Source organism: Mastigoproctus giganteus, chromosome 3 (assembly GCF_048544385.1).
Source record: "Mastigoproctus giganteus isolate SK-2022 chromosome 3, ASM4854438v1, whole genome shotgun sequence".
Classification (NCBI taxonomy): Eukaryota; Metazoa; Arthropoda; class Arachnida; order Uropygi; family Thelyphonidae; genus Mastigoproctus; species Mastigoproctus giganteus.
Window position 1 is genome coordinate 2,399,597 of NC_143577.1, and position 106,759 is coordinate 2,506,355.

The 106,759-nt window shown below is 41.8% G+C and overlaps 1 protein-coding gene across 1 annotated transcript; it reads right to left on the minus strand.

The window, feature by feature from the left end:
• Positions 1-2,550: 2,550 nt before the first annotated feature.
• Positions 2,551-77,333, minus strand: LOC150087612 (cubilin-like). The gene is made up of 16 exons (XM_090369169.1): positions 77,176-77,333; positions 52,676-52,700; positions 46,068-46,337; positions 42,811-42,945; positions 42,448-42,699; positions 34,846-34,980; positions 33,281-33,520; positions 31,859-31,987; positions 25,925-26,155; positions 15,510-15,644; positions 13,040-13,282; positions 12,789-12,911; positions 10,528-10,785; positions 6,315-6,449; positions 2,839-3,075; positions 2,551-2,709 (listed from the first exon to the last, which is right to left on the minus strand). Exons 1-16 carry the CDS (start codon positions 77,284-77,286, stop codon positions 2,606-2,608), a joined length of 2,763 nt encoding a protein of 920 aa, XP_090225295.1. The 5' UTR covers positions 77,287-77,333; the 3' UTR covers positions 2,551-2,605.
• Positions 77,334-106,759: the final 29,426 nt, after the last annotated feature.

Here is a 106,759-nt window from a genome sequence, read left to right on the forward strand (position 1 = left end):
AGATGAAAATAAACAGTGGATACGAACTCCGATAAACCCAGAGTGCCCCCGAAGAGCACTCTCCAATGCCACCCTTTAATTTGAGCCCGCATGCAGTTCCAGTTCTGCGTTACTGGTCTGTTCGCGGGTTTTATAAATTTTTAATAATGCGGGGCTGACATCGATATTCGGGAGCTTCGCATCCCTACAAATTTTGCTGGTCCCCTGTTCTTACATTGGTACGCAGTTTCCTGTTAGCTGTGCCCGATCCTTCTCCCTTGGCGTCTAAAGGAGGTCGAACCTTTGCTACGCAACAAAAAAGGTATTGGTTGCCGCTCTAGATTGTGCAGTGCGTTGCAGGAAGTTTAACCCTTCGTTCCGAGTGTTACAACTTCAGGTTCTATTCTCTTGTCTTTGTGTGTGCGCGCGCGCACATTCCGCTTGTACCGTGTGCTCAAATAAACAGCGGCTGCACTCAATTGTCTCTTCTTTCTTTACAACTACATTTCACAAATCCACGCTAGAAACTGGTACAAGAACCTGGGATTTAGCAAATCATAACAGAATCCTCCAAGAATGCTTTACCTGAACAAACACCCGAGCATTTTATGAGCTATAAAAGACTTTGTACACGTCCACCAATACAGTATCCTCACGAGTGGCGCAGTGGTTTTAATCGCCATCTCCTCACACGGTGTGAAAAGATTTGTGTTCGACTCCCATCAGTGAGGAACTTTCATGAACCTTTTACACACCGTGGCTGAGTAAATTTTTTTTGGTCTCAGGCGAAGATAGCGTGAATACCTCGTGTTTTATTTTATTTATTTATTTTTTTCCGTCGCAGCAAAACAGGAAAGCCGACCAGAGAATACACACAATTTAATTATTTGTTGAATGAGTTGGTTCTCTCGGATAACCCACCCTAACACGAAATATGTTTTTTTTATGAAAATGAATACGAAAGAGTGACAACGAGAGTCGTAGGAAAACTGATGCCAACCAGGTAATAATGGGTTAGGTGTGTGTTAAGCGACAAAGCAACTAAGGCTATGAGGGATCAGCATATTTTGTTTTTTGCGCTATTGCGTGCATTTTTCCGTCACCCTGCGTTTGCTGTATGAAAAACCCAAGATTTAGGGAGAAAACACCACGCTACACTCGCCTGAGAGCAACGAACTCAGCCACGTGAAAAAGACCCATAAAAGTTCTTCTTCTTTAACGGTACTCGAACTCGAGTATTTTCCACCCGGTATGGGGTTGACGGTGACAATTTCCAGCTGCGAGGGAAAATATCAGACAGATTTCTTGAGACAGACTTCTTTCTTCCTGGATTGTTCCCAACTACTCCTCTACTGAGTTGAATATTCTTAAAAGCGATAGGAATGTGTGCACGATAACCGCCTCTCCAAATTTCCTCGCGTGCCTCACCTCAAATAAAACGAGGGAACGAGCTCTGCACCATCTGGAACATGATTGGACAGAAGGCTCTTTCAAATATCGGTAGTAGAAGGGAAAAATGAGGAAAAGTTAATTCGGTGAATTTGAAGTTGGACAGTGAAATGGATCTCGACTGGTTGAAGGACGTGTTAGGGCTGGTTTGGAAGAGTGTTGCAATTACAGATGCCAAATTGGATCACCAGGACTAACGGAAATAAACGCTTATATTTGTGAGGAATATTTGTGATGTGCTTATGCCAAGAGAGAAATTAGAAGTTAGTTTATCCCAAGGAAAGGCGTCATCTTGTCTAGAAATCTAGCTGCTGTCGAGGCCCGTTAAAGTTCACAAGTTTTCTTTTTAGCACTGACCAATTTCTTGGAGATTAGTATTTAGGAAGGTGGGGGATTCGAGATGTTTAAGTCGCTTGTGCCAAACATAGTATCGAAATGGAAGGTGTTCTGTGCTATCTGCAAAGCTGGACTGATTTTCCAGACAGTGGAAGAAGGTCAACCATATAAAGAAAGAAATGGGTGGATGAAAGAACAGCAAACAGAACCTTTGGGAACTCCTAACATTATTTTACAAATTAAAAAAACAGAAAAATTGTTTTCTATCAGTGAGAAAACCATAAAATGGAAGCTTGTTTTGAAAACCTTTATGCTCATTAATGGAATGCTTTAACTCAACAATATAACACCAGTGCGTCGACACTAATGCGATCCTCATTGGCAATCTTTAATCGTTTCAGATAGTGTAAGAGTTGGAGGTTCATAAATTTCTCCATCACCTTAGTTGTGGTAAATGCAAGGGAAGGAGCAGAAGAGAAAATCACCAGCGAAATAAGAAAGTATAAAAAGGCAGTATAGAACAGGAACGTGCTCAGGAACACAAGTTGTGAAAAGGAGTCAGAAATACATCAGGACTTTGGATATCGGGAGCGTTCAGGATCTTCCTTCTGTTTTTCTATTGGAAAACCAAGAGAAAGACAGGATGGAAGGTTTCTCCGTTTCTTGTTAAATTGGCCCTCTTTATTCTAATTACCCTAACACTGAAAGGAATTTGATACAGAAGTCTGGTTGAGTGAGCCTCCGTGAATGTGTAAAAAGAAAAAGGGAAAATGCACGTTTAATTCTTATGTCCTTTATGAATTCTTTATACAGTACAACAGCAGTTTGACCCGATTCCGTCCTAGCACTTCACCTGGTTCACGTTCAGGAAGAATCCCGCTCCGTTGTTGTAGGCGTCTGTGTGGAAGCGAATCACCATCTCGTCCTCGAGGAACTCGTACGTACCTGCAACAAAGCAAACAAACTTGAGACATCGCGCGACCCTTCTTAAACACGAAAACGAATGATTTCAAAATAATCTCCAGCTTCAGAGATACTTGTCGTTACCGCCTTAATCTTATTTAAGGGACTTACGGACGGAGTCGTATTCCAGTCTTCCGCAGAGCTTCAACTGTCCGATCTCCAATAAGTCATTTTCGCAGTCCTCGGACTCTTCCAGGTCGAACGTGTAGAACTTGACCTCGAGGGCGCACACGTCGAAGGATGACTTCTTAATGGTGTAACGGCAGTCTAGATTCCCCGGGTAGGACCCCTCCTGATAGCCGGGGCTGACAATTTGGAAACTCTCTCCCGACAGCTGTTGGTCGCAAGCTAAGGAATAAATTGTCTGAAGTTACAATTCCTATAACGAAATGGAAATGAATTGGGTGATGAATTTGTTGAAATTTTGTACTCGAGAGCTTTAATAAAATCTATTGACCAAAATCTGTTTAGTTCCCTGTTAGAATATCCTTAATATGGGAATTTTTCATTCACTTAAATGTAATCTAAATGAACACATTGAAACAGGACTCAAAACGAGTAGCTACCACAAAATACTAATAATTCAATTTACAGCATCTTACTCGGTTTGAGTCTAACTTGCTCATTTCAGTCCATGTATGACCAAGACGCAACGAGCACCTGACCTACGTATTTCCTTCCGTCTACAAAGCAAATTTGCGTATCGTAAGTCGTTTGCACGCAGTCGTGTTGGGAATTTGACGTTGTTCGAGGTGTTGTTATTGTGTTTAGCGATGGCACAAAGAGCGAACATTAATCTTATTTCGAGTCGAGGAAAAGTCCGGTGGAAAGAGAAAGAATTGGTAAAAGAAGTGGTTGGTAACGATGTTCTGCCTCACTTACGTCTTATTCATTGGTTTGGGATGGTTGCGAGAACGACGACGACGAAGAACCCCTAGAAAGGTCGAAAAAAGTTATTGGTCTGACCGCAGAATGACTCTTCAGATGGTGGACGACACGAAGACTTGTGCAAGCAGAAGAAAGAAATCTTCGTTGCAAAATTGATAACGGGTACCTGGTGTGCATTGCAACGTGGTTCCTCGGGGCCACAAGTCAACGTCCTATGAATTACGACACCTTCGTGGCACTTCGACTGCGTTTCTTAAAATCAGCTGCCATTAATAATTCATTACGAGTGTCGATGAATCTTTAAACTTTTCTTGCCTAGAAAATAAACGGAAATATATATAACTGTAAAGTACACGAACAGATCATTCCTTGAACTTTAATGCCCAGGCGTCAATCCTCGATGGGCACGAAGAAAAGAGAAACACGCAGAATGCTCAGAAATACGTACCAAGTGTGGGTACTCTCAGGGTAGTAGAGAATGAAGAAGACCTGGTAGTAATTGTGCAGGCAGATATGAAGTTTTCGAGCAGTGCAGACAGGCGGCCGGAGCAGCTCACGGGGTCGTTTCAATGAGTTACAGGAATTTTGTTAGCGGGGATAAGGAGGTGATTGTCCCATTGTATATAAGGCAATAGTCAGGCCACACTTTGAGTACTACGCTGCTCGAGCTCTTCAGCAGCACCTGTCCACAAAGAAGGTGCTAAAATGAGCTCAGTTTGTTTCCACTAGGTGAAGGACATCTATTTGAGTAGGAGGCCTCCGGATGGTCATTGATGTTCTCTGTTGAGAATGGGTTGGGGAAGTTATGTTTGTTGTGCAGATCCTATGACACCATAGGAGTTTCACAACTGCAGTGTGGCATTTTTCCCGCTTTTCACTCGTTCTTGTTGTTGTAAGGTTTATTAGGAGCATCAGCGACTAAGGCCATATCGCTCCGTGTATACTGTCTCTAAATTGTGTTGTTCTGTGTTCGATTTTCTGTTTACTAAACGAAAAATCGAATTTATTCGAGAAAAAACCACGCTATCCTCGCCTGAGACGACTAACACGGACATGTTGTGAAAAAGGCCCATAAAAATTCCTTCTCATCGACGGTACTCCAAACGAGTTTTTTTCCCACCTAGTGTTGGGAGGATGATGACCTTACCAACTCTGCTTCCCATGAGGGCTTCACTCGTGCTGCAGTGGAATATTTTGCTGGTACCATTTATTGGACCTGAATGATACGGGAATGCTGGCACTCACAGGACTTGTACTACTATCTGTGGATGCCGATTTAGTCCACAAAGGACAGGACGTGCACACAGATGTGGTCCGCCTCCTGTTAGCATGGATGGTACTCTGTTAAGCAGCCTTCCTGGTGATCGCTGCTTCCCGGTAGCAAAGTGCAAGAAACAACTTAGCACCCTCCTGGCACTTTGCCGTCCCGGGGTGGTTTCCTTATGGAAATAAACAGATAATAATAATAATAATAACTAAATAATGCAACAACGCATAAAATGCATTACTCATATCTAGCTATTTTATATCCTCACAGATTAACCAGACGGAGTTTAACACACACACATGCTTTTTGGTAGCCCTCTTGAGCAAACACAATTGGACGGAAAACAGCGGTTTTATTTTGGTGGGGACAGCTGATGCCCGTACTTCAGGCAAGGGCGAAGAGTAAACAATTGTACCGCAGCATTTTATTGTGGTTTTTGTTTGACCACAGTAAAATAGAGTAGTTTTTTACTCTGGTCAAAATGACTGTATTTCCTGTGGGGTGTTGTCATTGCGTATAATCTCCGCCGGTAAGGTACTCCAGTGCACCGTGTTTGTTGCTCACCGTTTGCTCGATGATCAAAAGCTGCTCAGTTCGAAGCACGTTCACCGAATCTGTTGACGATGCGCCTTCTTTCCATCGTTCGATCGTAGCAGGCGACGAGTGGTGGTATTTAGAATACGACCCCCAAAAAGGGGGTCGTATTCTAAATACCTTTTCGCGACGAAAAAAAATTTCATTATCAGAAATGTAGTTTTTAGGACACGGATTCAGGCGTGCTGGAGCCCGGAGTACGCTTTCGAATTTTTTTTTTTTTTTTTTTTACCTTTTTGAAGAGTTCGAAGAGTTTTTAAGAGCATTAAAAATTTAAAGAGCAGTTGCAGATAAGGGACAAACATCACGGGTGAAAGGAGCTGCAGTTTGAGCGCTGTTATAGAAGATAATGAATTGAAAGTTGAGTAAGCCAGCAGCGAGGTGGTTTAAAGCAGTCCAGGAATGTTTAAAAATTCTGGTCATCACCTAGAAAACAATAAAAATAAATAAATAAATGAGATATGGCAAAAAGTAATATTTATACAGTTGTCATCAGAGAGTAGCCGTAGGATGAGGGAGCTGGGGACGTTTCAGATCAGGGATGATCTCTGACTGCTCCGGGTCGCACATTATAGATTTCTCTTTCTCTCCTCTGCCCATTTCCAAGTAAAATTTTGTTTCTCACGCAAGTGTTGCGTGTTTCGTGAAGTTCTTTAACGCCCTTGAGCGTCACTTGAGATGGTGATCATGAAGACATTTACTAAGCCGATTTGATGCGTTTTTCGTTGCAAGTGAGCTTTCTTACAGATGAAAACTTTAAATGTAAAACTGCGCAGGCGCTCAGGCTGTGTCTGGTCCAAACTGAAATAGAAACGAATTGGAAACAGTGTGAACTCACCTTCTCCTGGCCCGCCACCGGAGCATCCGGAGGAAAGCTGCTTCACTTGGATTTTAAACCCGGTTCCTTCGTCGTAAGCGTCCGTTTTAAAGGTGAGCACGATCTCCGTTTGGGATCGAGGGAAGTCCACCACCACTGAAACACAAACAACATCGAAATCAGCGCAAAAATTATTACTTTTTTCTCCTTTTTCCATCAAACGACGGGCACATACGTGGGATGGTTGTTATGTCCGCTCACTATTACTGTCCTACTATTAGGGTTGCCCGATTTCTACGACTGGATTAGACACTCAAAAATAATTAACGCTACCACTTTCCAACCCAAGAAAGGAAAATTGAATGATTTTTTAGATTTTGGTTTAAAAATTATAGTTTTCATATTGACTATAAATATTTGCGAATTTTAGTTTAATTTAGAGTTTAAAATATTTAACGGTGAACGTGGATTTCTATGGGGAAGGATATGGATTGATATATAAGGATAATGAAAGATATGGATGATATAAAAAGCGTGAATTGATCCAAATATTTTAATGCAAGTTTAGTGCATTAATTGACGTCGAGCTAAAGTAATTTTAGGTGGATGAAAAAAAGGAAAAAAAAAGAAAAAACGTACTGTTTTAATAGCTAGAAATCATTCGCATTGAACATATTTTGTACTACTTCGTGCAGTCTTAAGAACTTCGGCATCATTTTTAATTTTTTTAGAAAAATCTACACAATTATCTTTAAAACTGAAGTAGATCATTAGTTCGCTTTTTATGAGTGAAACTGAATATCTATTTCGTCCATCCCCCACTTCGAGTTCATTGCACTAAAAATCCTTTCTTAATTTGCCGAAGTCCCACCCAGGCACTGAAAAAACGTACGAAATGCTCAAAGTACTCAACAAGTTTTAAATCGAATTGACTCATGTAAGTCTTGATCTTGAACTCACAAAATATGACATACTTCAAGAGCCTACCTTACCATCTTGCATCCCCCAAAATACCACAATAAACTTGGATCTCGTGGAACACTGCACAAAAAAAGAAATCGAGACCATTGTCAAAGCTATAGGAATCAAAACAATTGAGACTTATTCGAGGCGTGACTTAGTACAGATGTATACCGATGGATCCTCTGACGAGACGATCCTCAAGGGCGGAGCAGGCATACACACCACCCTGACAAATACTACAAAAATGCAACAAAGCATAGGTGCAGGCAGCATCGCCTCTAACTTTACATGTGAGCTAAGGGCAATCCTTGAGGCCCTAAATAGTTATATTTCACTAAGAGACACAGACAGAGCCAGAGGGCTTGTAATCTTCTGCAACTCAAGAGCGGCCCTGCTGGCAATAAAACATGGACGCACAGGACTCACACAGGACATTCACCGACATTTGGAGACAGTTCATCAATTGGGAAAGAGCTGCACATTACAGTGGATGCCTGCGCATGTGGGTATAGAAGGAAATGAGGCGGCCGATAAACTGGCAAAAGAGGCAAGAAACTTAAATCACAACACCTCAAAAACCATAACTCTAGATGATGCTAACGCCATCGCCAGACACAGACTCAGACAGAAACATATAGAAACTGATCACCAAATCTGCGAGATTAATGCAAATAGGAACATCACTAAGACCATTGCCAGACTGAGAACTCGACACATGGCAGGTATGAAAATTAGTGCGGATGGTACCAGAACTTATAAACTTTGCAGAAACTGTCCGAAAGAACAGCTTACTCCGGAACACATCTTCAGCTGTCCTGCAATTCAGGCGACTTTGCAAAGCATGGACGAATCCCCTTTTCAGCGAGAACTTTATAACGAAAAGATCGTGGACTTAGCTAAAGCAGTGATATCAGTGCATGGTTCAATTTGACTTCAAATGGACACGACACCAACCAACCAAGTTTTAAATTTTTCAGAGGTTGACTCAGTTTCATAATTTGTTTTCAGTACCTCATCAAATCAATCATTCGTATCCAACTTTAGTTCTTCAATTAATTTAAAATATTTCGCAGCTTCAACAAGTGGGTCGTAGTTAGGACCACCATTTTTAAAGCTTAATTTGCCGAGTTTGAAAAAAGGGGTATTTTCATTAAAATTAAATTTCTTTCCTAAATATTTCGACGCAGCATTATAAAATGCTTTGGAATCATTTATTATTGCGCTTTTAACTGCGGGGTCTGATTTCTGAAAATGCTGATGAACTCGATACCCAAAAAAAATTCCTGATCGAGAATTGCTTGAGTGAATTTCTTAGATCATTGATTTTATAAAAAATATCACTGGCACACTGTTTCATTCTTTTCAAGCTCTTTTATTGCTCGCAAATTATTTCGATCGCATGCATCGAGAAAAGAAAATATAATTCTATAATTGTGGGGACCTCAAATTGAATTTCAATTAATTTCAAGGATTATAAAAAGCTTTTGAAACGAAATAAAGGCTCAAAGCCTTCCACGAAAGCAAGATTCGTTCTATACACCGGTTGTGTATAAAGCCATTTAGTTGGTGGGTGCCTTAAAATGTCCTTGAACTCTGTTTCGGCGAACTCGTGGAATTCTTTAAGGTTATCCCTTCTTTTAGCTGAAACAGAAAAATGACCCTGCATTTTCATTTAGATATTGATTCAGAATATTTTCTCTATCAATATCGAAATTATCGAAAGCTTATTCGGCTGAATTATGAATAATGTGAGCGTGCCAGTTTGCTTTAATTACTTCTTCATTTCATTTCTTAATATTTTGGAATAAGGATTTATTACTCCCAAAATTACAATTTGCATTGTCTGCACTGAAACTAGTTACCCTTTGCCAATCCAATCCAATCCTAAATTACCGTTTGAATTTTTTAGGCACTCAAATGTGCCATTTGCGCTTTCATCAGCATTTTCAAAAAGATCAACTAAATAGTTTGTGGGACCACATTGTTTGTTGAAGTACTGATTGACAAATTTTCATATTCTTTCTATTAGAAGCATCCATCTGTAAACAAACAAAAAAAATAATAATGGTGGATCGTGAAGTTTTAAATCATCGAAAACAATTTTACCTGAAACATTACAAACAATGGCAGTTTTTGGTGAAATTTTTGAATCGTTGTAAAGTTCAGTTTCGTGCCACAATCTGATGAGTTCAAGAATGGTGGCGAATGATAAATATGAGTTGCTTCAGCTGCAGTAACAAAATCCTCTTCTTTCGTATTCTTTTTCGCAAGAAACCTCTCGGGAAGATTTGAAGAATTTGCCGATTTATCGGCTTGTGAGTCTTTATGCCGAGTAACTGCTAAGATGCCATTTGTGCGTAGGAGGCATCTGGCCTCGTGAGGATCATTCGTTGAAGTTACCCATTCCTATTCTTGCTGACAATTTTTGTTATAAGAACAAAGCGTCTTCCTCTTTTTGGGGGAACATTCCGTTTTAAATTAAATAGATAAATGTTTCTTTGCACAATTATAAAGAACCACAGTTTAAACAAAGCCATTGAACTCCGCAAGTGATTTTTCCGATACCCCCCCCTCCCCTATGATTTTATTAATTATCTACCACTCGCACGATTTTCGTGAAAATTAGACGATGGCCACACAGGTCCAAGCTTTTGTACTTTGTCAAAAAAAATCATTTCATCGAGAAGTATGAAGTTAAGTGGGTGGTGTTCGTGAAACCACATAAATGAGCCGGAGGGGCTACAAGGGGTTACATTATTCTTTACGATTCATTTCTCAGTGGTGGATTTTTGCATTTGAGGAGGTTTTAACGTATCCCCTGTTAAACCTTTGAGCTAAAGCTTTGAAATGAAACCGTAATTTTTTGTCGGTTTCGGGGGCCCTGTGGGGTCCGAACCGTACGTCTGTGCGGAAACGTGCCACTGCCATTACGAGACACGGGCATTGAAAAATGAAAATAGAGAACAAATTGGGTCCCCTTTCTCGTTTCAATAAAGGAATTCAGCTGAAATAAAGGATTGTCCTTTGAAATAAAGGACGTCTGACAACCCCACCTACAGGTGTTGAGCATCGCAGCTTTCTGAAAATTTCCACTTAGGTGTTCTCTGCGAGGCTGCCCAATTCCTGTAGAGGTTCTTTGGCACTCTGTCATTATTATGACACAAAACCGTCGCCATCCCCTCAATAAAACCCTCCGTCTACGAATTGTGTAAAGTTTTCGCCGGCAGACGTCGCTGTTACCGAACAAAGAGAGGCGTCTTCGGGAACTTACCCCTGTGGCCGTCTCGGAAGCCGCAGTAGCGCGTGCCCTCGATCTCTAAGTAGTCGCCGTCACAGATGCCGCCGCCACTGGTCGAAGTGATGTCGAAGTTGACGAAGAACAGCTCCAGCTGGCAGATGTCGCCACTGTACCGGATGACCCTGTACACGCAGTCGGTGTTCGGGTTGTACGGCTGCGGAAAGTTTTCGCTCTGGATGTAGCCGTCGAGGCCGGAGAACGTGTCGCACTGCCGCTGTTCCGGTCCGGGCCCTGAAACAGAAAGGGGTCAATTGAGACATTGCGACGAAGAACGAATCAAACTGAAGTGCTGAGCGTGCGCGCACGCGCATGCGCATAAAAACGAAGAAATTCTCCGAGCGTTGCCGGTAGATGGCGCTAGAATACCGCGCCGGCACAAATCCTAAAATCCACCACCGTGCTTGTCTTCGATCGCGAAATTTGCGTTCAGGAACACGTGACGGATGTTCCTGCTGTGCCTTCGTGCCCTTCGTTCCATCGCGTGTTCGCACTTGAGAAGGACGGGCGAATTTAACCTTCCTCCCCCCCCCCCCCGACGCTGTTCTGTAAAATTACCGCCAGATTTCCGAGTAAACAAACAACATCTCGCGCTTCTAAATATTGATAGCGAGAGCGCCTGTTCCGCATGCAGAAGTAACCTCGCGTGCTCGGTCAGAGCGGTGGTCGGAAGATTGTCGTCTGCAATCCGTATCTGCCGCTGTTTCAACTCGCATTAACAATGCGCATTTTATGTCCACGCAGTGCTCGTAAATTCCTGGCGCACGTCTGAAGCGTGCTAACTTTATTAGCCCGGAATTAGATTGTGTTTTGTGGAAGGCGCTACCCACCGGTGGTTCCCCACATCTAAGCCGACAAGTGCAAGGTCTGCTTCGTGAAGAAGTGCAGAAAAAGCAGAGAAGTGTAATGTCTGCTTTGCGTCACTGTTATGTTCTGTTGTCGTGTCTCTGGCTTCTCGGCCCCTGGGCCCCTGGACACAATTCGATCGAAACAAAGCGGAAAAGGTTTCTTTGTCCCCGTTGGTTGGGTGTTATAGGAAAAAACCACGAAACCCTCTCCTAAGACCAACTAACTCAGCCAATTTGAACACCCTCATCCCAATTGTGTCCAGCCATCGTGTTGTGGGCGTTGTATTCGACTCCAAACTTCGATTCAACGCCCACATAGACATGCTCCTCACACGTGCTTCAAGACTCCGGTGGATAGCAAAACAACATCTCCATATCAGAGATAAAAAGAGAACCGTGAGGTACATAAGAACAGTTATCTTTCCACTTTCTATGCTGCTGAAATTTGGGCGTCAGCAGCACCGTCAATAAAGAAACCACTCTTTGCCACAGAATTCTGGCTCCTAAAGTGGGCCAACAGGAAGCACAACCTTCCAGCTCTGATTCACACCACGCAGCTTGCCAACTCTCTCAGGATTCCACGGCTTCCCACCTTAGTCGAAGACCAACGCCTCCTAGCAACAGTCAAGATGATAACAGGCACAACTGCTACACTTTCATTCTGGGATACCTGTGGCTGGAGGATCCCCCTGCTACCCTTAGGGCAAATCACGAGCTGTTCTCGCATTCAGCACGACTCCATCTCTCGGACAGGTTCCTTCCTCAGCAGATGCTCAAGCAAACCCAGGCACTGGACGCCGACCTGAACAAATTCGCTGTTGACCGGACTTACCGTGAAAAATTATGACTAATCAGCAATGACTGATGTGTACCTTGCATCTGTTCCTGTCTGATTGAGCTGGTGCTCTTATCTCGATGTTAAGCCAGCTCAATCAAACTTAACTCTCGTAAGGAGTTCTCTCCTGGGTATCAAATGATGTTTTCATTTGTATAAATTACCTTTTTTCATTTTGTACATAATTGTTCGAGTACCGGAAGTATCGGGAGGAGAGGCTGAAAACCCCTGGCTTCATGGCCGTGAAGGGCAATAAAGATTATCTCTCTCTCTCTCTCTCTCTCTCTCTGAAAAAGACCCATAAAAATAGATCGCGACATTGAGGAGATTCGAACTCAGCTCTTTTTCACCGGTGTAGGGTGGGGTGGGGAGAACGGTGATTCCAACAAGTGTGTTACCCACGGGGGCGTCCGGTCTTCCGTCACGAGATGCAAATGATTCGTCTGGTTTTTCGGCAATATTCGTGTATGTTACGCACCCCCCCCCCCCCCGTGAGGTGATTTGAAATGAATTTTCTGTCGCTTTCAAGCAGCCGAACGAAGATGAACTCTCACCTACGGGTTTGTAGCAGGAGTCAGTCAGCTGCGTCGCTGTGATCTCGAACCCTCGCCTTGCTTGTCGTCTGTCGGTGGAGAAGATGAGCCGAACCACGTTCGAACCCGAGCGGAAAGGAATAACTGAAAGAAAAGAAAAAAAGCTTCGGATTAAAGTTCGATGTCAGTCCACTTTGCAATAAAAAACGCCTTCGAGTTCCTCCACACGCGCACGCGCAGTGCATTTCAAAACGTGATCGCCGCCTTCTCACCTTGTCGCCGGGGTACCTGGGAGCCGCAGAACCTCTGACCCGTCGCCTCCAGCTCCAGCTTATCGCCGGTGCACCCGGGGGTCTCCTCCACATCGAAGTCCAAGAAGTCCAACTGCACCTGGCACGTGGACGGGGACCGGCGCCGGATCACGTACACGCAGCGGGCGTTGTTGGGGTAGTTCGACGGATAGTTGGGGGAGCGGATGGTGGCCACGTCGTCGATTATCGTCTCGTCGCACAGCACTACAAAGGAAGGGAAAAAAATCACTCTCGAGGACCACGTGGTTTTGCGGAAAACTAAAGATTGCGGCGATCCCTCGACCAGCGCAGAATTCAAACCCTTCGCATTTTCAATTCTTCGCACGTTCAGTTTGTGTGCGGATGGACGAGTCGTGCAAAACGCGAGGGAACAGCCGCACGGCTCGTGAAATTGCAAACGTGTCGAGTTTTAGGTTCGAACGAAAACGTACATCAGTTTTGTCCCCGCACTACTTCCCCCAGATTAAGACGGGCCTTCGTGTGGCAAAATGGCCGCACCCCCGATTTATGTTTTGAAAACGGAAATGCAGCCGATGTCCGTGTTCCTGCAGGGGCATCAAACGGCGCTGTTACCGTATATACCCGAGGATAAGTCGACCTTGGGATCGTTAAAAAGGGCGTCTGAAATTTTAAAGTATTTACGCGCCGAGTGTAAAATGGTAAACTCGAAGGTTGTACTTTGGGGCATCGAGACACCAATCATCCCATTACGTTTACAATTTATTACGCGCGTGTTTTTACTAAAATATCCGGAGTTGCTCACTTTTAAAACCGAAGGATTTGTTCGTGTCCTTCGCCAAGCGAAAACTGTTCAAGAAATTCTAAAATGCCACGACGCTGTAAACGTTTAGAAAGAAAGAGCGGAAGTAATTTCATTAAAAAGTAGACAGCGTTCTTAATGAACGCACGTTTCACTTTGGATGAGTTAAAAAAAAAACAAGGGCCGACTTAAACTCGTACATAAGACTGAGCGCGAATTTTCAAAACACGGAGGTCGACTTCCACGCCACAATATATGCCGCTTCTATTTTTCTTCGATTATTAAAAGATAGAAATTGAAATGGCGTGGCAGACCCGAGTCCAACCTTACAACAATTCGACTCGAATTCACCGAGAAAGAGCAGCGTTTGTACTGAATGTAGTTTATTTGCCGCAATTCGTACATTTCGCAAAGAACATTTCGTTTTGGCCCCCTGCAGGTGCTCGCTGGATCATGGGTTAGTTGCGAAGCCGAGGGTCTTATAGAAACTCGTCGGGTGGTGTGCCATGGGACTCTTTCATTAGGGTTTTTGTCGAGGATGGTGTCTTTACAGTTCTTCTGGAAAGTGAGTACGTGGACATCTTGTTTTTATCGATGCAGTCTTTCTCGAAGGATATCAAAGAAGCACTTGGGTGCTTGCAGCGACTGATACATTTCTTCTAGTCGGTTTAGCCATTTAAGGTATTGCCTTATTTATTGTGGGCCTTTTTGGATGTGACATTATTGCGATGAGTGAGACAAGTTGGCTTAAACCTCTGCAGCTGTGTTACTCCAATTCCGCTGTCAACCATCCGGTCATCAGCCCCCTAGAACAACATCAAGGCCTTCTTAGGAGCAGAATACTGGCTCCTAAATAGGATCGCCGGGAAACCGTTTACCATTTCAAGAGCGGTCTTGTATGCAATCTGGACATCACACCCTGGAAGTATATCATCACAACCAGAAACATCTTAACTCTGGCAAAGCTAGTAACGGAGAGAGAGAACAGATGAGCCTGAAGTTGGAAATGTGATCACTCACTCGTCCTCGGATGATAATCGGGAGCAGAGCAATAAACAGATTAATAAATAAATAATAAACTGAGTCTGAGGTGTAATTGACTCAGTTAGACTCTCTGACTCCCCAGCAAATCCTCTCAGGATCTTAAAGATAAAATACAGAGGAAAGAAATCTTTGGTAATGTGTACAGGCAGGTACAAATATAATAAGAACACTAATTTAATAATTTATATAATAATATTTATCTGTCGTCAATTATTTAGTAATTAATTTAAACTACTTAATAATTAATTTAATAATCACACGCTCTTCTGTTTTTTTTTTTTTTTTTTGTTTTATTTTCAAATTTTGTTGCTCTGAGTTCTGTCTCGCCAAGAAATATTTCAGAACAGAATAATTCGTAACTTACAACACAACATTCCCTTTCGCAGTCACCTGCTTGGCACGATGTTTTCTTAAAGCATTTCCTCACTACAAAACTCTTGGTATAACTAACAGGAGATTCGCACTTACTGGGCAAGGAACCCCGACCACCGAAAGCGTTACTCGCAGCCTTCGCGTGTTAAAATGAGTAATAAACACGAGGGCGTTATTTCCTCAAATATTACTGAGGGGGAGGATAACCTTCTTAAACTTCGCTCGAGAATGAAAACAGGCTTCGAAGACACTTACCAGTAGGCGGGTAGATGCTGCACGTGTTGGGGATCTGCCTGACGATGATGTCGAAGCCCCTCTTGGAACGCTGAGTGTCGGTGGTGAAGTACATCGTCATGACGTCGTCGGAGAATGCGCCGTAGTCGAACACCTCTGCGGAGAAAAAGAAACCAAAAGTCATTCCATGCGCACGAGGAACCATCGTCACGTGACATGTTAGGTTAGGTCAGTTACCCCTCGCCACTCCAATTTGTTTCCGCCAATTTGTCTCCAAGATGTTTCCGCTAGGTGGCGGAAGTCGACTAACTGAGGAATTATGTGCTCCGCTTTTTACCTTAATTTAGTATGGATTAAAAGTGTTAAACTAGTTGTAATTGATATCAGTGGGTAGCTCTCTTCTCCAGCTTTTGAAACAAGTATGAACAGAAGACGAAAGCATGCAGGTAAATATGATTTCTAAAGATTAAATCTGCGAATACCTGATCGGACATTTTCTAGTTCGTATAAACGCAACGTGTCCGCTTACCGAGGGTAGTCTTTCGAAATCACTACAAGGTCATACCTCCCGCTGTACTTCCCCTTAATAGGTGGGCAGAAAGGCTTTAGTAAAGTTACAGTAGCTCACTATACTTCTTTTGCCCTCAGGGAAAGAGCGACCTTAAAAGCTAAAGGGAAACACATGTCTGGATTACAAAATATGGAAAAACAGGGATCAGAAGCAACCGATCAAATATGTAATCAAATATGCCAAAAAGTGAGCAAATGCGCTGTTAAATGCAGCGGATGCAAGGCGGTTATTGGAAGATGTTGCTCCTCGGTGGACATAGCTCGACTTAATCGAGCTAGGAAGAAGAAATTTCTTTGTCTAACTTGTAAATCCAAGAAAGGGAACGATGGGGGTGAACGGGTAAATAAGCCATCTAAAGAAGAGTCTAGCGAAGGCGAGTCGGGCGATGACGCCTGCAGCGAACGCGAGCCTACGGACTCCTCTCAAGGTATCTGCTCTGGGATACCCGAAGAACCAATTAATGTCATAGGTGACTCGATAACGGAGATACTAGGGTGCGACGCATGTCCAGATGACTGCGAACATCGGAGACTTCTTAGCAGAACCCAAGACACTGAAAAAATGTCAAACTTCGTTGTACAGCGTGTTGCAGAAAGCCCTCATTACAATGGAACTGAGAAAAAACAACACTGCGGCTCGGAACCCTACACAAGTAATCACGAATATTACTTAACAGAGCTCCTCTCTCCGATGTACAGGGCCCTACGGGAGATCCAAGAGGAGAACAATGAGCTAAGGGAGCAAAACATTAAAATCAGCAAAAGTCAAAAGTTATTAGAAGAAAAACTGAACACACTATTAGCGCAGTTACAACTAATGGATAGAAGAATTGACACTGCTGTACTAGCTATGAAAAAACAAGAAAATAGGGCCCAATACAAGGATGCGGATAAGGCACGAACGGATCAGCATACGCAGACATCCAAATTACAGAGGGATACTAAGGGAAAAGCAAGAAATGATAGGAATAATAACTTTAAAAATGAGGGAGGCGAGTCACTACTGCGTCTAAGAGTGTCAGGATCTGAAATCTCCACTGAGAAAGACCACACGACTAGGCCAGAAACAAGAATAGACCTCGCAAATGCTAGTCCCCTCTCCCTATCAACCAATGACAACCCCCAGAGCACATTGACGACTGAAATAAATGCTGGGTTTACTAGACAACCTACCTTTGCGCAGATTGCGACCATTAGACAGAAGGCACCGCAACAGAACAAGACGAGTGAATCTGCCCCATCGATACCCTCTCGCGCAAATCAATCCATGTTTGAGAACAATCTCGCGGACTATAGGGTTCAAAAAACGAATCAAATCAATGATGAGCACAATAGAACCGAGACCACAACTAATCGTGTTGCGGGACACAGTCAGAGGCTTGCCGATAGATTTAACATATCCTCTGTACAAACCAGAGGAAAAATATTTATTTCAAGACTCAATCCGCAGACAGGTCCAAATCTTATTAAAGAAATGTGCGACAGAGGATTGGGGATGGATGTAGAGGTCAAGCAAATACGCACACGACATCCTGCATATTCCTCTTTCATACTCTCCTGCCCACTAAATAGTGAAGGACGGCTCTTGGACAGAAACATCTGGCCAGTAGGAACGCTGGTGAAGACATATAGAGAAAGGGCTGGGAGGCCCACAATTAGGAACAGCACCGCGAACCTACGAAGAGCCCAATAGCAATCAACAGTCAATTTTTCTCTCGCAAAAGACTCGAACCGGATCATTATCTTCTTGCAAAACGTAAGAAGTATATCGAATAAGCTACACGCACTACAAACCTTACTACTGAACTCGGAGAATGACTGCGTATGCTTAGTTGAAACATGGCTCCATAATAATAGACACCTGGACGCCCTTGCACACTCCTCCGGTTACAACTGCATCGCAAATGGAAGAGAGGGTAAAAGAGGAGGCGGTGTAATGATTCTTTTCAAGAAAGGATTTTCTGTAGTCAAAGAACTCGAGGCGCAATCGAAGAATTTCGAGGCTATCATTGCCACTCTTGGTAAGGAAACGAGGAGATTGCAATTAGGCGTAATATACCTACCACCGGAACACACTAGAGAAAACAGAGCCGAGCTTCTTACGTGGCTCACCTCAAATCTGAGCACGAACACAGACACAATCGTAATGGGGGACCTCAATATGCCACTACCAAAACATCGGGAGGCAAAAAGCGAGTTGGACGATACAATGAATGCTTTAAACATGATCCAATTGAAAACACCAGCAACAAGAGGAACTCAGTGCCTAGATCTCATATACTACAATACCCCAGATATAAAGTTGAGGAACAGCTACATGAAATTCACTTCGGATCACCAACCGCTCACGTGTGAAGCCACTTTAAGAAGAATCCGGGACATCCCTCAAGATGTTCGGCATCCAAAAAGGGAAACAAAGATGATTTTCTCATCAAAATATATTAAAAGTGACGTCATTCTGAAACACCTGATGGCATATAATTGGCAAAACCTATACCTTTTGGGCACTGATGATGCCTTATCAGCGCTCTCACAATCACTCATGCATATGGCTGAAGAAGGAGCATCTAAGGAAATTAAATTATCAGACAGGGCAAAGCCCTGGTTCAACTCACAGTTGAAAGCAATCTTCAAAAATAAGCAAAAATTGTTCAGGAAATGGAAAAGAACTAGACATCCAGAGGACCACACCCGGTACAAACATGAAAGAGCACGGTTCATGAAGGAGAAGAAACGGGCACACATAGATATGGCTAAAGCAAAACTAAAAAAAGGCAAAAGAATTGTCAGCAAAAAAAACCTCGCGCATAAAATGACTGAGGCATCCTTTAAGGAATGGACCGAAGCCACTTTCGGAACACCCCTCAAGGAAAACCAAATTGACAGCGAAGCAAACAATAACAGGATACAAGATGTAATCAAGGGGTTTAAGGAATCTATCAATAGTAATCGGATTGTCACTAACAATGGACATCTAAAGGAAATCAGTATTAGCAGAGACAACTTAAAAAGTGCAATCAACAGCCTCCCAAATAAAGCAACAATTGGGCCAGATAATTTCCCACTATTTATGATCAAAATCTGTAGCTGTTACATCATCGATGTACTACTACACATATTCCAGAGAATTTTGATGGAGGAGAACTTCCCGAAGCTGTGGAAAAGCTATTTTGTAAAACCTATCCCCAAAATAAAAAACCCAAAATCTGCAAAAGACTTCAGACCAATCGCTATCGGATGCTCATTGCAAAAAATCTTTGAAAAAACAATCCTGCACACCATCATCGAGCATTGCTTTAAGCACAGGCCAGAATACCTGCACTCAGTACTTCCGCAGAGATCGACCATCACCAACCTCATGGGGACACTGCTAAGGATCCAGCAAGCACTAAACAGTAAGCAGCAGGTGGACGTAGTCTATTTAGATGTGGCATCCGCGTATGATAACATATCCATCCCAGCTCTCATAGTCATTCTGCGGGACTACTTCCACATTACAGGAAATGCCCTCCATTTATTACAGAGCACTCTTTGGCGCAGACAAATTGCGGTGACAAACGAAAACATGTGCGCAACGTATGAGGTTGATAAAGGTGTCCCGCAAGGCGGAGTATTGTCTGCCACACTTTTTGCCATAGCCCTCGAACCCTTCTTAGCCCAGAACAAGAAGCACTTCATCACATACGCCGATGATATAAAATTTTTTATTACCTCAGGAGATCAGAAATCAGCTGAATACCACAACCAAGTGGCTAATACTAGAATAAAAGAACTTCAAGAGTATCTAGATTGTATCGGGCTGCAGTTGAACGAAAAAAAGACGGCACAAATGACTTTCACAAATAAAATAAAGCCAAACAAAATGGCAATATTTGTGAACGGCATCCTCGTCCAAAAGGCACAGTCACACATTGATCTTGGTCTCAAGTGGGACGAAGGCCTGACCTTCCGCCCGCACTTCGCATACATCCGCAACAAAACATACGCGGCGCTTTGGGCAACCAGGCAGGAGCTCACCGGTATTAGAGACCCCGGTCTGATGAAGCAATACATCAACAGATGTGTTACTCCTATTCCCCTATACGCGGCACAAATCTGGTCTTCAGCTCCCGAATGCAGTATCAAAGCCTTTCTAGGACTCGAATACTGGCTCTTGAGATGGCTGAACAGAATTTCAGCTAAACCTTTTACCATCTCAAGAGCTATACTATACTCCAATTTAGAGGTCACACCCTGGAGACAAACAATCACGTCAAGGAACATAATGACCCTCGCTCAGCTTTTAACGGGACGACTGGACGCACCGAAAGCCCGAGAGTGGATAAAAATACCCGGCGAAAAACCAAGAAGAGTTGCAGAAAAGAAACCACAACTGAAACCGGCATTTACGCAGTTAGATAGCCTCGGAAGATTCTTTCCAGCAAACACCATCCAGCTATTCAACAACCTCAATATCAATCCTGAAAAGCTCTGCACTTGCAAATCCTACAGAAAGGAAGTTCTCAGAAACTCTTACTTGCAAATACAGATGTAATTAAGGATACAGTTCCAGCACCTTGTTCGGCCAGACACAAGCCACTGGGATTTAGGAAACCCGACCTCATCAAGAAATAGATGTCAGGATTGTCCTACCTACACAACTCTAATCCCACAGAAGAAGACGACTGCTGGAAATTTGAACTTTCAATTTTTTTTTTTTTTTTTTCTACTGTATCGCAGTCATTCCTGTGGTTACAAATGCTGTACGTTGTTTGGCTGTAAATATTTGTGTTTATGTAAATACGGTGAAACTATCACTTGTGTCTGTTTAAGCAAAAGGTATGCTTCAATTGTCATGGTATTAAGTTCTTACCAGTTTACGGTAGTAAGTAATTAATAACTGAAATATTCTATATTCCAGATAATTATAAATCAGATATTATGTATTTCATAACTGTAACATAGATGTATGTTTTGTAACATAGTTGTATATGTATGTTCACCCTCTAGCCTGTGGCTGTAACTGGGTGTTCTCATAAGAGAAATAAATTGATGATAATAATAATAATAATAATAATAAAAATTAATCGGACAATTGCTCGATCCGCATCGCTCTGTCCTGCGAGAACAGTGCCAATCCGCGATTTACCCTCTCCACTGCGGACACCCCGCAAATTACTGATTTTCAACAGTGGGTAGCCCTCCACAGGTAAATCCCTGAGGGACAGACCACCGCTTACTGGAGAGAAGCATTGAGCATCGCGCACCAGCTGGAAGTAAAGCGGGATGTTGAAATCATTTCGCTCCCGTGTCAGTAGGGTGTCCTCGCCAGAATTTCTTTACCGAATCAATTTCTTGAGCACGAGTCCTACACCCCTGACAGCTGTCAGTCGGAGGGAGATACGGTTAGAAGCCCTTACACGTGCAATTCAGAAACGAGCCAACAGCATTAACGCAATTACAAAAACAAATATGCAGCGCGAGAAGTGAAAAGATTTGAAAGTGGGATTGATTTATGGAGGAGGCGACAAACAGAACTGTGTAGTACTTTCTTTCATGGGGTTTTAGGAGCGCTGGGGTAAGCTTCGATGTGGTGTCAGAAATATTTCTCTTCTATCTTCTCATTCCTCAATGGTGTCGTCTCGTCGTGTGAGCAGATACTGAAAGGGTCTTGAAAAGGTGCGAAGACCTCAAACTGGCACGGCGAGATCGGCGAGTGCGAGGAAAGATTTCGGTTAGGTGGGCTACAGACCTTGGCAACCAAGCACTTTCTCGGTGAGATTCATAAGACTCTAAGAGGAGTCAGTTAAATGATTGTAGGCGGAATTTTCACTGTCATTAGGAATTGCAGAATTGGGGACCATAAATTCAAATTACAGGAGAAGAACTAGATTGTAGAAAGTGTTCTTTTATCCATCAAGGACCTCTGATTGCTTAACAAGTTACCTGTGCAGGTAGTTGAGGCTACAGGTTTGAAGAAATGGATATAGTTATACCTAAGTGAAGAGGACATAATTTATTTCGTATATTCTTACCTTTTCTTATATTTTATCTTTCGCCCGTGTAGCAAAATAGCGGGCTTAATCGAAGCCCACTGTCTAATCCAAGGTGATATCCTCTGGTTCATAGCATCACCCCTCCACGACAGAGTCTTGCACATTGATGCACACGAACTATCGCCCAAGAAGGCGATCTCTGCTGGTGTTCCACAAAGAGGAGTCCTATCTGGCTTGTTATTTACAACCGTCATCGCGCCTCTTGACCGTAACAATAAGAAAATCATCACGTATGCTGACGAATAAAAATTCTAACGCCTATTGTTTCCAAGCATCTCGAGTCTACACCATGTATCAATAATGGTCTCATCAACGTCGCTCCTTACCTCAAACAGTATGGACTCGCAATCAACCCAAAAAAAAAAAAAAAAAAATAATGGCATTTTCTCTCAGATCTACCCCTACAATAATAGCCCCAACATTTGATGGATTTGTAATATCTGCCACTCCTACCCACGCAGATTTCAGAATAGTATTTTACCCAAAACTTTGCTTCTATGCTCATGTGGACAAGCTCATGTCCAGAGCAGCCTCTCTTCGATGGGCAGCAAAACAGCAATTAATCAATGTTAAGGATCCTCAGATAATTAGGAAATTCATCAGGACAGTAATTTATTCTCCATTCCTCCAAGCCGCTGGAGTGTGTGCATCAGCAGCTACTACAACATGAAGTCAATCCTCTTTGCAGAATTCTGGCTCCTTAAATGGGCTAACCGGAAAGCTTGTCTTCCACCACAAGACGGAACTACAGCCTTGTCTACTTCACCAAGGATACAGCGACTACCTCGTATTATTGAAATACAGCGATTGGTAGTCACAGTTAAGATGACCACGCAGCAAATCTCAACCCCGTCTACTTGGGATTCGTGTTTCTGGGGAATACCCAAGCCAGAACTTCGGTCGACCCAGATGCTCTGCGCGAAGCATCGAAGACGTCATATCTCGGATCGCTTCCACCCAAATAATAACATCTTTATTGCAGGCAGTGAATGGTTCCATGATTGCCTGATGCAATAATACCCACAACAGCGACAACAAATATTTACCCAGGGGTAAAACTGCTAGGGGTTTAACATGAAATAAGTAATACAGGAAAAATTACATAAAACATATATTAGAACACGAAACGTATAATTACATATTTTACATTTAAAATTGATATTAACACAGGAAATTAAAGAACATGAAAAGCGATGAAAAGACGATGGCTGTTCTTGATGATGCGTCTTCTGTAGGATTTGTCCTCTATCCACTCCTTGTAGTCTACGTCCATCTTCTGGACGTTGTGCAGCATCTCCATGGGCAAGAATGTATCCCCTATCCTGAGCCTCCACGCCGCCACACACTGCAGAGAGGGGAGGGCTCTTAAGGGTTTCGGGGGTTCCTCCAATTGCACATTGCCAAAAACTTGGCGTATTGACTTCATCCGCTATCATTTTAATTGACACAAACAAGCGGAGGGTGAAGATCCGTGTGGGGGCTTTTCTGTAATTTAGAAGTTGAGTGATATCTGAAGTATGTGTGAGTGGTGGCAGTTTGTGCACGAAGAGGAACAGGTTGAAGAGGACTGGCTGCAGAAACCGGTATATGTATTGGAGCGTGTATTCAGGCTCTGTGACATGAAGGAGGTGTTGTTTGGCAAGCCATCTTGCTCTGCAGACCTTGTTGTGAATGTCTGCAACATGGTGTTTGAAACTGAGTTTAGTGTCGAAGATAACGCCGAGATCTCTGTGTTTGGTTACTGGGGTGATGGGTGTTCCGTGGATTCCCAGGTTTAGTTTCGTTGGGTTTGATTTGAGTGATAACACCATTTGTGCAGATTTGTTTGGATTTATCTTAAGAGAAAACTGTGCCAAGTATTTAATCAGATTCTTAAGGCTGTTGATAATTGTTTCAAAAACAGAATCAGGTCGGGCGGTCCCGTTGATCCGATAGAGGAGCTTCAAGTCGTATGCATAACTGATAAATTCTGTTTGCTGGCAAAGGAATGGTGGATGGCAGCCGTAAAGAGGAGCCCTGAAAGAACTCCGCCCTGAGGAACACATACACAAACTTTCCTTGTGAAAGATTTTTTATTCACAGTCAAGTGAAGGACCCTGGTCGTAAGTAGCGACTTCAATAATTCCAGTATATTGCCTTTTATCTGGTATCCGTCCTCACAAAGTTGCAGGAGGGATTGGATGTCTATGCTGTCGAATGCAGACTGGATATCCAGATAAACAATTGCCATCTGAGCCCTATCTTGTAGAGCCCCCAGAATGGTGTTGGTGGTTTGCAATAGGTTTGTAATGGTGGACCTGCGTTTCAAGGCATAGTGAATGAATTGTGATTAACGTGGCAGAACCTGGTTGGTTAGGATGGGAAGAAGGCACTTCTCCATGACTCTGAGGAGACATGAGGCTTTCATTATTGGCCTGAATTGTGAACCTTGGTCCCTCCTTGTGTTTTTGGGATTGGTCAGACAATATATTGGTTCCAGGCTGTTGGGAAACTTTTTGTTGGGAGGATTTCATTAAAGATTCCTAGGAGTGCATCAATGATGAAAACACTAACGCTCTTAAGAATGAATTGTGGGATCCCATCATATCCGGTGCAAGACGTTTTTGGGACATTATTGATGGTCTGGATAAGCTCTCTTTTTGTGATGATGATGGCAGCAAGGACATCTCGCTGACAACTGTTGTGAATCTTCTTAAGGTCTGACGCTGACTTTAGCTTACATCTTGTGATGTAGTCTAGCCATTCCACCGGATTAAGTTGTTGAGGGAATTCATCATGCTTTGCTTTTAACGGTGCCTTCTCTATCTTAATTGTTTTGTCGATGTAGGCTTTAATGGCTTCAGACTTGCTTCTATTCAACTGGGCACGGGCTCTTGAGTATGTTCGGAAGTACAGCACTTCGATGCCGACTTGAATAAGCTCTGCTCCAATAAAACCTATAGGAAAAAGGTCTTAGCAGCTTTCTCGAATTACAGAAGCCAATGAGCACAAGCTAGTGCACCTCTCCACATTATTGGAGAGGTGCACTAGCTCTCTCTCTCTCTCTCTCTCTCTCTCTCTCTCTCTCTCTCTCTCTCTCTCTCTCTCAACCCTGTGCTACGACAAAAGTCGTTTGCCGCGTGTGGGGCAAAGTCTTACCACACCCGCGCATCTTTGAACAAGAGCGCATTGAAGACGCGTACCCACAGAGAAGACATGAGTGCCAATCCTGAATAGCCTTGTGAATATGAGCTTACGTGATGCAGCATGTAAATACAGTTAATATTGCATTATGTAAGGAATCATAATGACACGTTACATTTTTTTTATTTTACTTTTTATTCTTTGGGCACACAAGTAATTATTTAATTGATATGTGGGGCCCTGTCTTTGGCCGTGACGGGACAGTTTCAACTTTACTAATTTATGTACAGTGTATTTATCTTGTTCAATAAAGATTTTTTTTCTCTCTCTCAAAAGCTTGTGGCATCCTTGCAGTACATGGCAAATGCTGAATACTGAAAAAAAAACCTCTCAAAGGTCAAACTTGTAGATAAACAGTGTTCAGTGACGAGTCCCAATTCTGTCTGACAAATTAACACAAGAAGCCATAGTATTCCAGACACAATAAGGTGTGCAGGGCGGAAAATTAAGTGAGAAATTATTGGGACAGACACTGGAGCTTCCTAACCTTCAAACGAACCCCACCATTAGCCCACGCTGCGTTTCAAAAATTGTTGAAATCACGTAAAGGAACAGGTGCGAATGGTTTTTATTTAATTGTCAAAACGCAACTTTAATTCACTCTCGCTAACCTTATTTTCCATAAGGGTTCAGCCCTGTTCCACTTACTTGTTGATCCGTAGCTTCCACAGAGCCGAGTCCGATCGGGAAGATCGAGGTAGTCTCTGCTGCACGATGGACTGAACTCCACGTCGAAATTACGGAAATCGAGCTCCACCCTGCAAGTGCTGGAGTCGGGCCTGCGGATGGTGTACTTGCACTTGACCCCCGATTGGTAGTTGTTGGGGAATGCGGGTGAGGTGATCCTGCCAGTGTAGCCCGAGATGGTCTGGCTGCAATCTGAAACGAAAACGGGGCTGGATAAAAAGAATTGACACAAAAACTAAAAACGAACAGGGCAAAATTCCAACTGATCTGGACCTCTGAACGAACCCTGAGTCCTTCTAGAATACGCGAACCCTCGTGGTCGCCACAGTTGGTAGAATCGCCGTCCTCCCCACAGCCGTTGGAAAAGACATGAGTTTGAATCTCGTATATGACGGGAGGAATTTTAATGAGCCTTTTCCCAACGTGGCAGAGTTAATCGATCTAAGGGACCATGGTTACTCCTCTCGGAAACTCGCGTTTTTCGTCCAGCTAAACAGAAAATCGACCACACAGTTTACAGACATTATATATGGCTCAATATCGTTGATGCTCCCAAGATCCTACTCCTGCAACCCGAGAGAGATGCTATCGAAGCAGTTTTAGGTGAGTTGGAAAGCTGCTAGCTTGGGGACATTCACAGACTAAAAGATTAACAGTAGCCGCAGGCAGAGGTGGTTTTTGCACTGCTGCTACTGGAATGAGCAGCAGCCTGGAAAAACAAGTTGCTGAGGATTTCAAGAACTGGTGGAAATCATACTGGAATAAGTAAATACATGGGTTGTGTTAGGGTAGCTAAGAATAGAAACAGATGCTTGTATACTTGCATGTACACCAAAGTTGGGAGTTTAGTTAATAAATTTGATGAGCTTAAGTGCTAGTGAAGACATCAAAGGCAGATAATGTTGGGATATCAGAGACGTGGTGTCACCCTGACATAAACATTGCAGAATTGGAATTAGTATTAGTAACGACCGCATGGTGCAAGAAAGCCTATGGCTTATGCTGCACCAGCCAAAAAAAAAAAAAAAAAAAAAATACGAACAAAACAATGATAGAAAAAATAATAATAAATAAATAACTAAATAATAATAATTAATAAAAAAAAAAAAAAGGAAATTAAACCTATCATCCTATGCGCTTCCCTTACCCGAATTTGGGGAGTACAGAAAGGATAGAGAGGACAGGAAGGGAGGAGGAGTTATGCTGTTAGTTAAGAAACACATAAAATCTAAGGAAATGCATCCAATTGATGTTGGTGGACAATGCAATGTTGAGTCAGTTTGGTGTGACATAAGCACTGGGAAAGGCAAAATGAGAGTAGGTGTGTCCTATTATGTATTTATTACATTCCGGCGAGATGATATCTCTGCCGCTTGTTAACCCCTGGCTTAGTGCCGTGAAGGGTTTGTAAAGGTAGGGTACCTGCGTGTACCTAGGAACCTGACAATAAAGATCATATTTATTTATTTATTTATTTATTTAGCCTAATGACTCTGATGAGTACACAGAAATAGAGTGGGCTAGTAAATCAGAATGTCTTATAATGGGGGATTTTAATTTCCCACATATTGATTCGAACTTGTGAGTTGGTCATTCGCAAACGACTCGCACAAGACTTTTGTGGATATACTAGATCATTGTTTTCAACAGTGCATTCGAGAGGCAACCAGAGGGAGTAATACACTGAATGGAGAAAAATCAAGGGATACCTGTCTAGTAACAGATAGGGCCACCTTTCGCCCGGATTAGGACAATGATGTGAGTAATTAGGGCGAGGCATTGAATCCACTAGTTCACGAAAGCGTTTCACAGGCATTGCCGTCCATGCTTTCTGCACCACTGTCCATAATTCTGTCACATTCCTGAATTGAGGATTCAAAACTCGAACGGACCTTTCCACAGCAATCCAAAGATACTTCACACTGTTCTTGCCTGGTGAACGGAGAGGCCATTCCATGGTGGAAAAATCTGCGGAATGATCTTCGAACCATGTTCTAGTCACCACGGCTCTGTGGGGAGGCGCACTGTCCTGCTGGAAAAGTCCATTTCCCTGTGGTGCACGATGATCATGAAGGGATGCAAATGTCTGCAGGGATGGACACGTTCCTGGACCATTCAGAGATGCGTCTAGACGTACCAGAGGTCCCAACGTGAGCCAGTTGAATACGCCCCGCACCATTACCGACGGACCACCTGCCCTAACAGTTCCTTGTTGATATGACGGTTGCATAGCTTCGTTCGGTTTCCGCCAGATACGCACCATCCCGTCCACTCGAAATAACTGCAAACGGGACTCATCGGACCCAGGAGACCCGTCTCGAATCATCCAAGGTCAAGTGCAGATGTTCTTTTGTCCAGCTGAGGCATAGAGTCCTATGTCGTAGTGGTAGCAATGGAACTCTGGTGGTTCGGCGGCTCCCATAACTATTGCGGATAATGATCGCCTGATGGTCTTGGTGGAGACGTTTCTGGCACCTCCCTCATTGAAGTCGGCGGTGATTTGTGCCACTGTCGCTCTCCGGATGACTGAAATAAAACGAGACAGAAGTCGACGGCCATCTCCGCCCACAGCGCTGACCACGATGAGCTCTTATTCCGGATGTGGCGTATTCCCGATACACTCTTGATACTATCGAACGAGGATAATGCAATTTCTGTACCATTTCCGCGATAGAGTGACCCATGCGTTCGTCCACTATCATCCCTCTTTCAAAGTCGGTTAACTAACGACGTTTTTCCCTACTTACATCGAATTACCGTCTCCGTGAATGCAGTGTGCGATATACCTACCAAGCGGTGGGTTTGTCCATTAGCGAGAGGGGTGACAGCGTTGCGTTGCCCCATGAATTCTGTGTAAACTAGTCTCTAATCAAGTGACACTTTTTTCACAACATGGCTGAATTAGACGGTCTCAAGAGAGGGTAGAAAGGTTTTTCTCCCGGAAATTCGGGGTTTTTTTAATCAAGAAAATAGAAAAACGAACACAGAACACGCTCAATTTGCTGACAATATACACGGAGCAATGGGCCTTAGTCGTTGATGCTCCTAAAACCTTATTACAACAACAACAACATTAACAGTAGAAGGAAGGGGATGAATCAGATTGGTCCACTTGTATCGATGGTTCGATCGTTGATGATGATTGTTTTCAGGTTGGTGACAAACTGAATGTGTATTTTGCATCTACATTCACACATGAGGAATTCTCTAGGGAAGGGGATGCTGGAAGTGTACCAAACTCTAACAAGGAACTCAATGATTTTTTTAATAACAGAGAGTAAATTGGAAGAGAAATTGTTGAAGTTAAATGTAAGAAGGGCACCTGGGACTGATAGGTTTTTTTTCACTTATATAGAAGCAGGCGTAGGCAGCAAAATAAGTAAGCAAACCAATAGCCATATTTTGAGATAATCCTTGGATTCAAGGCACGTCTCTACGGACTAGAGATGTGCAAATGTTATCCCTAATTCACAAAAGAGGACACATAGGGTGATATGAGTAATTACTTACCAGTTAGTTTAACTTCTGTTCCGGGGATAATATAATGGGGTCACTGGTTGACTCCATTATTGAAATATTACGAGACTACAGTAATAGTTCAGACACAGCATGGGTTTGTTAAGGGGAAGCCTTGTCTGACCAATATGATTGGATAGTACGATGCGGTCGCAAAGGAACTGGATGCAAAAAATAATTTTGATATCCTATAATTGGGTTTCAGGAAAGCATTTGACACTGTTGCTCATGGAAGACTATTGTACAAATTTGGGCAGAATTGTATTAAGAGTAAGTTGCTACAATGAATAAAAGGATGGTTAAGTGGGAGAAGACAGAGGGTGGTAATCAATGGGTGCTGCTCTTCATGGACTAATGTTATTAGTGGAGTCCCACAGGGTTCGGTGTTGGGTCCACTGTTGTTTTGTATATTTATCAATGATATTGACGAAGGTATATCAGGCTTATGTCGCAATTTGCAGACGGTGAAAGTTTGGCAGGGGGGGGGTCTAAAAGCAGTAAGGAACATTTGCTGCTGCAACATGATCTTGGAAAATTAGGCAGATGGGCTGAGGAATTGCAGTTGAAGTTTAGCATTAACAGATGCAAAGTTCTGCTTATGGGAAGCAGTAACTTCAAAATAACCCCAGGAAGACGCACCAAGTTTGTGGTACTACCCTCAGGCTGGTAGAGAATTCAGTAGAGCTGGGTGTAATTGTATAGTCAGACATGAAATTCTCTGAGCAGTGCAGACATGTTAACAGGAAAGCTTACAGCTTTTTTTTCAATGATATACAGAAACTTTGCTAGCAGGGAGGAGGACGCGATTAGCTCTTTGCATAAAGCGATGGTTAGGCCGCATCTTGAATATTGTATACAGGTCTTGAGGCCTCATTTTAAGAAAGATGTAGTTAGACTGGAATGAATACAGAGAGAGAGCAACGAGATTTATGAGGAGAACAAAGGGTTTCCCTTTCTAATAGAGGCTCAAGTCCTGTAAATTGCATCGTCTGAAGACTATGCACCTGCGAGGCAATCTGGTTGAGATGTGTCACGCTTTGAATGGATTGAGCAAGCCCAATTCTGATGGGACTCTTCCTCTTGCCCAGATTCCGCACCTGAGGGGGCATAAATACAAATTGAGGAAAGACGGTTGCAGAATAGATATGGGGAATTTTGCTTTCAGCCAGCGAGTGTTTGATTAGTGGAACAAACTTCCGTCTGTCGTTGTGGAAGTTGACAGCTTTAGTAAATTCAAGGAAGAATTGTGTTGTTATTGGGTTTTAGGTGCATTGCAGACTTAGTCTGTATTGCTCCGTGTATATTGTCGGTAAATTGCGTGTGTTTTGAGAACGATTTGCCTTTTTTGCTGGATTATTTGTTCCTCCACGGAAAACCCGAGTTTCCGGGGAGAAATTACCATTCCACCCTCGCTTTAGACCTCGCTTTAGACCGGCTAACTCAACCAAGTTGTGAAAAAGACCCATAAAAATTCCTCACGTCATCGACGGGACTCGAACTCGGGTTTTTTCCACACAGTGTGGGGAGGACGGTGATCCTACCAACTGTGCCACCCACGAGGGCCAAGAAAGAATTTGAGAAACTATTGGAGTGCCTGAACAGGTGAAATGGGAAGATTTTTCTTTTTTTTTTTCTTTTTTGGCTGATACTGTATAAGTTTGCTTTCTTGCATCATTTTTCACTACTAATGCTGACTTAATTCATAAAGATAATACTTTTATTACAACTTTTTCTCAATTTTCTACCAGATTTTTCCGTTGCGAAATTAGACGAGTTGTTGATCCACACAGAAATGTAAACAAAAATGTTTACGTTAAAAACTGTCGATGTGATCATAATCCAGTGATCATTTCTCGCAAATAATAGAATTGCTGAAGAAGGCAGTTCTCAGTGATTGTTCCAGATACGAATTTTTTTCATTTTCTTTCAAATAAACGAAGAAAAAACTGGGAAAATTGAATGTTTGCATCCGTGTAGGTTCCAATGTACGCGCAGGTCTGTCCCCAGGACTAGCAGAACTGCGTGCATGTGTACGTCATCGTCTTACAGACAGCATCTTGCCCATTTTAAACTGGGAAATCGGGTGACAGGAGGAAGGGCCTGGGGACTAGAAGGTTCCACCGAGAGATCGGTCCAGTCTTAAACTGAATTTCTACCAAATTGCTTTCTCTACTGCACAGTGAATTTCTGTTCTTCGCATTCTTATTTTGTACGTTCATTTCAGAAATATTTTTAAGATTGAACGGAGACCGTCTAAGGGACGCATAGAATCAATACCTTGAGGGCAGCTTGTGGCTCGGTAGTCTAAGTTTGCCCATTTCCAAATTAAAGGGAGGGGATATCAAAGTGGGGAAAAGACCCCGCAATGTGTTTACTTACCACTGGGAGGTGCGTCACACGAGTTCCGTCTCTGCCTTACAAAAATCTGAAAGCCTCTTCCGGAGCCGAAGTTGTCGGAGTAGAAATTCAAAGTGAGAGTGTCGCTGCCGGAGTAGAATCGCAGCAGTCCTGGAACGAAAGAACAAAACAGGATCAGGAAGGTTGGGCAGCTCCGCATTAGTTCTGGTGGAAACCCCAAAAAATTGGCGTTCTATTCGATAAACGGACATTTGACGGCTGAAAGAAATCGGGTTTTCATCCAGGTAAACGTGTAAACCGACCACGCAGTTTGGACACAAATAGTAATGCCTCGCTGACTTTCTTTTGTTTCTCTCAAAAAAACAAGAATAAAATAAAACGGCCCCTTCAGGGAGCGATCCCTACCATAAAAGACATTTGTCGACGTGCTACCACAGGAATGGCCGTCTCACAGTTCGATCCTAACCCTATTGAACGTCTGTAGGGCGAACTGGAGAGGAATGTGCGAAATCGGCCATGCAGTCCGACTTCAGAAGCCGCGTGTCACGATTTCCTGTGAGAGAAATGTCGAAATCTTTCCAAAAAATGCTGGAAAGGTTGCCGGGCTGGCTGTCTGCTGCGTTGAAGGGCAAAGGTTGGCCTGCGGCGGATTAAAATTGCGCTTTTTAAATGAACGTCTCGCACGTTACCTACATGAATGTCTTTTGGTGTCTCAATACTTTTGATAACGTACTGCCCACACACATCAAATGTGACTTTGGACATCTCAACTCGCTCAACGTAGACATTGACCTATGGTCGATTGACAAGTCATATCGAGATGACATCTTGACCTATCTTACTGTACGTAAAGGACAGGTGTGCAAGCGCCGGTCCTAGTATGTTGATGTCATTTTATGTTACGCTTAATTTGTTTGTTAATTTGTTTTTTTTAATGGTTACTTTGTATCTGAACTTTGCATTTCTGTGCTTGGTCACTTGGACAGTTAATGTTTTGTAAGATTCTTCTGGTTGTCTTTGCGTGCAATCACAAATGTAAAAAGTCAGAGCGAGTGGTGTGAAAGACGTAAAAATGGAAGTCATACTGCTGAGTAAACTTAAATAACTGAACTGATCTGAATACAAAAAGTAAGTAAAGGGCCCAGCAGCTATTGTCCACAGATGACTGACGAAATATGATCACCCATGCACTCGGATTAGCCTCCTCTAGTGCTTTACTTTTTCAACAAGGAGCATTGAAGTTTATTTTACTAGATCACAGCACGTTGTATAGATTTGTTCTGCAACAGTAACTTTTCTCAAAAGAACTATGCTAATCGTGTCTAGTGATCAATCTAGTGATCAAGCCACGTGGTTTATCATCAACAGCAAACCGTGATCGAACTGGATCACGGCGAGGAAAAAGAGAGAGAGAGAGTAAGAGAAAAAATCGCACGCACTTACTGATTCCTGTGAGGCGACCGCATAACCTTGTCTGGTCAGGAAGCTCGAGGAAATCCCGGGAACAAAACCTCCCTTGGGACTGCTCCACGTCGAATCTGCTGAAGTCCAACTCCACGGTGCACACCGTCCTGTCGGCCTTGCGAATCGTGTACGTGCATCGCTCGTTCACTCCGTACTTGTCCGGGTACTTGGGAGAAGTGAACTTGCCCGTGAGGCCGACCACTTCCTGGTCGCAGAAATCTGCAAGAAAGTAAATAAAGAAACATTCAGCCCGTCTTCCCACGGTGTCTGTTCCGTTCTACCTCTCTGAGTTTTCTCTCTGTATTTTGATTTTTAACGTGTTGCACGCTCTATTTGGCTCATCATTGTATCCACAGATGTATCTGAAATTCTGCAACTGTGGAATCCAAAAGGAGAGCCGAAGCTAAGAAAGATTTGTTTATTATTATTATTATTATTATTATTTAATATATATATATTTATTTTTAAATTATCGCTTTACCCATGGAACGAGGCAGTCAATTCAACTTTACTCTTTTCTGTATTATCTACATATTTTCTCCATCCCGATTTATTCTGGAGATGTCCTGGAATAAGCCAGCGGGATTTCATGATTGCATGAACTTGTGAGGAGGCAACGCAAGCTTTTTTCATTTAAGAAAGAACGGTGAGCGACATCAGAAAATTTCCAAATGGACAAAGCTTTTCAAATCTGTCGCCTCTCCAGAAAGGTTTCGGGTTGACTCCCATTGATGACGAGGCAGCCTTATTTAAATTGCTAGTGAAATTTGTAAGTCCCCGAATGATATGAACAGTTAACGAGGTTTTTCATCTGGCAAACAGACAAGCCGGTCTTAAGGCGCGAGCATCGTGCAGGCACGACAATAGCGCTTCGTGGACACTGTTCTTCTGTAGTTCTCGTTGTAGAATTCAGTACGCCAAAAGGTAGGAACCCTTAAAAAGAAAGCAGCTCCAAACCATTACCGTGGTAAATCCACCACATGGATAAACTATGGTAAATCCACCACATTGAATCCGCAGAAATTGGGCTCACCCCAACTCGAGCATCTGTGGCAAATGGTAAATGACTTTTCTTGTCACTCCACACAATTCCGTTGCAGCCTTTCGAATATGCGTTTTTCTGTCCTTCGTGTGGCTTCAAGGAGTCATTTGTTATTGGGCTTCGTAATCAGCGGTGGACGAACTGTCCACCACTTGCCGTCTTCCTCCAACCTTCCAATTTGTTTAACGTGTGAACCCCGATGACTGTTTGCCGACCCGTGTTAAGGTTCCCAAAAGGGAGAGGGGTGGAGAACGTTTTCCCCCTTTCACGTTGCCTTACAGGAATACCTGACTTCGATTACCCGAATTGCCACCAGACAGACGAGGACAAAACGAGAGGGAGCCATTGACCCTAACAGAGATTGATTGATTGCGGGTCCGCATCTTCGGTACGGAAGACGCCTCTCCGTGCGCGTGTGTACAATTATAATACGATGCGAAATAATAATAATGCAATAGTACAGATTGAGGGGGGGGCCTGAGGAGGTGGAGATCGTACTTACATGGCTGCGGGGCGATTCCGCAGGAGTTCGGAATTTGCTGGACGTCGATTTCGAAACCTCTTCCGGCGTTGTAGGAGGCGTCGCTGACGAAGTTCACAACCAGTTCTTCGTCTCCATCACGGAAGAAGACACTTTCTGGAAAACAAAAACAGAAATGTACACTCGGCGGACGTTGTTTGAACTCAATCATGACGCGCTACGACTTGGCACGAAACAGGTCACGTGAAGAATGAGATTAGAAACTGACGAATCCCAGGGAAAGAAGCTGAGCCCTCTCTCAATTTGGAAAAATGAGGGGGGGGGGGGGATTACGCTTTGAAGACGTCGTCCAACAATTTAAATCGGCAATGTGTGCGAGAATATTTTATTTACTTAAAACCCCAGAAAGGAGTCCTCTCGCGAGATTCTGATCGTAATATTTTAATTCCACGATCTGCTTCCCCTCCTTCCCTCTAGTGAACATTCGGGGAAATTAATTTGACGACAAAAATAAAAAATATTTTTTTAGGCCTTCCCCCCCCCCCACCTGATGTTACTCGGAGCAGCGCAGTTTTCCAATACGCTGATAGAGGTCGTTAGCTGTTAGGTACACGCCGAGCTTCTCTCTCTCGGCCTGCTGTGGACCGATGTACGCAAACCACAGACCTCGATAGAACACACCACGACTGGGACTGCTGACATCTTACCTACTCACGAGACACGGCGTAATAAGAGCAAAACTCTCCAGTTTCGGATTGAGTGACACCCCTCTCTGCCACTGTGGACAGCCAGAGACGTGGGAGCACCTCATGCACCACTGCCAACTATACGAAGACCTCCGCTGCTTCTTAATAACCAGAATTCGTTTCTCGCCAATAAACCAAGAACAATATCTCCTGGAGAGCGAGCACAAATATAAAGCCTTAACGCAGTTTGCTGCAGGATCTTTTAACTGGAAGAAGAACATACCCACAACCTTAGCAGGAATTTTCCTACAAACCAACCGCTCGCCATCCAGAATAAAAATCCTTAGATGCCTCCAACAAACAAAAACCTAACAGCTACAATCTGAAGAACAACAAATCTCTAACTCAACCTGGATTTGACCACTGGCTTAAAGTGGAGTCATTATCTTAACTTGACCACTCACACCAACGGGACAACATGTCCCGTTGGTGTGAGTGGTCCCAGGAATGGCATAGGAATACCCGACAAAGACATTGTGCAGTTTGCTGCTGAAACGTCATTTGGCGATCTGAACCGGGAACCCTCACCCGGTTCACTTTCCATCCCTTCCCCCCCTGCCAAGGGTAGGAAAATTATACTTAAAGCTAAGAATCTACAGTTTAACAGGAATCTTTCGATTGGGTGTCCTCAAGGGTCTGTATTGGGCCCACTTTTTTGGAACTTAGTACTTAATTTATGGCTAGAACAATCAGTTGAAAATCTGCATAAGCAATCTTATGCAGATGATTTGGTTTTATGTATTACTGGTAAATCCAGGTCTGTGCTTGGAATAAGCGTGGCCCAGGTATTAGGAAGTCTAGTGTCGTGGGCTGATCTGCATAAACTATTGATATCTACAACTAAAACTGTGATGATGCTGCTTAAGGGGAAACTAAATTATGCGCTACCATCAAAAGCTTTTAATTAAGGGAGACAGATTCCCCTAGCATCTGAGGTGGAATATCTAGGTATAAGAATTGATGATAGATTATCGTTTTTCCCACATTTAAATTACTCACACGAAAAAATTGAAAAAATTAGTGCAGCAATAATTCGATTAACACGGTCAGATTGGGGGTTGAAAAGGAAAGTTTTAAATTTATACTACGAGGCAGTCTTCTTACCCATAGTTGCGTACGGAGCATCAGTGTGGTACTTCAGAGTTACTAACGTTAAATTTAAACAGAAATTATTATCGATTCAGCTCAATGCTTTCTGTTATTTCTAGTTTGTGCAGAACAGTCTCAACCAATGCTATGCAGGTTTTGGCCTGCCGGGCATTTGCCTCTAGACTTGTACATTGTGTATCGGGCCCTTTGTTATTACTTAAAAAAAAGGCATAGTGGTTTCTTTCATGAATATTACATCTGATGTCACTATAGAGATAGCTAAAGCTAAGAAAAATGTTCTAACACAGTTGATTGGTATGTGGCAACAGAGATGGGATCTTAGCGTAACTGGAGAGGTGACTAGATTGTTCATTCCAACAGTTATGATAGTAACAACAAATGGTTTTTTCCTTCTATGGTAACATCGTTTATTTTAACTGGCCATGGCTCATTAAATTTTAAACTACATTACTTTGGTCTAGTCAGCTCTCCTGTATGCACTTGTGGTCAACCTGAGACTCGGAGTCATTTGTTATATGGTTGAACGTTGAACATAGAGAAAGGGTGAAAGTCCAGGTTGGTAATTTAGAGGCTGTAAAAATAATCTTAATTTTAAGCACTGCAAGAGTTTTGTGCAACTGTTTTTCAACGGAGATGACATTGGAATAATCTAATGCTACTAATTAAGATTTTGTTTATACACTTTATCTTTTTTTTTTTGTTTGTTTTTATATTATTTTATTTTATGTTTTAATTTTTTATTTTTTTATTTATTTATTTTTTTGCTGGCTCTCAGGTGTGGGCAGCCTGGGAGCGGAGAGCCCTGGAACCCACCGGTATAGCACTACTTCCGGTGGGTGCGGGATTTTGGTGCATGAGGCACTTTAAATAGTCGACCAGGTCCAGCACTACGTGACTAGGGGCGGCCATTAGGGACTGTTGTCCAGGTGCCAGCTGCTCCCTGGTGGCGAAGAGGTCTGCCATACAGGTCTGTTTTGCAGAGGTTCTGCACAAATTCAGTTTATCAGGTGGAGATAGGCGGAAGTCTAGGTGCCACCTTACACATAATAATAATAATGCCACCCCCCCCTATCTTCGCTTGGTGAGGCATGGGCCTGCCCCACCGACTTTTGGGATTATCTTCACTATTGACCCCATATTTCTGACTCTCACCCCCCCCCTAGTCTTCAGTCTCTCTTCCCTCTCTAGCTATCTCACGACTAGCGTTTGACTCTTGTCATAACTACACAAAGCCCCACACTCAAAAAAATTTCGAATGCGCAGAAATCAATTCGCTCTCTTGGATAATTTGTGTTTCAAACGCTTCCCCACCACCACCACCCCTTCCTCAGGAATGCGACCGCTATTAATGAAGCACAACTTTCCAGGAATGTGCGAGGCATTTCCCTGAATTTCTTTATTATTGTTGTCATTGTGGCGTAAGTTCGCCCCCCTAAACAGCCAGCAGGCTAGGAGGGTGTACAAATATTTGGCAAAATACAGCGTACATTGAAAAATGGTATAAATTAGATAATTATTCCCAATAAATAGAAAATAACAATTCAATTTAATATTGAATTGATCTTAAATAAATGTCGAATTAGACAGACGGGTAAACTGCAAAAAAACTATTTGCTTCAATTTTACATTTTGACATTTCATTAAATTATTTGCATTTCTGATACAAATTAAGCACGATTTCTGGTGATTCGGCTTCTGTACGTTTTATTTGTCTTTGAAGTTATTAGGAGCTATGGAGAGGGTGTTGCGTGGGAACATTCCTTTTAAGGCGTCCAGGTTATTGAGCTTCGTCCTAAGTGGGAGGTGGTTCCTATTTATTTTGCTTTTGGCAGCGAGATAATATCTTCCATCGATGGGGCATCGATCTGGCGAGTCAGCAGCTTGCGAATGTTGACAGATTTTTTTGAGAACAGCGAGCTTCCAGGTTGTCAAGCCTAGTCAGCAGGGTCTGCTGACTAGGAGAATACACTTGGAGATAGTGACCGGGTTCCTTCCCAGAAGAAAGGAACCCAGTCACCTGATGATCCCGATGGAATATTGCAACAATCCAATGTTCCATGGTTAGAAATTTGTTAGACAGAAACGCAGGTGCAGAAGGTCAGATTTCGGAGGCATAACGAGGTATCGGAGTGAAATCTATCAATGTATTGGCCGATCAGTTTAATGTTGTGGCAGCAAGCTCCTAGCGGATAGCCCAGAAAGTAACATGGGTCTTCTTCTTCTTTGCCTTTAGGAAGTGTTCCTTGAAATTTTAGCCTTCATTCGATGAAACTATTGGAATTGTCTCACCATTAACTACAACCGGGATGTCATTCTTGAGCTTCCTCTTGGCTGACTTGGCTTTGTTTAATTGGAGTCCAGCTCGCTGTAGGAAGTCAATTAACTGTTGAATTTGCTTGGAGATTTGATTATTAATTTCTTGAATCTGGTTGGGGTCTTTTGAAGTAATAAAGAATTTTAGATCATCAGCTACGAGCTAAAGTTCGAATTTGTTACAAGTAATAGAAAGAGCACGGTTCATGAAGGAGAAGAAACGGGCACACATAGATATGGCTAAAGCAAAACTAAAAAAAGGCAAAAGAATTGTCAGCAAAAAAAACCTCGCGCATAAAATGACTGAGGCATCCTTTAAGGAATGGACCGAAGCCACTTTCGGAACACCCCTCAAGGAAAACCAAATTGACAGCGAAGCAAACAATAACAGGATACAAGATGTAATCAAGGGGTTTAAGGAATCTATCAATAGTAATCGGATTGTCACTAACAATGGACATCTAAAGGAAATCAGTATTAGCAGAGACAACTTAAAAAGTGCAATCAACAGCCTCCCAAATAAAGCAACAATTGGGCCAGATAATTTCCCACTATTTATGATCAAAATCTGTAGCTGTTACATCATCGATGTACTACTACACATATTCCAGAGAATTTTGATGGAGGAGAACTTCCCGAAGCTGTGGAAAAGCTATTTTGTAAAACCTATCCCCAAAATAAAAAACCCAAAATCTGCAAAAGACTTCAGACCAATCGCTATCGGATGCTCATTGCAAAAAATCTTTGAAAAAACAATCCTGCACACCATCATCGAGCATTGCTTTAAGCACAGGCCAGAATACCTGCACTCAGTACTTCCGCAGAGATCGACCATCACCAACCTCATGGGGACACTGCTAAGGATCCAGCAAGCACTAAACAGTAAGCAGCAGGTGGACGTAGTCTATTTAGATGTGGCATCCGCGTATGATAACATATCCATCCCAGCTCTCATAGTCATTCTGCGGGACTACTTCCACATTACAGGAAATGCCCTCCATTTATTAAAGAGCACTCTTTGGCGCAGACAAATTGCGGTGACAAACGAAAACATGTGCGCAACGTATGAGGTTGATAAAGGTGTCCCGCAAGGCGGAGTATTGTCTGCCACACTTTTTGCCATAGCCCTCGAACCCTTCTTAGCCCAGAACAAGAAGCACTTCATCACATACGCTGATGATATAAAATTTTTTATTACCTCAGGAGATCAGAAATCAGCTGACTACCACAACCAAGTGGCTAATACTAGAATAAAAGAACTTCAAGAGTACCTAGATTGTATCGGGCTGCAGTTGAACGAAAAAAAGACGGTACAAATGACTTTCACAAATAAAATAAAGCCAAACAAAATGGCAATATTTGTGAACGGCATCCTCGTCCAAAAGGCACAGACACACATTGATCTTGGTCTCAAGTGGGACGAAGGCCTGACCTTCCGCCCGCACTTCGCATACATCCGTAACAAAACATACGCGGCGCTTTGGGCAACCAGGCAGGAGCTCACCGGTATTAGAGACCCCGGTCTGATGAAGCAATACATCAACAGATGTGTTACTCCTATTCCCCTATACGCGGCACAAATCTGGTCTTCAGCTCCCGAATGCAGTATCAAAGCCTTTCTAGGACTCGAATACTGGCTCTTGAGATGGCTGAACAGAATTTCAGCTAAACCTTTTACCATCTCAAGAGCTATACTATACTCCAATTTAGAGGTCACACCCTGGAGACAAACAATAACGTCAAGGAACATAATGACCCTCGCTCAGCTTTTAACGGGACGACTGGACGCACCGAAAGCCCGAGAGTGGATAATAATACCCGGCGAAAAACCAAGAAGAGTTGCAGAAAAGAAACCACAACTGAAATCGGCATTTACGCAGTTAGATAGCCTCGGAAGATTCTTTCCAGCAAACACCATCCAGCTATTCAACAACCTAAATATCAATCCTGAAAAGCTCTGCAATTGCAAATCCTACAGAAAGGAAGTTCTCAGAAACTCTTACTTGCAAATACAGATGTAATTAAGGATACAGTTCCAGCACCTTGTTCGGCCAGACACAAGCCACTGGGATTTAGGAAACCCGACCTCATCAAGAAATAGATGTCAGGATTGTCATACCTACACAACTCTAATCCCACAGAAGAAGACGACTGCTGGAAATTTGAACTTTCAATTTTTTTTTTTTTTTTTTTTTTACTGTATCGCAGTCATTCCTGTGGTTACAAATGCTGTACGTTGTTTGGCTGTAAATATTTGTGTTTATGTAAATACGGTGAAACTTTCACTTGTGTCTGTTTAAGCAAAAGGTATGCTTCAATTGTCATGGTATTAAGTTCTTACCAGTTTACGGTAGTAAGTAATTAATAACTGAAATATTCTATATTCCAGATAATTATAAATCAGATATTATGTATTTCATGTATTTCATAACTGTAACATATTTGTATGTTTTGTAACATAGTTGTATATGTATGTTCACCCTCTAGCCTGTGGCTGTAACCGGGTGTTCTCATAAGAGAAATAAATTGATGATAATAATAATAATAATAATAGTTCAAGTAGAATTGCAAAGAGGGTGGTCGACATCATCCCCCACTGAGGCACACCCTTCGTTGCGTAGATGATTTTCTGAATCCATTAGCTATAATTAACTATCTCTGCTGTAGTAAAGACTCCAGGATGCTGTCAATTTGGTTTGATGCCTTGAAATATTCTTTTGGGATGTATAAAAGAGTAGGAATGGAAACAATATAGAAATCAGATTTGATATCCAGTTGAGCTCTGTCATTCAGGGCTGTTTGGGCTCTGAAAAGAGTATCGAGGAGATTGGGGCCATGGATCTGTGGTCTAGAACTGTGTGGAGATAGGGCGGTCGGTGAGCAAAACAGTGTTGAATAATTACTGGGTGTATAAGTTTTAAAAAAAAATTAATACGTGCGTCCTATTGAGATTGGACGGAAATCTTTAGGAGTGTTGGGGTTCCAATTTTACGGAGTGGTCTGACATAATAAGATTTCCAGAGTTCAGGAATAGCGTTTGTCTTTAGAAACTTGTGGAAGATGTTAGACGTTCTTGTGGAAGAAGGAGTTCTTCTCGATTTTCGCACCGGAACATCGAAAGGAAACCTTTCGTCTTCTTCACAAAGGGAACATCGCCTGTTCGATCTGAGTATAAATGTGGAGGCTGTGGGAGAATGCCAAGTCCTCGTGGGTCACTGAAAAATTAAAGCGGAGCGGACTAACACGGTTTCTTAGTTATGTGGTTGTTTTCTATGTTAAACCCCTAGCATTTTTGCTGTTATGGGCATTGCATCAGGAATCCATGTCAAATTATTTTCGCTAATTGCAATAAAGATATTATAGGTTTTACAGACGACCCTGTAGGCAAGAAATCTGATCGCTTCGATCCTTTGGAAAGCGTGCGCGTGCGCTGAAACCGTCGCGCTATACTCACTCTTCCTGGGCACTCTTCTTCCGCAGAGTTTGCTACCGTCGGGCATCTCCAAATAGCTCCCCGAGCAACCTCGAGTACTCTGGCCCACCTGGAACTGTCGAAATTCGAACACGACTTCGCACACCGACAAGCCAGCACGACGGATTCTGTACACGCATCTTTCGTTTGGTCTGTAAGAGTTAGGGTAGCCGGGCGAGGTCATCTTTCCCGAAAGATCACTGATCACACGGCCACAGTAGGATGACGGCGGATCTGGAGAGAAAAAAAAAGAAGGGGGAGCGAAAAAAGAAAATAAATCCGTTAGAACTGGAGAACGACAGTGAATCAGAAGTTACCAATAAGAAGTTATCTTGAAGGGGTTACCTGGTCCTCCCACGGGCCCCCTGCATGAACTTCGGAGCTGCTGCAACTTGATCATGAATCCCTTTCTGTTGCTGTCATCGTCACTTCGGAATCGAAGGGTCATTGTGCGCCTGCCTGGAGCGAAGGTCAGGATTTCTGAGGAAAAGAAAGAAAAACAGGAATGTACCAGTTGTGTATAAACACGTGCATTTATTAATTGAAAACTGACAGCGTTCAAATATAGTTCCGCCCCCTCAACTTACCGATAAGTTCTTCGGCTGCACCTGAAGTTTCTCGAAAAAGGAAGTCTTCGCCAAACCCAGCTGGATCTGAGCGTAAACTTTCCAACCGCCAACGATTATTTTTCGGAGCCGATTGTGTCGGCCTTCACCGCATAGTTTTAAGCACGCGCGTCTGGATCACAAAGTTCCGGATGAACGAAAACTTTCCGCTCGCGTCCACTGAAATCCTTCGTCCGCATTTATTTTTCTTTAAAAAGTTTTTCTCAATCGGAGACTTTTAACTTTTTGCTAATAAGTCGGGTCTGAAGACCTCCAAGCAGAACTTGGGTTTCATTTGTAAAGACAGCACATCGATCTTTCCAAGTGGATATTTTCAATTCCGAACTGAAAGTTTTTAAATTGCGATGCGGGTACAGCTTCAAAAGTTCCCCGAAACTTCATTATTTTGGACCTGAAAGTGAAGACCTCTTCTACAATTCTCTGGTTGGGCTAACGCGTCCTTCCCCGATAACACTCGATTATAACGATCAAGTTTTCATCTACGACAGGGTGTTCATTACCTACCTGCGGCCCACACTGTGGCTTCAACCGGTTCATCCCTTAAGAAAAACAAACAGAATGCTTCAACAATTTTCTCTTCTTCATCGACGAGCACATTTCAATTAGAATTACACTCAGTGATCACCGAATTATGACCACCTACCGTAGCCGAGTGGGCAGGAGCAGGAGTGCAGTAGCACACGCTCTTTGAGTAGTCAGGGGTTCGAGCCCCTGACTGCCGAATACGGTCGATCTGCCAACCCGCACTGGACCAGCGTGCGATTATGGTCCATTTCCCTCAGCATGAATTGTTGAGGAGGCTTCCATCCTGCAGTGGGTTGATAATGGCTGCACTTTACTTTTTACCTAATACCTTTTGGGCCACCTTTCGCACGAACAACAGCCTTTATTCGTCTAAGGCAAGGGTCGGCAACCTGCGGCTCTAACTTTTAACCCGCATGAAGCGCAATATGAAATGGACTTAAAAATGAAGGATCTGGAATAGATGGCGGTTGCGTGTCCTCACTTCCCGTTCGAAAACATCCCACAGGTGTTCAATTTGATCGATGCGAGGCGAATTTGGAAGCAAATCAAGTTGGTTAACATCTTCAGTGTGTTCCTCGAAACATTCGTACTCCGTGCCAGCTCGATGACCCGGCACATTATCGTCTTGGGAGATCCTCTTTCTGTCCGGGAATAAATGCAACGTGGCAGGGTGCACACGGTTTCCTAAGAGCTGTAAGTAGACCACACCGGTGAAACGGTGATCCATACGAACCAGGGGTTCTAGTTCTTGCCAGAAAAATGTGCCCATTTATATTAAACAACCATCTTTTCAACCATGAACAGTTAAGCAACCAAGGAAATGAGGATCTTGAAAGTAATAACAGTTGGGGAACGACGTTACCTGTTGTTTTCCATTTATATTATTACTATATTTAATACCACTCATAAAAAATTAATTAGTGATTAAAGGTATTCTCCTAAACTAATATACATCAGGTTCTGGGAGCATCGGCAAGAGGAGTCTGTGGACAGCATGGCGTGATGATGGGTATCAGTAAGATGCCTGAAACGTCACCTTAATGTATAGTAGTTTAGGCGAATAGCTTAATAAACAATATTATTAATTGCACGTGGTATATGAGTGGTATTAAATGTAGTAATAATCTTAATGACCTTCAAAAGATCCTCATTTCCTTGATTTTTAAGCGAGGCCGAAATAATCTTTTCAGTGGCGCTTAGAGAGTGACAGCCTCGTATAACCCCTGGCCTCGTCTCTGAAGGACTTGTACAACGGCACTATTGAAGCGAAATCCATCGAGTTATTTGGCCCACCTAAATCCTTGTATATTCATTAAGCATTCGCTTATTTCTTTGTATTCAACCCTCCCCCCTTTCCCATTGTGTGATCATTTTCCTTTAGATTACCCGGCGTTTCGCGTCTTCCATGAACCCTGTTATTTGTACGCCGCGGCCTTCCTCTTCCCACAGAGTGAACCCGCAGCCTCCGAAATGCATTGCGAAACGAATAAACATAATAATAATAATTGTATTAATAAACGTAATAATTAAAATAGGTATTGAAGCTTTCGTCCACGATGGTATTCGTGTTCGTGTCTTGGAATCAGTCCAAAAAGGACTTTCGATTGCAAATTACGAGTCTAAAATGCACCTCAAAACGCAGTTGCCAACGCTTTTGGTAAAACGATTAGAAATTTCTTAACCTTGATACGAACGCGGCAGGGGGCGCAGCAACACCCTTCTTGTTACGTGTTTCGAATACTTCTACTGCGCAAAACACGCGAGTCATGCAATTGCGGGGAACTTTTTAGCTCGAGAACTGCGCCTGTTAAATGCTGAAAACACACACACACACACACCTACTTTGTCGCCTCTGTAGCCAGGTGGGAAGGAGCAGCAGTGCGGAGCACACGCTTCTCGATTAGACCGGGGTTCGAGCCCGTCACCACCAAATACGGAGGATGCGGAAAGGTCAGGGAATGACCATCACATATCCTGGAACAATATGGCCTTAGTTGCTAATGCTCCTAAAAACCAAAATAACAACAACAACACCTACTTTCATTGAAATCTCTTCGATGGATGGCTGTCCAAATATTTGGCACACAGAAATGCATAAAAACGAACAAAAAGAGTTCGTTCGCACCTGCGTCACCTTCGACGACAAAAGCGAGTCGGCATGTAGGTGTCAAAGTGTACTGATGTCGGGGAAGTATGCCGAAGGAGTGGCGGCCACTTTATCGAATGAGGATGGGCGGTGCAGCGTGAAAACTCTTTTGTGTTTGCGCGTAGACGAAGCCGATGGAAGGTTTCGTGGCCTCGTTCTTAGCGATGACTCGACCCGTAACTGTACGCGCGTACTGTGTCCAAAACACCAAGCGTACACTGGTGGGTGGTTCTCTGCGCGCCCTTTAAAAGAAAGCGAGTGTTTTTCCACGCGTGAAGAGCTACGAACAAAGTTGAAACACTTACTTTTGGTGTCGGACGCCAAAGCTCCGCACAGCCGTCCTTGTTGGCCTTCCTCCGCGTCCAAATAGTCGCCATAGCAACCTTCCGTTTCCTCGAGATCGAAGTCAACCAAGGTCATCTCCACCCGACAAACGGAGTTGTCCAGTCGCTCGATCACATAAGAGCACACCCGGTTGTTGTCGTAGTTCGAAGGGTAATTCGGGGTGAAGATCCACCCCTCCTCCTCACGGACCGTCGAGTCACATTCGGCTCGCGTCTCGTCGTACGATCTTTCTGCAAATAACAAGACACTTCACGATTAGAGAGAAGAACTTCAACGAGTTACAGTAATTGCAATCATTCATCACCCATCCACCACACTACAGGGCGAAGATCTTCGCGCGTTCGGGGTTACCACAAAAAAGGTTCTTTTTGTGGAGAAAACTCCAACACGAAAGATTCTTCGATGCGATCCCATAGCATTTTGAATGGGGTGAGAAAGTACAAGAAATAAATAAACTGACATAAAGATAACGCCATGCGATTTCACCAGAAATATTTCCTGCACGAGCAAATTGAGCGGTGACATTTCTGAATACACACAAATAACTGTCAGAGTACATAAAGATTTACAAGGCTCTTAAGGCTCATCACCACTTTTAGAGGCCCTTTTCTGGTGTTTACCGCATGCACACGAAACAGGTGTATTTCTTAATGTATCTTAAAGCGATTGGGATTCAAAAGAATGGGAGAGTCGGGACTCAACAGATTCCAACACAATACAAGAAAATAGCACGAATTACGGTTAGATTAAAAGCTTAAGAAGTTTACTTCTGACAGTAATTGCGTTGTCTGGTACATCCACAGTGACAGATCCACCGGACAACGTAATTGGCGGATCCACCGTTTGATATCGCATCAAAATTGTGCCACTGCACCCCAGGGAATCCGACGGTGCTCATAAGGGGGCCTTATAAATCAACGGAACTGGAGAAGTTTTGGAGTTCCATCCAGCCAACATTTACTGAACCATTCATAATATGTACTGACACATGTACACTGAGTGGCCACTTTATTAGGCCCACTAACTGTTTTCGTGAAATGAAGAGCTCCGTTAGTAACAACATTTCGTACAGCGCGATATAAAGCGGATGGGCAGATACGTACAGATGCTACGCATGCGCAATTCAGTGTGAGAATGGGAAGGATCGCAGACTGAAGTGACTTTGAACGTGGCATGATAGTCGGCACCAAGCACGCCGGTCACAATATCCCGGAACGTTGACTGGTGGAAGTGTAACTTCTGGTTGATTCTCAGTGATATGAGCAGCGCAACGTTCAGATAACACGGGCTATCTGGAAATTGTTTCCGACCAGTACATCCGATCCAAGATCTGCAGTGTACTACCCATCTGCAAATGGACTCTTCCAATGCACAAGGCCAGAACTGTACAAACTGGTTCCAAGAACATAAGAATCAGTTCAGCCTACTGCAGTGATCGCCCCACTCAATAGTCCAATTTGCAATAACTGTGGGAAGCAGTTCAGTTAACGTGAGCTTCATCATCATCCCTGTGGCATGCATTCGACACCCTGCCGAATCCATGCCTTCGACCCGCGGGTTATTGGGGGGGGGAGTGAAGGACCTACTTGTTGTTAGATAGGTGTGCTTAATAAGTGTCTACTCGGTGTACATGGTAATCTTTAAAGGGCAAACAGTTTAATAGAGATAAAAAGGGGAAACACCACGATTGGGTGATTCGATTTTGACCAAAGTAGACGATAAACGTTAAGATGAATTATACGAATTGAGTTTCGAAACGATTCAATAAGTTTGATTTTCATTATCAACGAAAAACCTTTTCGTCGTTGAACATTAATATCGGGGGTGACCTCCCTCCCCACCACACGTGCTTGAATACAAGCGTTGACTCTGGCGAGCATTCGGTCGAAGAGGAGTTCGATGTCAGCTGGCCATGTGTTGTTCCGGGCCTTTTCCATTTCCGATCTCGAATGAGGGATCGAAAAGTGCACGTGTCGAATCTGAGGTCAAGCGCCTTCACTCGTGTTCGAGACACGTTCTTATGGCGACAGATCTGGCGACTCTTGCTGGATAAAGAAAAACATTCACGTCTTGAAGAGCGAATCCGCTAACGTTTGAAGTAGGGGGCAGGCATTATAAGCCATCGAATATGGCTTAAAAACAGCTACAATTCCTCTTCCTCCTACCGGGTCTAACATCGATGAACTGTTGACCCCTGCCGTCCAACTCGTTCAGCAATATCCTGGAACGGCATTCTGCCGTCTTGTTCCACACATTGTCCACTCTCAGTCCTCTTTCGAAATCCGTCAGTTGGACGTGAAAGCACCACTCTTCTTCTTCTTCTTCTTCTCCTCCTCGACATTATTCTACGAATGGAATCAATTTAATCAAACCTTTCGAAACTTTTATGTAAAAAACAAACAATAATTGCACCTAGAATTAAATCAAAAAACGTAAAATATCTCTTTCGATACTGAATCAAAATTTTCTTCAACATTTTCTCTGACTGATCAAAATCGGATCACTCTCGCGGTGTTTCGCTCTCTTTCCAGCATAACACGTGATGCTTTGGCACGCATGCGTCAAAACATCCACGTGAGTAAGCGCGAAACTTCAAAACAGTTTGTAGATTTTAGTCGGTGATGAACGAAGAATGGGGGTCGAGAGCGTAAAGGTATGGCGTGACGTCGAACAACTGCGGTAAAAAATGTTCTTGTTTATACTCCGGCACGACCACCAGGTCAGGGGAGTTTACAAAACCATTTGCACGTTACGTCTCGTGACGTTTACGATCGCACGGCGTTCCTCCACTCGTTCCTGCTACGCGAAATCTGCGTTGGTGGGCCACACAAGACGCGCACATGACCACGAGAACTCTATCTGAATCAGTCGAGAGGATACCAAGAAACTGTTGGACTCTTATTTCAACTCTGTCAGAGCTCTGGGCGCGCCTATACGTAAGCTCAATCCGACGGGTCTCGTACTCAAAGCGACGAAGATGAAGTGAACCGAAGAAACAAAGCAGAGAATGGCGCGTGACAGCATTGCACCAGAGCCCTCCTCACTCCACCGGACATTCCGAGACAATCCTAAAACCACTTGAAGGGGACACTCCACGCCCATGTTAACACATCCCAACTGCGCAGCTTTTGTGCTTCGAATTTCTTCATTACAATGACTGTGCACTCCGCAATCCCTGCCTCCCCACCCAAACAAACTTCTCTTTCTTTCATTTACTTTTGCCACATCTAAAATTACCAACCCTTTCCCGTCATCTTCTCCAAATAAGGCTTCCCCAGATTTCACGGAAGCCATCTCTGAAGGTTAAGCACTTTCTGTTATTTTTCGGGCCAAAGAGATGACGGAGGAGGCATAAGTTGGTTGTGTCATCTTCAGAGCTCTCCTTCGCTCGAATCTACATCCCCTACTCAAGCGACTCAGAAGCCTATGGCAGATGTAAGCTAGTCTGTAATCAGGTCACAAAGGAGGATAGGCAGACGAAGGCAGATTACGAGAAATCTTTGGCAAAGGATGCTAAGAAAAACAGCAAGGATTTCTTTACTTATATAAACTCTAAAAGGAAGGGGATGAATCTGATTGGCCAACTTCACATCGATGGTTCGACTGTTGATGATCCTGCTCAGATAGCAAACAAACTGAATGAATATTTTGCATCTACATTCACACATGAGGAATTATTAAGGTTTGAAAATGGCAGAAGATTATCAAATTGTAGAAGGATACTTAATGATTTTGTAATAACCGAGAGCAAAGTGGAGGAGAAATTGTTGAAGTTAAACGTAAGAAAACACACCTGGGGTGTGTTTTCTTACGTTTAACTGGGATCTATCCAGTTATATTAAAGGAGACGGCAAAGCAACTAAGCAAACCCTTAGCCATAATTATGAAAGCGTCCTTGGACTCAGGGGAAGTTCCCACGGACTGGAGATGTGCAAATGTATCCCCAATTCACAAAGGGGGATCGAAGGGTGACACGAATAATTACACACCAGTTAGTTTAACTTCTGCTCCGGGTAAAATAATGGAGTCACTGATTAAAGATGCATTGCAGGATCATCTAGACAAGACTGCAGCAATAATTCAGACACAGCATGGGTTTGTTAAGGGAAAGTCTTGTCTCACAAATTTAATAGGATATTATGAACTGGATGCAAAAAATTAATTTTGATATCATATATTTATATTTCAGGAAAGCTTTTGACACTGTTGCACATGGAAGACTATTGTACAAATTTGAGTAGAATGGTATTAAGGGTAAGCTCTTACAATTGATAAAAGGATGGTTGAGTGGGAAAAGACAGATGGTGTAATCAATGGTTGCTGCTCTTCTTGGACTAATGTTATTAGTGGAGTCCCACAGGGTTCGGTGTTAGGTCCACTGTTGTTTTGTATATTTATCAATGATATTGATGAAGGTATATCAGGCTTAATGTCGAAGTTTGCAGATGATACAAAGGTTGGCAGGGTTGTTAATGACAGTAATGGCAGTGTGCTACTGCAACAGCATCTAGATAATTTGGGCAGATGGGCTAAGGAGTGCCAACTGAAGTTTAACCTTGACAAATGCAAAGTACTGCATATGGGTTGAAGTAACCCCAGAGAAACGTACCTGTGGTACTACACTTAAGGTGGTAGAAAATGAAAAAGACCTGGGAGTAACTGGGAGTCAGTGCAGACAGGCTGCCAGGGCAGGTCATGGGGTTTTGTCAATGATATATAGGAATTTTGCTAGCAGGGAAAAGGAGGTGATTGTCCCTCTGTATTAGGCAATGGTCAGGACAAGCTTTGAGTACTGCGTACAGGTCTGTTGGAGGCCTCATTTTAGGAAGGATGTATATTCGCTTGAGCTTGTACAGAGAAGGGCAATAACATTGGAGAGGGGAATGAAGGGATCCTCTTACCAAGAGAGGCTTAAGTTCTGCAAATTGCAGTGGCTGGAGACTAGGCACCTGCGCGGTGATCTGATTGAGGTGTATAAGGCCTTGAATGGATTGAGCACGCTGAATTCTGATGGGATCCTTCCACTTGTTCAGATTACGAACCTAAGGGGGCATAAATTCAAATTAAGAAAAGACAGATGTAGAATGGATGTGCGGAAATTTTCCTTTAGCCAGAGGGTGGTTAATTGCTGGAACACGCTTCCATCTGTCGTTGTGGAAGTTGATAGGGTGAATAAATTTAAGGAGGAACTGGACAGGAATTTGGAGGGAATGGTGTGATTTTTTTTTTTGGCTGATGATACATAAGCTCTTGCTCTAGTAGTAGTGGCATGTGATGCAAGAAAGCATTCACTTGCTTTCTTGCATCACATGCCACTTCTAGTACTACTCCGACGAAGACAGGGAATTTATGACTAACCCCTCTGTTCACGGACTCAATCTTGACAGCAGTTCACTCACATACAAATCATAGTTATTGGCAATAGAAACCACAGAGGGAAGCTCCAGTGAACTGCCAATCAAATTCTTGAACGTCTTTCCTCCTGGCCACACACAGTAAATTAAAATTTTCATCAACGAAGACAAAGTTCGTTATTTTTCATTGCAAACTTTGATTACAATCGTTTTACCCCGGTTATCAAACTCAACAGCAATATGATTCCTTTCATGGGGCAAACAAATATTTGAATTTTCTCTTAATCGACCGGCTTTTCTTTTCTTCTGATGTACCACAGAAGTAAAGCACTTTGCAGCTATGTTGGTCAGAATCATTCGCCAGGACAGGAGCCTGAATATCAGGACATTAATGTGTCGATACCCATCGCTACCTGAAAGGCCCATTTATGGTTCAAGAGGGCTTGTCTTATACCATCCGATCCCAATTACAATCAAATCAAACATGCTTTCTGCTTGCCATTAAACGCACATGTGGAATTGGGACTGTTTCTTCCAGCCCTCCAAATTTTTACTGAAAAATGCCATGGATTTTCTTACATATTGGATATACCGCGATCCCATCGCTGATCTTAAGAGTGAAAAGCATCCTTGCTGGAATCTTCTACTCTTCAGGTGACAATAACACTGGTCCTCACCAGATAAGAGTTCTCTCAATAAGGATTTCCTACCTACAGTTACCTATGCTTCGCATAATAAATTGGTTTTCAGTTGTCCTCCTGACACGTTCATACTCAAAGGCCATGTTTCCTTGCGCCTCAAGAAGTTCGACTTCCAACTGTCTGACACGATAGCATCCTTCTGCGGCGAACCAGAAAATCCAACACGCGAGCTTTTTAAGTGTTCGTATTACGCGACCTCGAACTGTTACAAAAGACTTTCAGCCAGGATCGAAAGAAAAACTGTTGGCTAATTAATCAGCATTTTGGAAGGCACTTTCGAGCAGTCAAAGCGCCTTTCAAGCAGTCATAGTTCCCGCAGAAAAGAAAGTAAGTAAATATAGCACTCACGAAAACGCATTTCGCGAGGAAAATCAAACTGGGGAGGGAAAGCAACTTGTCTGCAGAAGACAGAGAGAGAGAAAAAAAAAGGGGGGGGGGGTGAATTGCGCAATTACAAAATCTTGCTGGTTCAAATCCGCACAAAAACTGCTTTCTGAAAGTGAAATTACTCACCATTGAGAGGCTCTCGTCGATAGTCCTGCGAAAGAAATATGAAGAAAACAGAGTTAATAAATATTGGCTGATGACAATTAATAAAAATTTTAAATTATTAACACAGTATAAATACCCTACAAGAACTGCTAACTTCAACAAAAATTAACTAATTTTGCCGAGATTAAAAAAAATAATATCTAAAATTAAGTAATTGATTATAACTCATTTGAACACAAAATTAACAATTGCGATCTCCAGTTGGCTGTGGACCTCATGACCAGGTGGATCCGGACCATTGCCAACTACGGAGCGACAAGGACTGTCTACATCACTCCCCGTTCAAGAACTTGGTGGACGCCTCCACTGAACAAAACCTTCCAAGAAAAACAAAATCTGCATAAGAAATGGAAAGAGTCAGGCGCTGTACAAGATCGGATTGCCTTCTCCAGAGCAAGGGCAGTGTTCAACCGCCAGAAATCATCTGCAATCAAAGAGCATCTAAAAGCAACCCTACAAAAAGGCAAACCATTTTACGACTCTCGGCATACAGGAATCCCTAAAACACTGGATCTTGAACTGTGGATGGACCACATTGCACGGTTCTCGAACAAGGTGGCCCCGACATATCCAGCCAACTTACCTGTCAACAACATCCCTACGGATATTCTCGCCACCGTTAGCATCACCAGGAAGCAGCTTATAACTGCTCTAAATGGATTGCCACCCACCGCAACCGCAGCCCCTGACCTCGTGCCACAATTCATGATCAAGTGTCTCAGCACGTTTATCATCGATCCACTACTCTCAATTTTTAACCGTATCTTAACGCAGCACTACTTCCCCCCCTCTCTGGAACAGATATGCTGTGAGACCACATCCTAAATGCCAATCTGCATCCCTCATTAAACAGTTCAGGCCAATCTCTCGCTCTTCCAGCCTCTTGAAACTTATGGAGAAGGCATTACTTTCAACCATCACAAATCAAATCATGCCTCACAAACCCCCACAAATTCACTATGCCATTCCCGGAAGATCCACAATCACCAATTTAACTTCCATAACCAGCACCATTCTCAGTGCACTGGAAGCCAAAGCAGAACTTGCCGTTACGTATGTCGACCTGGAAGCTGCCTTCGACTCAATCAACATTCCCTCACTCGTTCACCTCCTAGAAAATTACTTCCATATAAAAGGTGACTTGTTGTGGTTTATAACAACCCTGCTATCAGATAGAATCATTGTTCTTACAGCGGATCAAGATATAATCTCAAGAAAAATCACTGCAGGAGTTCCCCAAGGCGGAGTCCTCTCCGGAGCATTATTTACTGCACTCATTATTCCGTTTGTTCAAGAGAGAGAAGACATAATCTGCTATGCTGACGATATTAAGTTACACACCCAGATTAACCCGGGGGAACATATCTCAAAAATTAATGAAAAGATCAATCAAAAGCTACACGACTTAGAATCCTATTTCCATCAATTTGGACTACTTATTAATCCTGCAAAATCAGCCCAAATTGTCTTTTCTTTGAAACACCAACCCACTGAAGCCAAGCTTCTCTAGATGGCATTGTCTTTCCAGTGGTAAATACACACAGGGACTTCGGAGTCGTCTTCGATTGCAAACTGACCTTCAAGCCCCACATTGACAAGCTCATAACAAAATTCTGCAAAATGCGGTGGATTACCAAACAACAACTACTTCACGTTAAGGATCTGGATGTGACTCGGCGGTACGTATACACCTCTGTATACTCCGTCGTGTTATACGCCTCAGAAATATGGGCATCTGCAGCCCCCACGAATATCAAGCGGGTGTACTCCTCCGAATACTGGCTCCTTCGTTGGGTCACACATAAACATCATCGTCCACCCCAGCAAAGAACAACTGCGATGGCAACCGCACTCAACTTTGCACGACTGCCAAACCTTATAATGGAAAGACGCCTCACCCTAACTGTCAAAATGACCACTGGAATAATCTCGGAGCCAAGCATATGGGTACTGTGCAGCTGGAGGATCCCTCAACCCGGACTGAGATCATCTCCAACACTTATAGCCAACCATAACAGACTAGCCCTTAGCGACCGCTTTCTCCCCAAGCAGATGCTTATCACAGTCCAAGCAATCGAAGGCGACCTCTACAAATTTGTCAAGGACCGCAAATACCGGAGGGAGATTTTTGATGACCTACTCTCATCCAGGCAAACTGCACAGTAATGTCGCAATATAATAAATTTAAAAAGGATTTCTGTATAATATTGTATATAATGTCAAAAATACTGTATAACATTTTTATGAATATTGTGAATAATTTAACTGAAACGTATTATATTATTGGCCCTGGGGGATGAACCCGAACCTCGATGTGGGCCCCGTCCTCAAGGCCTTTGTACACCAGCCAATGTGAAGCCCCTGGCATTCCTGCCGTGAAGGATAAATTGTATACATTCTTTGTACACAATAAAGATTATATTTATATTATTTATTATTAAAAAAGGCGTTTTCAAAGGCCAGGTCTGCAAAAAAATTTCTATTTCAAAATTTGAAAACTTCAACTAAAGAACAGTCGGATTCGTCCTCCAATCTCACCACAGATACTCTGTTGCACGACCACGAATGATAACGGCAGCAATCATCATCATCATCAGCCATTTTCAATCCACTGCAGGATGAAGGCCTCTCCAGCAACTTTCCAGTTCCTTCTGTTTTGAGCACTGGCCATCCATGTACTACCCACAAATTCATGAATTTCATATATCCATCTCCGCCTTTGTCTTCCAGGTTTTCTTCTAGCTCCTCTTGGGTACCATTCTGTTATTTTCTTCTAGCTCCTCTTGGGTACCATTCTGTTATTTTCTTAGTCCATCTGTCATCATGTCTTCGAGCTATGTGTCCTGCCCAAGACCATTTTAGTTCTTTAGTTTTGATAAGAATGTCCTTTACTTGAGTTTGCTGCCTAATCCATGTGTTTCTCTTCTTATCTAACAGTCTGATTCCCAATATAATTCGTTCCATTCTTCGCTGTGTAGTTCTCAGCTTCTCTTCCATTCTTTTGGTGAGTGCCCAAGTTTCACTTCCATAAGTCATGGTGGGGAGTATACATTGATTCATTATTTTACGTTTCAGACAAACTGGGATATTGCTCTTCAGTATGTGACTATATTTCCTGAATGCTATTCATCCAAAATTTATTCTTCTCTTGACTTCCAGCCATTTATCATTATTACAGCTAATAACTTGTCCCAGATAAGTGTATTAGTATTAGTATTTAGTATTAGTAACGGCCGCATGGTGCAAGAAAGCCTATGGCTTATTCTGCATCAGCCAAAAAAAAAAAAAAAAAAAAAAACCGAACAAAACAATAATAAAAACAAAAAAAAAAAAAAAATAAATAAATAAAATAAAATAAATAACTAAATAATAATAATTAATAAATAAAAAAAATTAAACCTATCATCCTATGCGCTTCCCTTACCTGAAAGTACTATCCAGATGACCTTTGAATTTCCCCAAACTGTCTGCCTGTACCACCCACGAAGGCAACTTATTCCAGTAATTTATAACTCGCTGGCTAAAATAAAACTTCCTGCAGTCCAATCTAAACATTTCCCCCCGTAACTTGAATTTATGTCCCCTAGTTCTAGCGTCATTTATAATCTTGAAAAATTTGTCTTCATTCATTTTACTGATGCCTCTCAGAGCCTTAAACACCTCAATCAAATCTCCTCTAAGGTGTCTAGTTTCCAAACTCTGCAACCCACATATTCGAAGTCTTTCTTCATAAGGACGCCCTTTTGCCGATCTCACCAGGCGAGTTACCCTTCTTTGCACCCTTTCAAGAAGCTCGATGTCTTTCTTTAGGTGCGGTCTCCATACTTGAACACAGTATTCCAAGTGTGGTTTTCCAAGTATTCCTTATATAATGGGATTATGACGTCCCTATTTCTACTTGCAAAAGTTCGATAGATCATCGATAGGACACCATGGGCCTTCCTTGCAATCTGTTTACAATGCTCAGAGAATTTCATGTCTGACCTTATCGTAACACCCAAGTCCCTTTCCTGCAGTACTGGGTTTAGTTGAACTCCACCAAGTGAATAAGTTATTCGGGGATTACTGTTTCCCAGGTGTAATACCTTACACTTTGTTGGATTAAAGCACAGCTGCCATTTTTCTGACCATTCTTGAAGTCTATTTAGGTCTCTCTGAAGAAGCTCAGCTTGACACTGATCATTAACTACTCTACCAATTTTAACATCATCTGCAAATTTAGACATCACGCCCTCTATCCCTTCATCAATGTCGTTTATGAAAATTAAAACAGTGGTCCTAATACTGATCCTTGGGGAACCCCACTTCTTACATCAACCCAATCTGAGGAATAGCCATTTATGACAACCCTCTGCCTCCTGCCCTGAAGCCATCCTTCTATCCATCTAAGGATTTTCCCAGTGATTCCAACCTGTTCCAGCTTATAAAGCAACCGCTCATGTGGGACTGAGTCAAAAGCTTTGCTGAAATCTAAATAAACAATGTCGAAATTATTCCCTAAATCCAGCTCGTGAGTGACCCTTTCGAAATAGCGAACCAGATTTGTTAAACATGATTTTCCCATTACAAAACCATGATGAGTATCCTTGAGAATTTCAATTCGATCCAAATGATACTGAATTCCACCCTGGATCATTGCCTCCATGATTTTCCCTACTATTGAAGTCAGACTGACAGGTCGATAATTTTCAACTTCACTTTTAGAGCCACCCTTATGTATGGGAGATACATTTGCACTTTCCAATCCAAGGGAATCTCCCCAGAGTCTAGTGATGCTCGCATAATTAGCCTCAATGGTTCAATGCACTCGCTTGCCGCCTCTCTTAAGATGATAGGGTATATTCCATCAACTCCAGGAGCCTTACTGGTCCGTAGGCTCGAAAGTTTTTTCATTAAATAATCTTGCGAAATTTCAATATCATTAATTACATATTTTTTAACTTCGCGCCCACAATTTCCCATTGCCACAAAACGTTTTTCATTTGTAAATATCGATGCAAAATAACTGTTGAGTTCATCTGCAACGGCAGCTGGTGTATTTATTACTATCCCCTTTCCCTTACGTAAAGGTCCGATCTGGTTTGTCCTGCTCTTCTTGGCATTTAAATATGTGAAGAATTCCCTATCCCTCCTCTTTGCTCTGTTTGCTAGTGATTTCTCATAAACTGCCTTTGCCTGTCGAACCTTTTCTGTGGCTCTATTACACATCACCTTGTAGCTGTTATAGGCTTCAGTACTTTTTATTGCTCTGTAACGTTTCCATGCCACCTTTTTCTGCTCAAGTAATGTGGCAACTTCACTAGTCATCCAACTTGGAACCCTTCTCGTGGAGTATTTTTTTAATGGTATATACGCATTCAAGGCATCTGTGATTAATGTTTTAAAAGCGTACCACAGTTCAATTGTATTCATTCTCTGCGCGATATCTACCCAGTTAATAGAGTCCATGTAGTACCTTAAGGCATCGTAATTTCCTTTTCTGAAATTAAAACCCATTCCTTTGCCTTTTACTTCTGCTACCTCTCTCGTCATCATCCACCGTAGAACTCCGTGATCACTTCCTGCTACTGGTTCCTCTACTGTCAGCCCTGTTATGTCATCTGATTCATGTGTGATGATGAGGTCTAGGATATTCTTTTCTCTAGTATTTCCCTGACATGTTGATACAAATAACATGTCATCTAGCTGATTTAAAAATTTTGTCCCCATGTCGAGTTTCCTTCCCATTTACTCCAATCAATTAGAGGCAGATTGAAATCACCCATAATAAGGCATTGACGCTTACTTGCCCATTCCATTTGCATGTAGAGGCTTTTGTCATAATCTTCACAATCACCTGGTCTGTAGATTACTCCCAGTCGCATTATACCTTTGTTTCCAACTATCTCACACCATACAGACTCTATACTAGCATGTGAAATGTCTGAATCCGGGAAAGCTATCGTCGCACTCAGGCTGCTTCTGATAAGAAGCATTACCCTACCACCCTTTCTATCTAACCTATCCTTCCTAAATACATTATACAAGCCGTACTGAAACTCATCATCCCCAATTTCAGGGTGGCACCACGTCTCTGTAAGCCCTATTATGTCGCGTTACTTCTTTTAACCAGCAGTTCGAATTCGCTCATTTTATTGACGACACTTCTAACGTTACTGTATAAACAATTATACAGTAACGTTAGAAGTGTCGTTCTCCTTCAATGATTATATTCCTTATTCCTTTCCGTGGCATACTTGTTCATCATTACTTTTGTTTTATCATCTTTAGTCCAAAATCCTTACTAACTGTGCATAACTGATTAAGATTTTCCTCTAATTCTTTGGGATCGTGGCTTATGACCACAATGTCATCTGCAAATCGTAAATGGTTTAGGGACTCTCCGTTCACATTGACTCCTTTCTGCGACCAGTCTAATCTTCTGAAAGCTTCCTCAAGAGCAGCAGTAAACAGCTTCGGAGATATTGTGTCTCCTTGTCGAACTCCTTTCGCGATTTTAAATTTCCTACTGTCTTTGTCTAGTCTAATAAAGGAGGTAGCATTCTCATATATTTTCTTCAAAATCATAATATGTGGGGTATCTATGCCTTGTCTTTCCAGTGCCCGAAACATTGCCTTATGCTGTATGGAGTCAAATGCCTTTTCATAATCCACAAATGCCAGGCATAATGGTGTTTTATATTCATTTGCTTTCTCTCTTTTTAGCTGTGATATTACGTGAAGGTGATCCATAGTTGCGAATCCTGTCCTAAAGCCAGCTTGCTCTTTCGGTTGATTCTCATCCAGTATTCTTTCTAATCTGTTAGTAATGACCCTTGTGAACAACTTGTTGATGTGGGATAACAAGCTAATTGGTCTATAATTTCCAATTTATCCTTTCTCATGCAGCAAAACTATGATTGCATTTTTCTACTCCTAAATGCAATCATAGGTTTGCTTCACAAAATGCATTAGAACCCCTTTTCTAATGCATTTTGTGAAGAGTCTTGCCAGTTTCCGTGTCATGTCTCTTCCTCTCTCTCACTGTGGTTCAATAAAAATAACTTGTTTCTGAACCCGTTAAAATGTAAATGATGTCGCATTCGCTCGAATGGTGTAGTTAGACCCTCCGTCTTTACTGATTATTATAGTGGAAACTCTCTAATTGCAAGTACTGATATGTTCCAGGACTTCGGTGTGTTATTTCGATCTGACTTTCATCCCCATGTTTATTACGTAAAATCTCACAGTTCCAAGCTTTTTGGATTAATTAGGCATTCTTCCTCGATTTTCAAGAGTGGCAAGTTATAATTCTTCTCTACAAGCAGCTTCCACTTCCCATTTTTGATTATTATTTGGTCCCCACGGCAGGAATATCTTTCTCGGGGACTTCAGAGAATTCAAAGTAAGTCCTTGGTAATGTCTGTAGCCTGCACGGAAGAAGTGACTGCGGAACAGACCTCAGAAAATAACGTAATCGGACGATTTGAAAGAAAGTGGTTACAACTGAGTGTCAGAAATAACTCCGTTCTTTGTTCGGGCTCGACTAATCAATTCGTTCCTTCCTTTCTTCCTCTACCCAGCAACGCCATTTCAACTGGAAACGAACCCTGCCTTTCTTTTCCTTTTTCTGATGGGCAGGGCTGGTCTAGAGACAATTGGCGAACAGAAAGTGTGTGGATCGGCTCACTAAAACTTCACGCACGTGCACCTAAAGACGGCGGGGCACGTTTCGCTGGGGTGGTTCTCAATGAAGATCTGGTCAGGTTGGTTACCCGCAGAGCGTAATCAGACATCGTGAAACGGTGCGAGGGACGAAAGAAAGGACGTCGCCAATCTTTGTTGAACCGCCTTAAACCTTGCGTATAAATCCCAGCTAGGGGAAGGATTGGTGATCGGCAGCAGACAGCAACACCCACTCTGGAGTTAATGAAGCGTGGATGGTAAATCGCGGGATAGGACAAGATTGTGAGGGACCCGCTTCTTCGGTGAAACAAAAAGAAAGTTAATGGGCACAATGAGGGAACAAAGCACTGCCCCCTTGGTGCTGACACTGTATTTTGGGCGATCCGCCATCGGCTGGCACATTCAGCAAAAGAAAGTCGCCAGTCCGACCCCAATTACGTCACTTTTATCAATGGATTAGATATTTGCGAATGGTTAGAGGCGCTTCCGATGCGGAACGTGGGAAGCAACATCAACGGAACGAGAAGTGTTCGAACGCACCTCACTTCAGGAACTGCTGTTGCACGTTAGGGCAGAAGCCACACAGCCATTTTCACAGTACCGCTCACAAAGGACATCTGACCATAAAATTTTTGATTTAAGTAAAAAAAAAAATAGCAACACACTACTACTTTCTAAAAATATTTCTTGGCTAAATGCCGAGTATGAAAGAGCTGTTCTTCTGCACTGCACTTCCATCATCTCTACTACCCGGGTAGTATAAATCCATCGTTTAATTATATCTCATATTGTGAATCAACCTTCAGAACGATTGGCCACGGTATTGCACTGCTTCGAACAAGTAACGCCTCACCAATGGAGGACTAATGTTACTTATTCTCGGCGGATTAAATGATAGTGCGTGTGTTCTCTGGTCGATTTGCCCGCTTTGCTGGACGAAAAAAACCCAGTTTCTGAGGGGGGGGAACCTTGTTATCTACGACTGAGACCGACTAACTCATCCACGGAGCGAATAAAGCCCATTAAAGTTCCTCGTCATCGACGGCATTCGAAATCGAGCCTTTTTCCACTCGGTGTGGGGAGGATAGTGATGAAACCACGGTGCTATCCGCATAGACAAACTTTGATGGTGCAGGAATCAACAACCACAATTGAGCACAAAGTCTCAAAATGGGTACCGTCCAAAGAGATATCTGTGATCACGGTAGTAGTAGTAGTAGTAGCAATGGCATTCGAACAAAGAGCTGAGCTAGCAACCACATACCTCGACATAAGCGCAGCCTTTGATGCCGTGTCGATTCCGGCCTTGCTCCTCCTACTTAAGGAGAATTTTCACATTCGAGGTGATATGCTGTGCTTTTTGGAATCACTTCTCAGTCACAGAATACTTATTCCCCATCGGCAGCAACATACCCTATCCTGCGACATTACTGCTGGAGTACCGCAGGGGGGTGTCCTGTCTGGTGTCCTGTTCACAGCCATCATCGTGCCCATTATTGCCTCAACGAATGGTCTCCTATGCTATGCCGATGACTTCAAACTGCTGACTCCAATTAACCCTGGCGACGACCCCGCCCAGCTCAGCAACAGGATCAATTCCTAACTTAAGGATCTAGAATTGTACCTGGCAAACTTCAATCTAAAAATTAACCCTCTGAAGTCTGCTCAGGTTATATTCTCCCTTAAATCCATGCCGACAGTACTCAACGTTTCACTCGCAGGGGTACGAATACCAAACGTACCCTCGCACACAGACCTTGGCGTTCTGTTCGACCAAAAGATGTCCTTTGTCCACCAGATCGACAAACTCAGTACCAGATTTTCTCGTCTACGGTGGATCTTAAAGCAGCAGCTGCTACACGTCCGACATCCTGCCACTGTTAAAAGGTTCATCACCTCCACCGTCTACCCTGCCATTCTCTATGGTGCAGAAATATGGGCCTCTGCTGCACATACAAGCCTTAAGCGGGTGTACACTGCTGAATAGTGGCTACTGAAATGGGCGAATAACAAGCTTCGGCTACCTCCCGCTACCACAACTACCATGATGGCACAAGCACTCGACATCCCGAGGTTGAAGTTCCTGATCGTTGAAAAGAGGCTGGTCTTCACAGCCAAACTCATCTCAGGCCAAATATCATCTCCAAATATTTGGAATGCTTGCTCTTGGAGGATTCCACAGCCAAGCCTAAGGTCGGTACCAGCACTTGTGGCTCACCACAACAGGCTTGTACTCACCGAAAGATTTCTGCCCAAGCAGATGCTCGCTGCCCTCAACCGTGTGGACGCCGACATCGACACCATAATAAGTAAAAAGAAGGACAGACACAAGTTTATCAAAGCTCTTGAAACCTGAATCACTGCCAACTTGTATTTGTTTTTCTTTATTTGTGTTCAGCTCCTTGTTTTTATGATGTATTTGTATTTCTTTTTGCATTTGTAATCTGTATTTTGTAGCCTTTTGTATGTGTTCGCTATATTTTGTAGCCATTTGAATTTGTACTTATGTTATCTATATGTGAACCCCTGGCGCTCGTCGCCGTGATGGGATATTGTGCTGTAACTCTACTTCACAATAAAGATTTATTTATTTATTTATTTATTTGATGCAAGAAAGCAAATGTATGAGCTTATGCAGCATCAGCCAAAAAAAAAAAAAAATCACACCATTCCCTCCAAATGCCTGTCCAGTTCATCCTTAAATTTATTCAACCTATCAACTTCCACAACGACAGATGGCAGTTTGTTCCAGAAATTAACCACCCGCTGGCTAAAGGAAAATTTCCGCACATCTATTCTACATCTGTCCTTTCTTAATTTGAATTTATGCCCCCTTAGGTTCGTAATCTGAACAAGTGGAAGGATCCCATCAGAATTCAGCGTGCTCAACCCATTCAAGGCCTTATAGACCTCAATCAGATCACCGCGCAGGTGCCTAGTCTCCAGCCACTGCAATTTGCAGAACTTAAGCCTCTCTTGGTAAGAGGATCCCTTCATTCCCCTCACCAATCTTGTTGCCCTTCTCTGTACACGCTCAAGTAAATCTACGTCCTTCCTAAAATGAGGCCTCCAGACCTGTACGCAGTACTCAAGGCGTGGCCTGACCATTGCCTTATACAGAGGTACAATCACCTCCTTCTCCCTGCTAGCAAAATTCCAATATATCATTGACAAAACCCCATGACCTGCCCTGGCATCCTGTCTGCATTGCTCAGAAAACTTCATATCTGCCTGCACAATTACTCTCAGGTCTTTTTCATTTTCTACCACCTTAAGTGTAGTACCACACAGTTGGTATGTTTCTCTGGGATTACTTCTACCCTTATGCAGTACTTTGCATTTGTCAAGGTTGAACTTCAGTTGCCACTTCTTAGCCCATCTGCCCAATTTATCTAGATCCTGTTGCAGTAGCACACTGCCATTACTGTCATTAACAACCCTGCCAACCTTTGAATCATCTGCAAACTTCGACATTAAGCCTGATATACCTTCATCAATATCATTGATAAATACACAAAACAACAGTGGACCCAACACCGAACCCTGTGGGACTCCACTAATAACATTAGTCCACGAAGAGCAGCACCCATTGATTACCACCCTCTGTCTTCTCCCACTTAACCATCCTTTTATCCATTGTAGCAACTTACCCTTAATACCATTCTGCTCCAATTTGTACAGTAGTCTTCCATGCGCAACAGTGTCAAAAGCTTTCCTGAAATCCAAATATATAATATCAAAATTATTTTTTGCATCCAGCTCCTTTGTAACCACATCATAATATCCTATCAAAATTGTCAGACAAGACTTTCCCTTAACAAACCCATGCTGTGTCTGAATTATTGCTGCAGTCTTGTCTAGATGATCCTGCAATGCAGTCCGAAAAGGAGGTGCGAAAGACGTGATGCGTAGACCAGTGACTTCGGCTTCAGTGGATAAGATCATGGAGTCTGTTTAAAGATAAGATTATGGAGTCTGTTTAAAGATAAGATCATGGAGTCTGTTTAAAGATGCAGTACAGACCATCTTAATAAATAAATAAATAAATCTTTATTGTGAAGTAGAGTTACAGCACAATATCCCAAGACAGCGACGAGCGCCAGGGGTTCACAAAAAAGCAGTTAGGGAAAAGATAAGTAAGGCGTACAAATACAGAAGGCTACAAAATACAGCGGACACATACAAAAAGGCTACAAAATACCTATCACAAATGCAAAATAAATACAAATACAGCATAAAAACACAGAGTTAAACACAAATACAAAAAACAAATACAACTTGGCAATATATCAGGGTTCAAGGGCTTTGATAAAGTTGTGTCTGTCCTTCTTGTTACTTATTATGCTGTAGATGTCAGCGAGCATCTGCTTGGGAAGAAATCTGTCAGTGAGTACAAGCCTGTTGTGGTGAGCCACAAGTGCTGGTACCGACCTTAGGCTTGGCCGTGGAATCCTCCAAGAGCAAGCGTTCCAAATATTTGGAGATGATATCTGGCCCGTGATGAGTTTGGCTGTGAAGACCAGCCTCTTTTCCACGATCAGGAACTTCATCCTCCAGAGTCGAGTGCTTGTATATGAATGAAATAGGAATGGTAAAGAGTGGCAATAAACAGTTGGATGAATGAAACAACCCTGACATTATTTACGTACAACTTTTAGTTGAATTCTCCATGAATTCTCCAAGGATTGGTTAAAAGATAGCAGACAGAGTAATCATAAATAAAAATACCTCAGCGTGGATGAGTACAGCAAGTGTAATCCCTCAGCGCTGAGACCACTTCTGTTTCTTATTTTCCTCAATGACAATGATGGGGAGTGCAGGGTCTGTCAAATTTTGCTGATGATTTATAAGTAAGAAGAGTGGTTAATGACAGAAACCAGACAGTTTGGTTTCAAATTTTTTACTCTTTCTAACTGTAAAGAGTTTTTCACCCAGGGGAGAAATTCAGTTACTCTTACAAGTTGTGAGTGTAAATAACTACAAATCAAAGATTAAAGATTAAAGGTGTTCCAGGATAAAAGAGACTTGGGCATTACGATTCAGTCAGACATGAAATCTTCTATGCAGTGTAAACAAGTCAGTTAGGAAGACATATGGTGTCATTATCCCTTTGTATAAGACAATAGTAAGACAGCATTTTAGAGTGTGGTGTAAAGAAAAGAAAGTAAGGAAAGAGACTGAATTTCTAGGATATGGTTCAAAGAAGGGCAACCAAATTGATGAGGAGTGCTAATCAATGCCCTTGTGAAGAACTGCTTACAACATCTGAACTGGCAAAGCTTGGCAGAATATAAGACCCTGAAAGATCAGTAAAATGAAATGGAAAGTATATTTTCCCTGGTAGGAAACGCCAGCTAGGGGTCACAAGTATAAAATTTTAGGGAATAATGAAGGTGAATGTCATGAAGTTTATCTTCATGCAGTGTGTTGTGAATCATTAGAAATAAATGTCAACCAACCACGGTGAGTGGACCAGGCAGACAGTTCGGTGAGGTTCAAAGAGGCATAGAACAGTCACTCTTTGAATGATTACAATCTGTAAATGAGATGTAAATGTCAAGAGATCTGCACTGGATTTGGTTAGTCAAAAATACCTCACTTAATGTTATCGATTTCTTGTTGACCAGGGCGTCACTTACCTGATGATGTAATCCAAATTATCCTGTTCACCGGATTCATCATCACATTCTAAAACCTCTCTTGAAAGATGGATTGAAAACTGAACAATCTTCACTGGATGGCATTGGCAAGTATTGGCAGTGGAATTTTAAATAAACTTCAAATTTTTTTTGTCCGCAGACATTTTAAACTTCGATTATATCAGCCGTACAAAAATAGCAGTAGCTATGATGAATACTAGTATTATTAATTGTGATGGCAATGATGCAAGAAAGCAAGCTTATACAGTATCAGTTAAATAACAGCCAACACTTCCAATTTTACCTGTCCATTTCCTCTAAGAGTTTATCCAGTTGTTCCTTGAATTTATTCAAATAACCCACCTCCACAATACCAGATGGGACGTTGTTCAACAATCAACCACTCTCTGGTTGAAGGTAATTCCGCACAGCAATCTTGCAATAGTCCTTCCTCAGTTTGAAATTATGTACCTTCATGTCTGAGCAAGAGGAGAAATTCGATCAGCAGTGAGCTTAATCAGTTAAAGACCTTAAACACTTCAGCCACATCTCGCTGCTGCTGCTGCTACCTAGTTTCCAGATGCTGCAATTGGAAAAAACTGAAGTCTTTCCAGGTTACACTCTTTTGTTCCTCTCCCCAATCTTGTTGCCGTTCTCTTCATCCGTTCCTGTAGATTTGCATCCTTCCGTTAATCTAGGATTACTGTTTTGCATATGAATTACCTTGCATTTCTCAATATTAAACTTCAATTTATCTTCTCTCCAATCTGTCTAATTTTTATAGCTCTTGTTGCAGTAGCATGCCCTGATTGCTGAGTTTAATCCCCTTGCCAACATTTCTATCATCATGCAAACTTAAACATTCAGCCTAATTGCCTTTATCAATGTCATTAATAAAGGTTGAAAACGACATTGGGCCAGCATTGAACCGTGAGGAACTCCACTAAAAACATTAGTTCGTGTAAAGCAGTGTCCATTAATAACCGCTCTGTCTTCTTCCACTCAACCAACCGTTTATCCATAGCAGCAACTTGCCCTTAATGCCACACTGCTCCAATCTGTACAGCACTTTTTTATGTGCACAAATATCAAAGCTTTCCCGAAATCCGTGTATCGAAATTAATATTTTTGCATCCAGTTCCTTTGTTACTGTATCCAAACAGATTGATCAGGCAACATCGTCCCTTAAGAAATCCATGCAATGACGGCAATATTGCATTTCTGCCTTGATGGTGCTGCATTCTTCTTTAAGCAGTGACTCTATTATTTTGCCTGAACAGAAGTTAAGCTAACATGTCATTACACATGTCGCCTATTGATCCCACTTTGTGAATTGGGGATACATTTTTACATTATCCAGGACACAGGAAACCACCCCAGAATCCAGGCATGCTCCCTTGGATAAAGCGCGGGGCCCTGTCCGACAGAAAAGGTTGAGTATGCTTGTGGCCGGCCCTGTTCATATCCAGCGTACCAATGTGATTCAGTCCCTTCCTTCCACTCTCGGTATAAGTAAAGAAGCCTTAACTGCTTTTCTTGGCATTCTTTGCAGAGACTTCACGTTTTTTGCCTAAATTTTCCTAACCTCCTTCGTGACTTCATTGCGGAGAAATTTATATCCACCATAGGCTTCTGTATCACCCGAGAATTTATATGAACCATTTTTTTTTCTCTGCCAAAGTCTAATTAGTTCATCTGACATATATTTAAGTCTAGGCCTTGAACAGTATTTCTCCGTTGGTATGAAAAGCATAGCAACTTCTATGCTCATTTGCCTGAATATTTCCCATTTAGCATTTGCTGTTGGTAACATCATCAGTTGGTCCCACCATATAGAATTTAAGTACTGTCACAGACTTTCGTAATCGCCTTTACGAAAGAAAAAACCCTTCGCTTTACCCCTGATGGTATCTACACCTTTAAGTAAAACCCACTTCAGCACACTGTGATCACTGCCACCTAGTGGTTCATTTATCTGCAGATTCTTAATGCACGAAGAATCACTACTGATAATCAGATCAAGAGCGTTATCCCTCCCCCCCCCCCTCTCTCTCTCTCTCTCTCTCTCTCTCTCTCTCTCGTTGCTTCTCTAATGTGCTGCTGTAGAAGAGAGTCATCCAATAAATACTAAAACTCGTGCTGGTGCGCGAGTGACCAACCCACAGGTTTCAATCAATGTCTAGGAAGTTAAATCTCCAAATATATTTGTTCGTTGTACCCATCAGTCATTACGCCTAGAACACACTCCTACTCTCATTTTTGTTTTTCCAGTGCGTATGTCGCACCAAATTGGCTGAATATTGCACTAGCCACCCATGTCGACTGGATGCACTGTCTTAGATTTTATGCGCTTCTTAACTCTAAGACCATAAGCCCTCCTCAGCCCCTATCCTGTCTGTGCACATAGTACTCCCGAAATTCCAATTCTACATCTCTAAATCTGAGTAACACCACGTCTTTGATGTCCCAACAATATCCGCCTTTGTTGTCTTGACCAGCACTTCAAATTTATCAAATTTATTTACTTTTCTCCTAGCATTGGTGTACATGCAAGTATAAATGCACCTGTTCCTACTGTTAGTTACCCTAACACAGCCCATTACTTGTTCCACTATGACTCCCAGAAGTACTGGAAATCTCCATCACCTTGCTTTTCAGGGTGCTGCTCATTCTAATAGAAGCAGTTCAAGAATCATTTTAACTCTGCCAGCAGCTATTGTCAATCCGTTAGTCCGTTATGCCCTCAGGTTAGCAATTTCCACCTCACTTGCCTCGATAGCATCAGCAAATATTCTTGGACCCTTTCCATTTAAGTGTATTCCGTCCCTGTAGAAGCAGTCTCTCCTGTCAACAAGCACAGACAACACTGAGCAAAATTTTCCCCCATGAGCCGTAAACAATCTCTACAGGATTAATTGACAAGGCTCTTATTATATACCCCCTTCGATCGTGTCTGGGCGGAATTGCAGATACTTTCCAATTCAACCCTAACTCTCCATTTTTTTTCACCACTGCTCTGAACTTGTTAAGTGAGTCCTCAGATCTCCTACTCCAATATTGCCAACATGTACAACAATATCACCTTTTGTGCTCTCAAAATATGGTATCTGCTGTATAATTCCATTCGCTTTAGCCAGATATACCCTATTAAAAATATGCAACCTACCCCTGAGGCCCACTACCTTAGCCACGTTGTGAAAAGGCGCCTCCGTAGCCAGGTGGGAAGGAGCAGCAGTGCGTAGCACACGATTAGACCGGGGTTCGAGCCCGTCACCACCAAATACGGAGGATGCGGAAAGGTCAGGGAATGACCACCTCATATCCCGGAGCAATATGGCCTTAGTTGCTAATGCTCCTAAAACCCAAATAAACAAACAAACAAACGTTGTGGAAAAAGGACATAAACACTACTAGCTTCATTGTCGGGATTCGCCTTTTTTTTGCCGTTTGCGGACTCTCCATCCATCCATTCACTCGGAACGCCTGTCTAATTTATTTCAGCTATCACCTTCCACAACAAAAGATGAAAGTCTGTTCCATCAATTAACTACCCGCTGGCTTCAGTTCTCAGCCCATCTACTCAACCTTTCCAGAACCTGTTGCGGTAGCATACTGTCTTTACTGTCGTTAACAACCCTGCCAACCTTCGTTACATCTGCAAACTTGGACATTAAGCCTGATATAGCTTCATCAATATCATTGATAAATATGCAAAACAACAATGGGCCCAACACCGAACCCTGGGGAACTCCACTAGTAACATTTTTCCACGAAGAGCAGCGTCCATTGATTAAAACTTTCTGTCATCTCTCCCACTGAATCATCCCTTTATCCATTGTAACAACTTACTCTTAATGCCATACCTCTCCAATTTGTAAAGCAATCTTCCATGTGCAACAGTGTCAAAAGCTTTCCTGAAATCCAAGTATATGATATCATAATTATTTTTGACATTCAGTTCCTTTGTGACCACATCATAGTGTCCAATCAAATTGGTCAGACATATTTCCCCTTAACGAACCCAGTCTATGTCTTAAGTATTATTGCAGTCTTGTCTAGATGATCCTGCAATGCTTCTTCAACCAGTGATTCCATTATTTTCCCCGGTACACAAGTTAAACTAACAGGTTACTTTGTTACTTGTGTCACCTTTTGAACCGTCTTTGTGAATTGGTGACACATTTGCCCACCTCTATTCCATGGGGACCGCCCCTGAGTCCAAGGATGCGCTCATAATTATAGCTAAAGGTTTGCTTACTTACTTTGCTGCCTCCTTTAATATAACTGGAGAGATTCCGTCCACAAAGATGCCGTCGTTATGTTTAACTTTAACAATTTCTTCTGCACTTTGCTCTCAGTTATTACAAAATCACTTAGTTCCCTGTTTGAGTTTGATAAACTTCTGGCATTCCACTCATTGAATAACTCCTCGTGTGAATGCAAAATACAAATTTAGTTTGTTATCCACCTGAGCATGATCATCAATAGTCAACCCATCTATGTTAAGTGGTCCAATCTGATTCATCCCCTTCCTTCTACAGTTTACATAAGTAAAGAACTCTTTGCTGTTTTTCTTTGCATCCCTTGCCAAAGATTTCTCGTAATCTGCCTTCGCCTGCCTAACCTCCTTTGTGACTTGATTACAGACTAGTTTCTACCTGCCATAGGCTTCTGTATCGCCTGATCCTTTATACGCATCCCATACATTCTTCTTCTTCTCTGCCATATGCCTCATTAGTTCATCTGACATCCATTTTGGCCTAAACCTTGAACAATATTTCTTAGTTGGTATGTAAAGCCTAGTACTCTCCAAAATTAAGTCCCTGAAGTCTTCCCATTTTGCATTCACTGTTGGTAATCAGTTGGTCCCACTGTACAGAATTTAAAAACTGTCTGAGACTTCTGTAGTCACCTTTACGAAAGCAAAAACCCTTCCCTTTATCCCTGATGATAGTTAGCTCTTTGAGTAAATCCCACTTCAGCACACTGTGATCACTGCCACCTAGTGGTTCATTTATCTGCAGATTCTTAATGCATGAAGAATCCCTGCTGATAATCAAATCAAGAGTATTCCTCCCTCTAGTTGCCTCCCGAACATGCTGATGTAGAAAACAATCATCCAATAAATCCACAAAAGCCCTGCTAGTGTGTGAGTAACCAGCCCCCAAATTCCAGTCAATATCTGGGAAATTAAAATCCCCCATTATAAGACACTGTAATTTACTGGTCCACTCTTATTTTTTCTGCACAATTGCTCATTATACTGATCAGATTCATTAGGCCTATAACACACTCCTACTCTCATTTCCATTTCCCAGTGCTTATGTCAGACCACGCATATTCGAGGCGTAGCGATAAAACTGCCAAGAAACCATTCGTTTAATGTTAACCTGCAATTATCACAGTAGAAATGAGGTGCGCCGCAACTTGCCTGGATCACCCCTGGGCATTTCAAAGAGGTACTTCAGTGGTATGGCAGAATTTGATGCCCAACGATGCAATGCTTCACCTGCTTCGGACCCGCATATTATACGCAAGGTTATCTTCAGAACCACTGTGGAAATTTCTAACATCTAAGTTCGGTTGATACGACGAGCTGTGAAAAAAGAAATCGATATTATACGACTACATAAATACACATAAACATCGCGAAAATAACTGGCGCCAAAACGTTCGCACTGGATGGGGGAAAAACAAATATTATACAAAATATGAAATATATAACTAAAGAGTTAAATACTTTTAGTTAAGCATTTAATTAAAGAGTTAAATTGGCTCGCATATGCCATCCCTCAAGTGATATGCCACCTGAGGTGCGGTAAGTGCACAGATTTGTTTATTGTAGCCAGCTCGATACAGTAAAATGGAAGAAAGTAAAAAAAATATATATATATATATTGTGCCTCCATTTAGAACTGGGCAACCTGTTGTTGTTGTCATCAGAGGGATCACGTTCTCTCTTCAACGCCTCAGTTATACAAGACGCTCTAAACTTTGCGTAATCACGATCACGTGATTACCATTTATAAAATTCGCCGTATGTTTCTTTTCAAATATAAATTGAACTTAAGAATCAGTTGTATACAACAGTACAAAAAGAAAAAATCTCCACGTGAAATATACAACAGCATGGAGAGCAAACAGAACAGTTCAGTAATTTAAAATGAGCAAAAGAACAACGAAATTGGCGTGGCAGCATCAACTTGACCAGCTCTCCTCTTTACTCTTGTAATCTCATTGAGGAATGAGTTGAATTTGCGGCAACCTCGCTTCTTTTTCTGAGTTGGAAGACGTCCCTACTTCAATCAAAAGATGCTTTTCTTCGTTCGTCAAAACTTCGTACTAAAGACCTTCGGACGTAGAAGACTGTTGTTGCTCAGCTTCTGTCCCTGCGATGGTCCCTGCCTTCACTCCCTGCTGACAATGAATTTAATTGGCCACAAGTCCACTACAACTACATCAGAGGAAGGCCTCGCATAAAATCATTTTGGATTCTTTGAAAGGTTAGAATGACACGCAGAAGTAGCTGTTCTTGTTCATAACACTGAATTTCAAGCCAGAACAAAATATGGCATACCTTGAAACATTTCATGTAAACAGAATTTCGAACATCAACGAGCACTTTACCATGTTATAGATAAATTAAAGAACGATAGCGAAACTTCGAATGTCCTATGTCCTCGTGGGCGGCACAGTGGATATAATCACCCGTGATTATATCTGTGTTTTCTTCGACCTCAGGTCGAATTCTAACTAAACTTCTACGTTGCTGTACGGTACAAGTACTGCAAACAATAATTCTCATCGCGGCGACACGGAATATTATAAGTTATACGAAATAAAACGTGTAAATTGAAATTATAATAAATAGGAAAATATGACAGAAACAGAACTGCACATCGTAAAACAATTTGGAAGAATTTATTCCACAGATGTAATCCACTCGAGGAGCATGTGACGGTATTTGTAGTCGGTAGCCATTTTCTGTACGTTGACTCCAAGACGAGGCAGTGCTTGAATTTTGTGAAGTGCCTGGGCAAGCACGAAGGGATTACACAGTTTCAGCCGATTGTATTTGAGGATTAGTGTGGGGGTATGACCTCAAGGATGGCGGAGGATTGTGCCACTGACAGCAATCCCAGATGTTTGGGGCGTTTATCACTCCTGTGTACATTTTTACTGCATTAAACGCCTGCTGTCAATTAACTTAGGGAGCCTGGATACATTTAGCTGCTGAGCCATGCCAGTTGTTCTCAATTTGAGGGGGGTCTGCGATGCTTATTTGTGGCCCATTTCAGGGTCCAGTATTCACACGAGAACACCGGTTTTTGAAGTGAGGGTGACGCAGATGCCCAAATTTCAGCAGCGTATAAAATAGCCAGATAAACAGTGGCTTGAAGATCTCTGGTAGTGGTTGCGGCATCGATGGAATGAAGTAAGTGTTGCTTCGCTCTCCAGCGTAGGGTGTTAAATCGCTTCCGGAGGTATTCTGTCCGCGCATCGAATCTCAGCTTCGGATCAAAATTGACACGGAGGTCCTTATAGCAGGTAACCACTGGGATGACAGTGCCAAAAACTGATGGTTTAATTACTGTTGGTTATTGTTTCAGTGAGTAAATCATTGTTGCAGATTTTGAAGGGTTAAGATTTAAACCACACATCTTCATGTAAGTTGAAAGAGCGGTCAAGTTCTCAGTGAATGGCCTTAGGCAATTCGAGGAGCATGTGACGTCAAGTAAGTTGAAAGAGCGATCAAGTTCTCAGTGAATGGCCTCAGGCAAGGGTAGCGTACTTTTCACTAAAAAATTCTGGTTTTTCATCCAACATGCAATTTAGAATAGGCTATTTAGAAGTATGAATCCAGTTCCAGCATACGTACTTGTTCGTGTATGGTTGTTGATCGTTCCTTAAACTCTACCGTCCTATGCTTGATTGGATATTTGGGTGTTGAGGCTTAATTTCATTTACGTTTAATTAATTAATTTAACTACTTTGGTAGATGGCTACGTTAAAATGATGCTTTTGCGCTAATGACTAATATATGTTAGTCATTCTACCTTGTAGCATGAGGCCTTTGCCCTTAAATATTTTATAATTTATTAATAATTATTAATAAACTAAAAAATAAATTATTAATAATTTATTAATAAACGTTGAGATCTCCATTTTGGTTTAAGTTATTATCTCTAGTCATTCTGATCGTGTAACTGGAGATTGTTTTTCCTGTCGTTTGCCATTTAAAAATAGTAAATGGTCTGTTGGTACACGCGAACTCAATAAATCGTCTGTTCCATAGTTGCAGACCCCGAAGCCAATGAAATTCTTTTGCTGCAAATTTGCACAAAGCAACTGTGAAGCAACTGGTGACATCTCTGTTTTCCTCTGTGTGCGTGTTGCATAAGAGAATGATGTGCAATTTGGGGCCTTCTCGTGACAGATGAGTCATAAATGAATGCTCGTTCAACAACATTCCAGACATGTCACCAACCAGAGACAACCCACTGCAAAATCACCCTGTAGGAATTTATCTGCGAATGAGTGGAAAACTCTTGTGAAAATACTGCCGCAATTTCGCGATCAGAAACACTGAATGACGAATGTGACAGTGGAAATGACGATAGTCACAGGAAATAGCATAATTATTTAATTAACAATAATTAGTAACCAACAATAATACACTTCAGGATAATGTAACAAGAGGAAAGTGCTCTGCAGGAAACTCAACAGGGCCGTATTCGACCAGAGAAAAGCCATATTTGGCTTTTCCCTGGCACGGGGAGTTTGAAAATCATTGCACGTGCTGTTTAAATAGTTTAATGTCGGCTACTGCCTCTGTAGCCGAGTGGTCAAGAGCGGGAGTGCAGCAGCACACGCTCTTTGAGTAAACCGGTTTCAAGCCCACGACTGCTAAATAGGTCGATCTGCTAACCCGCACTGGACCAGCGTGGCAGATTATGGTCCAATTCCCTCCACATGAATCGTTGAGGAGGCTTCCATCCTGCAGTGGGTTGATAATGGCTGCAGTTTTTACTAACGATGAAACAGAATCTGTGTCAAAGTTAGCTGCAATAAGGCCACGAACGATACCTGGTTCCCTCAACAAACAGGTGCTCAGATTCGTTTCTAATTTCATTCGTGTCTATGCGATCCTGCACAGTGCCTTAACCACAGAATCAATTAATTTCCACACCGCACAAATTGGACTCGTTGGTCTGCAGTTACAGAAATCTCCTTCTGGACCACCCTTGCTAACCGAGCAAATGCTCGCGCTGCCCCAGGCCAGAAGAAGTGTCCCTGAACTCTGATGCATTCGTGATTAAAGCTGAGGGTTTAGTATCTACTCGGCTTCCTTCAGAATAACCAGGCCGAATATCTTTTCAGCGATGTCAATTTCATTCGACTCAACATAACTGTGGGCCGGAACGTTGAGAACTTTAGGTTTAAAAGCATTAAATATTGACGCAGAAAATGGGTTTAGTTCTTCAACTCTTTAAATTTAACGACAACTGGGTTCTTTGGTCTGTTCCCTTTCGAAAAGAATTCTGCCTTGCTGTTCTTGGACTCTTTTGCAACAGAATTTTCACAACTTGCTTTGACTAACTGTAAGTAAAGCACCGAGTGATGCGCGGATTGTGTTCAACTCTTTATCTTGAATTTTTGATTGATGGATTTGCGCCACACATTTTACGTTTCGAGATATTTTGCATTATTTACAGTATAAGCATAATGTCCCATAATCCATCCCATCCAGCTTGCGCAGTTCCAAAAATTACTTAATACTGCGTTGTCCTAGGAGGAAAAGTTTGAGTTTCACCCAAACAGAATTCCGAATATCAATTGAGTTCTCGTTAAATGTTAGGTTATCCTACAATTTTCAATAAGCTACTGCAAGTCACAGTTTTGAGTTTGCATTTACTGAGCGGGGATTAACTTCGACGATGTCTAAATTGAGCGTCGCACTGCCTTTTTTGGTGAAAAGTAGAAGACGGGTGATAACCACCTTTCAACCCACGATGGACAGAAAAGGTCTTTGTAGAATGAGGAGAGCAGCTATCGCAGGGAGTAGTGTTTTCTGCGTAACCTTTATTACAGACAGCAACAGACTGAGAGAATCGTGGACGAAAAATTCAGGACTAACTGCAGGGATTAATTTCATGTAATTTTCCAGTCACATGCGTTGCGTGGGTAGCGATGCCTTCGGTTTCAATCATCCTTCTTCTGTGACAACTTATTGCTTTTCAACGCAATTATTTCCACCAAAATCGCGTTTCGTGCGGCAATGACGTCGTAAACATTTCACTTCGCCCCCACATTTCATACCCGACAGTTTTTCTTCCACGATCTGCAAAAACAACGAGGAACGAACGAAGAGAACTGAAAGTGGGAAGTCTCGCAAACTGCGAAGTGAAGGCTCGGATCAGAAAAATCGAGTTCCGAAAGTCCAACGAATCGTTTTTTTTGCAATAATTGCAGGTCATTGAGTGGGGACTATTAATTGAGGGTGCGTCTTCTTCCTTGGCCGAAATAATAACAGCGCATTAGAGGATATCTTCGTTACTCATCTTAAGTCGTCAGTAACACCCCTGAAATCTTGAACAGTACCCACAAATTTGCCATATTTGACGGTGGTTCCGAGCGACCATAATCTCCCCAAAGGTGTCGTCAAAAAGAGCAATATTAAAAAGCTACGTCGTACTGAAAAGATACCGATCTAGAAATTGAATTCTTTAAACCCCCTCCCCCACTTCACCCCACACTGGACACACTCGCCTACAAATTCCTGGCAGAGTTATAAAGGAAAAAGCTGCGTGGAGAAGGTAAGGGGTGTGTGTAGAATGGAGATTGCGGCCAACTAAAATCTGCACGATCATCGCCGGAGGAGAAAGAGCGAAAAAAGAAGAATTTCTACGTTGGCAAAAAACACTTCTGAGGAACTCTTCGAAGGCGAGTTTGCGCATGCCTAGGGATTTGTCACTCGGTGGCCGAAATACGCTCCCCGATTTCCAGAAGAGGAGGTGCGACGTGGGGTGAAGAAACTTTCACCAAACACCGAGGAAGCGTTTCACAACGCAGGTGAGAAACGTTCGTCGTCACGGTTCCTGCCCCCTTAAACATCGCCACACGAACTATCTTAAAAACGCAAAAAGAAATACTTACGGGGAACACGACTCTCCTGGACTGGCTGGATATCCGAGTTTCGGCGTAGGCCTCTCTGGAGAGGGTCAATCCGAAGACACACAGGAGTGGCAGGTAACCTCTTACGCGCATTGTCCCGTACTGGATGGATCGGGGGCCGCGGAAAGTCGGTGTAGAAGCGGTGACGTCACCAGTCCTCGTGAGACGTCAAGCGGAGGTAAGGAGGCGATCTGCTTGAGAGGAGGAGCAGCCGTGGAAAACGAAGGCGATCCACGAGAAAGGGATACCCGAGGGGTGGGCGTCGTTTTCTGGCGGTTAGCACTTCCGCCGACACGTGTTAACCTTAGCCCCGCTCTCTGCTCATGTGTGACGAATGTTTGTTTGCAGACCCGGCTACCGTAACAACCGCAGCACACCTACAAACGCAGTCCGCCAGGGTCATCAGTGTAGGTCACGGTGTTACCCCACATCCGGTTTCTTTCGCTCCCTTGTCTCACTCACGATTTACTTTCTAGATGACCTGAACTCCGATTAATATTTCTCCCGACAGTCACCTAACTGGAAAAGGGGGGGGGGGGTTACTTTCTAGATCCACACGACTACGGCGGTCCCTCGTGTGCTTTAGCGGTTCCCAGCGTGACGAGGAATTCATTGCAATCTGAGTTGGAGTACCCACCTCGACAGGAAACCCAAAACGCGAATTCACTTCCCAAAACCTCTCGGCGGCTTCCACGGTTATCTGTTCTCGTCTAAATCGTGATATTAAAACCGAGTGACACTTCCTTCCTGACACAGTATTTTCCCAATTTCCGCTCCAGAACATTTTGTTACAAATGTGGATACCCCGAAGAAAGTAATCGAAAAATGCTATTTCGCTTTGCAAACGTGTAAGAGAAACTGCATAAGATAAAGCGCCCATCGATCGGGTGGTTATTATGCGAGAAAGAAACGACTCCACTTCACTTCTTTTTCGCCAAGGATTTCTTTCAATCTCGCCACGGATTTCATTTCTTTCATCGCACAAGTAATACACCGGTTAAGCCACAGTTGAATTCAACAATCGTCCTTTGCAAATCGAACTGAAAGTGCGTGGAGGTCAAGGAACTGATGCGAATGCGAATTGTTCTCTTAGGAAAATATGGACAGTTCTAAACTGAGCGATCTCGCTGTAAGTCACTCAGTTCGACTGTGCTTGAACACCAAGAATATCTCGGAAGCGTTTAGTGGACGAGATGGTACAGAGATCGGATCGGCGAAGTTCTGAATGTCCATTGAAATATGATATTCTCTTGGGCGGACGAAAGTATCCCAGAGAGCTGCACAAGCTCGATCAAAGGTGGAAAGAGCAGGTTAACCATCACGCCATATTAAAAATCAAGCTGCAATCGTGTGGCATAAGTGGATCTCTTCTTGCTTGGCTTTCCAACATATAACTTTTATAGATTATCAGATAACATTCAGTGATATTAGTCTCAAACATTTATGTCTAATAAGCGGTCTCTTATTATTCAATATCTAAATAAATGACTTTTCTTCTATCTTTTTCTCCCAAGAAGTCCCACGTTTAACTTTATACCGATGACATTAAATTGTTTTCTTCGTGTACAGCCAAGAAATAACTGAATTTAATGTAAATAACCAATTACAGCCAGCAATAACTGAATTTTATGAATGGGCAGTGAGGAACACCCTTCGCACGAACCCCAATGAAATGTAATATTTTAACATCGCAGGTAAAACACGTTGAATTCAACAAACCTAAACTTAATAGAGTAACTTCTATAAAAGATGTAGGAATTACTTTTCTGAAACAACGCTACTTTCAACAAACCTCTTTATTACACGAGTTCATACAGAGCTTACATAAAATCATTTCTTAAACGATTCGCTCCCCCTTTCACAGTTCGAAACAAAATTTAAATTATACCATCCTTGGTGCTTCGATTGAATTTGCGTGCCAATATGGTCGCGCCCTCACCCAACTCTCACCCCCATTGGCAAAAAATAAAATCAGAAAAATTCATTCTTAAAATCCCCAACGGTGAATGCAATAGTTGGACTTACGTGACATCAACTTTGGAGCACCATTGAAAAGAACCCCTTATAACTTAATTCCCTATTTGACTTAAACCTTCAAACTAGTCACGGAAAATACAGTCCTGCATTCCCGCTTGAGGCTTTTACATAAACTCCATTCTTCTATTCCCTCTCCTAATTTTCTCAAACAAATCACAAATATTCAGCCGAATCGTAATTCTCCCACAAATTCTCATCACGTTATAACTTAACTTTTACATCGAACTTTACTTAAATCGCACCTTCCCCGGCTCAAAGCTTATATGGCGCGTATTCAGGGGGTGCACAGGAGGCATATGTCCCCCTTAACATTCCTTAAGTGTATGCGTAAAAATAATACTTAAAAACCTGGTCGTCATGCCCCTTTACCATAATACTTGGATATGGTACTGGTAGGCGTTACCATTACATCTCAGAAGGAAAATTTTATTAGCAAATTATGCGTCCAAAGTAGAGGCGGATCCAGGTTTTGTGGAGCCTGAAGCTTATACAATTTTTGGAGCCCCCTTTAAGAAAAAGAATACAAAATTAGGTAAGAAAGTGAATATTTATTTATAATGAGAAAAGGAATCACGACCAATTACAATTTCAAAAAAGCTGAGCATCATCCAGGGCCGTTTTAAGAACTCTCGGGCCCCCCGGCGAATTTTCAAATGTGGCCCCTATTCAGTTTAAATTTTGTTTTAATTTTTTTCTGGGTCTCTCTTAGTCGCATTCCTAACCCTAAGTGAGGCCCCTGGCGTCTGCCGGGTGCGCCCATGCGTTAAAACTGGCCACAAAACATCACAAAATCCAGAAAAATAACAATATTTTTATTAACTGCCTGCCACACCTCCATAATAATAATTTTTTTCTTACATTTTTTGGCTGATTTTCCTTGATCGCTTCTTCAACGAGCGATAAAAAGCACATTGCCCGTAATTTGGCGATCCAATAAGAAAGCATGGATTACAACAGTATTGTTTAGAGAATGGTTTACAAGCATAGTTGGTCGAAATTTCTTTTTTTTTTTTTTTTTTCTAATTGACAGTTTATAAAAGTTTCTTTCAGCTTCACAACTCGTTATTGGTAACGTCTTTTGAAAATTGGAAAAACCTCTATCACCTCTAATGTTTCTTTCATATATGAGCTGAAAGATTTCAGGGCATTTCAAGTTTTCTTGTGCAGTGACTAATCTTAAATACTCTTTGAACTGACGTCACTGATTAACCATTTTGTCGTCGATGTCCTCGTTGTAGTGGAGTATTATGAGTTTTATGTTATCTTCCTCAATGTCAATATTTCGTGTCAAGTCAGCAAGAAATTTAAATCTTTTTTTCCGTTGTGTTCATATCATTCACTCCTCTTCATTAATTGGATTATCATACAATCCGAGAGCCTATTCATTACTTCCGTTGTAAATTTATCTCTTCCTCTTAACATTCTGACATTCCTCATGACATTCCTCTGACATTCCCCTTGACATTCTGATGTCTTACTTTTCCAAATTTTGCAAATATGACCATGTGAACGCATTGCTAGGTCCCCTCCCAGGGCCTTGGAAATGGCCGGTGCAAGTGAGGGCCCTGAAGCTTAAGCTTCATCAGCTTCACGGTAGATCCGCCTCTGGTCCAAAGTTTGGGGCCTGCCAACTCATCCTCTTTGGCCATACCTCTTCCAGCCTCAATGGATGGCACTAAATAGAAATAAACCACTTTTCGATAAACCTGCAGGCATTGGACTCCATGAGATCACTTCTAACTGGAATTTACGGATTAAAGAAATCTGTAAAGATATGGACCTCCTTAACTGTCCGTGGACTACAGTTATTTATTTATTTAATTTAAGAGAAGAGTTCTTCCTACGGGTAGCAAAATGTGCTAATGGGGTTGATTCATCATCTTGTGACTTCTATTTTATAACTTTACGATTCCTTCGCTTTAAAGGTGGTACTTTTGTGCCCAAGTACATTCTGACATTCCTTGTCGGAAATCCCCCAATCTGGAAACACGGGTTTTTCGTCCAGAAAACAGAAAATCGACAACAGAACACACGCAATTTACAGAGAGAGCATACACGAGCAATATGGCCTTAGTCGCTGATGCTCCTGAAAGCCCCTACTATTACAACAACTTCAATCTGGAATCAATTCTCTTCGATCTCTATAATTTGTAGTTGCCTTCTTTTTTTTTTTTTTTTTTTTTTCGCCGGTGCATCAAAAGCCTGTGGCTTCCTTGAGCTCTTTGGCTAATACTACTACTACAAAAAAGGACTGAGTCTCTTCACCTCATTCTCTGAAATTCATTTGCTGTTTCTACCATTCTACTAGTTCGATAAATCACTCAAAACGTTTTTACTTTTTTGAAACTTAATTTTTTTCTCCAATCCAACTTCTGTAATATTGAAGCAATTTTCCATGGAGACTGTAATGTTCAGGGCCGTGTAAAGGTATTTGGAGACCCGGATGCAAAAGGGGTTAAGGGACCTCGTTTATTTATGTTGAGACGTTTATGGCTGCCTCGTTTGGGCCCCCTAAATCGGGGGCCCTGGTACAGCGCATCCAGTGCACCCTCCCATTTGCACGGCCCAGATAATGTTCAAAACTCCAGCTGATTTCAAATTTCTCTTTACACGGAGCCAGCTAGTCCAAATACTAAGGATTTTGACGTACTAATGATTTCTTGAATTTCCTATTAAAAAACCAGACCACCCGAAATGCACATCCAACACCCTTGATCTTTAGCTCAACAAGATAACTCAGCCCTTCAAAATACACGGTCAATATTAGTGGTCTTCTAAGTGCCTCAGATCGTAACGGTGATGGTCTTTCTACCTAAGACCATTCTCATTAGAGCGTATGGTTTGATATTACAAGATGCGTAGTGGGATGACCTCCATAACTCTTTATCCTTGGTTTACTGCTGTGTTAGGCCTCGTGATCCCAATATTTGCTCAGATTGTTACTGAAATTATTCTTGTAAGAAGGAAATCCTTTACCCTCCATTTCACCCTAAACTCTTCCAAAAATGTAGATAACAATGAAGCATACCACTATTGGTTTTCTTCGAAATCTCCATTTTCTGCGTACCCCAGAGCTCGAAAAAAGCTTTAAACAAGTTATTGACAAATCCAAAGTCGGACACAAATCAAAAAGACCAAGAAAAGGAAATTTGTCTATCGTCCAAATAGAGAGCGAACTGTTCTTGAAAAACCAATTATATCTTTCATTTCTTGAATCGTGACACCTGCTAAGATATGAAGGAGATCTATGTGTGTGCTGCCTATTTTAATTATGAAAGTTGGAATCCACAGTAGCTTTGTTTGGTATAATCTGCTATTACCATATCTATTAAATTTGATCCCATCCTCCTTCGGAAAAGAAATTACATTATCCATAAAAAAATATTACAGGTAGAGATTCATAAAAAATGTTCACTTGTCCGCAGACATCAGAGCTACTCATCGGTGGGTGCAGGAGGTACGATCTCTAATCTGAAATAAACCTCGCTTGTGCATGGAAGAAGGGGGATTAAGAAACCATCGCGAGTAAAGCAACTCGTCCACGCCGTTCATACTTTTATATGACTTCTCTTTCATACTGTTTGTTATTTGGTTTTTAGGAGCATTAGCAACTAAGGCCATATTGCTCTGGGATATGCGGTGGTCATTCCCTGACCTTTCCGCATACTCCGTATTTTGGTGGTCACGGGCTCGAACCCCGATCTAATCACGAAGCGTGTGCTACGCACTGCTGCTCCTGCCCACCTGGCTACGCTCTTTCATACTGTAGATAAATATAAACCTAAAAGCCTGCACAATCCATGGAAATCTCCAGAGTTACTTTCGAAATTAATTGGAAGGGCTTACCTGTTAACATGATCCGGGAGGGAGGGAGTCTCTTGGTCACGTTCATGATCAAGTTAGCAGGTAAGTCCTTCCAACTGAATTTAGAGAGTAACTGTAGGGATTTTCTGGAACTATCTTTATTTATTAATTAAATAAGGAATGAGTTAATTAAATTTTAAGAAAAATTGTAATAATTAAGCGACACTTGTTCATGTAAAGGAGTATAGTATAATTAGAATATATTGTATTGTAAATAATCAAATGTCTTTGTCAAATTGAAAAGTTGTAAGGCCACTCCTCAAACAATGCGCTATCCCCCACAGGGTTGAAGACGGGGGAACAGCGAATTCCCGAAACTTAGCCATAAATAGTTTAAGTGAGGTGGTTCAATTCCTTTTAATTTGTATCATTTCGAAAATAAATTACTTAAACTACCCTGTGATATAATAGGATAGCGTCTATCAATTCATTAACGTAATAATGAACAATCAGTAGGACCCCCCCCCCTCCCAACTCTTCCAAGAAAAGATCTATTAAACCCCTTGTGAACTGGTCGTAGGATGGACAAATCCGAGACACTGCGAAGTTATGTCTCGGTCCGCACCTCACATGTTGTATCTTAGGAGCGGACGCTGGGTAAATTTATTTCTTTAAACTGTACCATCTGCCTTTTTTTCTTTGTAGGGATAAAGGGATGGCCATATTGAGTCTTGACCGCTCAGTAAAAATAAATAAAATAAGTTTTCTGGAACGACCAGAAAATCGGGACGTCCCCGGCCAGGTCGTTCTGTTTACACCACGACCACACGGTCAGAGGAGTTCACAAGATAGAGAAAGAATAAAGAAAGTAGTCACCGGCTTGTGCCCCCTACTTGGAGCAGTTAGTAAGAAGTGCTCAGATCCTGCCTGGTCAAGAACACTTGTGCGTGAACGAATTATGTTCGTAGAATCTGATTGCCTCGTTCATGAATCGTGCGTGGCAATTTGCGGACAAATTGTTCAGTTTGAATCTCTCCTGGTGGATGATTGTTGAGAGAAATCTTCTCCACATAATCTCTTTCGAGCTAAAAGAGGCTGTCACTTATTAGGGGGTTTGAGGTTTTAATAGCGCGTGGAAGTTTGAGCCGCCAAAAAATGTAATTTCTTAAAAGATAGAACAAAACAAAAGGGTTTCTTCCCCCAACGTGAATCATTTTGTTGCATGAAGCAATGAGCAACGTAATCTATTAATCAACACATCGACTCTCATTTTCGTCGTGTGTCTGTAGTCTGTAATCCCCTCTTACTAAGCTGGCATCGGAATTTTTGATTCAAAAGTTTTAATCTTTGCGCAATTTGTCGTTCACACCCTTTCTAAATGAACAGCTCCTATCTGTTGTATAAGGAACGAGTTCAAAGATAGCGTGACCCAGGGTCACGTACGCTGTCGCCACATCTCACGTACGTAAGTAATAAGCAAGAAACGGTCTGATGATCACCACATCCTGTTGCCCACAAATTGCTTGTAACAACGTAGAAGACGGGAACCAATATTCTATTTCGTTCAAGGGCTGCCTAAGTGCGGGCTTCTTGCATCGGGGGGAGGGGGGGAACCTGTACATCACGATTACTGAGGAATTCTTTAGTTGTACCTTGAGAACAGCGCACATCAACGATTGCAAGATATGAATAACAAGAGACAGCTCGTTGCGAAATCAGCGCCAACACGAAAAGGCAGAAAAAGGTATTTTTTAAGCCTGACATAGTAAATGGACTTGCGACTCCCTCACTAACAAATCTTATTGCCTATCGTAAACCTTAAGGCCGCCATAGCCTAGTGGTCAGGCGCGCGGGTGCATAAGTACACGTGCCTTGAGTGACCGGGGTTCAAGCCCGTGAGTGCTGAATACGGTGCTGTTTCTTGTAATCTGTCTATCTTGTGAACTCCTCTAACCGTTTGGTCGTTCCGGAGTACAAACAGAAAATTTATTTTTTATTTATTGAGCCGATATTTTAACAAACGAGTGAGCGACAAGAGGAAAAGGCGTTACAGTATCATGGTAGATTAGTCGGGTGTGTTGGGACAGTAGAATATTTATCAAGATAGACGCTGCAGAAACCAGATGGAAAGAAAAAAAGATACATATGCTATATTTCGGCTGAATTTAAAACTCAATTGCACCTCCATAGCGTTTCAAGTGTGCCTTGCATCTTCAGTAGAAGAATTTCAAGTTTCAGTAGAGAGCCATGAGAACACACAACATGTATAAGCAAAGAATGTGAAACTGAGACCATTTGAAAAACGAGAAAATTAGGCCGTGTTGCACCATTTGATATTACGTTTGTAGAGGTGTGTGTTTTCACGGGCCAGCTTGCTATTGAGGGAGCTGAAAAACTCTGAACGCATGGGGAAAAAAAAAAAAAAATAATAACCGTACTCCCTCCACCTGACATCAGCTAACCCCATCCTTGATTGAAGAGGACTTTATAAAAATCCCTCCAATCGTCGACAGAAACTGAACCTACTCCTCTCAAACCAGCAGCAAATGGCGAAACCATTATATTGTCGCCAAGGACGGGGAGAAAGGAACGAAAAATCTTTTGAGCACCAATAGTGGGAATGAAAGATGTAAATGTTTTTTCCTCCCATTTCTCTCTGTCATATTGGATTTCCTCTGTTTAGTTACTGGAAGTTCGATTTGTAATGTCTATTCTTCTGTAAATCCAGTTGTTGTTGTTGGCTCTTTAGGTGAATCAGCGACAAAGCATATTGCAATTATAACTAAACAGATTTCCTCTGTTTAGTTTCTGGAAGTTCGATTTCTAATGTCAGTTCTTCTTGGCTCTTTAGGTGAATCAGCGACACAGCATATTGCAACGTGTATAATGTCTGTAAATTGCGTGTGTACTGTGGTCAGTTTGCTGGAAGAAAACCCCGAATTTCCAGGAAAGAAAAAAAAAAAAAAAATATATATATATATATATATATATGCTACCCCCGCCTGAAACCGACTAAGTCAGCTATGTTGTAAAAGAGGCCTATAAAAGTTTTCCGCTCATTTACACTCATTGGTTCCCAACCAGTGGTTCGCGAACACCCAAGGTCACTCACTAAAAATTATGTAATGGAGTCCGCTTAGATTTATACAGGTATATTTTTGTAAACTAGAAAATAGTTTAATATTAATTTATGTGGGACGGTTCAAAATTTATATTTAGTTGTGGTTTGGGTCAGGCGCCCTTACATAACGAGCATGCGCGACAAGATTAATAATACTTTTATATTATTAGTAATATAATAATTTTATATCATTTTATATTAAATTATCATATCGCAGTATCGCTTATAAAAACGTAATACTTGAAATATTTAATAACAGAAATTCAGAAGTATTATACGATTTCAAAGAATATAGGCTTAGTGGATCGAGATAAAAATATTATGTTGAAAGGGGTTCGCGAGTCAAAAAAGGTTGGGAACTGCTGAATTTTATAGGATTCGAATTCACGTCTTTTCCACCTTGTTGATGTAATCACCCTTCTTGTAAGGAGAAGGGTGATTACATCAACTGTACTAACCGAGTGGAGAATTAACCCATCCTCCCTTTAAGTGAAGCATTCTGCATTTAAAGTCGTAAAACGGTAACGTATGTTGGTGTCAGAAAAACTACAGAATTTTTTGCCCACTCTAAGGTTAAATATCACCAAATAACAGGTTTTTTTTGTGTTTGATATTTCTCAATCTGATTTTTCATTTGTTTTCACTTCTGTTTTCGCTTATTTATTTAATCTTGATAAATCTGATCCATTATTTCAGAAACAAAACAAAAAGTGTTTCGCCAATTTCTTGCTCTAACAAATGTAGTCGTAAATGTTGTTTGCTACATTTTGGAATTGTGTTTTGGAAAGGCCAATTGTACGAGAAACAATTTTTTTAGCAATTAGCGACCTTTATTCAAAATTTTGTCCGAGTCCGACAGAGGTTTACATTTACAGGAGTAGCAGCAGTTTCGTAAGTAAACGTGAATGGGAAAATTGTCTTTTATTCAACGAATTTATTTTATGTTATTTAAATATCTAAACCGTGTGAATTGCTAACCCCATTAAAATGTAGGTTACGTTTATTTCCGATATAATTATTAGATTGGAAAATCTCTAATTGCAAGCACTGATACGTTCGAGAACTTGGGTGTCTTATTTCGAGCTGACCTTCACATCTCAAACTTACAAACTCCTTGTCTTAATCTTTGTCACTCTTGAAAATCTTCCTCGATTTTCAAGAGTGACAAAGTTGTAATTCTTCTCTACAAGCAGCTTCCACTTCCCATTTTTTATTATTATTCGGTTCCCACAGACTTCTTATTAGACTATTATTATCTTTCCCATAGACTTGAGGGAATTCAAATTAAATTCCTTAAATTCTAACGCTATCGAAATCGCCTTGCCTTTCACCGTCGAAATTATGGAGCCCCTTTGTGGTCGCTTCAGAATTATTCGTCTTCACTCTAGATGACAACTCCATTGGTCTCTTTTTGTCTACAATATCATGGACTCTGTTATCGATTCTCCATCTCTTTTGAACAAATACCTTTCGCTTCAATTCTAGTTATAAAACTGATTTCTCCCTCGTACTGAACACGTACTTCGAAGTCCTCTGTTCCGTTTCCTTCAGGTATTCAATAATTACAATATTGATTTTACACTTATGTAGAAGAAACGGCCTTTTACTGTTTTGTTAATCAAAACTTTTTGTATATATTTTAATATTACTGACTGTTTTGTATTGATTTTCTGTATTTCTCGGCATTCTCATCGTTATCTAGGGTCTGCATGCCCTGTCGGTGAGAAGTTTTTTTAATTAAATAAATAAATCCGTAGGGTAAACTTTTCCATGAAATGACAGTATATCACTGTATACGTGGGGGGGGGAGTGTAAGGACTGTATTGTATGTGTTTCCTGTGTATGGTGGTTCCTAGGCGTATGCCTATCTCCACCTAATGTCTCTGTGATGGAATACAGAATCTCTGTAAACGGGCATGACATAATATTAGTGTGCTTTGTGTATGTGTTAGTGCGTGTGCTGTGGTATGTGTTGTTTATGTCAAGCCACTTTGCCACCAGGGAACAGCTAACACCCGCATAGCTGATTCCTGGGACCAAACCCGCACCAGTAGTCTGTGCTGTATCGCACCAAATCCCACATCCACCAGTGGGTGTGCCATACTGGTGGATGCCAGCAATCCCGTACCCAGGTCGCCCACACCTGGGTATCAGCAAAAAAAAGACAAACACTGGATCCGCAACCCGTCAGTTGCCAGAAATATCCCGTACCTAGGTACAAGCAATAAAAAAATAAAATAAAATAATAATAATAAATAAAATAAATAAATAAAATAAAAAAATAATAAAAATAAAATGAAATAATAAAAACAAATAAATAATAAAAATAACAAATAAATACAAAAAAAAAAAAAGAGAGAGAAGAGAGTGCACATAGATGTGAAGCCAATTGCAAGTCATGAAGAACTTATTATATGCTCCTCGTTCACTATTCCAGGACCGTCAATATTCACCAGGTTTCTTCTTCTTCTAGCGAAGGCACGAATAAAAACTTCTGTAATGCATTAAAATTACTAACCGTAGCCAGTGCTCTACTCCTGGCTGTAGTTGTGGAACCTGCACCATCAATTCCTGCCTCTCGTCGAAGTAATGCAGACATTCATAGAGCACGTGCCCAGGTCTCTTCTAAACCACAATCACACTGACTATCAACCTCTAATCGAAAGTAACACAACTTAGATTTAAGCGGTTAGAATATAAGACGTGATATAAGACCAGTTAGAATATAAGACGTGACCATGGAGGGATAGAACCATTTTACGGCAGATATACAAGTAATATACCTTACATCAGGAATAAACTTCATTGTAACTTTTCCTGTCTCACTAACAATCCATCTTTCTTGCCATAAGTTATATAAAAGCTCTTTTTTTCTTTCTTAATATCGCTGTTACTTTGGACACTGATCTCCATAATGGTTGCTGGAATTTGCTTCCTCAGAGCATATGATAACCCTCTGTACACTATATAAAGATCCAGAGGTAGAACGCCACCATTACTCGCAACGCATTGGTTGACACTGTTCTGCATGCTCGAAATATGGCTAGTAACATAAACCTCTGAAAAGATAACAGTTTAATCGAAACTTTACTCATATTCACTTTATTGTACCATGTTCCAGCTGCATAAGCAACTATGGATAAAAAGACAGCCTTATAGTAGAGCATCAAGGTCTTTTTCTGTAAACCCCACTCTGATCTTGTAATTCTCACTACCGCAGATGTGAATATGGGGTATAAAACTAAACCGGTCATCTATTATTACTCCTAAATATTTAGTTCTGGGGACATATGGTATCTGTTGTCCATTAATCAAAACTCTAGGTGGTCTCCGATAATTAAGTTGGTGATTAAATATCATCATTACTGTTTTCTTAGATGAGATTTTTATTTTATTAATATTAGCCCAATTTTCTAGGTCCTGTAAAACAGGCGCAAATACTTCTTCCTAGATCTGCCTGTGATACAAACAACCAAATCATCCGCATACGCTATCTTGTGGCAGTGTGAATGATTCCGAGAGAGCCAGTCATCCAAAACTAAGTTTCAAAAAGTTGGACCCAAAACCGACCCTTAGGGACAGCCTCTAATATACTCTCCTACTGTATGACAGATGTTGTGCTTTTAACTTGAATACTCCAATTTGAAAAGTAGTTCCTAACGACTTGGTATAGCTGGGAAGTGCATTCAAGTTTCCAAAGGACACATAAAACACTTGCCACCACAGGGAATCGAACGCGCCCTCGAAATCGATAAACGCTGTCATAACATATTTCTCTACTGATGTACTGTATTACAATATTCTATCAAATTATCTACAACATCCTCTGTAGATTTGCCCTTTTGAAATCCATACTAATTTGTCTTTTCTAAATTGCGACAATCCACCATATATTGTATTCGAATCAACAATAGTCGCTCATATAGTTTACCCAAATTTTCCTGCAAGGACATAGGTCTGTATGCTCTGGGATCGGTCACCCCTCTTTTCCTGGCTTCCTTAATATCTTTAACAAAGTAGACCTCCATATTTCTGGAAAAAGACATTTGTTATACATGTTTAGAAGAACAACTGGAAACAGATCATACATCTTGACTATAGCTACATTTTCAACGAAGTCTTGTCCGGGAAACTTACTGCTATTCAACTTAGACGCAGCTACTTTTAATTCTTCATCAGTAAATAACTCCGTATGCTCCTTAGTGCTGTACTCGTCATTTTCTCGTCGAATATCAACTTGTAATATATTATCATTTCTTTTATCATCCTCAGGAAATAATTTATCAACTATAGCTTCCACTGTAGAGATCCAGTTTATTGTCTCATCATTTCCACTAATTACTGTATTCTGCCATTATTTTATTTTTACAGATTTTGTAAAGAAGGTCTGTGTTACCTGTGGTTGATACAAAATTTTTCCAATCCTTTAATTTACTGTCCATAATCAATTTATAATATTGTCTCCTTTTAACTCTATATGTTTCCTTCAATAGCTGTACTTCACTCTCTTCCCCACTTCTGTTACGCTGGTAATTTTTCCTGGCTCTAATAAAAACTTCTCGACTATGATTGGACAATTCAGCTGACCACCATATGGCAAACAATATTTCTTTTTAACTTTTTCCTCCTGGTTGCATATACCTAACCAGTTTGGTTACAAAAAAGGAAAGTCAACAGAAGATGCTATCTATCAGATGGTAACTTGTGTGCATGGCTATGAGAGGCGTTACGTCTTTGGAATATTCGTTGATTTTCATGCCACATTTTATATGCTTTGGTGGGAGGGAATCCTCCATAGGATAAGAACTACTAGCTGTTCAGATAATTTGTATTCAGTTTTTAGAGAGTGTTTCTCTAAGGGAAAGATTACTGTGAAAACTGGATATACGAAAATAAAGCGAGATGTAACCCGAGGTTGTCCTCAGGGGTTGGTGATTGGCCCACACGCCTGGGCGATTGTGATGGATGATTTTTTGAATAGAAATCACGTTGACCTACTACAAGGACAACAAAGACCAAGAGCCGCCAACACCATCCGAAGTCGGCCGTGGAGAGAGACTGGACAATGGCTCGGAAAGAAAGAGAAAGGGGCCTGACAAACCTCATCGAGCAACAGAAAACAGCGATTGCTAACCTGAATGATTACTTCCAGAAACACACAGCAGCACTTCACCAGGCAATAAGGAAGACAGACAAGAGGTATACCCCCCAGGTTTCCCCTCCCAACCTGGAGGCACAAATGATGCTAGAAAGATGGGCAGGAAAGACACTCCATGGAGGACACTACAATGATCTCCATCAAGATCACATAGATAAAATTGATTCCAATGCATGGCGCACGAGCGGGACCCTCTTCCCCGAGACTGAGGATTCATGTTCGCCATCCAAGACCAGGTAATCAGTACCAGAAACTATAGAAAATACAGGAGCCAAGGAGCTCGGAGTGTCCGATGACATATGTCGACGATGCCACCTGGCTTAGAAACGATCCAACACATCACCGCGGGATGCAAAGTGATCACCCAGACTGAGTACACCAGGCAGCCATGATAATACATCAGAAGCTAGCTAGGAAATACCAGATGATCGAAGAAAGTGTACCATAGTACAAGTACGAACTCGAGGCAGTATTAGAGACCCGAACCCACAAGCTGTACTGGGACAGAGCCATAATAATGGATAGGACAATCCCCCACAACAGACCGGACATAACCCTTGTGGACAAGATGGAAAAGGTTTCCTATCTGATTGACATAGCGGTACCCAACACAGGCAACCTGCAGAAAACCCATGAGGAAAAAATCAGGAAGTACACGAACCTGAGAGATGAGATCAAGGAGATGTGGCATATGCAAGGAATATCGACCATCCCGATCATCGTGTCAACCACCGGTGTGGTGCCAAACACTCTATATAGCAGCCTAGCAGCAATAGGTCTCCCAGCGAACACCTTCAAGGAACTCCAGAAAGTCGCAATCCTGAACACCTGTAGGATAGTCAGAGATTTCCTCGACGAACAATAACACCAGACAATATAACACCCTGTGTACTTGGTAGCAATACCCGTCACGAAGTGGAATTCTCCAATCAGGGAGAAATAATATTAGAGCAACAATAACAATGCAATACAATACAATACAAGTTTTTATCAAAAGATTTCTTCTTCTTCTTCTTCTTGGATTTCTCCGTTATCAACAGTTATCTTCGACCTAACTTTTTTTTTTAATAATAATTTAATTTTGTTCCTCTACTCTTTTCTGTCCCCGCAGTCTCCATTCTTCAATTTCCTCTTTTCCATAGCCGTCCTTACTCCCTCTATTCGTGTGCTGCTAGGTCTTCCTCTCCTTTTCCTTCTAGTGGGGTGTCCATTCCATTGCTTTTTTAAGTAATCTCTGTTCCCTCATTCTCATAATATGTCCATACCATTCTAACCTTTTTGTTCTATTTTGTCGATGATGTTTATTTGAGCATCCATTGCTTTTCTAATGTTTTCATTCCTAACTCTTTCTAGTTGAGATCTTTGGGCTGATCTCCAAAAATCCATCTCGACAGCTAGCAATTTCTTCCTTCGCCTTTCTTTTATAGTCCCCAAATCTCAGATCCATATAGATTTGTTTATAAATTTGTTTACAACTTGTTAAGAAAATTAAATTTCTTGACAAGTTATAATTCATCATAATAACACAGTTTTCCAAACAAATTTGTTATTAAACAAAAAAGAAAAAGGAAAAAAAGGAAATTAATACATTCCACACTGTAAACAGAGAGATTACTTTTAATATCTAAAGCAACTCTAATCCCCTAAATCATTAAAAATCAAAAATTTTCTTATTAAATGTTTTAATTTGAAAATGGGATAACTTCTCCTGAATCTGAAATCAACACTAGCCAACAAATTGTTAATTGCATTCCTTGTACGCCTTTCTCCAAATCTGAATAGATTTGGAGAAATCTTTGAAGAAAGGCAATACAATGAAGGAAAACATCATGCAGCCTTTGCCTGAGACCGACTAACTCAGTCATGAACTTTAAACGCCGTTATGTTCCTGTAAATATTGTACAGACGTTTGTTGGTCAATAATAATAATAAACACCGAGTTGGAGCAACTTATCAGGTCGAAAGGATAATGATGACCAACAGCCAGTAACACCACCTGATGTCGGCCAAAGAGACTGGCCATAACTGGTAAAGAAGGTGGGAGGGGATTGATTGACCAAATTGAAAAAGAGAAGACGGCGATTAAAGAACCGGCGGGATTACTTCCAGCAGAACACAGCACCAATCTACCGAGCCATAAGAAAAACAGACAAGCGGCACACAACACTCAACAACTCAACAAGGACCTCACACTCATACACACAGAAGAAACAAAGACAGAAAGATGTGCGAAGAAGACACTCCATGGCAAACACTGCAGTTACCTCCATCAAGACTATATAGATAAAATGGCTTCCATGGCTTGGCTCACGAAATGAAAGCTCGTCCCCGAGACTGAAGGATTCATGTTCGACATCCAAGACCAGGTAATAACTAGTGCTGTAGTCGTAAAATTAGCAGAAGGCATATATATACAGGGTGTCCAAAAAAAATGTATATCAGCCCATTAACTCAGTAACCTTTTTTCTTTTTCAGTTGCAAGTTGGTGGCAATATGGAAAAGACCAGACTTACATTTGAACAGCGGAACCACGAATGCGTCTCACAATTTCGCGTATTCCTCATAAGTTCGAAGCAGATGGCACTATGCACAATGTACACAAGCAACAATCAGGAAGACCTCGCACATCCACGAGCCCCATGAGATCACAAGAGGTGCTGGAACTTTTCCGACAAACACCAAGGAAATCTGTCCGACAAGCTGCTCTTGAAACGGCAACTGTTACTGGTGCTGTTTACCTCAACTTGCTTCAGGAATCAATCGTCCCGCACATTCGTGAGCTATTTGAAGCCAACAGAAGTCAGAGAGAAAACTATATACCCAATTACAAAAAACAGTCGGCAATCCATAAGATGCAAGCTTATTAAAGAAGACCTTTGCCAAACACGATCAAATGCCTTTGAAATGTCAACGGCAAACGCTTGAGTTTCACCACACTTTTCCATTGAATTTGTCTGCAGAAGAATAATATTACCAGTGGATCGACACTGATGGAAGGTTTCTAGATGATTTAGGTCTTGGTGGTTAATGGATTTTTCCATTACTGTAGAAAGAGTAGAAGTAAGTGCATAGTTAGGGTCAGGTGCCCCTGTGGTTTCCCACATCTGAGAGTAAGTGCAATGGGACGATAACTGGAAGAGAGGGATTTGTCTTCCTTTTAGCAACTGGCTGGATATGAGCAAATTTCCAAGCAGAACAAACACGCTAGTAGAATAAAAAAGTGCAAAAACGCAAACAGGAAGACACTCGGGAGGTTACTCCTGTTCTGTGTCGTCTTTTTGCTCAGGTTTTGATAACAAGTGGCGAAATACCATTAGGACTTAAAACTTTCTTGGCATCACAATTGTTCGAAATTCTTCTGAAATCCTTTGGAGGGAAGACCATAGGAGACATTGAGTGAAGTGTACTGGGATTCTTGTTGTGGTTGTAGAAGTAAGTGCATAATCCTATCCAGAAACTTAGGCTATGTTGCACCATATATAAAATCTGTAAATTCCGTGTATTCTGTGATCAGTTTGTGTTTGCTGGAAAAAAAAAAAAAAAAAAACGAGTTTCTTGGGCCTCTTGGGTAGTACAATTGGTATAATCACCGTCCACCCCGCAGCTACTATACATAGCTGTCGGGAGGGTTTTGTCACCAGGATTAGTAACTTTTTATGCTACCCTACATAAGCTACTCGACTAGTACACATCCTCCCCACACCAGGTGGAAATGACTTGAGTTCGTATCCAATTTTTATGGATCTTTCTCATAATGTGGATGAGTTAGTCGGTCTCAGGCGAGGGTAGCATGGATTTTCTCCCGGAAACTCGGATGGATTTTTCGCCCAGAAAAAAGCACATCGACTCAGAAACTACGCAATTTACAGACATGATATATATACAGCGCAATATGGCCAAGTTGCTGATGCGCCTAAAACTCAACAACAACAAACAGGGTTTCGGGAGAAAAAAAAAAAAAAAAAAAACATGCTGCAGTAGCCTGTGACCAAGTAACTCAGCCACGCTGTGAAAAAGGCCAACAAAAATTCCTCTCGTCATTGAGGATATTCGAACTCGGGCCTTTTTTCACCAGATGTTGGGGGAGGAGAAGGATTATAATGACCAATCTGCCACTCACGAGGACTAGTACAGAAAGATAAGTGGAAGCGTGGCGGCAGGCCCAGTGAGAGGTGGGATTAGTGGTCTACAGTACTCATGCCCAAGATTATTCAAGGAGCCTACGCGAGACCTTAATATCACATTTCCAAAATATTTAAATTTATTTTTAATAATGGGAAAAAATTTATGCATTTAAATTTATAAAAATGTTTTATCTTATTTATTTATTGTATTATAATATTTATTTATTTTTTTATTGTATTATAATTTTTATTTTTTTATTGTATTATAATTTTTATTTTTTTATTGTATTATAATTTTTATTTATTATTTATGTATTTATTTATTTAATTGATTGCTAGCTACAATTGCCCCTTGTACAGGATGCAAGGCAGAGGAGATAAAAAAAAATTACAACACAGAGAATAAATCTTGACATAAATATTGAGAGTTTAGTAAAAAAAAAAAAGCCCTTCGTGCTGGGTGTCTCCAAAGGGGCGTATCCACATCATGTTATTATTATTATTATTATTATTATTGCTCTTATATTATTTCTCTCTGATTGGGAAATTCCAATCCGTGACGGGTACTGCTACCAAGTACACAGGGTGGTTCTGTTGTCTGGTGTTACTTTTAGTCGAGGAAATCTCTGACTATCCTACAGGTGTTCAGGATTGCGACTTTCTGGAGTTCCTTGAAGGTGTTCGCTGGGAGACCTATTGCTGCTAGGCTGCTATATAGAGTCTTCGGCACCATACCGGTGGTTGCCACGATGATCGGGATGGTCGATATTCCTTGCATATGCCACATCTCCTTGATCTCATCTCTCAGGTTCGTGTACTTCCTGATTTTTCCCCATGGGTTTTCTACAGGTTGCCAGTGTTGGGTACCGCTATGTCAATCAGATAGGTAGCCTTTTCCATCTTGTCCACAAGGGTTATGTCCGGTCTGTTGTGCCGGATGGTCTTATCCGTTATTGTGGTGCAGTCCCGATACAGCTTGTGGGTTCGGGTCTCTAGTACTGCCCGGAGTTCGTACTTGTACTATGGTACACTTTCCTTGGTTAACTGGTATTTCTTCACTAGCTTTTGATGTATTATCCTGGCTACCTGGTCGCGTCTATGAGTGTACTCAGTCGGGGTGATCACCTTGTCGCTCGCGGTGATGTTTTGGATCGTTTCTAGGCCAGGTGGCATCGTCGACATGTGTCATCTGACATTGATCATTAGCATTAGCATTAGTAGAGGCATTTGATGCAAGAAAGCAAGCTTATGCAGCATCAGCCAAAAAAAAAAAAAAAAAAAAAAAACCACTTCCACTTCACCCCTCTGTTCGTTCAAAATACCTGTCCAGCTGAGCCTTAAACTTATTTAGGCTATCAACCTCTACCACAAGGGACGGAAGTCTGTTCCACCAACCAACCAACCACCCGCTGGCTAAAGGCAAATTTCCGCACGTCTATCCCACATCTGTCTTTCCTCAATTTGAATTTATGCCCTCTCAGGTGATTTTTCTGAGCTAGAGGAAGAATCCCATCAGCATTGAGCATGCTTAAACCATTCAAGGCTTTATACACCTCTATCAGATCACCTCGCTGGTGCCTAGTCTCCAGACACTGTAATTTGCAAAACTTAAGCCTTTCTTCGTAAGAGCACCCCTTTGTTCCATTCACTAATCTTGTTGCCCTTCTCTGTACTCGTTCCAGAAGCTCTATATCCTTCTTGAAATGAGGCCTCCAGACCTGTATACAGTACTCTAGGTGTGGCCTGACCATCGCCTTATACAATGGAATAATCACCTCCTTATCCCTGCTGGAAAAATTCCTGTATATCATTGACAATACTCCATGAGCTACTCTTGCAGCCCTTCTGCATGCTCAGAGAACTTCATATCTGCCTGCACAACCACCCCCAAGTCCCTTTCATTCTCTACCACTGTCAGTGTAGTACCACAGAGTTGATACGTTGCTCTGGGGTTGCTGTTTCCCATGTGTAGTACTTTACATTTATCAATGTTAAACTTCATTTGCCACCTCTCAGCCCATCTGCTCAACCTTTCCAGATCCTGTTGCAGCAGTGTAGTGTCAGTAGTGTCCTTGACAACCCTGCCAACTTTGTATCATCTGCAAACTTGGACATTAAGCTTGATATACCATCATCAATATCATTTATAAATACAGAAAACAATAATGGACCCAACACTGAGCCCTGAGGGACTCCACTAATAACATTAGTCCACGATGAGCAGTGTCCATTGATTACCACTCTCTGTCTTCTCCCCCTCAACCACCCCTTTATCCATAGCAGCAATTTGCCTCCAATGTCACACTGCTCCAATTTGTGTAGCAGTCTTCCATGTGCAACAGTATCAAAAGCCTTTCTAAGATCCAAGTATATAATATCAAAGTTATTCCCTGCATCCAGTTCTTTTGTGACTGCATCATAGTATCCAATCAAGTTGGTCAGGCAAGACTTCCCCTTAACAAAACCATGCTGTGTCTGAGCTATAACTGAAGTCTTGTCTAAATGATCCTGCAGTGCTTCTTTAACCAGTGCCTCCATTAATTTTCCTGGAACAGAAGTTAAGCTCACAGGTCTATAGTTACTTGTGTCAGCCTTTGATCCTCCTTTGTGAATTGGGGTTACATTTGCACATTTCCAGTCTATGGGTACCTCCCCTGAGTCCAAGGAAGCTCTCATAATTATGGCTAAGGGTTTGCTTACTTCCTTTGCTGCCTCCTTTAATATAACTGGATAGATCCCATCCACCCCGGGTGCCTTTCTTGTGTTTATCTTCAACAGTTTCTCCTCCACTTTACTCCCAGTTATTTCAAGATTCTGTAGCTTACTGCTAGAGTTGAATACACCTATGGCATTCCCCTTGCTGAATAACTCCTCATGTGTGAATGTCGATGCAAAATATTCATTTAGTGTGTTAGCTACCTGAGCAGGATCATCAACAGTTGACCCATCAATATCAAGTGGACCAATCTGATTCATCCCCTTCCTTCTAGAGTTTACATAAGTAAAGAACTCTTTACTGTTTTTCTTTGCATCCCTTGCCAAGGATTTCTCGTAATCTGCCTTCGCCTGCCTAACCTCCTTTGTAACTTGGTTGCATATCAACTTGTATCTATCATAGGCTTCTGTGTCATGTGTTAATTTGTAAGTATCCCATGCATTTTTCTTCTCTGCCATATGTCTCATTAGTTCATCTGACATCCATTTTGGCCTAAACCTTGAACAATATTTCTTAGTTGGTATGTAAAGCCTAGTAGCTTCCAAGATACGTTCTTTGAATGCTTCCCATTTTGAATTTGCTGTTGGTAACATCATCAGTTGGTCCCACTGTATAGAATTTAAATACTGTCTCAGTCCATCGTAGTCGCCTTTACGGAAGCAATAACCCTTCCCTTTACCCCTAATGGTAGTTACCTCTTTGAGTAAATCCCACTTCAGCACACTGTGATCACTGCCACCTAGTGGTTCATTTATCTGCAGATTCTTAATGCATGAAGAATCACTGCTGATAATCAAATCAAGAGTATTCCTCCCTCTAGTTGCCTCTCGAACATGCTGATGTAGAAAACAATCATCCAATAAATCCACAAAAGCCCTGCTAGTGTGTGAGTAACCAGCCCCCAAATTCCAGTCAATATCTGGGAAATTAAAATCTCTCATTATAAGACTCTCTGATTTACTGGCCCATTCTATTTCCCTGTACAGTTCCTTATTATACTCATCAGAGTCATTAGGCCTATAGCACACTCCTACTCTCAATTTTGATCTCCCAATGCTTATGTCACACCAATCTGACTCAACACTGCACTGTCCAGCGATGTCGACTGGCTTCACTTCCTTGGTTTTTATGTGTTTCTTAACTAATAGCATAACCCCTCCCCCCTTCCTATCCTGTCTATCCTTTCTGTAGACGTTGTACTCCCCAAATTGCAGTTCTGCATCCCTTATATCTGTGTGACACCACGTCTCTGATATCCCAACAATATCTGCCTTTGATGTTTTGAGCAATACCTCAAATTCATCAAATTTATTTACTAAACTCCTAGCATTGGTGTACACGCAAGTATACCTGCACCTGTTTCTATTCTTAGCTACCCTAACACAACCCATGTGTTTATTTGTACCGCAATGGCTCCCAGCAGTCTCTGAAATACCATGCATCTTGTTTTTCAGGCTTCTGCTCATTCTAATAGAAGCAGTGCAAGAATCTTTCACCTCTGCCAGTGGCTACTGTCAATCTATTGGTCTTTGTCTCCCCCCAAGCTAGCAGTTTTCCGACCCACCTAACACTGCCTCGATAGCATCAGCAAATATTCTTGCACCCTTTCTATTTAAGTGTATCCCATCCCTGTAGAAGCAATCTCTCCTGTTAACAAGTACAGTCCAGGCTGAAAAAAATTCTACCCCTTGAGCCTTGCACAATCTTTCCAGGGCCGAATTGATCGACAAGGCTCTCATCATATACTCCCTCCTATCATGTCTGGGCAGAATTGTGTCTGGACAGAAAATACAAGAGCCAAGGAGCCCATTCCGGGCTCCTTGGCTCTTGTATTTTCTGTAGTTTCTGGTGTTGATTACCTGGTCTTCGGTGGCCAGCATGAATCCTTCAGTCTCGGGGAAGAGCGTCCCGCTTGTGAGCCATGCATTGGAAGCAATGTTATCGATGTGATCGTGATGGAGGTCATTGTAGTGTCTGCCATGAATCTTCTTTGCCCATCTTTCTAACTTCGTTTCTTGTGCCGTCTGGGCGTGAGGGGCTTTCTCGCTTAGGTTGAATGGGGTATACCACTTATCTACCGTCTTTATGGCCTTCAGGTTAACTATCGCTGTTTTCTGTTGCTCTATCAGGCCCCTTCCTCCCTCTTTCCGAGCTATTATTATTATTATCATTAATGTTCCAGTTAGTATTGATGTGATTCAGTTGTTTGTTAAAAGATAGTCGTTCTGCAGGTCTTACTGGAGCATAGTTTTTCACAGTTAACTTGCAACTGGTTCAGAATTTCCATTGTAAGCGGGAACATTCTGTTAATACTTTTCTTGGAAATTAGGTTGGAGCGAAGTGGCTTGATTTGGAGATTGCATGATTGCCTCAGACTTCATGGGTGCGAGATGATGCTGGATAGTACTGGAGCGTTATATCTACCTGTCAATAACTTCACCAGGATATGTATATTTGTCCAAATATCAATAAACATCCAGGGTGTCCACTCCATATTTTCGAATAAAATGCCTCTTGATACAGTGAAGGGAATTTGGAAGTTCCGGTTTAACCACCTAAGAAGCCAATATTCAATGCTTAGGAAGGTTTTAATATACATTTCTGGAGCTGATGACCTGGCAGAAGCGTATAAGGCAACCGGAGAAAAGCACCCGACAATGTATTCTTTCACCAGTTGAGCTTTATGGACCCAAGTTAATTCCTTTTTTTGAGCGCCAGATGGTTGCAAGGGTTTTCTTCTTTGTGATAGTAAAATTGTTCCCGAAGGACAACATGTTGTCCCAGGTAATTCTTAGATCCTCGTGTTATTCGACTTTCTGTATGGGTTGACCATTTAACAGTATAGTGATGTTATGCCTTTTATGCTTTCAGGAGGATATGTAGGCCATTTTGAGAAGGTTCATTTCAAGATCAATCGATGCCAGGAAGTTGGCCAGGTTATTTAACTGCTGTGTGGCTTGTAGAGCAACTTTGTGCTCGCTAACGCTATTGCTGGACGGAAAGAACATTTTAATGTCGTCTGCATAGGTTAGGATGTTATTATAGATTCAGAAGAATGGATTCAGGATTGCAGTGAAAAGTGTCGCAGAGAGAACCCCTCCTTGTGGAACTCCTCTATTTAGCATGTAATTGATGCTTAAGTTTTCATGCTTAACAATAATGAGCCTCTCTGTAAATAATTCCTGCAGGAAAGTGAGTAAGTTTCCCATAATGCCACAGTGAGACTCCAGGGAGTGGAGGACTACAAGGAGTTGAATTGCTATTCTGTCAAAAGCGGCTTTAGTGTCCAGGAAGAGGATATCCATCTGGCTTTTATTGTTCAGGGTGGTTTGGATCCTGCAACTTTTCTCTATTAGAGAGAAGTTGCAGGATCCAAACTTATAGTTTACAGTCAACTTATAGTTGATCTATTTTCGATGACTGAATGAAGATATGAAGGAGGGTGGCTAAAACATTGATTATTTAATTGTTTGATTATAGATTTCTCAAAAGTTTTTAATAAGTTGCATCCTATGGGCATAGTCTGTAGTCTTTCCAGGTTTTGGGTCTATTAGTTTCCAGGCTTCAGGGAGGGTGGCCGTTTCAATGATTCTGTTGAAGTATGGGACAGTAAGTCCAGCAGGTAAGGACTGCATATCTCAATACTGAAAAGTGGAATTTATCTGGGCCTGTGGTCACTTGTTTGGTAGGTTTCTGATTACCGCTGCAAGGGATAGCTCTCCGGGGGTGGGGGGGGGGGAGATTCCATTGGTTGTGTCTATAGATTGTCTTGTACGAGGAGAGTTACCACAATCTCCAAAGTTGCGATCCGTCCATTCTTTGAAAGCCTCCCAAGTTATGTGGAAACGTTTTTTTCGAGTTATTGGTAATTCTGTTTGATTTTGCTAATTTTTCGAAGATTATCTGTTTATGGGCTTGTCTATTTTATTTGTTGCTTTTTAGACTTCACGTCTACATGTGGATATATATCCACATTGTGTCCATATAGACTCTAAGAAAATAAAAATTGAGAGTAGGTGTGTGTGTTATAGGCTTAATGACTCTGATGGATACAACGAACAACTGTACAGAGAAATAAAGTGGGCGGGTAAATCAGAATGTCTTGTAATGGGGGATTTTAACTTTCCATATTTTCTCTAGAACTTGTGCGTTGGTCACTCACAGACTGGCAAGACTTTTATGGATTTGTTTGATGACTGTTTTCTACAGCAACATGTTCGAGAGGCAACCAGAGGGGGGCAATACTCTTGTTCTGATTATCAGCAGCGATTATTCATGCATTAAGAATCTGCAGATACAAGAACCCCTAGTTTATGGAACCATAATGAAGGCTAGATGTATGAGTATGCGTCGTCTGTACAGTAAGTGTTGTGTATCGTTGGTCTTTTTGTGATCACTGAGCTATCAGAAGCAAAGCGCATCAGGAAAGCTGCAATACTAGTGGATGCTAGCAAAATCCCAGGCTCCCAATGATCCAATTCTGTGGTACCAGAAATAAATCTCGCCTATCTATTTTAGGCAAAAAAGGGCCAGCAAAAAAAGTGATCAGTCAACATAAAATAAATGCAACAATTAGCCAGGTGTTAATTAAATTAATACAATTGGCAAAACAATGTAATGATATAAAGTACTATACTGAACTGGTATAAGAGTACCTGATTGGAATTTGGTCTAAAATAAATGTTCTGTATTCCGTATTTGCGAAGAGCAATTGGCCAGCCCATTTACTTTCCCACCTAAGGGAATCAAAAGTGCCTTTGAAGTCAATGAAACTTGCCATACTGCACATGCAGCTCTTGGTGTGAATAAGGTTAAAAAGATTGACCACAGCATCTTCAGCAGCACTAGGGCGAACACAGAATTGATAAAAAAAAAAAAAAAAAAAACAGCAACAATATTATTACTGAAAAGGGAGAAGTAATCTGAAGAACAGAAGTGTTTCGAAAACATTCCCAAGATTTATCAAAAACAGTATTTGGGTACTCAATGGTCATTGAGAGGTTAACCGGGTGTGTCCAATACCTTTAATAAAGCTGATTTCTAGAAAGAGAGAAAAGCAGACTCATGCAGACACCTGCTATAGAGCTGAGAACATAATCTCTGAAGTTTAGTAATGAACTCCCTTCATTTAGGTCAGCACCCAGACAACGATGAGGTTTGATCTTATCAATAACTGGACCAATCTCAGACTGAGAGAAGGCAGTTTCAGTTTGGTCATTCTTGCTTAAGGACGACCAAAATTAAGGTTCTAATCCTGTCTTTGCGGCAGCAGTAGTTATAATCATTGTTGCCTCGTACTTGGATGAAAAGACGCCAATCGTTAAAACCGCTGAGCTACCGCAAAGACGAGTAGAGAGGTTATAATAACTGTGGTCTGGTACTGGGATTCCAAAGTCCCGGATTCCAAAGTCCCGGATTCCAATCCCGTCAATGACGCGATGAACTTTTATGGATTTTTTTTCTCAAAAGTCCTGAATTAGTCTGTCTCAATCGAGGATAGCAAGATTTTGCCTGTTTTTCTGTACCCGCGAAACTTGGATACAGAAAAACAAGCAAACCGACCAGAGAAAACACACAATTTATAGACATAATACACACCGGTAAATGAAGTAATTATTGGGTGTCTCTAATATGGCGGTTCTTTCTTAGGCTCTAGTCTGTTGATGAATAGGTAATGCTCGAAGGTGTGCATGGTTTAATCTAAATATATTTATTGATGAAATGTCAAAGAGTATGAAATAGGCTGTTTAAGCATGGGTAATGCATCTCCATTTCTACTACCCAAGTAGCACTCGTGCATCGTTTTATTATATCTCATATTGTGAATACCTTCAAAATATGAAGTATAATTGGTGTCCATCTGACAATAAGTAACAGTAGTCTTCTCTACCAGAGAAGCAATACTTATTCGAAGTAGTGCAATTCCTAGGCAACTTGTTGTGAAGGTATTCACAATATGATATATAATAAAACAATACCTTGGTAGGAGAAATGATGGAGATGTATTCTCCATCAAATGAATAATTCACTTTCTCTTGATGCTGCATAAGCTTGCTTTCTTATATCGTATGCCTCTACCAATGCCAATGCTAATCTGTAGATTAGGCACCTGCGAGGTGATCTCACTGAGGTGTATAAGGCCTTGAATGGTTTGAGCAGGCTCAATGCTGACAGGATACTTCCGCTTGCTCAGACTAAGAACCTGAGGGGCATAGTTTCAAATTGAGGAAAGACAGGTGTAGAATAGATGCGCAGAAGTTTGCCTTTAGCTAGCAGGTAGTTGATTGCTGGAATAGACTTCCATCTGTTGTTGTGGAAGTTGATAGCTTAAATAAATTTAAGGCTGAACTAGAGAAACATTTGAAGTGATCAGATAGGCAAAATGGGAAGGATTTTTTTTTTTTTTTGGCTGATGATGTATTAGCTTGCTTTCTTTCATCATATGCCTCAACTAATGCTAAATGCAGAGTGGTTTTGCAGAATCCACAATGACTGATTGCAGGGTGGCTTACTTATTGTAGGTTACTGTGTTCCCTCAAATTATAATCATACCACACTTTTTCTTTTCTGCCATTAGTGCCATAGTTGATCCGACATTCATTTAAGTCCAAGCCTCAAACAATGAGAACCATGTCAATCAATTCGGCCCTGGAGAGATTGTGCATGGCTCATGGGGGAAAATTTTTCTCAGTGTGGTCTGTGCTTGTTAACAGGAGAGATTGCTTCTACAGGGATGGGATTAACAGGAGAGATTGCTTCTACAACCCTGTAGAAGCAATCTCTCCTGTTAACTAGTCTTGTTAACAGGACTTAACAGAAGTCAGTCTTGTCTGACCAATTTGATTGGATACTATGATGTGGTCACAAAGGAACTGGATTCAAAAAATAAATTTGGAATTATATACTTAGATTTCTGGAAAGCTTTTGATACTGCTGCAGATGGAAGACTGCTGTACAAACTGGAGCAGTATGGCATTCAGGGCAATTTGCTGCTATGGATAAAGAGATGGTTGAGGGGAAAAAAAACAGAGAATGGTAAGCAATAGACACTGCTCTTCGTGGACTAATGTTATTAATGGAATCCCCAGGGTTTGTTGTTGGGACCATTTTTTTTTTTTTTTTTGTATTTATCAATGATATTGATGAAGTTATATCAAGCTTAATGTCCAAATTTGCAGATGATATGAAGGTTGGCAGGATTGTTAATGACAGTATGCTACTGCAGCAGCATTTGGAAAAGTTGAGCAGATGGGCTGAGAAGTGACAGTTTAACATTGATAAATGCAAAGTACTGCATATGAGTAGCAGTAATCCCAGAGTAATGTACCAATTTTGCAGTACTACACTCAGTAGTAGAGAATGAAAAGGAACAGGGGGTAATTGTGCAGTGATATGAAGTTTGCTGAGCAGTGCAGACAGGCTGCCAGAGTAGTTCATGGGGTCTTGTCAATGATATACAGGAATTTTGCTGGCAGTTATATGGAGGTGATTATCCCTTTGTATAAACAATGGTCAAGCCACACCTTAAGTACTGCATACAGGTCTGGAGGCCTCATTTTAGGAAGGATGTAGAGCTACTGGAACAGGTACAGAGGGGCAATGAGATTGGTGAGGGGAACAAAGGGGCTCTTACCAAGAAAGGCTTAAGTTGTGCAACTTGCAGTGTCTCAAGACTAGGCACCTGTGAGGTGATCTGACTAAGGTGTATAAATCTTTGAAGGGTTTGAGCAAGCTGAATGCTGATGGGGTTCTTCCTCCTGCTCAGATAGCACACTTGAGGGGGCATAAATTCTTATTGAGGAAAGACAGTTGTAGAACAGATGTGCAGAAATTTGCCTTTTGCCAGAAGATGGTTGAATGCTGGAACAAACTTCCATCTGTCATTGTGGAAGTTGATAGCTTAAATAAATTCAAGGAAGAACGAAATGGGAAGATTTGTTTTTTTATGCTGATGCCACATAAAGTTTGCTTTCTTGCACCATATGCCTCTACTAATGCTAATGTAATTTAGTGTTGGTATAAAAAAAAAAACTTATCCTAACTTACTTCCAATTTATAATTGCAGTTGTAAATATCATCACTTCGTCTAATTCTAGTTACCAATTCAAATGCAAAATCCTTTACCTTTACTCTTGGTAGTAGGTCCATATTAGTAAACTGTGATCACTGTCACCTAGTGGTTCCTTTAACTAGAGATTCTTAATGTATGAAGATCACTGTTCATCAAAAGTATTATTATCTTTCAGAAAAATTCTGCTACTGTATGAGTGACCAACACCAAGTTTCAGTCAATATCTTGAAAGTTAAATTGAAGAGCCCACCATATTCAAATCTGCATTCCCTATAACTAAGTGGCACCATATTTCTGACATACCTATAATGTCTACATTTGATGATTTAACAAATATATATGTCTGCTTTTACTTTTAGTATCACTAACAGAGCCAATATATTTGCTTGTCACAAGATTTGTAACCCTGGCACTTTCCTTTCCAGGCATGTGCCAAGAAACAGTGCAAGAATCAATTTCACTTCTGCTCGCTGTTAAACTATTAGTCTGTATATTCACCAAAACCAGAATTTTTCAAACACACCTAACTCTTCCT

Coding starts and splice junctions, on each gene's coding strand:
- LOC150087612 (XM_090369169.1), bottom strand. CDS start 77,286: ATGCGCGTAAGAGGTTACCTGCCACTCCTGTGTGTCTTCGGATTGACC. Junction 42,946..46,067: donor TTTGGCGTCCGACACCAAAA/GTAAGTGTTTCA, acceptor TCTTTTCCTCAG/AAATCCTGACCTTCGCTCCA. Junction 34,981..42,447: donor AAGAAGAGTGCCCAGGAAGA/GTGAGTATAGCG, acceptor TTTGTTTTCCAG/AAAGTGTCTTCTTCCGTGAT.